The sequence below is a fragment of the Achroia grisella genome, unplaced genomic scaffold (genome assembly GCF_030625045.1).
Source record: "Achroia grisella isolate CSIRO2021 unplaced genomic scaffold, CSIRO_AGI_Agris_v1 utg567, whole genome shotgun sequence".
Taxonomy (NCBI): Eukaryota; Metazoa; Arthropoda; class Insecta; order Lepidoptera; family Pyralidae; genus Achroia; species Achroia grisella.
In genome coordinates this window covers 1,432,645-1,576,823 of record NW_026712947.1, presented here as the reverse complement: position 1 = coordinate 1,576,823, position 144,179 = coordinate 1,432,645, and the positions used below count along the sequence as shown (strand labels likewise).

Here is a 144,179-nt window from a genome sequence, read left to right as displayed (position 1 = left end):
GGGACAGAAATCGGCGTACAATGCGGGCAGAATCTAACAGCACCGCTTTCTGCATCTTTCCCGGGAGTGAACCGCCCCGGAATCCCAACCGTCTGAGATGTTGTTCCAGACTGGTTGGGATAAGACCGTTCACCGACATAACGATTGGAATGATTTCGGTGGACATCACCCCCACATTTCGGTCACCTCGTGAGCCAGGTCGAGGTACTTTCTCTTTTTCTCAGTTTCGGCTTTCACGAGGTTCTCGTCATGCGGTATGGTGATGTCCACCAAAAACACCCTCGAAAGTGCCCGATCCATCACCACGATATCAGGTTTGTTCGCAAGAACGGTCCTGTCCGTGATGATGGATCGGTCCCAGTAGAGCTTGACGCTGCCGCTTTCGAGGACCGGCTGGGGCTCGTACTTATAGTACGGCAACCTCTCATTCGCGAGGCCGTACTTCAGAGCTAGTTCTTGATGGAGTATTTTGGCTACCTGGTTGTGTCTGTGCAAGTACTCAGTGTTGGCAAGAGCTGAACAACCCGAAAGCACATGTCTGAGTGACTCTCCGGGATGGCGACATGCCCGACAGATGTCCTCAGTGCCATCCTTCAGAATGTGCTTTCGGTAATTGTTCGTCTTAACCACCTGATCCTGTATTGCACAGACAAAACCCTCGGTCTCTCCGAAGAGATCACCGAACTGTAGCCAGTGCACGGAGGTCTTCGTGTTGACGTACGGCCCGTGAAGGGCTTTGAAGAACCTTCCGTGCAACTCCTTCTCTTTCCACACGGCCTCCCGCTGAGAGGTACCCAGGACTTCGGGTTTTCGCCAGTCCTCTTTAGCCAGAGAAAGAGGGGTGAATCCTTTATCACATTCTATGACCTCTCTATGCAAACCCTCGTCTCTTTTCTCCAGAAAATATGTCCTGAGGCTGTCAATCTCGCGGTTGTGCATGGTCTTAACGCTTAACAAGCCTCGACCACCAGCCTTCCGCGGGATGTACAGCCTCATGACTGACGATTTCGGGTGATGCATTCTATGGAGGGTCATAGTTGTGCGGACTTTCCGATCCAGGGCTTCGAGTTCGGTTTGAGACCATCTGAGCACGCCAAAAGTGTAAAGGAGTACGGGTATGACCCAGCCGTTATATGCTCGGATCTTATTGGCACCCGACAAGGAACTTTTCAGTACTCTTGTAAGGCGCGCAAAAAATTCCTCACGGATTGACTGTTTCATATCCGTCTCCCTCACACCGATGTTTTGTGACATGCCCAGATACCGGTATGTTTCAGCGTCGGAGAGGGTTTTGATGTTGGAGGGATCTGTAACGATCCCTTCAGTTTGATTGACCCGTCCCCTCTGCACATGGAGAACCGCGCACTTGTCTATTCCGAGTGCCATCCTAACAGAGCTGCTATAATCGTTTACAATAGTTAACAGCTCCGTCAGGCGTTCGACACTCGGAGCTAGTAGTTTCAAGTCATCCATGTACAGAAGGTGAGACACTCGTGTACCTCCTCTCCGATACTGAAATCCAGTCCCCGAATTCTCCAGTAAAGTACTGAGAGGATTCAGGGACAGGCAAAACCAAAGTGGACTCAAACAATCGCCCTGGAATATTCCCCTCTTAATCTCAATCCGGTCAGCGGTATCCGTTAATCGCTCGCCCTGGATAGACAGGATCGTCGTCCATTGCCCCATGCATGTCTCCAGGAACACCCGAACCGTACCGTCGATCTTGTACAGCTCGAGTATCCTCCGAAGCCATGAGTGGGGCACGGAATCGAACGCCTTTTTATAGTCTATCCAAGCAGCGGAGAAATTCCGACGGTTCCGCTTAACCACTTGGCCAGCGACAGCATCAATGAGGAGAAGCTCCTTCGATCCGCGGCTACCGCCCCTGCATCCGTTCTGAGCGCTAGATAGGATCTTGTTTTCGTACACATGACGAGAGATCTTAGCGCTCAGAACAGATGTTAACGTCTTGTATATTGTCGTAAGACAAGTTATGGGGCGATATTTAGATGGATCCGCAGTATCGTCCGTCTTAGGAGCTAAATGAGTGATCCCGGTTGTAAGGAAGTTCGGGAGCGCCCTGTTTTCGAGGGCACTCTGGAATTGCACGGCTAAGGTTGCATGGCTGGCCGAGAACGCCTTTAACCAGTAGTGCTGTAATCCGTCGATTCCCGGACTTTTCCAGTTCGGAGCCCGACGGATCGCAGCAACCACGTCCTCCTGCGTAATGGCAATGACGTTCATCGGTGTTATTCGAGCACATGCTTCCTCAACACCGTGCATCCATGCGCCCTCCTCATGTTCCACAGGTTCAGACCACAGCTGTCGCCAGAAGGCGACGAAATTGGCTGTTTCGGGTCTTTGTCCTGTGGGCTGTAGTTTTGGGCGCTCCAAGTTTCTATAAAACTTCCGTTGATCACTCATAAAGAGACGATTCTGTTGATACCTCTCGACCCTCTCAGAGTACCGTCGGAGTCGCTTCCCCCATGCAGCGACCTTTTGCTTCAGGTCGTCTATACGCTCCGTAAGTTTTTGTCCGAAGTCCGGCTGGAACAGACGTACACCTGTCCCAGCAAAGGCCTTTTTTACGGAGCGCATAATTCTCGGGCGTGTATTGCCCTCTCTGAAGCAGAGCAGTCTGCCAATGAGGACCCTGGCCTGGGTGATCCGTCGCTCAATCCTTCTTTTCCAGGCTGGTTTCGCATTATCCCTTTGGATATTACGTCCAGCCCGGGGCATTTTTGCGCTAGTATATCGGCATACTGCCAATGCAGCGGCAAAGAGGATTGAACTCGTCTCTCCCAGGTCACCGCTGCCCTCAAGGTATTGAGGCAGCAGTCCATTTGCGGCCTCAATGGCATCCCGCGTCGCCACATTTGGATGTAGCCGGGGAAGCTTCGGTCTCTCTTCAAGGGGAGTTCTTCGGATCTCTAGAATCGCCCCTTCTAGTATGCTCCTCATATGCTCTATATCCTGGGAAGTTGTTCCGTCCGCATCCGCTTCTGAAGGCCTTTCGGCAACCATCTCTACGTTAGGTAGCACGTCTGAGATGGGTTGCTCCACGGTCGTGGGGTCTGCTTCTGGAACAACTTCACTTCGCAATCGTTCGAGTTCGGTTGCGCTAAACATACCAGAGCGCTGTATGTACCGAACTCTATCGGCTAGGTTCTGTTCCGAGACGATTAGCTCCGGTAAAAGACGCAGAAACTCGCGGTGCATTACTGCCCTGTATCCTGTTCTGCCTGTTTCCGTCCCTGTAGCCCTGTAGAACGCTCGCATGAGGTCTTCATTCATGGCTCTCGGCCATCTCATGCGACGTGTACCACCAGTGGCGGGCGCCGATTGCTGGGCCTGTGACGGCCCTGCCGGTGCCAAGCCAGCTGATGTCGATGGCAAGGGGTCGGACCGGCCAGGTGGTGTGGCCGGTCGGCTGGCTTGCATTCTGTCACGCCTACCGCCAGTTGTAGACGTGCCCCGGCGGCCCCCGGGCAGCGACCCTATTCCGTTTTCTTTATTTTTACTCGCCATCTTTATAATTGCCATGGCCCCTTTGGCCGCGTAGGTTTTATATATACGCGTGACCGCCTTTCACGTGAGCTAGATGATCAGCTCGGACGCGGGGTTGGACTTTGAAAGGCCTATTAAAGCTATTATTATTATTATTATTATTATTATTATAAGATAAACATGAGGTCAGGTCAATTAGCCCAAATTGACCAAGAAATTATCACGATGGTTTCCAGACAGAAATATTCATATAACAGTATATAAATATATATATAAATGCATTTATATAGAGAGAAGGTAAATGAAATGAAATGGCGTATATCTCTAGGCAGTTCCTGAATATCAGTGGTTTGCTGCTTGTACGCAGTAAACAATACACTGAGGTGCTGCCTTTTTGCGTATTTTTTTTTTTTATAACACACAGCAAACGTGCATGCGGCTCACCTGATGGTAAGTGAATACCGCCGCCCATGAGCACCCGCAACACCAGGGGAATTGCAAGTACGTTGTCGGCCTTTTAAAAAGGAATAAGCTCTTTTCTTGAAGGTTTCAATATTGTATCGGTTCGGAAATACCATTGCTGGAAGGTGATTCCACAATGTGCGAGGCAAAAAGTTTCTAGAAAACCGTACTGTGGAAGACCGCCATTCATCCAGATGATCAGGATGGTATTTCAGTTTCTGGCGGGTGGTACGGTGGTGAAACTCAGCAGCTGGTATTAATCCGAACACCGCGTATGGGCTATGCACACACACTACGTTACTCATACTGTTTTTTTGTACCTGTATTGCATTTTATTTTACCTGTATAAACATATAAACATACAACACGTATTGTATTTTGTTTGACTTGACTAATATAATTGTATTTTTGTTTTTATATCGGTATAAAACAACGCTTTACTTCCGGTAGTCGCGGGTTCGATTCTTCGCACGGTACAAACATTTGTATTCATAAGTTGGATTGTTTATGCCTGTGTATTTTTTTTAACACATACATAATATTATGTATGTATTTAAAAAAAAATCTATATCTATAATTATAAAGTCGGTTAGAAACAAAGAATTAGAAATGTACCACGTAAAGTATACAAAAATACGGTGGAAGTGGAAGCCATTCGTTTTTAAAGTCGGTTAAAAACAATAAAACGCGCGTGGCATTGCTCGCGCGTAATAAATTCTAAATTTCATAATATTTATGTCATAATGTTTATATTGTATACATCTTATAAATTAATTTTATAGTAAATTAATTAATGCGAACTTGAGACTATCTGTTACGTGTTTACTGCCAAACCAAGTAAATATAATCTGTTTTTCCCGGAGACATTTGACATTACCAATGTTGCCAGGTATTTGCAATTTTTAAATAGAATTGCAACACGATCGGAAATTAATTAATTAATTTTGTTGACGATACTGTATTTCTACATTAGATTCCAAGTTGCAATGGGGTGCTCATATTACTAAATTGGCGAGTCGACTTAGTTCTGCCGCTTATACCCGCGCGAAGCCGGGGCCAGTAGCTAGTATAGTATAAAACATAGTCGCCGCCCCTGTGGCTCGTTTCTTTTAAACGGATAGATTCATTCAAGAGGAAGGTTCATAATATGTAACGCAGGTTTGATTCCTCGCAATGTTTGGACTACATTTATATTCTTGACTATAAAAAACCTAAACAGTAAAATAAATAGTTTTTCCTATGTCTTATAGCGTCTTGTAAATATAGCTGATGAAAGAACTGCTTTATTGGCGTATCATAGATATGTTGCTTCCAATCTTAGATACGGCATTTTAGTATGGGGAAATTCAACAGGACTGGAAAGAGCATTTATAGCACAGAAGCAATGTATTGTCTGTTATAAATCTGCCAGAAAAAAGATTTAAATGTCAAATAAAACAGTTCCTTTGCAAAAAAGCTTACTATAAAATTGATGAATTCGTTAACGATAATAATGTTTTTATAGAAAAACTTTAAATCCATAGCACTGACAATATTATCTAATTACACTAATAATGAGTGCGTAGCGATTTCTATGTTGATTATCGCATGCCTCTTACTTGTTATACTGTAATTATTTATATAAAAAAATCTATTAAAAAGAGCAACACACAAGTTTCTTGCTCGTTCTTCTTGTGATGAATCTGCATTCCGAATGAGTGGTAGAATCAAAATATGACTATTCAAAAGTGCTTGTAATGAGTTTATTTGAATAAAGATTATTTCTATTTCTATTCGTGCTATAAACAAACTCACACCCAGAACTAGCTGTGTACCGTATTTTAAAAAGCTGAAATTGCTAACTCTACCTTGCTTATATATTTATGAAACATGTAACTTTGTGAAAACACATACTTATTTATTTGAAAAGTATTGTAATAATGTTGACAATTATCATGGAAGATATCCAAATAAGCTAATATTGCCTATAATGTTAACGGAGCTATATAAAACAAGTTGTTATGGCTATCCGGATATACAACAAATTACCGACCCCTTTAAAGGAATTGCCATCGACACAATTTAAAATACAATTATTGAATTTATTAGTTGACAAATGTTGCTATACAATAAGTGATTATACAAACGATGTTGAACTATAATTATTAGAAAACATAATATATTGACAATACGAACTTGGCATAATTTTAACATTCCTAATTAATATATGATAGTTTTATAAAAATAATAGAATAGAATTGAATAGAAAATCATTTATTCAAATAAACTTAATTTAAGCACTTTTGAATAGTCAACATTTTTTTTAAATCTACCGCTTATACGGAAAGCTGTCTCATCACAAGAAGAATAAGCAAGAAACTTGTGTGTTGCTCTTTTAAACAATCCTTGTAAGTTCACATTTTACAAGTCGAAACGTGTGAATACAAACTACAAACCAGCACTAATTTATTTAGGCTCAAATATAAAAACACAATAAGATTAAATGAGTCGTAGTGATAAGAGCAGACCAGTCCCTACAAACAGCACTCCTTCACGAGTATGACGGATGAGCCAGCCATCACAGCGCTCGACCACATTTTAGGGAGCCCAATGACCCGGCCCACCACGCCGCGGCGTCGCCACATGTCTGGATATTTTAGCGAGCATGACTACTCATTCCACTCGACCACGTCACAGCTACAAAAATTACTATATGGTAGTTAATGTATTCGCACTTTACATGAGGATGCATGCGGCAATCAATACAAAAGCCGCTACGCTATCATATATCAAGAAAGCAGTATGAAAAATAAACTATAACGTTGTCCGCAAATAAAATTATACTTGCTATATATTGCTATCATCTATAAATTCATCTATCCTATAATAAGCTTCTTTACATAACATTTGTTTAATATAAAATTTGAATTGCCTCTCTGTCAGATTTAGCGTAGATTCTGGCAGTTTATTATAGAATCTTACGCAATTAACATAAAATGAATTACTAACTTTGAGTAGACGGCATTTAGGTAATATAATTTTATTACTTTCTATAATAATAATAAATGTATAAGATGCAACTTTAATTGAATTGTATAAAGAATAAAATAGAATAATTCAAATATGTTCTCACTTCACTTCACTTCGCTTCGCTTCGCTTCGCTTCACTTCACTTCACTTCACTTCATTTCATATGTTTGTATAGCTTTGGGCGTTTTCTATATATATTAAGTGTGTATTTACTAAAAAAAGTATATATGTATTTAGTAGTAACGACTACTAATGACCATAATAAGGGTAGACGGGTTTCAAGCAATAATGCGCAAAAGAGCTGCACTGATGTGTAGAATTCGGGGGAGCGCACACAGCATCCTAACAACTGTTGCAAATATATCTGATTATCCGCTCCAGAGGCACTGGATATCGTTGCATTGTGGACCCAGTGCTGCTAGACGTGGACACAGATATGTAAATTAAGTATATATCTCTGTATCTGTAGATAGATAGATAAATTCTTTATTCAACAATTACAAACACATAGCACATGAGATACATTTTATAAATAGAAATAAAGTTTACAAATTAGATAATGCAATGTCGTAATGATGAAGAGGCAACCAACTCAGCATGAAGCTACAGATAAGTCTGCAGCGCTGACATTCTGTTGGCTCCTATAATTATTAAAAGTTACTAATATTCTGTATATTATAAGTTACTAACATAATCTCAGGATAATAATAATCTCAGGACAATTCACACAGCGCCATCTAGACCCAAGTTAGGCTATCTAAAGCTTGTATTACGGGTACTAGATAACTGATACAAGTACATAGATTTATTTTTCGTAAATACATAAATATTATACATAGAAAACACCCAGACCGATACCAACAATCATACTCATGAATATGTGTTTGTGCCGTGCGAGGAATCGAACCCGCGACCATCGGACGTAAAGCGGACCACCGAGGTCGTCAAAACAACTCAGCATATAAAACATAGTTTTATATGTTGTTTACTAATATGGATGTTTGATATTTTAACTAGCTTTTGCCCGCGGCTACGCTCGCGTTAATTTGTGCCCTAAGGGGTGGAATTTATCAAAATCCCTTCTTAGGAGATGCCTACGTCATAGTCTTTGCATGCACAAAGCTAGCATGCAAAGTCTCAGCTCGATCGGTTAAAAATTGACAAAGTTTCATACAAACTTTCATCCCCTATTTTATCCCCTTGGGGGTAGAATTAATCAAAATCCTTTCTTGGCGGATGCCTACATCATAACATCTACCTGCATGTCATATTTCAGCCCGATACGTCCAGTGGTTTGAGTTGCGTTGATAGATCACTATGTCAGTCACCTTTGAGTTATATATATTTTAATAAATAAATAAAATTATACAAGCTCTGCTTAGCTTGGGACTAGATGGCGCTGTGTGATTTGTCCTGAAATATTATTATAAATATTATTTTTTATTATTATTACCGTTATCTATCTTCTATTATTATTATTATACTTAATCTGTAGAGAGGTCAATTCTGTACATGAAATATATTTCCAAAATATCTATCAGGGGGTGACTAGTGATCGATACTGATGCCAAAAATGCAATCAGTAATTTTTTTTTCTGTCTGTCTGTATGTTCGTTATAGAAACAAAAACTACTCGACGGATTTTAACGAAACTTGGTACAATTATTCTTCATACTCCCGGGCAGATTATGGTATACTTTTCATCACGCTACGATCAATAGGAGCAGAGCAGTGAAGGGAAATAGCACACCACCACTGAACCGCGAGGAAAGACAGCTACATATTTTACGAAAAACCACGGAAACGCAGACGAAGTCGCATGCAATAGCTAGTAAAACTTAAAATCAATTCCCGTCCCAAAAATTCCCAAAGACGTAAAAAATCAACGAATCGTGAACTTATGTACTCCTTTTTTAAAGTCGATAACGGCAATAAGCTCCACTTATGTAACACATAGTCTATCATTGACAATATTCAAATGATTTTTGTTTAACAAATAATACTATGCTACGAGTCGACATGTGAAACCTGTACAGGGTCATTTGCTTTATATAGTATAAACTTTATATAGTTTAAATAAGTGCCGGCTGTTCAGTGGTGCAGACGAGAGCGCTAGCGAGTCCTCTCTCTGTACAAGTGCTTTACTCATGTACACCGCGCGTTTATTGTTTTAAAACTTTTTTTTTATCAATTTAAAGTGTTTGTGGTCTATAAAAAGTTTTATTTTTAAAAGGTACGTATTTTATAATATAGTTTTTATGCTTTAAAATTAAGTATGATATTTTACAAGTGAAAATAATATTGTTTCTGTATTTTTCTTTTAATTGTGTAATTATTCAAATTGTTTAGCAATTAAATTTATTTAATTAAATAAAAATAATTGCAGAACTAATACATTTTATTACAGTTTATTTTTTATTATCAAAAATTTTAATAACTTATTTAAAATAAATAGTTTTCATTAAATATAGTTTTACTTTAGAAATTATATTTTATTGTTAAAATACACAGTTTTCACTATTTTTTTTTATTTCTGATTAGATTTATTGATTTTTTTTTATATAGCATATGCTGGTGGTCACTCTATTCTCTTAAATTTGAATTTAAATGAAATAGTATTATTGTAAATATGTACCGTATGTATTCCGAACTGATGGTAGATTTGACATATTATAGAGTCTGTAATAGATCTACATGAATAAAGATGTTTTGAATTTTTGAATTGATTTGAATACATACTGGGTTTTTTTTGTGGATGATAATGGAATGGTGCACCCGCCTGCGCTAACGGTTTATGCTGGCGGGGTACCAGTGGAGGATGATAAGATGAGCATGAGGTCAGGTCAGTTAGCCCATCGTGACATATTCACCAAGAGGAGGTCAACCGCGTGGAGGTCGACCTTACATGGGACATTGCTAGCAATAGGAGTTACCAGTTCCATTGCTAACAATTCCCTTCCCTCTTATATACTGGGTTGTCTGGAAGAGATCCTTCCAGTCAACCCAGTATATATATATATATTGGATCTTATCTGATGACTAAAATATATTATTAAAAGGGGTCCCTTTAGGCAACGTTCCGAAGATACTGGCAGCGTTCCCTCTTTGAATAGCTAGACTAATTCTTTGTCCAAGGTAGCTGCCAGCTCTTCGGTCTTCTGTGATGTCGACTAACCTTTTCGTTATTTCTTTGAAAAGTCTTGTATTATATATATATGTATATGTTTTCGTCAAAACGCTATGACGAATGCGTCACTCTGAAGAATATTTCCGGATAAAGTCGAAACAATTGTCGCGAAAAATAAAAACATATTAAGTGTATTAAATTCCTATAAATAGTTATAAAAAACATAAACATAAGTTACATATATGTACCTAGAACATGAGTTTTAAAAATGATGTAACATTGTTTGCTATTATTCATAGTGTCATTTTCTAACAGCTATATATAGAGACGCTATGAAAAATCCATGGATACTTTTATTTTAGAAAAATTATTAAATTTAGAAAAATAAAGTTAAAGTCCATGTGGATGACGTCGCGGGAACAGCTAGTCTAAATATATATAACTCAAAGGTGACTGACATAGTGATCTATCAACGCACACCCCAAACCACTGGACGGATCGGGCTGAAATTTGACATGCAGGTAGATGTTATGACGTAGGCATCAGCTAAGAAAGGATTTTGATTAATTCTACCCCCAAGGGGACAAAATAGGGGATGAAAGTTTGTATGAAACTTTGTCATTTTTAAACCGATCGGGCTGAGACTTTGAATGCATAAAGCTACTATGACGTAGGCGTCCCCTAAGAAAGGATTTTGATAAATTCCACCCCTAAGGGGATAAATTAACGCGAGCGAAGCCGCGGGCAAAAGCTAGTTAGTCCATATAACTAACAATCACAACATTTATTCAAAAGAGCAACGCACAAGTTACCTGCTCATTCTTCTGGTGAAGTCTGCGTTCAGAATGAGTGGTAGAATACAAAAATTGTGACTATTCAAAAGTGCTCATAAATAGAAATAGAAATAATCTTTACTCAAATAAACTTAATATAAGCACTTATGAATAGTCAAGTTTTTTTATTCTGCCGCTTATTCGGAATGCATGTTTTGTGTGTTCTACCGATTATACAACGGACTGTGTTCTGAGGAATTGTTCGACATGATGCCGACAGCCACCTTATACCACCGCACCGCTCGCCATCGACAGGGAATTCATCCCCACACACTGGAACCTAACTGGTCCCGAACAGTGCGGTTTCAGAGGAGTTTCCTCCCGCGTACACTTAGATTGTGGAATGAACTTCCTGCCGAGGTTTTCCCACGAGACTACAGCATGGGGTTTTTCAAGAAGGGTATATTAAGGTTTCTTAAGGGTCGGCAACGCGCACGTGATACCCCTGGTGTTTCAGGCGTTCATAGGCTACGTAACCATTTACCATCAGATGGGCCGTATGATTGCCACCATAGTAGTATAAAAAAAAATGCAGATTCATCACAAGAAGAATAAGCAAGAAACTTGTTTTTTTTTTCTATAACACAAGGGACAAACGAGCATGCGGCTCACCTGATGGTAAATGATTACCGCCGCCCATGAACACCCGCAACACCAGGAAAATAGCAAGACGTTGTCGGCCTTTTAAAAAGGAATAAGCTCTTTTCTTGAAGGTTTCAATATCGTATCGGTTTTGTGTATTGCTCTTTTAAAGAAATTTTGATTCACTTATATTTAATAACAACATATTTAGTTTATTTGAAGAAAGAATATTTCTATTTCTATTTCTAATACCATTCCCCCTAAAAGAGCATATTTGCACTTGTGTCAGTTCAAAGAACGAAATATACGTCGATGTCATACCTAAGTATTTACTTTATTTAATTTTATCCTCAATAGTGACTTCACTTGACTTGTTACAGCACTTGTTTACTAATCTAATTATTATAGAAATAACCGAAAGTATGAGTATGTATATCGGCCTCGGTGGTCTAGTGGTGTAGCACACCGCTTTACGTCCGATGATCGCGGGTTCGATTCCTGTCACGGCACAAAGATTTGTATTCATGAGTATGATTGTTTGTATGGGTTTAGGTGTTTTCTATGTATAATATGTATGTCTTTATGAAAGAAAAAATATCTATGTATTTGTATCAGTTGTCTAGAACCCATAACACAAGCTTTAGCTAGGTTAACTTAGATCTAGATGGCGCTGTGTGAATTGTCCTAAGATTATTATTATATCATTATTACATAGTATAAAGTCGCTGTCGATGTCCCTCCGTCCGTATGTGTGCGTAAATCTTTAAAACTACGCAACGAATTTTGAAGCGGTTTTTTTAAAAGATAGAGTGATTCTAGAGCACGGTTTATATATAATACACGTACACCCGTGCAAAACCGAGGCAAATGGATTTTTTTTATAATTTTTAGGGGTGAATTAGAAGTACACTCTCAAATTATCACCCTTAAAAATTATAAAAAAAAAAAACAAAAATTCACCCCTAAAAATTATAAAAAAAATCCAAAAATAATTTCGAGGTGGGCCTCCATTATCACTTAGGGGTATAAAAATAGATATGAACATATTCGACACAATTAGATCTACCGAATATACGTATAAAAATTCATCAAAATCGGTTAACGAGAATTTTATATGTGTGTATAAGATGAGAAAACTATTGCGGTATTTTATCAACGTAAATGAACATGATATCATGATCGTTACATGATAACGTAATACCCGTGATACTGTTCATGTACCTAGTCGACGTTTACTTACATAAGGTGGGCCGTATGCTTGTCTGGCATTACGATTACATAAAAAAACGTCATCGGTTAATGTTAGTGATTTATCCAAAGGTTACTTTATTATCTGTAGGCTTAACTCAAAGATATAGGAAAATATATATATGTCATACAAATATGTATGTACTTTGAACTCCGCCGAATTAAAACAAGATAAACCAATAGAATCGTGTCACGTATTATATATATACTATTTATACTATTTATGTAACTTTATTATTATGTAAACTGTTATCACTATATATATATATACCTCTGGGTAATTAACACTGCGCCATCTAGTCCCAAGCTAAGCGTAGCTTATGTTATAAGTACTAGACAACTGATATAAATACTTAATTTTTTTAAATACAGTGAACCCGCGGTTATCCGGCCCCTGTCTTATCCGGCCCACCTTGTAATCTGACATGATCTATTATTTATTATTGAATATTTTTTTGACAATATACTTCAGAGTGCATATACATACTGACATATATGTATAACATAGAATCTTATCAATGGATCTGTAATTTGTCGGATTACAAGTTACTCTATTGTAAAAAATTACGGACTCTATAATCCGACAAATTTGATGGTCCGACACTGCCCTGCAAAACGTTTGTCGGATAACCGCGGGTCCACTGTATATATGTATATATAAAAAAAATTATCTATGTATTTATTTATATCAGGTCTCAGTGTTTTCTATGTATATTAATGTATATACATAACACACATAAAAAACACCCAGACCGATACAAACAATCATAGTCATGAATACAAATGTTTGTGCCATGCAAGGAAAAGAAATCCGCGACCATCGGAAGTACCGCGGTGTGCTAAACCGCCAAATGTACATATGAGCCGTGGGAGTAACTGTAATCGAACCCGCGACCATCGGAAGTAAAGCGGCTAAACCGCTAGATCACCAAGGCAGTCAAAATACCAAAATATATGTTTTTACCCTACCAGTTAGCGCAGCGATGGTTTATTCAATACATGAATTGACCTGCATATATAAATGACTAGCTTTTGCCTGCGGCTTCGATCGCGTTAATTTATCAAAATTCTTTCTTAGGGGATGCCTACGTCATAGTAGCTTTATGCATGCAAAGTCTCAGCCCGATCGGTTTGAAATTGACAAACTTTCATACTAATTTTCATCTCCTATTTTGTCCCCTTGGGGGTAGAATTAATAAAAATCCTTTCTTAGCGAATGCCTACGTCATAACATCTACCTGCATGTCAAATTTCAGCCCGATCCGTCCAGTGGTTTGGGCTGTGCGTTGATAGATCACTATGTCAGTCACCTTTGAGTTATATATATTTAGATTTTTGAATTTGAACGAAGACATCAATGTTCTACATGTCATCATACAATGCAGGGATCAAGTTTTATCTCATGATTTCTATGACCGATATAAGTGACCACACATTATAATGATATTGACACTTACACAATTCTTATCTATCGCTTCTAAAATGTTACGTACACAACTGACTACTCATATTTGTTATAACATCTAATAATATCCTATTATTTTTTATGTATGACTCGCTATACCTGGGACTTCGGCCACGTAGAATTTAACTTTATTTTTCAAAAATAAAAGTAGCTTAAGTTACTCCTTATAACATCAGTTACAGGCAAAAAAAGTCCCGTCGGAATCGGTCCAGTTATTTAAGAGATTAGCCGGAACAAACAGACCGATAGACAAAAATTGTAAAAAATATTATTTTGGTGTATGTACCGTATTTATATTCATATGCATGTAGTGAAAAACGGTTATTTGAATATTACAAACAGACACTCCAATTTTATTTTGTACTAGCTGTGCCCGTGACTTCGTCCGCGTGGAATTTAATTTTATTTATCTAAAGTAAAAGTAGCCTAAGTTACTCCTTATTATATCAGCTACCAGCCAAAAAAAGTCCCGTCAAAATCGATCCAGCCATTTCATTAGCCGGAACAAACAGACCGACAGACGGACAGACAAAAATTATAAAAAATGTTATTTTGGTATATGTACTGTATATATATTCATATGCATGTAGTAAAAAACGGTTATTTCAATATTACAAACAGACACTCCAATTTTATTTATATGTATAGATAGATAGATAATGGACTGACGCACCCTCATGCGCTAACGGAGATCAGGTCAGTTAGCCCATCGTGACATATTCACCTGGAATTTATCACGATGGTTTCCAGGGGAACCTGACATGGTACATTGCTAGCAATAGGTTCCCCAATCCACATTACTAACAATTCCATTCCTCTGAATATATCCATATTTTTTTAATGAACGATAATGGAATAATAATAATAGACGAGGAATAATATAAATAACAGAAGAGAAAAAAGTGTAAGAAGAAGAGTAATCGTCTATCATGGTATGGACATGTAATGCGTAGGAACGAGGATAATATTTTAAGAAAGATGTTACAAATGAATGTGGATGGTTATAAGGGCAGAGGAAGGCCAAAAAAGAGATGGATGGACTGTGGGAAAGATGATATGGTAAGAAAGGAAGTAAATAACGCGATGACTGCGAACAGGGATGAATGGAAGCGAAAAACATATTACGCCGACCCCAAATAAATGGGATAAGGAAGAAGCAGATGATGATGATGATGATGAAGAGAAAAAAGTGTTAGGACACTTGATACGGCACAATGATTTCATGAAAATTATTATTGAGGGGAAAATAGAAGGAAAGAGGGGGAGGGGAAGACCAAGGAATAGCTACATCAAACAAACTGAGGACAAAATGGGAGTCGTGTCGTATCAAGAATTAAAGAGCATGATGGAAGATCGCGGAAAGTTGCAAGAGCTCCACCGAGAAGAGCGTAGCTCTTAAATTATGAATGAATGAATGAATGGAATGGTGCACTCATATGTGCTAACGTTATAAGCTAGCGGATTAGCTAGAATGTTAGAATAAACACGAGGTCAGGCCAATTAGCCCAACGTGGCAAATTCACCAGGAATTTACCACGATGACTTCCAGGTGGAACCGCATGAACGTCCAACTGACATAGAAAATGAATGAATGAATCGCTTTATTGTTTATCTTACATAAAACACAGTTACATACGCAATAACGTATAAACAGATATAAAAACAAAAACAAACGAAACAAAGAGGTATCAACGGGCGGCCTTATCGCTAAAAAGCGATCTCTTCCAGGCAACCTTAGGATGGAGAGAAGTTATTAAACTTACATCTGATAGAGTTACAATAAATAAAATAAATAACTCTGGACAATTGGCTATTTGACAGTTGTAGAAATAAAATATGAAAACAATTTTTTTATAGTAGCTTCTTAGTAAACAGTAAGCATACAATATGTTTCTTGCATTAAAAAAACATTATTAATATTTTATTTTTGGAAAATAAATCTGAGTTTTTTTATCTGTGGTTGACATGGAGCGGCCATGATTGATCATCGTATGACGTCAAAATTCAATAAACAAAACGTTGTTAAGCAATCTTATTTCATTTATTCTGATAGTTTGCTGAGATGAATCACTCAAATATTTCAATTTGTGTTGTCTAAAGTTTCACGAAATGGAGTTAGGCTATATTAAAACAGCTAATGCATGTTGTTGGGAATATTTTTTTAATAATATTTTCAAACAATTTGTTAGGACAGTAATTGTCGTATTCGACACATAGGCACAGCATACGTTTTGTAATTTGTCACATTCGCAATTCCTATAAAGTCTGTATACTTATCACTCAAAACAGTTAGAGCGCCGTATTAGCCTTGTTTCGTTTATTGAAATATGACGTCACACCTCGGAAATGTCACGTGACATAGTGTTTTAGCGCGAATTTCAAACCAAGAGAAATAAAATTCATGTTTTCTCTATCAAAGAAAGCTTTTTTGAAAACTAGATATTTGTAGGGGGTTTTAAATACGTCTACAAAATCAAAAATTATAAAATATATTTCAGAAAATTGTCAAGTAGCCAATTAACACAGCGCCATCTAGTACCACGAGTAGTACCTACGTCTAGTATCAAGAGCTTGTCTTATAGATACTAGACAACTGATATAAATACTTAAATATTTTTTGTAAATACATACATAATATGCATATTTGCATAGAAAACACCCAGACCGATAAAAATAATCATACTCATGAATACAAATGTTTGATTGTGCGAGGAATAGAAGCCACAACCATCGGTAGTAAAGCGGTCAGCTAAACTGCTAGACCACTTTCTTTTCTTTTCGGACTACTCTAATGCTGTTGGCCGCAGCTGGCCTTTACAGCTTCACCAGACGTTAGGGGTCGAGAGCAAATGGCACTCCAAGCCAAGGAAGGACTTATGGAGCGGCTGAAGGCCAACTCGTGCCTGACGGATACGACTTTAGTCTGCAGGCACCACTAGGGGTTCGCGGCTCAGGCCGTCGTAATATCGATCCCCGTTTGAATTGGACGGGGGATCGATCGGAGGGGGCATGACAACAATTTTGGGGGAAGTTATATTAATGTAAGCATGGGTATATATAAAAAATATATTGTAAATTTACATATATAATCATATATACAATAGTAATGGTTGTATTATGTCATGGTACATTGCTAGCTATGGGGTCAACAGTACATATGACTAACAAGCAGATTCCCTCTAACCTATAGTAAAGTTACTAACTCGCAGATAGCGCAAAAAAATATAGTGATCTTAAAATAAAAATTTTCTAATGTTGTCTAACATGTAGAAATATAATTTGTTATTTATACAAGGTCATTTTTTAATCGCTACCTAAATTTTTATATTGTATTGTCACATGAAAGTCATGAAATATTCATTTTTATAAAAAAAATGTCCCTAAAAATATATTGTTTCATAGTCAACACGCGTCATATGCTTACACGCGCTGCTCGCCCTTTCCTAATGGGTTCATTCACACCTACAGATGTACCTTACAATCTGTAAATTTTCTCCTAACACCTCAATCCTATATCAGTCAAACTGATATAGGATTGAGTGTGAAATGACTTGTAACTCGAGGAAGATTTAATATTATTAATAACTATCTGTTCCCGCGACTTCAACCGCGTCGAATTTAACTTTTTTTTCTAAAATAAAAGTAGCGTATGTTACTCCTTATTACATCAGCTACCTGCCAAAAAAAGTCCTGTCAAAATCGGTCCGGCCATTTCATAGATTAATCGGAACAAACAGACAGACATACTGACAAAAATGGTAAAAAATGTTATTTTGGTGTATACGGTGGTACATACACCAAAATAACATTTTTTACAATTTATATTCATATACATGTACTGAAAAGTGGCACCGGTGTCAGAGAGGTTGAAGAGTAATCGTCTATCATAGTATGGACATGTAATGCGTAGGAACGAGGATAATATTTTAAGAAAGGTGTTACATATGAATGTGGATGGCTATAAAGGCAAGGAAGGCCGAAAAAGAGATGGATGGACTGTGTGAAAGATGATATGGTAAGAAAGGAAGTAAATAACGCGATGACTGCGAACAGGGATGAATGGAAGCGAAAAACATATTACGCCGACCCCAAATAAATGGGATAAGGAAGAAGCAGATGATGATACATGTACTGAAAACGGGTATTTCGATATTACAAACAGACACTCCAATTTTATTTATATGTATAGATAGTGGTCAAAACTCGACCGTCATTAATTTCTGCCACGGTGGTGTGGGTTTAGCACCGCTTTCCTTCCGATGGTGGCGGGTTCGATTCCTCGCACGGCACAAACATTTGTATTCATGAGTACGATTGTTTGTATCGGTCTGGATGTTTTCTATTTATAATATTTATGTATTTATGAAAAAAAAATCTAGTACCCATAATACAAGCTTCAGCTAGCTTAACTAGGGTCTAGATGGCGCTGTGTAAAAAAAAAATTTTGTACTCTAGTTAGTGCTGTAAATAATGTTGAACGTAATTATACAATTTTGTATATGACCACGGACCGGAAGACGCAGCGTGGGAAGGCCTCCAGCAAGGTGGACCGACGATCTGGTCAAGATCGCTGGAAGGCATTGGATGCGAGCAGCGCAGGACCGATCGTCGTGGAGATCTTTGGGGGAGGCCTATGTCCAGCAGTGGACGTCTTCCGGGCTGCGATGATGATGATGATGATGATACAATTTTGACACGTACTATTTTATCCATATTTAATCGAATTAGGTATTATTTTGCGGAAGTCCATTTCACTACTCGATGGATTTACATTATTTTGTTTAGTTCCGCTACAATTAACATGTGTGAGACTACGAATATTCGGTGTGGAAAGCAAGAGACAACATCAGTCGCGGTTTGGTCGCAGATGAGTCAACACTAGGCTTCCGAGCTGTACCCGAACTCCAATTAACGCCTGATGATGCCTCGTTCAGAGGCGAAACACGTGTCGCGATATGGGTGTAGACTCAATAACGGTCGGAATTTGATCGCCACTGGAGAAGGTCGTAGCGCTGGTCAGGTTTCCACACCGAATATTCGTAGTCTCACACATGTTAATTATAGCGGAATTAAACAAAATAATATAAATCCATCGAGTAGCTATCTTATCCAAACTGATTACATACAATCACAGTATACAATCCATCATTCCAACGATATATGTATATATATTACGTATATTTAGCGGTATTGTATAAAGTATAACATAAAAATAATCTACGTTTAGTATCTTAAAAAATATTTATGATAAGTTTGTTCTTACAATACAAAAATCACGCCATTTAAATCCAGTAGTTATGACAAAATGAAATTTTGTATGTTTGTTACTCTAATACAGTGTTTACCAACTTTTTTAGTGCCAAACCTTATCTTAGCCTTTCTAAAATTGCACCCCTCCCCTTCTCTTTCCAGGAGGGGTGGGGGGGGGGCGTGTAAACTCAATAGGAAATTGGAAATTTGCAAGAAGTATAATACAAAACGAAATCTAGATCATATATAATTTTAATAAAGAGACCATTTTCGAATTGCACCCCTTAACAATCAAAGTGCCACCCCGTAGGGCGCGGTTTCATTGGGTATCACTGCTCTAATATAATATAATAATCTCAGGACAATTCACACAGCGCCATCTAGACCCAAGTTAAGCTAACTAAAGCTTGTGTTACGGGTACTAGATAACTGATACATATACATAGTTTTTTTATTATACAAGAAACACCCAGATCGATACAAACAATCATACTCATGTATACAAATGTTTGTGCCGTGCGGGGAATCGAACCCGGGACCACCGGTCGTAAAGCGGTGTGCTAGACCGCTAGACCACCGAGGTCGTCAGATTATAAACATCGTTTTAATTTGAGTAATAACATATGTAATAATATTACTGATAAATCGATACAATAACATCCGAGCAAAGTCAGGGTCGCAACAAGTAATAGATAAAAATATCAGAAGACAAGTTATAGGCACATATTATTGTTATAATTAAGTTTAGCAACACATTTCCGCAGTAGTATTTTATCTATTAAGTAGTTTGATATATTTAATACAACAGACTAAACAATTATTGAAACCGTTTAAACAAATAAGTGATAAAATTTTAGAGAGAAGGATGTTTTGTTTCATTATCATTGCGGTATTACTTATTTTTGTATATATAATGTTTGAGATCGCAAATAGCCCTTTACTTTATTTAAAAATAAAATTTCAAATTTCAAATTTCGAACGTCAGGCACAGAACAACGATGATATTTTATATTATATATAATTTAAATAATGTAAATTAAATATTGTAATGGGTGAAAACTGTGATTGGTACAGTTTATGCTGTAAATAATATAAATGACGTAGTGGAGTAACTTGAAACAGTCATGCTCGCTATAAAGTTCAAACTTGTGGCGGCGTGGTAGGCCGGGTCGATGTGCTCCCTCTGATATGGTTGAGTCAATGATGGCTGGCTCATCCGTCATACTCGTGTACGGGTGCTGCTTGTGGGGACTGGTCTGTTCAGGTTGCGAACACTGATTAGATTTTTTGATTTTTTTTTTATATATCATATGCTGGTATTCTCCCAAATTTGAATTAAATGAAAAAAATACGAGCTGAGTTTCTTGTCAGTTCTTCTCATCTCGAAATCATTCCGAACTGACGGTAGATTTGACATATCATAAGAGTCTGTAATAGACCTACATGAATAAAGATATTTTTAATTTGAATTTGAATTTGAATTATACAATTTTGCACTCCTTCTCGAACATTCCGTGGCGTCACTATTAAAATCAACGTACAATACAATCTAAATATTCTTTTTATTTAAATTTGAAACATATCATCCACTGCAATATTCCTCCAACAAACATTTAATAATAATATTGTTAGAGTTTGTAGCAGGGATCTGAAATTTCGGATACGGATAGGTTTCGGATATAGGTATGATTATTATACTGGATACGGATACGGATATTTCGAAATATGAAATTATTTCGAAATATCCGTTAGTTTCGGATAATTTCCATTACAGATACATTTTTAAGGAATTTCAAAAGTAAAATATAAATAGCTAATAAAAGTGTTACTTAACGTGTCTCAATTAGGCTCCGCGCCTATCCGATATTGTCCGAAACTGTATTTCGGATTCGGTTACGGTTACGAATATTTTTTTTATATCGGATATCCGATAGTTTAGGTTACGGTTATATCCCTACTTTGTACTAAGTAGTAGTAAGTCTGCGTGAGTGCTTTAGCAGCTTGAAAGCTTGCTAAAAATAGAAATAGAAATAGAAATAATCTTTATTCAAATAAACTCATTACAAGCACTTTTGAATAGTCATATTTTGATTCTACCACTCATTCGGAATGCAGATTCATCACAAGAAGAATGAGCAAGAAACTTGTGTGTAGCTTTTTAATAGATGTTTTTTATATAAATAGTTACAGTATAACAAGTAAGAGGCATGCGATAATCAACATAGAAGTCGCTACGCACTCATTATTAATGTAATCAGATAATATTGTCAGTGCTATAGATTTAAAGTTTTTCTATAAAAACATTATTATCGTTAACGAATTCTTCAATTTTATAGTAAGCTTTTTTGCAAAGGAACTGTTTTATTTGACATTTAAATCTTTTTTCTGGCAGATTTATAACAGACTCTGGTATTTTATTGTAAAACCTTACGCAATTGCGGCCAAAAAGCTCGCCTTGTAAGATTTTTGGTTGAAATGCAGATAAATACGGTATAAGATTCATTTCAATTGACCATCAACACAAGTGACTAGTTTTTTTTATCTCAATTCAAGCTTGTAGGGACTGGTCTACTCTTATCACTACGACTGATTTAACCTTATTGTGTATTTATACTTCACCCTTATTCTTCTTCTTCTTCTTAGTCGGTACACTCTTGTCAGAGTGGTCGTGGTCAACGTTTTGAATCACGATGAGTGAGGTTTTTGGTAATACGGCGCCATTCGTCGCGGACTGTAGCTTTCCGGGTACATTCGTAAACTGAGCACTTAGTTGCGGCCTTGATCTGGTCTGTCCATCTCATTGGTGATCTACCACGTGGCCTGGTGCCTTCCACTTTTCCCTGCACTACGATCACCCTTATAAATTAATGCAATTCGGTGGTTTGTATTCATACGTTTCGACTTGTAAATGTAAACTTATAAAGGTTTATACAAAAACGCAGAGCACAAGTTTCTTGCTTGTTAAATTTCTTCTCTCTCATTTTCTCATAGACCACAACAAGTAGCACCCGTTCACGAGTATGACGCTTAGTAAATGTTTATCGATCATTCCTATTATCACAGATAACATAATATTACATACTATTATATATATACCAGATTTTGCCCCCGGCTTCGCTCGCGTTAATTTATCCCCTTACGCGTGGAATTTATCGAAATCCTTTCTTAAGGGATGCTTACGTCATAGTAGCTTTATGCATACAAAGTGTCAGCCCGATCTGTTTAAAATTGACAAAGTTTCATACAAACTTTCATACAAAATTCTCTCTTAGCGGATGCCAACGTCATAACATCTACCTGCATGCCAAATTTCAGTCTGATCCGTCCAGTGCTCTGGGCTGTGCGTTGATAGATCACTATGTCAGTCACCTTTGAGTTATATATATTTAGATATATAAAATATGTATGTATATCATTAGATTACATTGATGCCCAAGATACCCCCAGCACGTTATCATATCAGAACATGAAGGTGTTGTGTCTATGTGCATTTGCTATATTTTTATAGCTACATTATCACAATCGTAAAATTTAAAACAACAAGTCATTTATTTGTTCCATTTATTTTTTTATAGAAAACTTAACCTTCGACTTTATCCACTAAATTCAAATTCAATAATTATTTATTCATGTAGGACATTTTAGCCGCTTATGAACGTAAATTTTTTTATATTATATTTTATTCCCTACCGTCCAGTTCAATATATAGATCCAATCGAGAACTGGCAAAAAACTCAATTGAATTACTTATTTTTTCATTTCAAATGCCAGTTTATTCACAATGTATATTTATGTAGGTGTCGATGTCTAACATTAAATGAAAATCCCGTGCATGAACAACTATTGCCATGCACGCTCGTCATTCAAGTAACCGTTTAGTGAGTAATAGGCTTTGCTCAGTAAATATGATTTAACAGATGTTTTGAATTCGTTTAAGGGTAATTCCAGTATACAGAAACTTTTGGTTTATTGAAATATATATAACTTCTAAATCAAAAGTAGGCTCAGTTACTCTTTATTTCAGTTTAACCACAATCTACAGATTCTGCCAAGCATAAGAGGAAACGCATATCCTATGGTTGTAGCCCATTCATGCATAAGAGAAATATCTCCTTTGGAAAGTATACCCTATCCTGAGGAGATAAAATCCAAACTTTGAAAAAAGGTTGAGCTTGGTAGATCTATGAAGGTCGTAGTGCTATATACACCTGACAATGAGGTATGGGGAATGTTAGAATGTGAACTCATGACCCCATTACTAGCGATGTACCATGTCAGGTGGACCATCGTGATAAATTCCTGGTGAATTTGGTGCCACTGGTGCCCCGCCAGCGTGAACCGTTAGCACAGCCGGGTGCACCATTCCATTATCATCCAAAAAAAAAAAACCACCTGACAATATCCCAAAATCCCCAATAAAAAAAATATAGATAATAATAATAATATTTCTATCACCCCATAAAACGGATAGGTATATATAAAACAATAATAGTTACTTCTAATGAGACAACAGTTTGTTTGTCTCAACTAAAAATTAATCTATACATTTATACGTATAAATAAAATTGGAGTGTCTGTTTGTAACATTGAAATAGCCGTTTTATATTCATATGCATGTATCTCTTTAAATATCTAATCCTTAGATTCGACAAATCGCGTTGTGATGATGTAATTGTTAGGAAATTTTTTATTATTAAATAGATATTTATTCAAATTCAAATTCAAAATTCAAAATAAATAAAATTGGATTGTCTGTTAAATAACTGTTTTTTACTACATGCATATGAATATAAATACGCTACATACACCAAAATAACATTTTTTACAATTTTTGTCTGTCTGTCTGTTTGTTCCGGCTAATCTCTGAAATGGCTCGACCGATTTTGACGGGAATTATTTTGGCAGATAGCTAATGTATTAAGGAGTAACTCAGGCTACTTTTATTTTAGAAAATGAAAGTTAAATTCCACGCGGACGAAGTCGCAGGGAACAGCTAGTGTAAAAATAAAAACTATAACCGGCTCAAATGTTTATATTATCTGTATCAATTCTCTAAACTCTTAACTATATATTTTAATCTCAAATATACTTATTATGTTGATATAATAAACATAATATGATTGAATGTACGTTTATCTCTTGCAAATCGATTTTTATTTGGATTGTCTTTAATATCGTTTACCGTTATCGTTAATGCGATACGATGGTAAATATAGGTGATTATTATTTTTCGTAAACGATAATTTTAGAGAGATGTATTTTAGTATGATACCGCAGTTTGCATTGGTATAATGTGTGTAAGAGTGTCTCTGAGTGCACATAAACAGATTGGAAGCATTTAATTCCAGTGATATTCTGTTTTCAGTTTTTAACATGCAATTATAGACAATAATAAATAATTCAGTTGCAGTAATTACAGTTGATTAGTAATTTTGTTATATTTTCAAGTAAGTATATGTTTTTGTAATAATTTTATATAAATATTTTTTCTATTATTAATAATTAACGGCAGACTATAATCTACATATATGTGTTCTCCTGTACGGCTTAATCGATTTTGATGAAATTTTATATATATACTCAGTAGGTCTGAGAATAGGTTATTAATTATTATTTATATCCCTAAGTGACGAGGGTGAGCCCACCTCAACTATTTTATTTTTGTATAAATATTTTACTTTAATTATATTTTTATGTATTAAAAATATAATCAACTCTAAATTTTAGCCCTATTTTTTAATATCGATATTAATTTATATTGCAAAAACTCTTTTGCCGGATCAGCTAGTTTTGTTATATATATATATATTTAATTTATTTAATAAAGATAATTGTACAGTTGTTTTTATATATTGACTCGCCAAACTGTAGAACAGTTTGTTGGCAAGATATCGCTCAGTTTTTTTTAAATACTATTCTTCCCATAATCTTCTATCCACATAAATACACGTTTTTACAGATAATTACATACAATTACAATTTTTCTTTTTAAAGTTTATCCAAAAATGCTCTTTTTAATTTTGATTTCAGTACTGGTCTACTTAAATTAGAATTTCGTTGTAACCCATCTAAATTGTTATAAATTTTTGGAACCAAAAACTCCGTAGTTCTTTCCCCGTAATAATTGATAGCTCTCGGTTGAACAAATTTACTCTTCGTGTTATTTCTGGTAATATATATATTATTTCTTACAATTTTGTGTTCATTATTGCTATACTGAACTCTCCACTCCAGAGCTATCAAATATTTAACCTTACTATGCACGGGTAGTATTTTACAATGTTTACCTAGGAATATTATATAATTATATTATAGTAACTTTATATATCTTAACATTAATTAATTTGTTATGAATCAGCTTTAAAAATATAATCAACACTCAATTTTCACCCTTCTGCCCCTGTTTTTAATAGTAATATTAATTTATATGTCAAAACAACGGGTCGGTTAGTTATATTAATAATATATTACAAAGAGGTAGAGTTTGTGAGGTTTTTTTTAAAGGATGATAATGGAATGCTGCACCCGCCTGCGCTAACGGTCTACCCTGGCGGGACACCAGTGGAGGATGATAGGATGAACATGAAGACAGATCAGTTAGCCCTACGTGACAAATTTACCGGGAATGTATCACGATGGTTTCCAGGGGAACCGCGTGGAAGTCGATCTGACATGGTACATTGCTAGCAATGGGATCATTAGTCCACATTACTAACAAACCCCATTCCCCATTAAGGCAGATATTGAATGCTATAGAAAGTAGAAGAGGAAAAATGTTGGGACACTCCATACGGCATGATGAATTTTTGAAACTAATTATTGAGGGAAAGATGGAACGAAAAGTGCAGAGGGAAAGACCAAGGCACAGTTACATAAAGCAAATTAAAGACAAAATTGGAGTTGTGTCGTATCAATACTTAAAGAGGATGATAGAAGATAGTGGGAAGTAGCAATGGCAATGATGGCTGGCTCATCCGTCATACTCATGAACGGTACTATGGAATCATTAGTCCATTACTAACTCCCTTCCCCCCAGTTTGTGAGGTGATATTCGGGCTTATATCCAGTATTCATCATCATCGTCATCATTATCGCAGCCCGGAAGACGTCCACTGCTGGACATAGGCGTCCCCCAGAGATCTCCACGACGATCGGTCCTGCGCTGCTCGCATCCAATGCCTTCCAGCGATCTTGACCAGATCGTCGGTCCACCTTGCTGGAGGCCTTCCCACGCTGCGTCTTCCGGTCCGTGGTCGCCACTCGAGGACTTTACTGGCCCAGTATTACTTCATTCGAATTAAAAAAATCTTTTAGTATTCGATAGTTGATTTATAGAGTTAGGATATCACAATACTACCAATAGGAGCAGAGCTGCAATGAGAAATGTTGCAAAATGGTGCAGATGAAATTGCGCTGTTCATCTGTTAGACATTAGACATCTTTATAATTATCTTAATATATACAATATGTATACGTATAATTAGTAAAAATCACGAGATCTTACCACGTTTTATACTTATTTACTGAGTTCCCGATATTTCGGCAGTGTTTCAACCACCATGATCATGGGTAAACCGAAGAGCAGCGGGTAGATGGAAAATGAAATCTTTTTATGGGCAGACATATGCGTCTACCTTCACACGTCTTCGTTTGTTGCTACTACTGGAACTCGCTCGATATTCATCTCGGGAAACTGTACTAACAGTATCTTTACCTACATTTAATACACTTTACGATCGCGTTTTTTTTTATTGTTTAAATAAATATAAAACGTGGTAAGATCTCGTGATTTTTACTATAAGTATAAATAATGACCGCGTCAAGTTTAAAACAGTATCAATACAATATGTTTCAGTATTTTACTATATTTATTTGACGGCCTCAGTGCTCTAGTAGCTCACACACCGCCTAACATCCGATAGTCGCCGTTTCGATTCCTCGCACAGTAAAGACATTTGAATTCACGAGTACGGTTGTTTGTATCGATCTGGGTGTTTTCTATATATAATATCTATATATTTACAAAAAAAAATGTTTATTTATATCAGTTGTCTATCGATAACTCAAGCTCTGCTCACCTTGGGATTAGATGGCTCTGTGTTAATTCTTCAGGGATATTATTAGATGATTGCTAGCTTATTTCAGTATAAATTTAGCCTATATGTTATTCGGATGTATAAGCTATATTACTGTAAAGTTTCATAAAAAACTGTTCAGTAGTGTTTGCGTGAAAGAGTAACTAACATACTGACAAACTTTCGCGTTTATATAATAAGATTAATATGACTACATAGTTCACCTACACCACTTCGTATGTACTTACTTGATATTTATCATTGTACTAGCTTTTGCCCGCGGCTTCGCTCGCGTTAATTTTTCCCCATAGGTGTGGAATTTATTAAAATCCTTTCTTAGGGTATGCCTACGTCATAACATCTACCTGTACCTGTCCAGTGGTTGGGTCCGTCCAGGGGTGTGCGTTGATAGATCACAATGTCAGTCACCTTTGATTTATGTACATATATTTAGATTTCGCTCAATTTACATAATATATTTTTATATTATAGCCTGTGTGTTATTCTGATGTATAAGCTATATTACTGTAAAGTTTTATCAAAACACATTCAGTAGTTTTTACGTAAACTTTCACGTTCATACATAACTAGGTGAGCCGCGCAACTTCGTCTGTGTTTCATTTCCTCACCTTTTGCAATATTTGTCATTGCAGCTCCGCTCCTATTGGTCGTAGCGTAATGTTATATAGCTTAAAGCCTTCCTCGACAAATGGACTATCCAACATAAACATAATCTTTCAAATCGAACCAATAGTTCCTGAGATTAGCACGTTTAAACAAACAAACTCTTCAGTTTTATTATATATTATATAAGTAATAAGTTATATATTATATAACTTATTACTTATATTATATATTATATTAAGATATATATAAGATTATTTCGACATTGTCTGCAAGAAATATTCTAGTAGTTGTAAAGATAGATGAATAATCTATACATATAAATAAAATTGGAGTGTCTGTTTGTAATATTGGAATAACCATTTCTTACTACATGCATTTGACCTGGTACATATACCAAAATAACATTTTTTACAACTTTTGTCTGTCTGTCTGTTTATTCCGGTTAATCTCTGAAATGGGTGGACCGATTTTGACAGAACTTTTTTTGGCAGGTAGCTGATATAATAAGGAGTAACTTAGACTATTTTATTTTAGAAAAATTCTTTGGCTGAGCCGATTTTGACGGGATTTTATTTGAAAAATTAAAAAGTAAATTCCACGCGGACTCAGTCGCGGGAACAGCTAGTAAGCAATAAATAGATATTGTGTTCTTTTAACTAAAACCGATACAATAGAGTACATTATTACTTCCTCATTGATAAGGCATTTATTTGTACATATTTATCTCATTGCTGATTGACCCGGAGAATTTAGTTACGCCACAGAAATAAACAATGTCACAATATGTCACATTTCAACAGAATTGATGGCCTCGGTAGTCTAGCGGCTCACCACACCGCCTTACATCCGAAGAACGCGGGTTCTTCGCAAGACACAAACATTTGTATTCACGAGTATGATTGTTTGTATCGGTCTGGGTGTTTTCTATGTTATAATATAGGTATTTACGAAAAAAAAATTTGTGTCAGTTATCTAATAGACATAAGACGAGCCTTAGCTAGCTTAACTTGGGTATAGATGGCGCTTTGCAATATAGCTTGTGATTATGGTATTAAAAAAAAACAAAAATAACTGTTTACTTTATATAAAATCACAATTTCACCAATAGCCAATAGGTACTTCTATATATATATATTATAAATTATTATTATAAAGAGGTAATGTCTGTATGTTTGTTTGTTTTATTTGCTATTCTTAGGTGGCGCTATGCAAAATGTCCTGTGATTATGGTATTAAAAAAAAACAAAAATAACTGTTTACCTTATATAAAATCACAATTTCACCAATAGCCAATAGGTACTTCTATATATATATATTATAAATTATTATTATAAAGAGGTAATGTCTGTATGTTTGTTTGTTTTATTTGCTATTCTTAGGTGGCGCTATGCAAAATGTCCTGTGATTATGGTATTAAAAAAAAACAAAAATAACTGTTTACCTTATATAAAATCACAATTTCACCAATAACCAATAGGTACTTCTATATATATATTATAAATTATTATTATAAAGAGATAATGTCTGTATGTTCCTTTGTTATTCTTAGGTGGCCCTATGCAAAATGTCCTGTGATTATGGTATTAAAAAAAAACAAAAATAACTGTTTACCTTATATAAAATCACAATTTCACCAATAGCCAATAGGTACTTCTATATAAATATTACTAGCTGACCAGCCCGACTTCGTCTGCATCACACTTGTCATTATATATCGCTCAATTTACATAAATCTTTTTAAATTATGGCCTGTATGGTATACTGATATAAAAAACTTCATCCACTGTTTTATTTTACCTCCCTAAGGGTAAAATTTATACAAACTTTGAATGTCATATTTATTCATATTTAATCAACAGCCTCACAAATAAGTTTCAAGCTTTTAGCTTCAAAAATGACGATTCTTCCATACAATCTTTCATCCCCACTTTCAACCTCTTACAACCCTTTCTTCGCATTCAAAAGTAGCCTACGTCCTATCTCAGACTCTATCATCTGTGTACCAAATTTTCATTGAAATCAGTTCAGTAGTTTTGACGTGAAAGCAAGACAGACAGACAGACAGACAGAGTTACTTTCGCATTTATAATATTAGTAAGTAATGCTTGTTTGTTTTATTTGTTGTTCTTTAAAAGTTCTAATAAAAATCCGCGACATAAATTTTTTAAGGTTAACTCACTATATATATATATAACCTTTTTTCGTCATCATCGTAGTATAAAAAGTTACAGATTATTACTACGCTAACCAAAGTAGAGCAACAAAATTACGACATAATGCCCGGAAGCGGTCGTAAATTTACATGACTATGATATAAATATCTATTGCTTTGTAATCTAGAAAAAAATGATCGCATTATTACATTAATAATATGAAATAATAAGTCATTAAAAATATTTATATTAAAAAAAAATATTTCTTTTTAATTTTTTCACGGCCTCGGTGGTCTAGCGGTTTAGCACACCGCCTTACTTCCGATGGTCGCGGGTTCGATTCCTCGCACGGCACAAACATTTGTATTCATGAGTACGATTGTTTGTATCGGTCTGGGTATTTTCTATGTATAATATGTATGTATTAAAAAAAAACATATCTATGTATTTGTATCAGTTGTCTAGTATCCATAACACAAGCTTTAGGTAGTTTAATTTGGGTCTAGATGGCGCTGTGTGAATTGTCCTGAGATTATTTATTTATTTATTATTAAAGAATTATTGTCATTAATATTTATATAGTGCCCTATCTCTCTCTCCCTTTTATATATATATATATATATTTGGTGCCACTGAAAACCAGCTGTATGTTCACCTAGGACACACATTAAAGCTGAGTGGAGCCATTTCAGTGATTTTTGGATGTAAAAAATTATTATTTTATGTTTATTTTTAATTACCTACATGGTAAATTAAGTTTAATAAATTGTACATTTTATTTGCTCGTTTTTTTTTCGTTTGTCGTTTATATTGTATTTTTTACATTGCACTGAATAAAATATTTTTCTTTCTTTCTTTCTTTAAATATGTCAGCAGTAAGGAGGTGTACTTAACCACTGGACCATCGTGGCCGTACATAAATAAATTATGCGACATAAATTGGGATTAAAAAAATATTAAAACTCATTTATTATTTACTGGTGCACAGAACTCTTTGCATTCGGGCCACTAGCTGGCACGACAATTCCTTATTTCTATATTTATAATTTTATATGAATATTTGGTTGCTATTGTTTTGTTGCCTTTATTGCTCTTGCCTTTTGCTACCATATTAGTTTTGATACGAGATATATTTTTACTCCTTATTACATCTGCTACCTGCTAAAAAAAGTCCCGTCAAAATCGGTCCAGCCATTTCAGAGAACCAACCAAACAGACCGATAGACAGACAGACAAAAGTAGTAAAAAATGATATTTTGGTGTATGTACCGTATTTATATTCATATGCATGTAGTAAAAAACGGTTATTTCAATATTACAAAAAGACACTCCAATTTTATTTCTATGTATAGATTAACAGTTCATAGTAATATCCGCAATATTACTCATACACGTGCTAATCATTGATATGATCACTCTATTGTCATTCATAAAAAAAACATACATTTTACTGACACTCCAATTTTATTTATATGTATAGAGTATAGATTATACTTTTTTGTTGCGCCATAATTGCTACCATCGTTGGATGCACCGATCCCAGCGCCCTCCCACCTCTCTCCACACACACTCTCAAACAAATGGCAATTGAATAATTCACAACAGAGCAAATGGCGTTTCATAAAAGACCAAAGGAATCGGCTGCGATACAAACGATAAAAACGATTTCGGCAAAATACATTCAATTTAGATAATTTAATCACTGTGATTTCGTAATCACTTTTGACTTAGCGGGCATTATTGCAATCAAAGTTAATCACCAATACAATGAATAAACAAAACATTACAATAAATAATACCAGACCAGATCTAATATACTCTTATACTAGTTGTACCCGTGGATTCACCCGCATAAAATCTCTTATTCTGATGTATATTATCACCATCATCATCATCGCAGCCCGGAAGACGTCCACTGCTGGACATAGGCCTCACCCAAAGATCTACACGACGATCGGTCCTGCGCTGCTCGCATCCAATGCCTTCATTATTGTAAAGTTTCATCAAAATCCGTTCAGTAGCTTTTGTGTGAAAGAGTAACAAACATCAATCTATTTATACTCATAAATTTTCGCGTTTATAATATTAGTAAGTTAAAAAAAAATGTACATATAATGCTGGTATAGCTCACTCTACCATGGGAAACAAATATCCCCAAACACCATGCACTAAAAACATCTTTACATATTAGGAATTTATCATAATAGTTTCCAGGGAAACATAAACACGTTGTCCTTACCAGTATCTATAAATAAAAGCACATTCTGTCTATCTATCTACATATATATTATGTGTATGAAGCTTATTATAGATACTGTATTTATTTTAATTAGTACATATAGACGTTGTCCTTACCAGTACCTATAATAAAGCACATTCTGTCTATCTATCTACATATATATTCTGTGTATGAAGCTTATTATAGATACTGTATTTAAATTAATCTAAATATATATAACTCAAAGGTGACTGACATAGTGATCTATTAACGCACAGCCCAAACCACTGGTCGGATCGGGCTGAAATTTAACATGCAGGTAGATGTTATAACGAAGGCGTCCGCTAAGAAAGGATTTTGATTAGATCTACCCCCAAGGGGATAAAATAGGGGATGAAAGTTTGTATGAAACTTTGTCAATTTTAAATGGATCGGGCTGAGACTTTGCAGGCATAAAGCTGCTATGACGTAGGCATCCCCTACGACAATTTTTTCTTAAATTGCACCCCTAAGGGGATAAGTTAACGCGAGCAAACCGCGGGCAAAAGCTAGTTAGTACATATACACGTTAGCCTTACTAATACTTATAAATAAAAGCATATTCTGTCTATCTATCTATGCATCCTGTTTATGAAGCTTATATCTGTACTAATAGTATAAAGCTGAACAGTTTGTTTGTTTGAATGCGCTAATCTCAGGGACTACTGGTTCGAATTGAATAATTATTTTTGGGTTGGATAGGCCATTTGATGAGGAAGGCTATATAACATTACGCTATGACTAATAGGAGCAGAGTTGCGATGAAAAATATTGCAAAAGGTGGAGAAATGAAACGCAGAAGAAGTTGCGTGGGTCAGTATAGGTTATAATAATTAGTACATTTACAAAAATAAGCCCGAAGAATTGCGACTTCGAAGTGGCAATGGGCAGGGCACATAGCTCGTAGGACAGATGGCCGTTGGGGCAGTAAAGTCCTCGAGTGGCGACCACGGACCGGAAGACGCAGCGTGGGAAAGCCTCCAGCAAGGTGGACCGACGATCTGGTCAAGATCGCTGGAAGGCATTGGATGCGAGCAGCGCAGGACCGATCGTCGTGGGATCTTTGGGGGAGGCCTATGTCCAGCAGTGGACGTCTTCCGGGCTGCGATGATGATGATGATGATGATTACAAAAATAAAAGCATATTCTGTCTATCTTTCTATGCATTCTCTTTATTAAGCTTCGTAGTACTCGTACTTATATATGTATATTATACATATAGCATTGGCCGTACCAGTACTTATAAATAACATAATTAATTAATCTATAACGTTGGCTTGAAGAGAGTACCGAGTTTGTTGATTTCTCTTTGTTTACGGTAACAGAAATAAATTCAGACTTGATAGTTTTTAAGGAATCTAAGTTAAAGGTTGTAATCATTTGACACTAGCGATAGCGTATTCGTCCGGCTGGTCAGATTCGTGTTATCAACATAAGTTGTCTGGCAGGCAAAGAGTGGGCAAATCGTCCATTACTTCATGAAACTTTGTACCAGATTGATAATGTGATGACTTACGCGTGATATTAGTCATTGTTATCAATCGGGATTAGTATAATACTATTGCGATTGATATAAAGATCTACGAGCCCCAAATCCGCTGTCGTTTGCGTTGATTTTATATACTAAAAACGAATTAATGTCAGGGGATCGATTTTTAATTTGTTAGTACAAATTAACCATTTCAGAGATTAGCCGGAACAAACAGACAGACAGACAAAAATTGTAAAATTGTTATTTAGGTGTATGTATCGCATTTATTCATATGCATGTAGTAAAAAACAGTTATTTAACAGACACTCAAATTTTATTTATTTTGAGTTTGAATTTGAATAAATATCAATTTAATAATGAAAATTTTCCTAACAATCACATCATCACAACGCGATTTGTCGAATCTAAGGATTAGATATTTAAAGAGATTGTCTGCCTCTGATAAAATGACGGAATCGAACTTGTTACGTTTTGACCCATTGATAACAATTTGTCTAGATAAATTCATAATTTATCTGTAGGTTATAATAGTGCCTACAAATTTTTATAAGTAACAAATAATGTAATACCTACTCAATTTATTATATACATACATACAATAAAATAATTTGATAAAGAAGTAAGTACAGTGGATGTGAGAAATTTGAATGTATTTTAATATATTATAAATAAATTTACAAAAGAGGGCCGTTCGCTCCATTTATGGTATGGATTCCAGGGAGTCTTTACGAGAGAGTTTTAAGGAATCAAATATCCTCACCGTTGCTTCTCAATACATTTATGAAAATATCATCTATGCCAGGAAGAATATAGACAGTTTCAAAAGAGTTAGTGATTGCACTAATAAAAGCTTATGTAACAATAACAAACTGATTTTACCTAAAAATCGTTTAACTAAAGTTAGTAATTCGTTTTATGGAAATTGCGTAAGGTTTTACAATAAAATACCAGAGTCTGTTATAAATCTGCCAGAAAAAAGATTTAAATGTCAAATAAAACAGTTCCTTTGCAAAAAAGCTTACTATAAAATTGAAGAATTCGTTAACGATAATAATGTTTTTATAGAAAAACTTTAAATCCATAGCGCTGACAATATTATCTGATTACAGTAATAATGAGTGCGTAGCGATTTCTATGTTGATTATCGCATGCCTCTTACTTGTTATACTGTAATTATTTATATAAAAAAAACATCTATTAAAAAGAGCAACACACAAGTTTCTTGCTCATTCTTCTTGTGATGAATCTGCATTCCGAATGAGTGGTAGAATCAAAATATGACTATTCAAAAGTGCTTGTAATGAGTTTATTTGAATAAAGATTATTTCTATTTAAATTAACAATTACACTTACGAAATATGGTCTAAGCATGATGATTTCTTATGTACGCTATTCTGCATATACGATGCATTAAAATATTTATAGGAAACTTAATAATTTCCAGAGGACTCCAAATCAGTCAACATTATAACATTTCGTCGATTCAATAGAAAAATGACATTTATCAAAATTAGAAGCTGCATTGCCTGCTTTCATATAAGTCAACTAGCTTTTGCCCGCGGCTTCGCTTGCGTTTGATTAACTCCACCCCTAAGGGGATATATTAATAATAGAATTAGTAATAGTAGAATTAATCAAAATCCTTTCTTAGCGGATGCCTACGTCATAACATCTACGTGCATGTCAAATTTCATCCCGATCCGTCCAGTGGTTTGGGCTGTGCGTTGATAGATTACAATGTCAGTCACCTTTGAGTTATATATATTTAGATTAAGTTAACCACGCCGCGCCGTCTTAATCATTATCTAAATACTTTTAAAATGATATATAATACTTCTGTGTAGATTTAAAGGAAAAAAATAATTTAAAAAAATTTAAAAACTTTAAATGCTCGTCTTGTAAAAATACATACTATATCTACAATACTAGCTGACTTAGGAAGTACTTACATCGCTATAAAAAAAGGGAATGATGGTAGAAACTGAATATCTAGCTGTGTATATTTATATATTAATGTGATAGTTTGTATTCACATATTTCGACTTGAAAAATGTGAACTTACAAGGATTATTTAAAAGAGCAACACACAAGTTTCTTATTAGTTCCTCTTGTGATGACACAATTTCCGAACGAGCGGTAGATTAAAATTTTTTATGACTATACAAAAGTGCTTAAATTAAGTTTATTTGAATAAAGGATTTTCTGTTCTATTCTAAATGCCACATCATAAACAAATCTACCTTTTTTTTAATACTCTAACACCGTTGGTCGCAGCTGGCCTTTACAGCTTCACCGGACGATATTGAAAAAAATATATTCAATTCGGAATTCCGTCGAGCCACAGATAATATAATATTACATAGTCGAGCTAAGAAGTACTGACAAGAAACTCAGTTATTTTTTATTAAAAATAGTGTACTTATTTATTGATACACAGCAATGATATATTTCATAATAATATTGGCAATTTGATATCTAAATGTAACAATAATATATGATAAAATCATAACAAACACAAATTGTTACGATAATTGTAACTATATAACAACATATTGTTAATATAAACAAAACAAATGTTATAATTTTTGGTATGGGTATCTTATCTTTCTTGTTATATATAAACAAGAGATTAGAAATGCAATGCATGCGTATATTGGCTCCCTTGAGTATTGTAAATAATCTCTCGATAGTTGACATGGGCGTGTAATGCGTAGGATTGAAGATAATATTTTAAGGAAGGTTTTACATATGAATGTGGATGGTTATAATGGCAGAGGAAGGAAAATGAGATGGATGGACTGTGTGAAAGATGATAAGATAAGAAAGGGAGTAAATAACGCGATGACTGCGAACAGGGATGAATGGAAGAGAAAAATATATTACGCTGACGTACGCGCTGTGTAAATGAACATAGTTATTATTATTATATATATATATATTTACATTATTTATTCTGCTTGTTACAGGAAGAATATAAGATTTAAAGTCACAATGGTGGTAGGTAAGGTACCTATGCAACACACCCAAACAAAGGGGCGGATGTCGATTATAAAAATCCAGAATTTAGCTGTATACAAGCGACGTAAGTCTCTAACCTGTTATTATTATATAATTTAGTTTTTAGTTTATACAATTATATATACATATACTATACTATACATAGTGTACTTGTAAATTATATAATTTTTATAAATACATACTACATGTTGACCAAATAAAGAAAAATAGTCAATAATCTAATCCAAATAACAGAGGAAAAGAATGTTCCGTTCTAGCTTCAAAAATGATGAAATATATTTAGTGGTAGAAATCCAAATTTTGTAAATTTTTATATTTATATGGTTGTCAGGAATTTAGCATATATATTATTTATATTACTTACTATATAATGGCTATATTATATGGGTATATTATTTATATTACTTACCATATAAATGGCATAAAGAGTATATACCCTTTATGTCAGGGGCGGATCTACCTAAGGGCTTTTTGTGCTGCAGCTCAGGGCCCCGAGGATATAAAGGCCCCTACTGAAACGATATTTAGAATATAAAAATATCTAAAATGTTTAAAACCCTATCATAAGGTTGGCAACCCTGAGATCAATCAACCCAAGCAAGTGCGCGTCTATCGAAAGGAACTGGGAATTTCTGGTCGCTTGTTTTTGGTCGGTGTATTTTTTTAGTTGAGTAAACTAAATTAGGTACGCCGTAGACCTCTAAGTAGATTTAGCCAGGGCCCAGGGTCTCACACATGCCAATTGTAGCGGAATTAAACAAAATAATACAAATCCATTAAGTAGTAATATGAACTTCCGCAAAATGACACCTAATTTCAAATAATATAATAACATTCATATTTTCAGAATCTATCTACAGAATCCTGTATGGGTTGCTGCTTATACTCATCGGAATTGTCATGATTGTGATAAACCCCATTGAAATTATCACAAACAGGGTAAGTTTTTTTTTATTTCTCTATATACTTACAGCCATAGTGACCTAAGTACCAGCTCTCTTTTAATAATACATAGAAATAAATATTTTTTTTTACTTGAAAAATTATTCGTGTTAAGACCCGGTTAATAATTTAAATAAAGTATATTAAACACGAAAGTTTAAAAGAAAATAATGACTATTCTTATATATAGAAAGTCTTAAACTGATTGAGATAATAACTGCGTACAAAGTCTGCATTCAATCATATTTGCTTCTAATTATTTCTATATTAATCTGAATAATTAATTAATAGTTATAATCAATCTAATTACATTTTTATCTGTGTCTAAGATTTTAAGCTGTATAAAGTTGTTTCCTTATAATAATTTCAGTCTAGTCGATATGATAATGCTATTAGTAATTAATAGTCTGTCGTGGAGTGGAAAGTGAATGTCAAATAATCTATACATATAAATAAAATTGGAGTGTCTGTTTGTACTATTGAAATAATCGGTTTTTACTACATGCATATGAATACAAATACGGTAGTTACATATACCAAAATAACGTTTTTTATAATTTTTGTTTGACTGTTTGTTCCGGCTAATCTCTGAAATGGCTGGATCGATTTTGACGAGACTTTTTTTGGCTGATGTATAAGGAGTAACTTAGGCTACTTTTGTTTTAGAAAAAATCTTTTATTTTAGAATAATAGAGTTAAATTCCACGCGGACGAAGTCACGGGTATTGCTAGTCACCATATATAATATAATCCTTTAATACTAAATTTTATGCGTCACAAATTCAGCAAACTGTATGACACTTTGTACACTTTCATATGCATTTAATAATAATAATCTCAGGACAATTCACACAGCGCCATCTAGACCCAAGTTAAGCTAGCTAAAGCTTGTGTAATGGGTACTAGACAACTGATACAAATACATAGATATTTTATTTTGTAAATACATACATATTATACATAGAAAACACCCAGACCGATACAAACAATCATACTCATGAATACAAATGTTTGTGCCGTGCGAGGAATCGAACCCGCGACCATCGGAGGTGAGGCGGTGTGCTAAACCATTAGACCACCGAAGCAGTCAATAAATGATTTTTGATCCTGGACTGATAAATCCCATTTCTAGCAATGTACCATGTCAGGTTGCCCTCCACGGGGTTTGCCTAAAACGATTGTGTTAAATTCCTGGTGGATTTGTCACGACAGCCCATAGCCAATATGATGATATTCATCTTATCATCTTCCACTGATGATCAGCCAGCATATGCTGTCAGTGCAGGCAGACGCACCATCCAATTATTATCTATTAAAAAAAACATATAAAAAATTATTGTTTGTATTGGTTTATGTACCAATACAAACAATCATACTATCGAATACTTATGTTTGTATCGTGAATTATAGTATGTTACAAAAAATATATAATCTTATAGTAACACGTGCGAGGTATCGAACCTGCGATCATTGTAAACTGTTACCTAAACCGTTACACCACCGAGGGCGTCAAATTAATTATTTTATTAACTAACATGTATGTATATTTATGAAGTAGGTATGTCTGTATTAGTATATAATATTATGTTATCTTTGGTATTAGAAATAGAAAATCGTTTATTCAAATAAACTTAATGTAAGCACTTTTGAACAGTCATAACAATTTGTTTTTTATCTACCACACGTTCGGAAAGCTGTCTCATAACAAGAAGAACGAGCAAGAAACTTGTGTGTTCCTCTTTATTAGCACATATAACATAATATGGTATTAGTGAATTGTATATAAAACTTGGTTTAATCAATGTCCCGTTCCATTAACCACTGACTATTTGTTTTATCTAATGATGTACTGATCTTCGACATTTAACACCATATTTAATGATGATGAGGAGAAATCATCTAATCTTGAGGAGTTGCCGCTGGCCATGATTCTTTATAATGAGCAACTGACCTGAGAGATAAACCACGATAGAATAGATATAATATGCTAAGTTTAGGACATAGCATTATATATGTACCTATATCTCGTAGCAAAGCGACCACAAATTAATAAAGAATATTTCATTGATAAATTGTAATAATCATTACATATGTAGTATAAAACAAAGTCACTGTCGTTGTCTGTCCATCCATCTATCTTTAAAACTACGCAACGGATTCTAAAGCGATTTTTTTTAATAGATAGAGTGATTCAAGAGGAAGGTTTATATATATAATACATGTACACCCGTGCGAAGCCGGGCGAGTAGCTAGTAAATGTATAAAATCAAATCATAATATCTTTATTCATGTAGGTACATTACAGACTCTTATGATATGTCAAAACCTACCGTCAATTCGGATTCGGGATAAGAATAACTGACAAGAAACTCAGCTCTTATTATTTTAAAATGTGCTTGAACATGTTTACAAATATACAAAGTAATTTTTAAATTCAAAATTAGATCATCTGGATGAATGGCGGTCTTCCACAGTGCGGTTTTCTAGAAACTTTTTGCCACACACAACCACATTGTGGAATCACCTTCCAGCAAATGGTATTTCCGAACCGATACGATATTGAAACCTTCAAGAAAAGAGCTTATTCCTTTTTAAAAGGCCGACAACGTACTTGCAATTCCCCTGGTGTTGCGGGTGCTCATGGTGCTCATGGGCGGCAGTAATCACTTACCATCAGGTGAGCCGCAAGCTCGTTTGTCCCCTGGGTTATAGAAAAAAAAGGCAGAATAGAGTGATAAAATTGCAATAGCATATGCTGGTATGTGCTATTCCAATTTTGTCAAAAGGAAATTGTCTAATTAGAGGCAGTAAATAGAGCAGGGCTCCCTAGAAGTATCAACCGTTCATAAGTATGACGGATGAGCCAGCCATCATTGCCATTGCTACTTCCCACTATCTTCTATCATCCTCTTTAAGTATTGATACGACACAACTCCAATTTTGTCTTTAATTTGCTTTATGTATCTGTGCCTTGGTCGTCCCCTCTGCACTTTTCCTTCCATCTTTCCCTCAATAATTATTTTCAAAAATTCATCATGCCGTATGGAGTGTCCCAACACTTTTCCTCTTCTACTTTCTATAGCATTCAATATCTGCCTTAGTGGGGAATGGGGTTTGTTAGTAATGTGGACTAATGATCGCATTGGTAGCAATGTACCATGTCAGGTCGACCTCCAAGCGGTTCCCCCTGGAAACCATCGTGATACATTCCCGGTGAATTTGGGCTAACTGATCTGACTTCATGTTCATCCTATCATCCTCCACTGGTGTCCCGCCAGCGTAAACCGTTAGCACAGGCGGGTGCACCATTCCATTATCATCCTTTAAAAAAAATCTGTGCAATACAGGAAGTATTGCAATAATTTTTTTTTAAATGAATGAAAATTATTTTTCATAAATGTAACATGCCCTATCAAGTATCCCAACGTTTTCCCTCGTTTATTTTCAATAGTATCAATTTATCTGTCTTTTTATTAAAACTAGCGGTTCCCGCGACTTCGTCCGCGTCGAATTTATTTTCCTACTTTGTTTTCTAAAATAAAAAAAAAATTAAAATGCAGATAGCCTAAGTTACTCCTTATTACATCAGCTACCTACCAAAAAAAGTCCCGTCAAATTAGGTCCAGTCATTTCAGAGGTCAGCCGGAACAAACAGACCGACAGACAGATAGACAAAAATTATAAAAACTGTTATTTTAGTATAAGTGCCGTATAGTATAGATATATTAGATTAAATAGCGTTAAAATAATTGTATATAATCATATATATGTATGTATACGTAGTATAAAATAAATTTGCTGTTCTGTTTGCCTATATCTTTTAAATTACGCAACGGATTTTAATGCAGTTTTGAGATATAGATAGAGTGAATCAAGAGGAAGGTTATATGTATAATACATGCGTGTTGTAGTACAGAACAAGCCAGGACGGGTTGCTAGTATATATATACATATAAATAAAATTGGAGTGTCTGTTTGTAATATTGATATAACCGTTTTTTACTGCATGCATATAAATATAAATACGGTATCTACACCAAAATAACATTTTTTACAATTATTGTCTGTCTGTTTGTTCCGGCTAATCTCTGAAGTGGCTGGACCGATTTTGACGGTACTTTTATTGGCAGGTAGCTAATGTAATAAGGAGTAACTTAAGCTACTTTTGTTTTAGAAAAATAAAGTAAAATTCCACGCGGACGAAGTCGTGTGTACAGCTGGTTATAAATAAATGAAGTGAGGTCAATAATCTTTGAGTGAATGTGTTTATTGACCTAATTAGCTCTTGGATTATCACTTTTGTTTACGATTAAGAAATATATATAGATACGTATATAATTACTAATATTTAAGTTCAATACAAGAATACTAATATTAATATATTACTCGTTTAAAAGTAACAAAAATATTTTATTCTGACTGACTCTATGGTTACACCACTTTAACATACCGCATCATCTCCGATGGTCACAGGTTCAATTCCACGCACGGTGCAAACATTTGTGTTCATGAATATGATTGTTTTTATAGGTCTGCGTGATTTCTATGTATATTATTTATTTAAAGTATCAATGTATTTCTAGCAGTTGTCTAGTACCCATAACAGAAGCTCTGCTTATCGTGGGACTAGATTACGCTGTGGTAATTATGCAGGGTTATTTATTTATTTACTCTCTGATGATGAAACACCGATAACGATCTCGGTAGTGTACCGGTTTAGCGCACTGCCTTCTTTCTTGTCTTTTATTTTTATTTTTTAATTAATTATTTATATTTTACTTCAAGCCAGTTTTATAAGGAGTAACTTAGGCTACTTAAATTTTAGACATATAATGTACTTTAATAATAAAAAGTTAAACACCACGTGGGCGAATACTAGTTTAAAAAAAATTAAAACAAAACAATAAGTACAAAATTAACAGAAACATAACAACATAAATAAACAATTAAGAAGAAAAAAAAGTATAAACGCCAAATTTAACCAAAATAACAAGAACTACTTATTACTATTTCGTAGAAAACTGAACGCCTTCGAAATTTCTAGTGTGACTTATCTAATCTATATATTCTAGATATAAAAGAACACTTGCATGTATTTTTTAGAAATTTATAAATTGATTTTCCGATCATTAATTTTTGTTGTAATTTTTATGCGACCCATTACAGCGTAGACAAGAAACCTTGGGAATAATTTAGTTAAAAATAATATTAACAAATCAACCTTCTGTTCTATTTATATGACAACAAATATAATTATTATCTATCACAATATTTGCGCATCTGTCACATTTAAATTACGAATCAGTGAAAATGAATATTGAATGTCACAAACTTATCTATATATATACCTATATATAAATAAAATTGGAGCGTCCGTTTGTAATATTGAAATAACCGCTTTTTACTACATGCAAATGCGTTACATACACCAAAATAACATTTTTTACAATTTTTGTCTGTCTGTCTGTCGGTCCGTTTGTTCCGGCTAATCTCTGAAATGGCTCGACCGATTTTGATGAGACTTTTTCTGGCAGATAGACATCAGCTATCTGCCAAAAAAAAAAAGTAGTAAGGAGTAACTTTGGGTACTTTTTTTTTAGAAAAATAGTGTTAAATTCCACGCGGATGAAGTTGCGGGAACAGCTAGTTATACATATTTATGTATGTCTATGTATTCCTATAGTTTGATTTATCTTTATAGCCCATAATGACAAATTCACCAGGAATTTATCATGATGACGCGTGGAGGTCAACCTGAGGTAGAACATTGCTAGCAATGGGCTAATCAGTCCACATTGGGGGAAAGGGGATTGTTAGTAATGGACTCATAACCCCATTACTAGCAATATAACATGTCAGGTTGACTTCCACGTGATTCCCTCTGGAAACCATCGTGATAAATTCACTAGGAATTTGTCACGTTGGTTTCCAGAGGAAGGTCATGATATCAGGTCAGTTAGCCCATCGTGATAAATTCACTTATCATCCTCCACTGGTGCCCCGCCAGCGTAAACCGTTAGCGCAGGCGGGTGCAGCATTCCACTGTCATATATTAAAAATAAAAGCATAAACCTCGTCGTTACTGACAGTCATTTTCCTATAATTGCACTGACTGACCATTCTATTATAATCCATGAAAAAAAAATCAATCGCTTTTTCCCGACGCGTGAGTGGTATCACGTCACATGATAACGTGATAGTGCTGTTCATGTATAGACGACGGTTACCATTTACCATCAGGTGGGCCGTCAGCTTGTTTTTCTTTTAATATAATATCATCAATTATATAAAAGGAGAACTTTTCGACCTTTCCGAATTTTCCATGTCTATAAATGCAAATAACAAGTTATAAGGTTTTACGTAAATCGAAGTCATAAAAACATACACTTTCAGTAAATACAATTAACTATATTTAGCCATTGTTGTACTAGTGGTAGCCGTGACTTTTGGCGCTTATTTATTTATTTATTTCAATTTTAATACACAAATATACTGCGTAAGGGATAGTTAGTAATGTGGACTTTTGACCCTGCTGCTAGCAATGTACCATGTCGAGTTGAACTCGACATAGTTTCCCCTGGAAAACATCGTGATAAATTCCCGGGGAATATGTCATAATGAGCTAACTGACTTGACCTCATGCTCATCTTATCGTCCTCCACTTGTTCCCAGCCAGCGTAAACCGTTAGCGCAGGCACTTGCCGTATAATTTTTGCATTTTTTTATGGATAGTGCACTTGCACCATCCATAAAAAAATGCATAAATTATACGACCGAGTTAAGCCTTGAGAACTCTATAGGGCGAACAGAGTTTTGTATACATTTGGAAAAAGAACAACAAACATTAAAATCATACATATAAAATATATTATCCCTTTGAGGTATATTTTATTCAGCTTTCTTTATCCTACATCTTCATCCATATTCATCATCTGCTTCTTCCTTATCCCATTTATTTGTGGTCGACGTAATATGTTTTTCTCTTCCATTCATCTCTGTTCGCAGTCATCCCATTATTTACTCCCTTTCTCACCATATCATCTTTCACACAGTCCACCCATCTCTTTTTTGGTCTTCCTCTGCCCTTATAACCATCCACATTCATATGTAACACCATCCTTAGGATATGATCTTCATTCCTACACATTACCTGTCCATACCACGATAGACGATTACTCTTTAACTTCTCCGACATCGGTGCCACTTTAATAGCATATTATATTATATATTATATTGGCCTGAGTTTCCACCAACATGGTGCCCACCTTCATGAAGGAGGACTACTGACCGAAGGGTGTGGTGTATCGGTGCTACCGTGGTAGATTGCCGTCGTCAGTTCCGTGACCATACAGACAATATTGTGTGTGTAGTTTCAAAATATTATTTCATATGTATGTTAGTCTATAAGGTTCTAAATACCTTATAGACTAACATACATATATATATATATATGGGCCTAGTTGCCTGAAATAAATAAATAATAATAATAATATTCCATGAAAATTAATTACTAATTCCACCATAAGTTTTTACTTGATAATTCAACAAACAATCGGACAACACATCAATGTTTTATTACATGTAGAGATTAGGTAAAAATAAATAGGCAAAAACAATAGCTAAAATTATATATCTATAAATATCTGACATTTAGAATGTTTGTGACGCGTCTGAAATCTAAAATTGTATATTTTTCGTAATATCAAGTATTTTCATTGTAATCACGCCGGCATCACTGGGTACAAAAGTATTTTTTTGTACAAATCATTGTGAGAACATTTTTCAGCATATCTACATTACATTACAATACATTTTAGCAATCATTTGAATTTATTTTGAAGTATTATTTATATTACTAACCGGGTCTTAACGCGAATCATTTTATGGTAAATAAAGGTATTTACCTCTCTCGACGTTTCGACTAGGTTGCACTAGCCGTGGTCACGAGCTGACTGGAGTAACAGCGATGTCAATGTAGATAGGTGACAGCAGTTTTTTCATCTACCGTCACTAGATTAGTCAACTAAATAAAATTATTCGTGTTAGTAATAGAAATCATTACACCGTATAAAACAAAGTCGCTGCCGCTGTCTGTCCATATGTATGCTTAAATCTTTAAAACTACGCAACGGATTTTGAAGCGGTTTTTTTAATAGATAGATTCAAGAGGAAGGTTTATATATAAAAAATATATACACGCGAGCGAAGCCGGTGCGTGTAGCTGTGTGTGTGTAGTAATGTATGTATATTAAAAAAGAAAGTTTATTTTGAATGTTTTATTTCGCCTATACATAAGCCCGTCCGAGACATTTTTTTTAAACTGGTCAAACATTTTTTTACGTATTACAGGGTGTAACATTACTCAGTTCGTATTATATCGTATATTCGTATAATATCGTAAGAGTGGTGCCACCTCTTCTAAAATGTCCTACATGAATAAATTATTTTTGATTTTATTTGATTTCATTTAGTGTCCATAATCCGTAGTCATATTGTACACAAACGCAAAAATACCATAAATTAATCAAATGTCAACTTTGACCTCTGATTATGTTGTTAGTGTCACAAATGAAGGTATATATTAAAAGTTTAACTGCCTTCCGTAACCACTGTTCAATATCAAGTTCATCGGATACGACTTGGTAATGAACTCTAGATTAGAAGGTTAATCGCATATAAAATTTCGCATATTTGCCAATGACTTTTGCGATATAAAACTATTATCAGTAGACTACGTCTAGTTTATAGATTGAGGAAAACACAATCAATTTGTAAATAAAGAGAATAGAATAGAATAGAATAGAAAATCATTTATTGAAATAAACTTACATTGAAGCACTTTTGAATAGTCATTACATTTTATTAATCTACCACTCATTCGGAAAACTGTCTCGTCACAAGAAGAACGAGCAAGAAACTTGCGTGTTGCTCTTTTAAATAATTTTATTATAACTTTAACTTTTAAATTTTTATTCAGACACTTAGTCTGAATAAAAACCACCAATTAGCACTAATTCAATTAAATACTCAAATAGAAAAAATATTGAATATATAACCAACTGGTTAAACAATTAATAAGAGGAAATCAGTCATAGTGATTAGAGCAGACCAGTCCCTATAAGCAGCACCCGTTCACGAGTATGACGGATGAGCCTGCCATCATTGCGCTCGACCATATTTTAGGGAGCCCAATGACCCGGCCCACCACGCCGCCACAAGTCTGGACAGTTTAATGAGCATGACTACTCAAAACACTAGACCAAACAATAGACAAAAGATATATTATTGACGGCCTCAGTGGTCTAGCGGATCAGCACACCGCTTTACTACCGACAGTCGCGGGTTCGGTTGCTTGTACGATACAAACTAAATAAAATTTATTAATAATACATATTGTTTAACATACTTACATACAATACATATAAGTCAATAATTATTTTAAAACAACATTATTACTCGTGACCCGTCCCTGCTTCGCACCGACGCATTACAAATCTTTCAATTTTTCAACTTGTTCTACAATAGAACACGCATGTATTATACATACAAACATTCCTCTTGAATCACTCTATCTATTGCTAACAACCTTTTTAAATTTGTTGCGTAATTTAAAAGATATAAATGAACATACAACGGCAGCCTTTTTGTATATCGATACGAGAGGTAGAGGAAAAAAAATGAGTCTTGTCACCTAGTGATTATAAACAAATCTATAATTTTAATTACATTAGCATTTCGTGGGGCTTCAGGGCTAATTTGCGGACAGTGTGACCTTTGTTAATCAACCTAAATTACCACGTCTTAATTCTATATATTCACTACCTACTCGTCTTGGCTTCGCACGGGTGTACATGTATTATATATAAACAATGTTTTGTAACTAGTTGTCCGGTTTACCCTATGATTCATAGGTAAACATGTATAACTTTAGCCAATTCGCAAAATTGAAGCATTAGAAGGCCGTAATATGATTATAGATAAATTTGAAACTAATGTCTTATATATAAATATTATTACAAGGTATGATGGATATTAGGGATCAGTGGAAGATGAAGAAGATACATTTAAGAAACCTTATTATAACCGTATAATTAGGAAAAATCATGGGATCTTACCGCGTTTTATTCTTATTGAGTTCCCGAGTTGATGACTGGCTTATCCGTCATACTCGTCAACGGGTGCTTCTTGTAGGGACTGGTCTGTTCAGGTTACGAACGTTGATTAGACTTTTAGCCTACTACAACTTTACAATAGCATATACTGGAGATCACTCTATTGTCCCAAATGTGAATTTAAAGTGAATCTGTATATACAACATTTATTTGAAAAGAATACGAACTGAGTTTCTTGTCAGTTCTCATCTCGAAATCATTCCGAACTAACGATAGATTTGACATATCATAAGAGTCTGTAATAGATGAATAAAGATATTTTGAATTTGAATTAACCTGAATTTTTTTGTAGTTTTTAGCGATGGAAGAGGGTTCTTTCCTGTACAACATGTGGGAGAGTCCGCCTTATGATGTCTCCACAGAAGTATGGGCTTTTAACTACACTAATGTCGAGGAGTTCCTCTCAGGGGAGGACACAGTACTGAAGTTACAAGAAATAGGCCCGTTCGTATACCGGTAAGTTTTAGATTATATGGCAAAACAAAGTTTACCGTGCTAGTTTTTTTTTCTTTTCTCTTTCTATCTGCCATCAGCTTTATGATATAATAAGATTTTTTTAGGATATGTGAATCCCTTTTATTATATATTATATTGTGATATTTTCTCTAACTATTTTAAACATATACATTATAGGAATGTGATTGGAAATATGCTCGATTTTGAAATCAGTATGACTATGCGTGTGTGTACATATATTTGACGACCTCGGTGGTCTGGCGGTCAAGCACACCGCTTTACGACCGATGGTCGCGGGTTCGATTCCTCGCACGGCACAAACATTTGTATTCATGAGTATGACTGTTTGTATCTGTCTGGGTGTTTTGTACGTATATTATGTATTTTTTTAAAAAAAAATTCTATGTATATGTATCAGTTATCTAGTACCCATAACACAAGCTTTAGCTAGCTTAACATGGGTCTAGATGACACTGTGTGAATTGTCCTGAGATTATTATTATATATATGTTTTAATTTTCAGAGAGATGAGAACAAACAGGAACATGAGTGTAGACCCAGATCGAGGTGTGATGACTTTGACACCAGATATTGAGATGCGGTTCGATTTAGAAACTTCCATAGCGGATACCAAAGACGTTAATTTGTATATGCCAAATATTGCAGTCATTGTAAGCATTACTCAATTCTCTATTCAATGTAACTCTATAGTTGAAGCCTAAATTCGGAGTTATTTTTTTGTGGGGAAATTCCATCTTGGACCATTTTTTTCAACACTTTTAATTCACACAACATCATCTTGTACCAGTGTACTAGCTAAGCAGTGCAATGCTTGTGTTATATAACTGAAATTATATATATGTATAAGTATAATTGTTTGCATTAGTTTCTATGTATATTATGTATTTACAGAAAAAAATATTTGTACAACTGATGCAAAATTAGACAACTGCAAACAATTATACTCATGAGTATAAATAATTGTTCCATGCAAGAAATCGATGCCGCGGCCTTCGGTAGTAAAGCGGTGCCCTTAACCGCTAGACTACCAAGCCTGTCAAAATAGCTCGCTTCTAGAGTTGAACAAGCGGAATCATATTCTTATTCAATCTCACTTATTTAAATTTCTTTGCTTAATATTTCCGTACTTTTTTTTTAAATCTTCATTCAATGCAATGCATCTGCATGTCTGTTGGTCTTTTAAATAAATGTTTTATATCTTTTTATATAGCAGTACTTAATTTAGTGATATGTAATGTAGCTCACATTAGTCCATGTATTTTTCTTCATTACATGTTTATATTACAGTTGACAATGCTTCTCTTTCAGGCGATGAGTACCCTTTTCGCAGACAAACTTAACTATTTCCTAAACGCTGGTGCGTACTTCTCCTTAAAGACCTTAGGGTCCCAACTCTTCCGGAAGATGACAGCAGATGAAATCTTCTGGGGATATCAAGACAATATTGTAACCATAGTGAACAAGTTGCTGCCTGGTTGGATTGACTTTGATAGACTTGGAATTTTAGATAGGGTGTGTATTATTAATTGTATTATGTATATTACTAGCCACGCATCCCGTTTTTGCACGAGTGTACAATTGTACATGTATTATACGTATAAACCTTTCTCTTGAATAACTCTGTTAAAAAAAACCGCCTTAAAATCCGTTGCGTAGTTTTAAAGATTTAAGCATACATAGGGACGGACAGACAGTTGTTTTTTTATGGATGATAATGGAATGGTGCACCCGCCTGCACTAACGGTTTACGCTGGCGGGGCACCAGTGGAGGATGATAAGATGAACACGAGGTCAGGTCAGGTCAGATAACAAATTCACCAGGAAGTTATCACGATGGTTTCTAGGGAGAACCGCGTGGAGATCAACCTGATATGGTACATTGCTAGTAATAGGGTCATGAGTCCACATTACTAACAATTCCCTTCCCCCGACAGATAATTGTTGTTTTATACTGTAATGATATACAGACAAGTCTTCTTTTATAATAAAATAATTAAAAAGTAGGGCAAAAATTTTGTATATTAAATTTACAATAGAAATTTACAAGCCATTCAGAATACCGTGAATTATTGAGTTATAATAGTTTTGTAGCAGTCCATTTCATCACTTAATGGATTTATATCATTTTGTTTAATTCCACTACTTGTTAACATATCAATTCTGTCTAGTGATATCCTCTAAACACGATACAGGCTTGCATGTCTAGTGTGTGGTTCGCCGTATTGTGTATTAAATGTAAAAGTGTTTTATTGGCCAATAAAGTTTATTATTATTATTTTTTTTTTCCCAAAAATTCTCATCTCCCCTCTTAAGGAGAGGAGATGGCAACATACCCCCGGCAGAATCACAGTCGGCCGGGGTTCAGGGCCCCAGGGAGAGAAACCGGCGTACAATGCGGGCAGAATCTAACAGCACCGCTTTCTGCATCTTTCCCGGGAGTGAGCCGCCTCGGAATCCCAACCGTCTGAGATGTTGTTCCAGACTGGTTGGGATAAGACCGTTCACCGACATAATGATTGGAATGATTTCGGCGGACTTTGTAGTCTCATACATGTTAATGGTAGCAGAATTAAACAAAATAATATAAATCTGAGTACAATTAGGTTGTGGAATGAACTTCCTGCCGAGGTTTTCTCACGAGACTACAGTATAACGTTTTTTAAGAAGGGTATATTAAGGTTTCTTAAGGGTCGGTAACGCGCACGTGATACCCCTGGTGTTTCAAGCGTTCATAGGCTATAGTAACCATCAAATGGGCCATATGCTTGATTACCACCATCGTAGTATAAAAAAATGTATTAATTATAATCAGAGAGTTCTTCATAAGAGTTTCTTCTCAACTAAAGTATCCAGCTCAATTGGATCGTAAACATAGTGCTAAGAATAAAATATTATATATTATATATATATATTAATATACAATATAATAAAATACAGTTTAATATAATAACAGTTTAAAGACCACTTCTATATTGTAAATAAGTAGATATTTAGTAAACTATTGCGTTCTGAATCAAGAGTAGTAGTATTAAGATGCACCTGTTCATTACCAGCTTTACATATGTATATAATATTAAATATAAGTGTATTTTTATTTTACAAATGTAAGAATATTATGTGATGCAAATTTTTCTGATAATATATAAATATTACAGATGTATGCACTTGCTAACAAACATGAAAATGTTGAAGTAGAATTAGGTGATGTAAGCAGAAAATTCTCCATCAACGAGTGGGATGGTTCAGAAGGCATTAGGGAACGAGATTTCGAATATTTGAATACCAGGTAAGCATATCCCACAGAAGGTATTAGAAGTAGAAAGAAAAAGAGGTCATCACGACAGAAAGGTAGTCAGTTTGATTCAAAGTTCAGTAGCTTTTTTTTTACTCTAATGCGGACTACAGCTTCACCGGACGTTAATGCTGTTGTAATGAAAACTGTGAAATTAGTAGTAGTGTAAGATTTATATAATTGTATATGCATATTGATAAATCTAATCTTCCAAATAAAGATGGGTGACACTGCATTTGTCACACCCGGCCGGCCAGCGGTGGTTCACCTGGACGTTAGGCTGGAGTTGTACAAAAATGGAAATTAAATAAATATAATAATATTAAAGTAAATTAAAAAAGGCACGGACAATATGTCTCCAAAAAAAAAAAAAAAAAAAAAAAAAAAAAAAAAAAAAAAAAAAAAAAAAAAAAAAAAAAAAAAAAAAAAAAAAAAAAAAAAAAAAAAGGGGCCCGCGGAAGGACTTATGGAGCGACTGAAGGCCAACTCCTGCCTGACGGATACGACTTTAGTCTAAGGGCACCACTAGGGGTTCGAACCTCGGCTCAGGCCGTCGTAATTTCGATCCCCGTTTGGATTGGACGGGGGATCGATCGGAGGGGCGCCCGGGGTCACCGGTGTTGAGTGCCCGGGCGCGCGCAGACGCCTGGTTGAATGCGCGATATTGTGTGTTTGAGGTCGTCGTCTTCGCCGGTGAGGACGATGTCGTGTGTGTGTATAAAAGTGTGGTCGGGGTGGAACGGGTGGGCCCGTGGGGAGGTGTTCGGTAGCATCAGTCAATAAGCGTACAGATACCGTGAGTGCTGTGTGTCGCGATTTTTCGCCGGACAAGTCCTAAGGGCTTTTTGGGCTGCAGCCCAGGGCCCCGGGGATGCGAAGGACCAGTCCCCACTGAAACGACATTTAGAATATAAAAAATATCTAGAATGTCAAAAAACCTATCATAAGGTTGGCAACCCTGAGATCAATCAACCCATGCAAGTGCGTTGTCTATCGAAAGGAACGGGGAATTTCTGGTCGCTTGTTTTTGGTCCGTGTTAGTTTTTTTTAGTTGAGTAATAGGTATGGTAAGTAGATTTAGCCCAGGGCCCCACAAATTCACGATCCGGCCCTGCTAATGATGGTAGTTGAACGACCTGGCGATACCTATCAACATTGACATCGCTGTTAGTCCAGTCAGCTCGTGACCACGGCTAGAGTTTTTTAACTATATTATGAGATAGTTGGATCATCACGTATATGAACGTTATGTGATGACCTCTACCGTTGATGTATATAGCCGATTACCATTTACCATCCAGTGGATGGTCAGCGTGTTTGCCTGCATAAAAAATGTTTTTTTTTTTAGTACACCCTGCAATCGAATCAAAGGCGCATATGAAGGTATAATGTTTCCACCCGACATCGATACAGAAAAAATTATGCCCATATATAGGAAGCAAGCGTGTGGAATCCTTCCGTTCCAGTTTAACAGACAAACTAAAGAGAAATATGGTTTTAATTATTACAGGTGATTATATTTTTTTATTAATGAAAACCTTTGCTTGTTTTTTTTTCACTCTCTTTATTTTAATTTGAACTAGCTGTTCCCGCAACTTCGTCCGCGTGGAATTTAAATTTATTTGTTTTTTTTAATAAAAGTAGCATAAGTTATTACACCAGCTATCTGCCAAAAAAAGTCCTGTCAAAATCGGTCCAGCCATTTCAGAGATTATCCGGAACAAACAGACAGAGAGACTGACAAAATTTGTAAAAAATGTTATTTTGGTGTATACGGTACATACACCAAAATACCGATTTAGGCTGGACCGATTTTGACAGGATTTATATTCATATGCATGTAGTAAAAAACGATTATTTCAATATTACAAACAGACACTCCAATTTTATTTATATGTATAGATTTAGATTTTTCTGGGTTATTATTATTTATTTATTATTACAAATATCTATTGCGAATGTTATTACAAGAAGTATTTTGAGACAAATTAATTTTACGTTATATTCTTTGTAGGTGATTTAATGATAATTAATAATAATAATAGAATAGAATAGAAAATAATTTATTCAAATAAACTTACATTGAAGCATTTTTGAATAGTCATTACATTTTTTTAATCTACCGCTCATTCGGAAAGCTGTCTCATCACAAGAAGAACGAGAAATAAATTTGCGTGTTGTTCTTTTATACAATTTTATTATAACTTTACATTTTTAAGTTTAAGTGTGTGAATACAAACCACCAATAATACGAGTAAACATCTTAGGACAATTCGCACAGCGCCATCTAGATTCAAGATAAGCAGAGCTTGTGGGTACTAGACAATTGATATAAATATATAGATACATATTTTTAATATATGTAAAAATGCATACACAATATACATAGAACACAATCAGAGTAATACAAACAATTATACTTGTAAACTCATGTTTGTACCATGCAAGGAATCGAACCTGCTACCATCGGAAGTAAGATATAAATTAATAATGTTATAAAAAAAATAGGGGTTAGTGAGAGAAAGCTGAAAATTTAGGGTTGTGTGTATTTTTAATACCACATAATAAAAAAAAATATTTTTCCCGAAAAAGTAATATTATGGTCTATATTGAGTATATTGTTAATATATTGGGGTGAGCCACCCTTAACATTTAGGGGTATAAAAATTAGTTATAATCCTATTCTTAGACTTACTGAATATAACATTTAATCAAAATCGCTCAAGTCGTTTTGGAGGAGTCTGAATCCAAAACCAATAACACGAGAATTTTATGTTTTACTAGTTACTCGCCCCGGCTTCGCACGCGTGTACCTGTATTATATATATAAACCTTCCTCTTGAATCACTCTATCTATTAAAAAACCGGTTAAAAATCATTTAAATATTCTTAGTTGCATTTAAATACATTTGTAAGTATATTAATTACAACTAATGTTAACAAAGGAGGACTTATCTCTATAAGAGATCTCTTCCAGTCAACCCAATAGAGCGTGGCATAGGAAGTGTTGAGTGGGTCAAAATGTGCAAATAGTAAGTTAATTATACATGTTACATATGAATGTGGATGGTTATAAGGGCAGAGGAAGGCCGAAAAAGAGATGGATGGACTGTGTGAAAGATGATATGGTAAGAAAGGGAGTAAATAACGCGATAACTGCGAACAGGGATGAATGGAAGAGAAAAATATATTACGACGACCACAAATAAATGGGATAAGGAAGAAGCAGATGATGATGATGATGATATGTATATGTACTTGAATACCATTTAAGTAGTCTTAAAGATTTAAGCATACATAAGGACAGACAGCGACAGCGACTTTGTTTTATACTATGTAATGTTGATACATAAAAATAACTTTTAGGTTCGAGTTGGACAAGGCATCATTTGACAATTCATCGGAATATGCATGCGAATGTGATTACAACTGTTTACCGAATGGATTTGTCGACATAGGAAACTGTTACTATGGTATGTATTCAATAATCCTCTTTATTTATAACTAGCTGTGCTCTAGATTTCGTCCGCGTAAAATGACGATACTTCCATATAACCTTTCATCCTCTTTCAACCCCTTACAACCCTTTTTTCGCATTATAAAGTAGCCTATGTCCTTTGTCAAGGTCTAGAGTTTCTGTGTATCAGGAGTTGGCCTTCAGCCGCTCGATAAGTCCTTCCTTGGTTTGGAGTGCCATCTGCACTCGCCCCCTATCATCCGGTGAAGCTGTAAAGGCCAGCTGCGGCCAGCAGCATTAGAATAATTCGAAAATATTGGAGTGTAGTTGATAAATATTTCCTAAACGGTCACTATATTGCATACAACACCAACCCTTTGCCAAACAGAAGAGGAAACGCCACTACACATCCTATGTGGTTGTAGCACTTATGCATAAACGTTTTTGGAAAATATACACTCCATCCTGAGGAGATAATAATAATAATAATAATAATAATAATCTCAGGACAATTCACACAGCGCCATCTAGACCTAAGTTAAGCTAGCTAAAGCTTGTGTTATGGGTACTAGATAACTGATACAAATACATAGATATTTTTTTTTCGTAAATACATACTTAATATACATAGAAAACACCCAGACCGACACAAACAATCATACTCATGAATACAAATGTTTGTGCCGTGCGAGGAATCGAACCCGCGACCATCGGACGTAAAGCGGTGTGTTAGACCGCTAGACCACCGAGGTCGTCAATAGATAAAAACCATCGCACCTAAGAATATCCTTCAATTCCTATCCCTGACGGATCTAGGTAGCGGACTCTCAAAAGGGACAAGTACAATATAATATATATAGGTCGCAGTGCTACATGTCCAAGCACCTAGACATAAGGCTAAACCCCCCCAATAAAAAAATAAAAACCAACCCTATAAAAATGGTAATCGATCATTATAAATATGCAGTATATATCTATATACAACGTCAATCTTTACAATAATAACGGTAATTTTTTTTACTTCTTCAAAGACGTAGTAATTTGGTTTACGTCACATCTTATATAATGCTAGCTGTTCCTCGACTTCGTCCGCGTAAAATGACGATACTTCCATATAACCTTTCATCCCCTTTCAACCCCTTACAACCCTTTTTTTGCATTATAAAGTAGCCTATGTCCTTTGTCAAGGTCTAGACTTTCTGTGTACCAAATTTAATTTAAATTGGTTGAGTGGTTTCAGCGTGAAAGCGAGACAGACAGACAGAGTTACTTTCGCATTTATAATATACTAGCTGTCCCGGCAAACGTTGTTTTGCCTTAAAATAAAAAAAAATTTAGGGGTGGACTACCCCTAACAGTTAGGGGGATGAAAAATAGATGTTGGCTGATTCTCAGACCTACTCAATACGCTCACAAAATTTCATGAGAATCGGTCAAGCCGTTTCGGAGGAGTATGGGAACGAAAACTGTGACACGAAAATTTTATACATAAGATGTAAGGATTCACACAGCGCCATCTAGTTCCAAGCTAAGCAGAGCTTGTGTTATGGGTACTAGACATAAATACATATTATACATTGAAAACACCCAGCCCTATCCTATCCATCTAGGGGGTTTATATACAACGTCAAACCTTACAATAATAACTGTAATTTTTTTAACTACTTCAAAGACGTAGGTTGTAGTTGGTTTACGTCACATCTTATATAATACTAGCTGTTTCACGACTTCGCCCGCGTGGAATTTAACTTAATTTTAAAAAACGCCTCTGAGTTTTTATGTATTTAGTTTTATTTCCATTAGCTTGACCGTCAGCTTCTTTGGTCTCTTATTATATTATTTTCTAGCTGTACTGTAAGTAACTAAGCTAAGCTGTCTGTGTAAGCTGCCACGACTTAGTATCCACTAATAAGACTGGAATGTGTCATTTACATAGGAGTGGTATTGAAGCCTAAGTTACTCCTTATTACATCAGCTACTGCCAGAAAAAGTCCCGTGAAAATCGGTCCAGCCATTTCAGAGATTAGCCGGAACAAACAGACCGACAGACAGTGTTATTTTGGTATACGTACCGTATATATATTCATATGCATGTAGTAAAAAACGGTTATTTCAATATTACAAACAGACACTCCAATTTTATTTATATGTATAGATTTAAATCATACATCAATAGGCATATATAATAAACACAGTTTCCAAACAAAAAAAAAACATATAGAGAATCGTTGTAAAAAATCTAGGTACGAAAAGATTGTAAAATATCTAAGAAGATCGTGCATTTAGAATACAATAATGTTATCCAAATTCCACACAATGGGATGAAATCTTCTTTTAAGGCGTTACATATGAATGTGGATGGTTATAAAGGCAGAGGAAGGCCGAAAAAGAGATGGATGGACTGTGTGGGAGGTGATATGGTAAGAAAGGAAGTAAATAACGAGATGACTGTGAACAGGGATGAATGGAAGAGAAAAATATATTACGCCGACCACAAATAAATGGGATAAGGAAGAAGCAGATGATGATGATGATGATGGGATGAATTTTCTTTGTTTATTTGATGCTATTATATATTGTATGAATATTTTTTTGTATGTTTTAGGTTTTCCTATCGTCTTATCCAAGGTACATTTCCTCGATGCAGACCCGTCACAAATAAAACATTTTGAAGGATTACACCCAAATCCTGAGTTGCACAATTCGTTTATGGAGATGGAACCAGTAAGTTATCAACAATAGAATAGAATAGATAATCATTTATTGAAATATTGATTGATTTTTATACCTGCAAAAGGCATTTTGTTAGGGGTCGTTTAAAAGTGTAAATTGATTAAATAAAATAATCAAATAGAGAGAATATTAAATATACAACTAACTGGTATCGGTCGTAGTGATTAGAGCAGATTAAAAACAAGCAGCACTCGTTCACGAGTATGATGGATCAATTAGTCTCTAATGTTATTAAGTTACATTCAGTAATAAGGTTGAATGCAATGATGATGATTAAATAAAAAATAACAATTTAAGTGCATATGCTGGCGGTTAATGTATTTACCCGAAATTTCAATATAATTTTAATCATTTAAATATGATTTGAAAAGTGGGGGCAATGTTTCTTTTAGTCGGTCCAAATCGGTCCATAACTTTTCGAGAAATCGCGTCCACCGACTTAAAAAATTAAGTATTGGGAAAAACGCGTTTAAAGGGTTAAGTTGAAATTTAATGCAATTTTATTTTTTAAACTTACTTTATGGTGCTGGAATTGAAGATGCCATGTAGGAATCTTCGATTCCAGCATCATAAAGTAGAGTACCCGCTACTGCGGCAATGTCTAGGGCACCCTTTTGTCTTGTTGGTGACGAATTAGTCTCAGCTTTTTTTTCGGCAAGGAGTATTTAATGAGTGTTTGGTTTAATTTAGTATTTGAGCCGTGGCACGATGGGCGGAACTTCCGAAGGGTCTATCTCTTAGAATTTTACTCGGATCGATTTGAAATTTTGAGAGAATATATTTAACATATTATACTATGTAATAAAACGAAAACAAATCGATTTTTCGAAATTTTAAAACCCATTTACCCCCTTGAAAAGTGGGGGCAAAGTTTCTTTTAGGTGAACTACATTCATTGAACTGACAATAGATTTGAGTTATCATATGTGTCGGTCCTAGACATTAATAAAGATATTTGATTTATAATCGTATAATGCAATCAATCAATCAAAATAGCTGACGCCGCAAACGTTGTTTTATCATTTAAATTAAAAAATGGGGGTCGGTGGTAGAAAGGTGAATATTTAGGGTTTAAATTTTTTTTTTAAATATATAATATATAAAAAAATTACCAAGAAATTGAAAGGAAAATGTTAGGGTTGTCCAAACACTTAGAGATATGAAAAACAGATAACAGCCGATTCTCAGGCCTACTGAATATGCATATAAAATTTCATAAAAATCAGTTAAGGCGTTTCGGAGGAGTATGGTAACTAACATTGTGACACGAGAATTTTATATACAAGACTAGCTGTCACGGCAAACGTTGTTTTGCCATATAAATTAATAACGCTATAAAAAAATAGGGGTTGATGATAGAAGGGTGAAAATTTAGGATTGTATGTATTTTTGTATGTTGTATCATAAAAAAATAGAAACTAAAAATTATGTCTAAAAAAAAAATTTAGGCGTGGACTACCCCTAACATTTAGGGGGATGAAAAATAGATGTTGGCCGATTCTCAGACCTACTCAATACGCTCACAAAATTTCATGAGAATCAGTCAAGCCGTTTCGGAGGAGTATGGGAACGAAAACTGTGACACGAGAATTTTATATATAAGATTTTATTATCTTATATATAAAATTCTCGTGTCACAGTTATATAAGTTAAATAAGATGCATGAACTTTAGTTTTATAATCACTTTATTTGTTGTTATTAATTTTCAGACAATTGGCATTCCGTTGTCTTTGAAAATGAATTTCCAAGTGAACATGGCCGTCAGAATGTCAAATGGCAATCCCATAACTCGGCCGGTAGAAAACAAAATCCTACCTATACTTTGGTTATCAATTGTAAGTAATATCTATTTCTTCTTTCCTTTTAAACTAGATATCTCAAGAGATTCCTTGTGTATTTTTGTGGATGATAATGGAATGGTGCACCCGCCTGCGCTAACGGTTTACGCTGGCGGGGCACCAGTGGAGGATGATAAGATGAGCATGAGGTCAGGTCAGTTAGCCCATCGTGACAAATTCACCAGGAATTTAACATGATGGTTTCCAGGGGGAACCGCGTGAAGCTCGACCTGACAAGGTACATTGCTAGCAATGGGGTGATCAATCCACATTACTAACAAATTACTAATAACTTCCCACCTCTTTGTGTATTTATATTTACTACATTTCCTGTTTATACTTGGTAGTCAAACTTTTAACTGATTTTCCGCAATGAGGAAGTAGGTCCAAGTGTATTAAGACAAAAAGCTCTCTTTATTTAATGCATTACTGTTAATTTGTTTAATTCTGCTGTGTTTTGAATAATATTTTAAAAATAGCATGCAAGTACTGATAATGCTGTAATTATAAAAGAAAACTTGCAAATTAACTCTCTGCCAAGTAATTATAAACTAATATTGCCTGCCTTGAGCTAACTATTATAGTTCTAAGGAGCAACTCTCTAAAGTTTTGTTGAGATAAGTCTGCATGTGACAATCTCTAAAACAAAATAACTTCTCGATTCTACTGGCCATAATGAATATTTGCGAGTGGCAATATTTTTTATGAGTAATAATGGCCTGCGCTAATGATTTATTGAGGATGATAAGATGAGCATGAAGTCAGGTCAATTATAGATAGAATTTATGATATTGATTTCCAGGGGGGACTGCGTGGAAGTCAACCTAACATAGTACATTGCTAGCATCTGGTTATTAGTCCACATTACTAACAATCCCCTAGCGTGGGAAGGCCTCCAGCAAGGTGGACCGACGATCTGGTCAAGATCGCTGGAAGGCATTGGATGCGAGCAGCGCAGGACCGATTGTCGTGGAGATCTTTGGGGGAGGCCTATGTCCAGCAGTGGACGTCTTCCGGGCTGCGATGATGATGATGATGACTAACAATCCCCTTTCCCCAGTGACAATAGTCTACAACCCTGGAATCAACCTACAATTTACCCCATAATTTTTTACAGACATGCAATTCACCTCCACCGTATATCTTAACACTGTTAAACTTACGCTTGAGGATTGGCCCACCTTTAATAATCACAATAGAAATTGTGCTGCTCATCTTGGGAGCTGTCCTCGGAATCCACAGCTTCTACAGGATCTACAAGCCTCGCTACAAACTTGTGGAGCCTAAGAATGAAATAAGGGACATAGACCACAAAAATAGTATTATTTATAGAAGTGATAACATTATTTATAAAGACGAAACATTTGGTAATCAAGGCATTAAGTTTTTATCAAATGAATTGCCCGATTGAATGATTATGGAGTTAAAAGAAAACAACGTTTAAATTGATTTTTTCTATATGTTCTCACTTATTCAATTGAAGAAGTTACACGAGAAATTATAATATGCAATGAAGGAGGAGTCTGTAAATGTATATGTTAAATAGATAAGTTACTTGATAAGTAAGATATTTGGGACATGTTACTATTTAGATGATCTGACAAATTTGTCGGACTAATTCTCATATCTACTGCATTAACTATAACAGACCCTTCTAAAATCTAGTTAGCAATTATTTTTTCTTTTACCTTCAAACTGAAATACAGCCATGTAAGCACAGCTGGTTGGTAGAACCAGAGAATAACATAATTATATTCATAATTGTTAAACAATCGCAATTCACGATATTGTGTGCCCTTTTTAATGATATAATACCAATGACGTCAACATTTCTTAAATCAAACATGTCAAAGGTGAGGTAAGAACATGACAATATTTGCGTTTAGTGAATATTAAAACTGATTAAGTAGGAAGTTAAAATTTATTCATGCTACGTTGGCTCGAGCATGATGCAGACAAAACGATTGACGATCCAGACATAGGTGTAGGTGAAATGCAAACGCAGGTGGATGTCAATACAGGTGGAGGGCTAGGTGATCAGGTCAGAGGCTCTGATGATCAGATAAATCGTATTTAATCTGATAGAGAAGTCAGAAGTCTCGGAACCGCCGAGAACATGCGAGACGAATTATGAAAGTAGATGAATGAAGAAACGTATGTAAGAATAGAAGCGAATGGTAATTGGTTCTCTCAGTCTACCACATAAGGAACCTAGTGTATGAATAAATATTGTAGTAGATGAATATATTCCATAGCTCATGAAACAAATGATAAATACGTTATTACGAAATTGTAATTGAATTTCTACAAAAACGAAAACTATAGCAAATATCATACATTTTTAATATGCCGACCTCACATTCTATCTACTGATTTATTTATTTTAGCAAAATAAACAGTGGTAATTTGTACCATATTGCAATTATTCCATCACAATCAGTAATATTCACCGTCAGTAAGTTATACTTAAAAGTAATCACTTTACATCATCAAGAATTTATCACAAATCAGTTGAGTTAATCAACAACTACTGATTATTTTAATTAAAGTTCATCGTTTGTCGATTTGTTTACGACGTTTACAATTATCAGTACAACAAACAAATTTGATGATCTACTTATTAGTGTTTTATTTATTGTTTATTTATTTTTATTTGTACTTTGTACTTGATTATGAAATTAGTTTAGGCATTTCACTGCAGCCATGTTGAATTATATGAAAACATTAACATCTATACATATAAATAGTATTTGAGTGTCTGTTTGTAATATTGAAATAACCGTTTTTACTACATGCATATGAATATAAATACGGTACATAACATTTTTTACATTTTTTGTCTGTCTGATTGTTCCGGCTAATCTCTGAAATGGCTGGACCGATTTTGATGGGACTTTTTTGGCAGGTAGCTGATGTAATAAGGAGTAACTTAGAATACTTTTATTTTAGAAAAATAAAGTTAAATACCACGCGGACAAAGTCGCGGGAATAACTAGTTTAGATATATTATATAAAGAGATATTAGCACTGCTATCGCAATTTTACGGTATAACTTAACAATATTTATTAATATTTACAATATCAATTCATATTATTATTGTTCATGACAAAAATCAATGAACAATTTCAATTTCCGGCCATAATTATCGTGATTACAAAAATAAACATTATTTTTTATTAAATAAATACGATTAGATGTATTTTCGAAATGCTTGATTACAGTATGATAATCAATACTACGATTAGGTCACGTCATATTGATTATTTCTATTTTAAATTCCTCGGTATGTATTACAAAATATATATAATTAATGAGGAATCCTCGAGTATACGATATGATAACTGTATAACGATTTCGTGACAGCTACTGTGTCGATTACATTATTTACTAGCTGTACCTGCGACTTTGTCCGCGTGGAATTTAACTTTATTTTTCTAAAATAAAAGTAGCCTAAGTTACTTCTTATGACATCAGCTACCTGCCAAAAAAAGTCCCGTCAAAATCGGTCCAGCCATTTCAGAGATTAATCGGAACAAACAGACAGACAGAGAGACAAAAATTGTAAGTAATGTTATTTTGGTGTACTTAACGTATTTATTTTCATATGCATGCAGTAAAAAACGATTGTTTCAATATTACAAACAGACACTCCAATTTTATTTATATGTATAGATTTAATAAGCAATGAAGTGATAATTAATGATAATTATTAAATTTAATAGCACAGTTATTGTTCTGAGATTTTTTATCATAACATTAGTAGATTATTAGGTAATATTAAATTAATATATACGACCTCAGTTGATTTGCAATATTTATTTTTAAACTTTCGCGTTGAATACAGTTTATTAATATAGTTAAACAGTATTTAACATGAATAATTTTATGGTAAATAAAGGTATTTACCTCTCTCGACGTTTCGACTAGGTTGCACTAGCCGTGGTCACGAACTGACTGGAGTAACAGCGATGTCAATGTAGATAGGTGACAAAATAATTCGTGATAAAACCGAAATTCAGATTCAAAATATGTTTATTCATGTAGGTTTATTACAGACTTATGATATGTCAAATCTACCGTTAGTTCGGAATGATTTCGAGATGAGAACTGACAAGAAACTCAGCTCGTATTCTTTTCAAATAAATGTTGTACATGTTTACAATGATACAGATTCATTTTTAAATTCAAATTTGGGAGAATAGGGTGACCACCACAATATGCTATAATAATGACATTGGTTGATGTTAAAATCATCTGTTACTGCTGTGGTAAGCGTGATAAAATCTATTTCATCGAACAAATTAAATAACAATGTGTCAGGGAATGTACTGCAACCCCTGATAGCCCTGATATATTGGTCTTATATCTCTAGGGATGAATGGTAAATGATGTTTACCATTCGTAGAGATAAATTGATCTCACGACGAATATATCGTTATTTTGTTATTTTAGTCATAAAACCATCAGAGATATGCCTCTATCACTAAGATTACATATATACTAATATTTTAAAACCGGCGAAGGAAATCTAATTTCATAATACATTAACTCAAAAATGACAGAATTTAGAAAATCAACTGTAATATTAAAGAAAATCGACGCTAACAATTTCAATATAATAGTTGATTTTCTAAATTCTGTATGTTATGTATATTATGTATATGTACATTAGTATATATGTAATATTTAGTGATAGAATTACATCTGAGACTTGCCAATTCCAAATATATATGTTGTTGTATATACATATATCGGATAAATAATGAATTTAGGTACTAGATATATAAGTAATGAAGACTACTAAAACTTATAATGAAATTTATGTAGCTGAATAATAGAAACATATTATTGTAATAGTACAAAATTAAATTATTTCCAATTTAATATATATGAATTATGAGTGTGTTTGAATTTATGAAATATTAATATAGTATATATATCAGTATATATATCTATATATATAGTAGACACAAAACCTTATTTACACTTGTTGATATACTATATCTTATATATAAAATTCTCGTGTCACAGTTTTCGTTCCCATACTCCTCCGAAACGGCTTGACCGATTCTCATGAAATGTTGTGAACGTATTGAGTAGGTCTGAGAATCGGCCAACATCTATTTTCATCCCTAAATGTTAGGGGTAGTCCACCCCTAATTTTTTTATTTTATTTTAAGGCAATGCAACGTTTGCCGGGACAGCTAGTATTTCATAAATTTAAATAACAAACCTTCATATATTTCGTATTTATTTAATAATAGCATATAAAACCAATGCTGTAAAGTTTATTTATCCATATATTGAACTAGTTAATTACTAACGGTTTAATTATTCATCCATATGATTATTTAATCAAATTAATCGAATTTAAGTGGATTTGAGTCATTAAATGTATAAACAAAACGGTAAAATGCACTTAGTAAATAACAGTTCATAAAGCTAGATGAAAAACTATTTGTATTATAAATAAGTGATGAAAATGACAAAGTAAATGATAATGTAATAAATTGTAATAAATTATAGGTATTTTAATTTCAGGTGGATGGTATTTACATTAAATATATCCATAATTTAATATTAATAAATAATAAATTAATAATAAATGTATAATACTTATTGCTCAATTTTGTTGTAGAAAAATTAAGTAATTAACTATTTAATTTGTAAGTTTAGTATATAACATTGCTCAATTACGGATTAAAAAGGTAATATGTCTGATAGGAGGTAAATAATGTAAATAATAGTTGTAAATAGGTAAATTATGGTAATAGAAATTGTTATAAAAATTATAGTTACATATTTTAGTATTTATTTTTAAATATTATAATATGGAGTTATTTTTATTTATTTAGGTAGATTTATGGGCGAAACATATAGTATATTTGTCAGTCAACTGATTTTAAAATTATATATATTTTTTAATTAATGTAATAAATATATGATTAACATATGATACATATACATATATATATGTTCATTAGTTCAATGTTTTATATATTTCTTATCATTCCCCTTATCCACATTTTATAAATAAGTAATTTTAAAACCACTTAGGTTCTTTTGTGGTATGTTTTGTATGTACCTAATATTTTTTATTGTACAAATTCTTATATATTATTAAACAAAATTGTATTTCTATTTTTATACAACTGATCGTTAATGCAATAAACAAAATATACGGAAGTTGGTTTTCTTTTTATTTCGTTATTCAAATATAAATTCATAGAAACGGCCAACCGTCCGTCCGACCAGACGTCTTAATCACTATGGTCGTGGATTCGATACCTCACACAGTACAAATATTTGCATTCATGAGTATCATTGGTATTGCTCTGAGTGTATATATTTACAAAAAAGAAATGTTTTTAAGTATTTATATCATCTGTATAGTACCCATAACACAAACTTTGCTTAGCTTGGGATAAGATGGCGTTGTGTGAGTTTTTCTGGGACTATTCTTGGGTTTTTTTCATAAAAACATCTTGAGACCTATTTTATCTTCATTTACACTTATATTTGTTTATTTGTATAAATAAAATATTACTAAATAGGTATAATATAAAATTATACTGTAATTTCTTGTTGCCGGCAACATTACACTTGTAGTTCGTGGTGTAATGGATCGGTGGACTGCATGAGTTTTTAAATGATGAAAACACGTATAGAATATGATAGTAAAATATATTAGAATGCAATTGTGAACCATCCAAAAGACAATAAGAGAATAATACAATAAAGTATATCAAATAACATGACATATAAAAATGAACTCTTCAAAAATAATAAAAATATCAAAAGAGTTCAGCGGTCGGTCGCCAACACGTGGTATCACTATAATATAATCAGATCCTTTGAAGGTGAAGAAATTAAAACAAATAGATTTCAATGCAATACAATTATATTAATATATTTACAAAATACATTTATTAATCACAGATCTTTGAGTGGTCATGGAATAAAATTTACAATAATAACCTAACGTAGAATTATAATAAATTAAATATAATTTATTTAACTAAAAATAATATTATTTCAAATATAAATTACTAATATCAAGAGACTAGACTTAATATTTACAAAACAATCTCAAGAAAATAAATATTGCATTAATTTTATAATTAATTTACATTTATATAATTAGAATTTAATTAACTAATGGTATTTATTATCTATCATTAAGATATGAAGTTGGTTTACACAACTGTCATAGTTTAACTACTGGAGTATGCATGGCTGTGGGAAAACGTGACTGTGCTGTAGGTGATAGAAAGAGTGGACTGTATGTGTGATGTAAATCCAACAATGGATAGAAAATGGTAAATACTTATAATGAAGATACAACGTGTACAAACGGTTGTAGGCAAAAAGTGACGATAAAAATATATGACAATTCTAAAAGAAAATACATTTAAAATTGATAGAAAAATAAATATATAAAAATGTGCAAAGAGTTTGCAACACATGCCTTTAGAACTTTTAATAGGAATCGTTATGGTAACACTGCCAACTATTTTATATAAATTTATTTCCAACACTGGGAAGAAATTATATATTTTTTTAAGTTTATGTATTTTATGTTGGGCTAAAAAGGACTTGTATCCAGAGCCGTAAAATATTAAATAAAAAAAAATGACACTGCCATTTAGACAGTGGTACTCCTTATATATTAGTAAATTTTGTTTGTCTACATTTACATGCGCATTCTTTCGTGCGCACGTGTAAAAACAGCTAAAACAGCTAGTTATATTTCTTAATCTTATCATTATAATAATAACTGGTAACATAAAGCTTGTTCCATAAAAGAAACCGTTTAAAAATATATAATTAGACCTATGTAGATCTAGTGAACTGGCCATTTTCAATATTCAGTTTAGAATAAAAATATAATAAATGTACCTTCACGCCTATATTTTTAGATAGCGTAGCCAGAAGTGTTGTAAAACTGTTGACTTCGTGGTAAACTCAAATCTCAATCTTTAATATATTAATTCATCATGGCAGAGGCCCTCAAAATTTTGTTTTTATAGATGTTTCCATCATTGGAAAGTTAGTCAGAAACGTAGGCCAATTTAACATAGTCCAATTTAAAGATAGCTCTCGCTTTTATTTAGAATCTAAGTAAAATTATCCTTTTACTTAGATTCTAAATTAAGTCTCGCTTTTGAACTATGTAGCATATGCTTTAACTTAAATTCTAAGTAAAAGCGAGAGATCCAAATAGGTGAGTGAAGTAAAGACCATGCAGCATGGACAATTGGACAAAATGTCATGTAGAACTCTCGTTAATACTTACAATCTAAATAAAAGCAAGAACTCTAGTTATGTACTTAGAGTACTTATACATGTGCATATAACCTTGACACAGTGTCCAACGCTAAGAGCTCTCGCTTTTACTTAGTATCTAAATAAAAGTAAGACCTCTAAGTAGATAAGTAGTGTATCTTGAAATCGGACTTTGGAGTATACCCGTGCATATAACCAAGACACAAAGTCTGACTTAGTCGAGAAATTAAGGAGTTGTGAAAGAACTCTCGCTTGTACTTAGAATCTAAATAAAAGTTAGAGCTCTAAGTAGATAAGTAGAGTATATTTAAAATAGACTATGTAGCATATACATGTGTATATATCCAAGATACATAATGTCCAACATTAGTGTACACGTCTGGTACTCCTCGACGCGCACAGCCTGACCCGAACGAGGTCAGTCCTCGAAGCTCCCAACGTCCTCCAGTTCTACATTGGAGTGGGCCACCGCTATCACCCTGCAAAAGAAAAAAGGAAATAGAATATGCGTAATGTAACGTAACGTAACTAGAGGAATGTAATTTTTCCAAGCTATCACTTTTTTTAAATACTAGTACACGTACATTATGCGGCTTCGTTGGTTCGATTCCTGATACGGTAGAAATCTTTGTATTAATGAATATTTGATTATTTGTATCGGTCTGAAAGTTTTCTGTGTATATTATGTATGTACTAAAAAAATTGGTTATGTACTACATATGTATATCAGTTGTCTGGTACCCCTAACACATGATCTGCTTAGCTTGGAACTAGATCTAGAGTATACTAGTCCTGAGTTATTGTTAATAATATATTTGAGTCATCTTTGAGCTACATATATTTATATGTAACTCAAAGATGACTGACGTAGTGATCTATCAACGCACAGCCCAAACCACTGGACGGATCGGGCTGAAATTTGGCATGCAGGTAGATGTTATGATGTAGGCATCCGCTAAGAATGGATTTGATTAATTCTACCCCCAAGGGGATAAAATTGGGGATGAAAGTTTGTATGAAACTTTGTCAATTTTAAACCGATCGGGCTGAGACTTTGCATGCATAAAGCTACTATAACGTAGGCATCGTCTAAGAAATGATTTTGATAAATTCCATCCCTAAGGGGATAAATTAACGCGAGCGAAGCCGCGTGCAAAAGCTAGTTTCTATATATAACACTACTCTATTACAGTTTTTGACACTTACCACACAAGCACCAGTGCTACCATCCGTGCTACCGGCGCATAAATGCCCTTCATTCAATGGCAGAGACAATGCGTATCTGTCTCTACATATTTTTAATGGTAATATTGGCACTTCAGCTTCTAACAATACATCAGTAAGCGTCCCGTTAGTTTGTTCTCTCCCCCAACCAGTCGCGTAACACTCATCTCTAAAGTCTATACTATTATAATCACCAATAAAAGGATCTATTTCTTCACCGAACATTAGTTTCTTATCACTTCTATCATTAACATTAACACTATGTTTTCCTTTGTCTATTTTAGTTTTTATAAGTTTGATAACACTGTCCAATGTTGCACTATCATAAACTGTATCACTTTGTCCATTATCATTATTTCTATACGCGTCTTCTACATTCTTCCTATCACTTTGTCGGTTTGAGTCGTTTGCTATTCTTATGTTGTATCTATAATTTTTATGTTTCTTATTCGTGAATCCTGAGAATATGTTCTTAGTTAAATTGTTAAGTTTCTCTAAATATTTCATAGCAGTGTCCGGATTTGGTTTTGGTGGCTTTGCTGGTTTCCGCTTTGGTGGTTCGACATTCGATTGTGGTCGTAGATAGAATGACGTGATCTTCTCTGTTTCGAAGTTGACGATTGGTGGATCGAATGGAGGTAGGCAGATCGTGCGTATTCTACTGCCGGGACTAACGTCGGCTGCTTTTGTCATCTTCATCAGAGCTGAAACAGAAAATGTTATCTGTTTGTCGATTTACTTTGAATACCATTAACTAGAAGTTATAGTCTATTAAATAAAACTGATTAAAAATATTTAAACCTATTCCACATTGAGGTTCTATTATAATAGTAATGCAATATTATAGAAAATAGAACTTCAAAGTAGCTTATTACCTAAAGAAAATGATATCATATTAGGTATCTTTAATTTTTTAAGAATTACCTATATAACCTATATAACCTATACGTAATACTTAAAAAAATTATTGCTAGCAATGTATGGTACATTGTTACCAATAAGGTCAGGTTGACCTCCACGCGGTTCCCCCTGGAAACCATCGTGATAAATTCTTGGAAAATTTATCACTAAGTGGGCTGTGGGCTAACTGACCTGACTTCATGTTCATCCTATCATCCTCCACTGGTGCCCCGCCAGAGTATACCATCAGCGAAGGCGAGTGCAAAATTCCAATGTCATCCGTTAAAAAAAACCAACATTATCTCAACCAGTATCGTATTGTCTACGACAATTATAGATAGATAGATTACGAACCAATATCGTGTTGATAATTATGGAACCGGTGATGCAACACTATCCTCTCAATTGGTACGTAGGCCCCCTTCTGTTCAGCACGATCCCATTCTCCAAGAACCGCCGTCCACAGCGCTGGTACTGGCAAGTTGAAGAGCTCACTGGAATTCAAGACAAGAAAATATGTACGTACTGAAACACTATGTTAAAAGTCCAACAAGTCTTAATGAATGCAGTGATTTCTATGTATATGTTGTGAAATTGTCTATCACTCACTAAACGATTACTTAACACGTTAAAGACCGCATGCCCAACGGTGGGTCACTCCGCAACCAAAGTAAATTTACACGTTGGGACTGGGTGATCACCCGTGGGCACTTTAATTGAAAAAAAATCTAGGGGTTAAATAATGTCTACTTCAAATTATTGTACACTAAAAACGGCGTTTACAGCTTCTCCGAACGAGTGCAGATGTCACTAAATCCGCAGAAGGACTAATGGAGCGGCTGAAGGCCAACTCCCCACTAACGGATACGACTTTAGGCTGAGGCCTCGGCTAAGAACTTGAAACTCGGCTCAGGCCGTCGTAATATCGATCCCCGTTTGAATTGGACGGGGGATCGATCAGAAATAGGAATCGTCAGCATATTTACCAATCAAGTTATATAAAAAAAGAAGAGTGTTTGCTTATGAATGCAGGGTGCAATAGTCCGAAGCCGAACGATAAGAGGCAAGGGCAGATGGCATTGCAAACCCATGGAAGGACTTATGAAGTCGCTGAAGGCAAACTCGCGCCTGACGGATACGACTATAGTCTGAAGTCACCGCTAGAGATCGCAGGTCATCGTAATTTCAATCCCCATTTGATTTGGACGGAGGATCGATCGGAAGGGGGACTGTCAGAATTATTGCAAATTAAACCATATATAAAATACGTAAAGCACTTACTTATGAATACAGTGTGCAGTAGTCAGGAGCCATAGAGGATGTACAAGCACTCCGCCGCACCAGTGGCCAATAAGCCCATAATTCGGATGAAGCAGCTGTAGAGATACCTGCAAAGTACATACAATAAAAGACAGTTAAAAGTAAACATTCTTAAATGACGACCTCGATGGTCTAACACACCTCATTACTTCCAGGTGGCAATTTTGATTCTTAGCATGGCACAATCAATTGTTTTTAGTAGATTTTCTTAAAAAAGGGTGCAAAGTTTTTGCTTCCTAAATTAATATATAAATAATTACAAAATAAGAAGTTATTTATTCATTTATTTAAACCTTAATCAGTGTACAGTTTGATGCAGTCTCCTAATCTAGCGTGAACTATTATAATAATTAAAAAGGGCCACAAAGTTTCTGCTTCACAAATTAATGTATTGATTACAAAATAAGAAGTTATTTATTTATTTAAACCTTAATCAGTGTACAGTTTGATGCAGTCTCCTAATCTAGCGTGAACTATTATAATAATTAAAAAGGGCCACAAAGTTTCTGCTTCACAAATTAATGTATTGATTACAAAATAAGAAGTTATTTATTTATTTATTTATTTAAACCTTAATCAGTGTACAGTTTGATGTAGTTTCCCAATCTAGCGTAAGCTATGATAATAGATATAAAAAACAATATTGTACCTGCCAAGGCCACGCTCCTCTCTTGGACTCCCTGCCTCTGATGATGCGGAGTTGGCTGGCTGACCTCTCGCGGGGCTGTCTCGTGTGCCTCCTCAAGGGAACTCCACATTCTGCAAAAATATAAATACACATTTTACACATTTATTTATTTACTAGCTGTGCCCGCGACTTCGTCCGCGTGGAATGGTGACCTTGCGTTATTTATTCATTTACTTTATTTAACTTTGAATGTTTAACTTTATTTTTCTAAAATAAAAATAGCCTAAGTGACTTCTTATTACATCAGCTACCTGCCAATAAAAGTCCCGTTAAAATCAGTCCAGCCATTTCAGAGATTAGCCGGAACAAACAGACAGACAGACAGACAGACAGACTGACAAAAATTATAAAAATGTTATTTTGGTGTATGTACCGTATTTATATTAATATGCATGTAGTAAAAAACTGTTATTTCAATATTACAAACAGACACTCCAATTTTATTTATATGTAGATTAATAAATAGCCTAAAAAATAAGTTTCAAGCATCTACATAGCTTTAAAAATGAAGACGCTCATACAAATTTTAATTTGCCCTTTCAACCCCTTATAACCCTTTTTGGCATTAAAAAGTAGCCTATGTCCTTTACTAGGGTCTAGATCTGTGTACCAAATTTTATTTACTCAATGCCAGAAAAATACCAGCACTACACATGTCTATCTTTTAAGGTTAAGTCACAATAACCTTTTCTTGATAATCAAATTTCTTCTAAAATAATGCATTATTCGCGAAAGTGTTTTTATAAACATGATATTAATCCTTATCCAAATAAATATGTTATTTATTATAAGTATTCAATTTTAAACAAAATTGTTCTTTGATTTAAAAAAACACTTCAGAAGATATTTTAGTTTTAATAAAAAAAGAACTCCAAATATTGCGATGTCGTTGCGGGTTGCTATATATGTATCGATATAATCGATATAAAAAAACTATTTACCGGCAACAAATACGTAAATTACGATATACATGAACACATTAACGAGACTGTAATTAATGTAATTAGACAGTAAATGTTAGTTGGTTAGTTGCAATCCGGAACGACAAATAGTGGTAATGCACGCAACAAAACGGTAGACAAATTTATTGTATATTTCGACAATAATATCGTTTCAATTGCAAAATAGTATATTTAACTACATAAGATAGTTCAATAACTTATTGAATTAATCCATTAAGAGACCAGTTTTGGCGAATATATAAAAATAGGTCCGCAAATACATGAATAATAATATCCAGAAAGAAATTTCGATTCAAGTTAACAGGAAAAGGATGAAAGAATTAAAAAAAGAGTTAAGAAACGCCTTTTTTTAAAATACTCGATAACGGTAAAAAATATGACGAAATAAACCACCTTTTAGTACCGTTTTTTTTCGGACTACTCTAATGGTGGCCGCAGCTGGCCTTTACAGCTTCACCGGTCGATAGAGAGCAAGTGCAGATGGCACTCCAAACCAAGGAAGGACTTATGGAGCGGCTGAAGGCCAACTCCCGCCTGACGGATACGACTGTAGTCTAAGGACACCGCTAGGTGTTCGAACCTCGATTCAGATCATCGAAATTTGGATCGTTGAGTTTGAATTGGTCAAATATATTTATTCATGTAGGTCTATTACAGACTCTTATGATATGTCAAATCTACCGTCAGTTCGAAGTGCTTTTGAGCTAAGAAGTACTGACAAGAAACTCAGCTCTTATTCTTTTCAAATCATCTTGTACATGTTTACTGAAATACAGGTTTTTTTTAATTCAAATTTGGGAGAATAGAGCGATCACCAGCACATGCAATTGTAATTTTGTCAACAGGAAATAGTCTGCTCAGTGGCCGTAAACCATAACCCGTAAACACAGTTACTACTTGTTTTTAATACAGTCGCATTCAGATAATTTGTATTCCATAGGATGACAGTTTTGACCATCACAATAGACATGCTGAACACAAAATTAATGACCTCACTAATGGTCAAAGGAATAGAAATATTACTAAAGCACTTTTCCCCCAAGTTTCTAAACTTCTGAATGGTCCTGGGCCACTCATTTGAATTCTATGTGAAAGTTCAAGCGAAACTGTTCAAATAGATTTTGGTTACAAGATATTTGGTTTACAAACTAACGCCCACGTTGCAATCATGAGGTTTGTGTTTTAGTTCAGCGGTTATGACTGTTTGTTACGTATTAACACTTTCATAATTACTCCTTGATGGTTTATATTATTTCCTTTGATTCAGCTACAATTAGCATGGGTGAGACCAGAAATATTCGATGTGGAAACTTGACTACCGTTATGACCTTCTCTATTGGTGATCAAATTCCCACCCTTATTGAGTCTACACTCAAAATTCGACATTTCGACTCTGCACAAGGCATCATCAGGCGTTGAATAGAGTTCGTATATAGCTTGGAAGCCTAGTGTTGACTCTTCGGCGACCAAACCGCGACTTGTGTTAGCAATGATCATGTTAGGTAGATCTCCACGCGGTTTTCCCTGGATACCATCGTGATAAAATCCTGGTGAATTTGCTACGATGGGCTCACTGACCTGGCTTCATGCTCATCTTATCGTCCTCCACTGGTGCCCCGTCAGCGTAAACCGTTAGCACAGGCGGTGTAGCATTCCATTATCAGCCATAAAAAATGTATACGTATTGTTAAAAAAAACTAATTCTAATATTACAAAACTATACGCAATTGCTACTTGCATATATATTGTCTTTTTTTAGATCCGGAAAATGAGCATAAATTCAAAGCGATATTACAAGTGAATACGGAAATTTCGAACTTGATCAATTTATGTAGAAACATTATTGATTTGTAAAGTCGTGTAATTCTAATTGCAGTGATTACAAAACGCGTTTTATTGTTATTTACAATTACAGCTGTTATAATCGACTAAATCAGCGTTGATTTTAACTTTTTTTTTAAATTATAATAAATAAAATTTCTATAATAATAGGTTACGTTACTTAAGTTAAGTTACTTCTTATAACATTAGCTATCTGTAAGTAACAGTTCTGTCAATGTCAATCCAGCCACTTTAGTCAGGCAAGAATAAACAGACAGAGACTCAGACATATATAGACTAACATTTTACAGTATTTTTTTATGTAGGTATGTACCATGTATGCTTTTATATACATTTAATAAAAAGCTGTTAATTTGGAATTACGAACAGACAATTAAATTTTATTTGTTTATATAGATTATTTTTATTACTGTGCATCATTTAAAAAATATATATATATATATTTTTGTTTGTCTATTTGTCTGTTCGTTCCTGCTCATCTCTCGACCAATTTTAACGGGACTATAACGCGCAGATAGCTTATGTTACAAAATAACTAGGGCTACGATTTTCTAGAAACTTTAATAAAAGAAGGGAAGAGAAAATTAATTTCACGGGGACGAAGTCGTGGTTAATAGCTAGTTTTATTTAAAACTAGCTGTCCCGGCAAACGTTGTTTTGCCTTAAAATTAAAAAAAAAATTAGGGGTGGACTACCCCTAACATTTAGGGGGGTGAAAAATTTGGGTTGGCTGATTCACAGACCTACTCAATACGCTCACTAAATTTCATGAGAACAATAGTTCCTGTCTTTCATTTTGTCATAAGTTCTAAATGTTCGTGGTCATACATTATGCTGAATGATAATTAGCTATTACTACTTATGCATACTTGAATAATTTATCATACTTAACTGTCTGTACGTTATCTGTGCATGTTTATTGACACCTTGCATAATCTGTGACACTGTGACAGGTTTTGACGTGACAAATTAGAAATTAATGTAATTAGAAGACATAGAAATATTCTTTATTCAAATAAACTCAATATAAGCACTTCTGGATAGTTATATTATTTTATTAATTACTGTTTATTCTTCATCTGTTCTTTACGGCTTCGACAGGGGACGAGTGCAGATGGCACTTCAAACACGCGGAAGGACTTATGGAGCGGCTGAAGGCCAACTCCTGCCTGATGGATTCAACTTCAGACTCAAGGCAGCGCTAGGGATTCAAACCTGGGCTCAGGCCGTCGTAATTTCGATCCCCGTTTGAATTGGACGGGAAATCGATCGGAGGGGCGAATGCGAAATAGTGAATACAAAAAAATTGCTCAATACAATCCCTCAAGATCGCGCGCACTGGTTTCCCGCGCTAAATCGCGTGCTGGCTTTCAGGCGCTATCTTTCCCGCGCTAAATCGTACGCTGTCATTCCCGCGCTAAATCGCGCACTACCGTTTCCGCGCTATATCGCGCGCTGTCATTCCCCCGCTAAATCGCGCGCTGTCATTCCCACGCTAAATCGCGCACTACCATTCCCGCGCTATATCGCGCGCTGTCATTCCCGCTCTAAATCGCGCGCTGTCATTCCCACGCTAAATCGCGCACTACCATTCCCGCGCTATATCGCGCGCTGTCATTCCCGCTCTAAATCGCGCGCTGTCATTCCCACGCTAAATCGCGCACTACCATTCCCGCGCTATATCGCGCGCTGTCATTCCCGCGCTAAATCGCGCGCTGTCATTCCCGCGCTAAATCGCGCACTACCATTCCCGCGCTATATCGCGCGCTGTCATTCCCGCGCTAATTCGCGCACTACCATTCCCGCGCTATATCGCGCGCTGTCATTCCCGCGCTAATTCGCGCACTACCGTTTTTTTTTTTTTATAAGGTCTACAAAACTGGATGTCTTACATAGTACATAACTTAATACACATAAAACAAACTATTTAAGTAACACATCCTTCTAGATGTAGACACAGCATGCATAACTTAATTTTTACACACACAAAATGACACTATACAATAATAATTTGCATTAATAGAGAATTATTTTATAAAGCTTTCTTGTATTTCAAGTAAAATTACAATTTAATGTCCGTTTAATATTACTGACTCATGCACCGAAAATATCAAATATGTAAATACTCTTTGAACTTTAAACCCATAATTTTTTACATAATTAAATAAACACCATGATAATCCATAATTCATAACATCGACAGTTCCTTTCATGATTATTCATACATAATAATAAAAAACGTGGTTACATTTGTCAAAATTAACTCCACTATCGCCCAGTCATCACTAAATAATGACCATATGAATGTGTTGCGTCATACAACGTCATTTGGGTGTAATGTGAATGAAACTATTTTGTAATGTAATTTTGCTTTGTAATAATTTTATAATCATTTGAAGGTGAGCTGATGTAATATGTTCGAAGAGTGGTAGGAAGTTATTATATAGTAAATAACGTAAATAATTTGTATTCAATATGTTGCTTATATAATCCCATATTAGAAGTGGAATGTCTATGGTCATATCTTTGAAGGTATGACACTTCATATTGAAATAATAGAAAATACGTTACTGGCAACCAAGAATAGCATACATAGATATTGATATAAACAACAACTAAATATATTTATATATATAATTACATAGTGTAAAACAAAGTCGCTGTCGCTGTCTGTCCGTCCCTATGTATGCTTAAGAGAAGCGTGCAGGGTGGGTAGCTAGTAAATATTAGTAAGACTAGCTACTCGCCCCGGCTTCGCCCGGGTGTACATGTATTATATATATAAACCTTCCTCTTGAATCACTTTTTCTATTAAAAAAATGCTTCAAAATCCGTTGCGTAGTTTTAAAGATTTAAGCATTCATAAGTTCGGACAGACAGTGACAGCGACTTTTATACTATGTAATAATGATAAAGGCAAAAGTTTGTATATATATAAATAAATAAATAATAAATAAGCCTATATTAATAAGACAATTAATACAGTGACATCTAGTCCCAAATTAAACAGAGCTTGTATTATACGAGTAGGTACTAGTTAACTGATATAAATGCATAGATTTTTTTTGTAAATACAAACATAATAGACGTAAAAAATACTGAAACTCGAACCCGCGATCAGCGGAAATAAAGCAGATTTAATACTTTACAAAAACATATAATATATAATATTATATAATCTTTATTAATTTATGATATGTAACAAAATTCAACACAACGTAAATTGTTATGAATAAATTAAATCACGTCATACTCGTGAACGGGTGCTACTTGTAGGGACTGTACAGGTTACGAAGTTAGAGATCTCTCTATTTTCCCAAATTTGAATTTATAGTGAATCTGTATTATTGTAAACATGTACAACATTTATTTGAAAAGAATACGAGCTGAGTTTCTTGTCAATTCTTATCATCTCGAAAATGTCTGTAATGGACCTACATGAAAAAAGATAGTTTGAATTTAGAATTTTTTGAAAAATGAAACTAATAAGACGCCAAGTAAAGCTTGTCTTTTTATACTACAATGGTGGCAATCAAGCATACGGCCCATCTGATGGTAAATAGTTACCGTAGCCTATGAGCTTGTTCTCGCAGGTGCATATTTCTAGGCTCTTTGTGTTCACATCCTAATGTTTTGAATCTCCGATAATGCATTTCCATCATTCCATTACGGGTCTAGTGAAAGTGCATCATTACGGCGGTGCGCCACGGGCGGGGGTCGACAGCCTGTGCAACCGCATTTCGTCATCTGATTATCACCGATGGCGGTTACATGAGAATTATCGCATAAATCTCGGTTTATCTCAATGTTATTGAAAATGAGAATACAATAAGCATGAGAATTAGTATAAACTAAGTACTGATATTCTCAGACTATATCATTATCATTACATAGTATAAAACGAAGTCGCTGTCGCTTTCTGTCCCTTTGTATGCTTAAATCATTAAAACTACATAACGGATTTTGAAGTGGTTTTTTTAAAGATAGAGTGATTCAAGAGGAAGGTTTATATGTTTAATATATGTACATCCATGCGAAGCCGAGTAGCTAGTAGCTAGTTACATAGTATAAAACAAAGTCTCTGTCGCTTTCTGTCCCTTTGTATGCTCAAATCTTTAAAACTACGCAACGGAATTTGAAGTGGTTTTTAGTAGATAGAGTGATTCAAGAGGAAGGTTTATATATATATAGGTATATATATATATAATACATGTACATCCGTGGACATCTACAGGGGCGGATCGTATTTAGTTTGTCCTGGGAGAAGTGGATTTTTTTTTATTTAAATAAGAATACGTTGTACCTTCAAGGTTGTATTTTGGCGACTGATTGAAACATACTGATTGTGACATACACAACTATAGCTACGGTCCGGTATAGACCAACCAACTACATTATTATAATTTAACAATAATTTTAATAACAATTCTGTTTTGAAATCAAATAGATATGTGCCTGCCTTTATATAGATAAAGCGATGGATACACGTACCTACAGTTTTGTAAAACAAATGACTAAAGTAAAAGTGACAGAAAGCCATACAAAACAGTCAGCATTATTCATTAGCAAAGACTTGGCTAATTGTGAATTGGCTATTAATAGGTTGTTGTGATGTCATTGTTACTTCGAGTAAATGATGTCCCGGGTTCAATTCCGGGCGTTGGGTAATAAGTGTTTTCTAAAGTTCGAGTTGAGTTGAATATTTCTGAGATTTAAATACGGACAAACATTGTTTTATATATAAATTATGTGTAGTAGAAAACACCCAGACAGATGCAAACAATCATACTCATGAATAAAAATGTTTGTTACGTGCGAGGAATCGAACCAGCGACCATCGGAAATAAAGCGGTGTGCTAAACCGCAAGATATTCGTACATATTACACAAGAAAATACCCAGACCGATACAAACGATCATATTCATGAATACAAATGTTTGTACCGTGCGAGGAATCGAACTCGCGACCATCGGAAATAAAGCGGTGTGCTAAACCGCTAGATACATATTACACATAGAAAACACGCAGCCAGATGCAAACAATCATACACATGAATAAAAATGTTTATTACGGCGAGGAATCGAACCCGCGAGCATAATGCGGTGTGCTAAACCGCTAGACCACCGAGGCCGTCGTATATATGCGATGTTTGCCATCTGCTCGTTAAAAAATTAGAATAAAAGAGTCACTCTATTCTCCCAAATTTGAATATAAATGAATCTGTATTATTGTAAACATGTACAACAGTTATTTGAAAACAATACGAGCACTCAGCTCGTCTTGTCAGTTCTTCTCATCTCGAAATCATTCCGAACTGACGGTAGATTTGACATATCATAAGAGTCTGTAAAAGACCTACATGAATAAAGATATTTTGAATTGAATTGAAAAAAAAATAATTATATGCTACAGTGAAATTACTGAATATCCAGTGATAGTAAAAGAACATTGTAAAATGATCATAATCTTATAAGCAATTAGGCATGAAGGCATGTGCTCCTGTCCTTTAGATAACATCTCGAGAACTCTTATAATGGTGACCCGAATTGCGGCTTCATAAATACCGATAAGACAAACTGAATTTGATAAAATCAACAAGTGAGTACGTAACAAAAGAAATTACCTACTATTAAGACTAGCTGTGCCAGCGACTTCGTCCGCGTCGAGTAGTGCAAAACTCGTCCAAATAAATAAAAAATTTAATAATGTAATCCACGAAAGCCAAAGAAAAAATTACATTGGTCTAGCTTCAAAAATAACGAATTTATTTTACTTCCTTAAGGGTAACATATATATTCAAATATATATGTTCATAAAAATGTTGACTTATTTCCAAAAAACAACAATATACATAATATTAATACTAGATATAAAGACAAACTTGCTGTCCCCAAGTATCGTTAAAAAAAGTCAATAGGTGTTTTATGGGAATAGGTATAAAATTTTACAATAAGATACCAAAGGATATATTGGAATTACCCTTAAATAAATTCAAAACATCTGTCAAATCATATTTACTGAGCAAGGCCTATTACTCACTAAACGATTACTTGAATGACGAGCGTGCATGGCAATAGTTTTCATGTTCGGGATTTTCATTTAATGTTAGACATAGACACCTATATAAATACCTATGCATTGTAAATAAACTGGCTTTTAACAAAAAAGTAATTCAATTGAGTTTCTTGCCAGTTCTTCTCAATTGGATCTATATACCGAACTGGACGGTAGGGACAAAAAATTATAATGTAAAAACTTGACGTTCATAAGCGGCTAAAATGTCCTACATGAATAAATGATTTTTGAATTTGAATTCGAATTTGAACATTTTTATAAACTTTGAATGTTATATTTATTTATATTTAATCAATAACCTAAAAAGTAAATTTCAAGCTTTAAAAATACTTACTTTACCATACTTTCATACAACCTTTCATCGCCCCTTTCAACCTCTTAGAACCCACTTTTCATTATAAAGTAGCTTATGTCCTTTCTCAGGGTCTTTTACGATTGTGGTCTTGGCATGAAAGCGAGACAGACAGACAAACAAATTTACTTTCGCTATTACAATATTAGTGTACATTACTTCTAAACTTTCGTATTTAATATATCTTATTAAGTTAATCGGATAATGTAGTTATTTATCTTATAATCTATACATATAAATAAAATTGGAGTGTCTGTTTGTGATATTGAAATAATCGTTTTTACTACATGCATATGAATATATATACGGTACATTTAGCAAAGTAACATTTTTTATAATTTTTGCCTGTCTGTCTGTCTGTCTGTTTGTTCCGGCTAATCTCTGAAATGGCTGGACCGATTTTGACGGGCCATTTTTTGGCAGGTAGCTGATGTAATAAGGAGCAACTTAGGTTACTTTTATTTTAGAAAAATAAAGTTAAAAACCTTCGGACGAAGTCGCGGGAACAGCTAGTATAATATAAACTCTAATGTTTATGAGTATGGATGGATGTTTGTAACTCTAACTCTACCCCTCTCCGATCGATCCCCCGTCCAATTCAAACGGGGATCGATATTACGACGGCCTGAGCCGAGGATCGAACCCCTAGTGGTACCCTCAGACTAAAGTCGTATCCGTCAGGCAGGAGCTGGCCTTCAGCCGCTCCATAAGTCCTTCCTTGGTTTGGAGTGCCATCTGCACTCGCCCCCTATCGTCCGGTGAAGCTGTAAAGGCCAGCTGCGGCCAATAGCATTAGAGTAGTCCGAAAAAAAAATCTTACTCTACGCAAAAACTAATAAACGGATTTTGATGAAACTTTACAGTAATATAGCTTATACATCAGAGTAACATATAGGCTATAATTTGATACGATATTATGTAAATTAGGCGAAATATGATAAATGTTAAATACATAAGTGTGAGTATAATAACGACCTTGGTGTTCTCGCATATCGATTATCGCAGGTTCAATGTCCGGGAAATACAATATATTTGTATTAATGATTATTTTTATGTATATAGTGGTTTGTATGATATAAATATACTTAAGTAGGCATATCATCTGTTGTCTAGAACCCATTATACAGTCTTTGGTTAGTTTAGCACTAGATGGCGCTGTGTTACAATGTCCGCAGGCTATAAATTAAAAAAAAAATGGTGTGCCAACCTGACCTAACAGTATATATTGGCTGGGTATCAGAGGAGGATGATAACATGGTCATGAAATCAATTCAATCAGCCCATTGTAGTGAATTTACTAGGAGTAACCCACATTCAGCAGTGGACGTCTTCCGGGCTGAGGTGATGATGATGAACCACATTAGTTTTCAGGGAAAACCGACTTTTTTTCTTGCAATTCAGTTACCTATCAAAAATACCCCCCTCTAATTTCAGGGCTATTTGAATTTAAGGGGGGTATGTGTACATGTCCTCTTAAATTGATGACCCCGACATGACATACATATAACAAGAAAAAAAACAATAAAATTTAAGATTCTTCAGAATTAATTTCAATTAATTCTTAGACATTCTATTCAGAAAAAGAAGAATCCTACTATGCTGTAGTTCTACTATTCTGTGTTTTTGGTGGCCAGATGTTATAAAAACCACACACCCTTACAAATTAAACGTATGCCTTGTTACATTAATGTACAGACAATCGCCAGTTTCCAGTGTTGCCAACACGACTAATACAAAATATGCTAAAGTTCTGTTAAAATTATGCTAATTTTTTTTTTAATATGCTAACATTTTTCAATGTCAAATAAAACTTCATTCAATTTTAAATCTTTAATAATTAACAAAAATTATTTTTTTTTCTGTTATAATCAATTGTGTTATGGAACAAAATTTATATCTTGGTCCTTAGCCGATCCTTTATATAGTGCGGTTAAGGCAATTTGATTTGGTGGGGTGACGTACTAAATAATTTTAGGGTAAAATGGGACTAGTATATACTTTAGGATGGTAGAAAAGTACCTGAATTAAAAAAAAATGTTTTGGTCTCCATCGACAGTGGAAGCTGATCGACAGATTGCCAACATAGACAAAGGTAATCTTAATAAGGGTTTGCAAATAGGGTAAAACTTAATCTATTCCCTTCATACCAACTTGACAGGAACAAACTTTTGTCATTGGATTTATTTCAAGTTTATATTTTTATAATATAATTATATTTATTTTTTTATAATTGTATATAATACTAAATAAATATGCTATATGCTAATAACAATAATAATGGCCTATGCGTCTATTATACACGATCTATAGCGTGATGGTCCGTGAACAGCTATTTTCGTGGCTGTATAAACTGATACGAGAGAAGCATGCTATATGCTAAACAACTAAAAAAAAAGGCCAAAAGTAGCATTAAATATGCTAAATTGGCAACACTAGTTTCTCATTCCCTATACATTAAGAGACTATCAGTGCAACGAATCAAGTGAAAGCAGATCGGGATCAACCAGATGACCCGCAGATGTGTCCATAGATAAACAACCCGAAAGATCAATCTTGTTGATTTACATTCAATTTGTTCGACTTCACTGATGAGTCAATTAATTGAATTTTTTTTTATAATAAAGTCATCTTGGATCATAGACAAATGCAGAAAAAACTATATTCCTAAAAAAGTTAAGAGAAATTCGTGAAGTCAAAATTTCCTGCTAATTTTAATAATCAGTACCTAATACCAAAAACTTGCAATGGAGGTAAAAACACAATGGAGAGCCGAAACTAATATGTGTTACTATTTATATTCATGAGTATAATTGTTTGTATCTGTCTGGGTGTTTTCTATGTATAATATATATGTATTTACAAAAAAAATCTATGTATATGTATCACTTATCTAGTACCCATAACACATGCTTGAACTAGCTTAACTTGGGTTTAGATGGCGCTGTGTGAATTGTCCTGAGGTTATTATATTATTATTATTATTATTATTTTCATTCATTTCACACATTTCATTTCTTACTATTATTATACCTATGGTACTTTCTTCTACGGGTATTATAACCAAAACAGTTAAAAATAGTCTGCAAACTAATGAGTTTGTTTGCAGATTATTTTTAACTGAAGAGATATGTTTTGTTTGGATGAATCATTATTCTCTTCTCTCTAAAAAACCACAATACTGAATACCTACCGCATTACTAGAATATTTCTAACTTCCCTAACTATTATTAAAGAAGAATATTTCTAACTTTCTAAGGCCCGTGTAGGTGAGTATTGTCTTTTAAACCAGATAAAAGATGAGAAAAGTGTTAAGTGTTAAGTGAATTATTTGTAATTCTTAATGAGAATAAATATCTAAAACCTAAAAAAAAAAAAGAACTGAAACATAAAAAAAAAATATATATATAATATATTTATTGAGCAACTATGGTTGACATTAACATGTAATACATGTGAATGTCAAATGGCAATAATAACAAAGGTAATCATAATAAGGGTTCACAAATAGGGTAAAAATTACTCTATTCCCTTCATACCAACATGACAGGGACAAACTTTTGTCATTGGATTTATTTCAAGTTTATATTTTTATAATATAATTATATTTAATTTTTTATAATCGTATATAAATACTAAATAAATATGCTATATGCTAATGATAATAATAATAATGGCCTATGCGTCTATTATACACGATTTATAGCGAGATGGTCCGTGAACAGCTCTTTTCGTGGCTGTATAAACTGATACGAGAGAAGCATGCTATATGGTAAACAACTTAATAAAAGGCCAAAAGTAGCATAAAATATGCTAAATTGGCAACACTGCCAGTTTCTCATTCCCTATACATAAGAAAAGAAATATAAAAATAATAATAAAATATATTTATTGAGCAAATATAGTTGACATTAACATGTATTACAAATAGCATAGATTAAATTAAATTGGCATGTATACACACGTACTTATACATGTATACAATCTCACCAACATAATAAAACTATAATAACCAATATACTATCACAGATATATAATATTACATATGCTACTAAAAAATATTTGCTGGACTCCGTTCAGCATATTGCTGCAGCCGAAGCTACAGCGCTGATTTTCAGAGGAGACCTTAGGGTAAATAAAGCTTACTAATATTATAAATGCGAAAGTAACTCTGTCTGTTTGTCTCACTTCACCGATTTAAATGAAATTTGGTACACAGATAATCTAGACTCTGAGGAAAGACATAGGCTACTTTATAATGTGAAAAAAGGGTTGAAAAGGGAAATGAAAGGTTATATGCAAGTATCGTCATTTTATGCAGACAAAGTCGCGGGTACAGCTAGTACCTAGCTTATAAAACAATATCGAGAAAAGAATAATTATGAATCTACTTCTAAGCGACACTAAACAAAAAAAAATTTATTTTCTGCGCACCAAACCTAACCTATGCAAGCTTCTAATAGAAAAACAGTCTTACGTCAATAGTCACAAAAAGGTTTTTAGGTTGAAACAATAATAACAATGTTTTTTTAGAACAGTATATTTGCAAGCAATTCTTTGCATAGCATTATGGTGTCATTTAAGTAAATAATTTTTGAGTCAATTCTGCAAACTCATCTTTTTTATAAACATTACGTTACGTTACATAGATTCAATCATAAATGCGGTGTCAATATTTATAAAAGTTACTCGTAGTGTTTATTGCTCTATGCTAAAAACAACAACTACAGCATAGTAGGATTCTATTTTGTATCTATGGAAAATTCTATTATTAAGTTTAAGGAACACAACTTACACAGCCCAGTTTCGTTAAATAAGCCTAAATATTATGCGTATAAAGGAAAGTAAGTTTGCTTTTATTTTCTATCTGTGGAAAATTCGATAAGACGACCGGGTCAAGAGAACAGAACCTATTGAGGATAGTTTTGACAAATCAGTGTAGAAGTTACGCGCCAAATTGTAGTTAGGTTAATTAGAGTAGATTTTATGTTTGTTTTTTGTATCTGTGGAAACATCAATAATAGTAAACAAAGTTTAAGGTTCACGACCTGTACAGCCTAGTTTTGAGAAATCAGTGTAGATGTTACGCGCCAAAATGCGAGTAGATTTCATTTTTGTATTTTTTATCTATGGAAACATCAATAATATTATAGTAAACAAAGTTTAAGGTTCGCAACCTATACAGCCTAGTTTTGACACAGCAGTCTAGATGTTACGCGCCAAAATGCGAGTAGATTATATTTTTGTATTTTTTATCTATGGAAACATCAATAATAGTAAACAAAGTTTAGGGTTCGCAACCTATACAGCCTAGTTTTGACAAATCAGTATCGATTTTACGCGACAAAATGAATATAAATTCTATTTTTGAAAAATCAAATATAAGAATTTTGGAAGCTAAAAATTATAGATTCTTTGGAAGTTTAGAAAGTGAGTTGAGATAATTTTAAATTAAGAATAATCAACTCGATTTAAATATACGCATGTACGGACGTTCTTAATGCAACTCATAGGTCGCTGGTTCATATCCGGCTCGAAGGAACAAAATGTTTGTACTATCCTTTTGTTCTTTTGTAAATAAAACAAATATTTTGTACTCATGTAAAGTATCTTGTATTTTCCCTCCAATGAATTAGCTCAGAATGACAATTTAGTTAGTGTTCTGTGTTCTTTTTTTAAAAGTTACATAATATAGCAAAATGAGGTTGCATACATTTATAAGTAACACCTAACGTTTTAGACAATACAACATAGTTATTGTTCCTCATAACTTGCCAAATGTCCCATTATGTGATGTTACAATCAAATATTGTTATATTTTTTATCTGTAAAAAAATCGATAATAGTACGCCGACCTATACAGCCGAGTTTTGACAACTCAGTGTTGATTTTACGCGCCAAAATAAATATAAATTCTATTTTTGAAAAATAAATATAAGAATTTTGGAAGCTAAAAATTATAGATTCTTTGGAAATTTAGAAAGTGAGTCGAGATAATTTTAAATTAAGAATAATCAACTCGATTTAAACGTACACATACACACAAACGTACGGACGTTCTTACTGTATTTACAACATTGTTATTGTTCTTAGTTACTTGCCAAATGTAATATTATCTTATGTTACGATCAAATTGCTTATTATGTATGTACTTATTTATTTATCTATATTAAATCTCATTACAGAGTAGTGTAATGAAAATGTCAAAACTTGTTGTAAGGTAATAATATAGAAATGATTGACATTTCAAATTAGACAATGGGAAATTACCAAACAAAACATAACTGACATATTATTGTTCATACAGCGCCACCTAGTCCGAAACTAAGCATAACTGATAGATATACTTAAATATTTTTGTTTGTAAATACTTAGAAAAGACCTAGATTAATACAAACAAACTCATGAATACAGATATTTGTACCGTGCGAGGAATCGAACCTGCGACCATCGGAAGTAAGGCAGTGTGCAAAACCACTAGACCACTGCGGCCGTCAAATGTGAATATTACATAAAACTCAAACTCTAACTCTATTAATATAGAACTATTCGGCCTTTTGTGCACATCATATTCTTATCCACTATCCTTACTACCCACTTCAGTTGAGAAGAACTGATAAGAAACTACAATCTTCTTTTACAAATATTTGTACCGTGAGAGGAATCGAACCCGCAACCATCAGAACTAAACTGAGACCATTAATAAAATTGAGTAGAAATATTCGCGTTACAACCAAGAGGTATAAAAATTACACATTTCCCCACTAGTTATATTAAAACTCATTTCAGAATAACACATGAAAAAAAAATTCTAAAATTTAAAATTAAGATTAGTAGACCAACGCTCTAACATATAACAGTTACATCATTCATACCAACCTAATGACACGGAAAGTCAAAATAAAATCCATTATGAAGTGAATTATGTTAATATAACGATCTCCGGAACCGGATGTGGTGAATTACACGTATTGCACTAGATCACGTGACGTAACAAGTGGTTAGGATGTTACGTCACAGGACACTGAAATTATTGTCAATATTGTTCTAGCTTAGTTAAGTTTGTCGCCATTGTTTTGTGGTACAGCTTTGAGTTTTGTACGACTACGATAACTGCGAAACTTATACAAAATATTTAAATATTATATATACTATAAATTTATATATTTTTTTAATTCTACTATATATTGTCAAAAATGATAGAGAATTTTAATTTATTCTCAATTATTTAATTGAGATAACTATAATGATAACTATATATACTATATAGTATATATACTATATAATAATCATAACTCAATTATTGTTAAAGTCTGTGGTAGAGCCACCATAACCAATAATGTGTCCGATGTTTTTTTTTTTATTGTTGTCATGTATTTTGATGCACGGACGCCCATTGTACTAATTATTGTTATTATGTTTTACTAGCTAATTGCCTTGGCTTCGCACGGGTATACAGGTTATATATATATATATATATACATATATATATATATATATATAAACCTTGCTCTTGAATCACTCTATCTATTAAAAAAACCGCTTCAAAATCCATTATCCATTATATATCGCTTAATTTATATAAAATCTCTTTAAATTACAGCCTATGTATTATTCTGATGTATAAGCTATATTACTGTAAAATTTCATCAAAATCCATTCAGTACTTTTTATGTGAAAGAGTTACTCTTTCTCGTAAAAAACTACTGTCCGTAACGTAATAACATCCATTCATACTCACAAACGTTCGATTTAGATTACTTATATAGATAGATAGATAAATTCTTTATTCACAATTACAAACACATAACATACATGAGATACAGAAAATACACGAATCAATAAAAGAAATGTAGGTGACTTTATGTGCCGCAAAAGTGAAAAGGCAGCCAACTCAGCATAATGCTACAGATAACTTGGCAGCGCTGATATTCTGTTGGCTCCTCTATATATTATTTCAAATTCAAAAATCATTTATTCATGTAGGACATTTTAGCCGCTTACGAACGTCAAATTTTTACATTCTAATTTTATTTTTTTTCCCTACCGTCCAGTTCGGTTAGATCCAGATCCAATTGAGAAGAACTGGCAAGAAACTCAATGGAATTACTTTTTTTTTTAAACCAGTTTATTTACACTGTATATTTATATAGGTGTCTATGTCTAACATTAAATGAAAATTCAGTGCATGAACAACTATTGCCATGCACGCTCGTCATTCAATTAAGTTATATTATATATACATATAATATTTATTGTTATTATTAGTTAATCCATTAGGAACAAAATTAAATATATCCTCTTTTCATAATCAGTATAGATAACATAATCTGTCCCAAGTCCAATGTTTGCGTAGTCACCGCGTATCCGGTTCAATACTGTTAAGCTTACACCCAGATAACTCAGTTTTTGTTACCAAAGAAAGCAGTTACGACATCGACATTGCGCAGTTAAATGCAAGTACATAATTACTTTTACAAAATAAACCTCGATACAAGGCCTTTGTACGGGTTTTTTGTCTCCTCTATTGGGTTTATGGAGATTTCACTGTACATTCAATAGCAATTCTTTATAGACAGATTAACGTTTATGTCTGTATATGTCTGTATTGTATTGATGGTAGTAATTGTAGTATTACATCATAATAATACACGTTTTCATTTGACAAATAGACTTTATGTGTAGTTACATTGTTTATAATGAAATCGGAAATAAATAAGCTAACGACCAGTCTGATTAAAACTATAGTTAGTTTTAACAGAGTGGTCGTTAGCTTAACGTGACGTCGTTAACAAGTTAGTACTTGATTTAATTTTGACTTTGATTTTCATGTAAATATAGAAGAAAAAAGTTTCTAATTTACAATTTTTCTAAATATTATATGGGTAGAGGTTGTCTTTTTGAAATAAATGAACACCTTAAGAACTTATTAAGTATAATAAAATGAATTACTTATTTTTATCTATTCATTTGCATTCCATAATATTAATAGCTTAGTGTTTTATATTAGTTTAAATATATTAGTTTCATAATATCAAGAGTTAACTATGGACAATTAACACAACGCCATCTTGTCCCACTGTAAGCAGAACTTGTGCTATGGGTACTAGACAACTGATATAAATACTTAGATATATTTTTTTTGTAAATATATAAATAATATATAATATAATATTGTACTGACCGATACAAACACTCATGAACCATCAGATTTCTGTTTACACTGTGCGAGAAATCGAACCCGAGACCATCGGAAATAAAGCGGTGTGCTAAATCGCTAAACCGCTAGGCCGTCGAGGGTCGACGTTTTATAAGAGCACTCGCAGCAAATTACGATGAAAGACTTAAATAATCTTTGATTATTTTGTACAGACAGAAAGATGACGTGTATATATCTATATATTGTATAAATTTTATTTTTAACATGTTATCTGTGAAATATTTACTGTATATATCATATATTTATAGTATCTTAATAATATTATAAACACGAAAGTTTGTAAGTATAGATGTTTTACTCTTTCACACAAAAACTGCTGAATGGATTTTGACGAAACTTTACAGCAATATAGCTTACGCATTCATCATCATCATCAGCCCACTTCAGTCCACTGCTGGACATAGGCGTCTCCCACGGCACGGCACTGGGCACGATCTTCGACCCTTATCTTGCAATTACTACCCGCAACCCTACGTATATCGTCGCTCCACCTAGCTGCGAGCGTCCTACACTACGTTTGCCAATTCGTGGTCTCCACTCTTTTGCATCTTATGAATAACATGTAGGTTATATTTTTTATTGAAATTTAACGCGTGTGAAACTCGCTAGTACATAATAAACTTGAGAGAAAGTAAACATAATATGATAAAGTATTACATAAATGCATACATGATAAGCTTGCACGTACGCACTGTTGCAATAAAAATGCAATTTGCAACAATAAAACTGCATAATATCGCCTTAATATTCTCTAATATATAAAATTCTCGTGGCTCGGTGTTTGTTATCAAACTCCTCCGAAACAGAGTATCAGTCAACGTCTATTTTAAAATCAAAAGAATAGTTTAGATGAACGATAAAACAGTAGCATATAGGTACTCTATTTGATTATAATACTACCTACAGATGGCTCTGCAGTCTATTTTACTCCCTTTGCATATATATTTAAGGTTGATAATAAAACGGTACACTCGCCTGGATAATGGAACAATCGACTCTACGAGTACCAGAATAGCAGCCAGTAGAGACAAACGGAAGCTGTCGTGTGGCGGATGGCATCAGCCTCATACACCACTACATAATGACCAGGGATGTTATGAATAAAAAATTTCGGATACGGATAGGTTTCGGATATTGGAATGATTATTATACCGGATACGGATACGGATGGGGATATGAAATTATTTCAGATTATCCGTTAGTTTCGGTTACGGATATAATTTTTTTAAGGAATATCAAAAGTAAAATACAAATAGCTAATAAAATGGTTACATAACGTGTCTCAATTAGGCTCCGCCTCTATCCGATATTATCCGACACGATTATTTCGGATTCGGTTACGGATATTTCTTCATATCGGATATCCGACAGTTTCGGTTACGGTTACGGAGCTCCCTAACATCACTGATAAAGACCACGACCGTTCTGTCAAGAACATATCGAATGAGAAGAACCCGCCTATGTCGCCTATGGAGCTTACGCTAGGAGTCAGGTTAGTTAGCCAATAGAAATAGAAATAATCTTTATTCAAATAAACTCATTACAAGCACTTTTGAATAGTCATATTTTGATTCTACCACACATTCGGAATGCAGATTCATCACAAGAAGAATGAGCAAGAAACTTGTGTGTTGCTCTTTTTAATAGATATTTTTTTATATAAATAATTACAGTATAACAAGCAAGAGGCATGCGATAATCAACATAGAAGTCGCTACGCACTCATTATTAGTGTAATCAGATAATATTGTCAGTGCTATGGATTTAAAGTTTTTCTATAAAAACATTATTATCGTTAACGAATTCTTCAATTTTATAGTAAGTTTTTTTGCAAAGGAACTGTTTTATTTGACATTTAAATCTTTTTTTCTGGCAGACTTATAACAGACTCTGGTATTTTATTGTAAAACCTTACGCAATTGCCATAAAACGAATTACTAACTTTAGCCAAACGACATGTAGGTAAAGTCAGTTTGTTATTGTTACGTAAGCTTATATTAGTGTAATCACTAACTCTTTTGAAACTGTCTTTATTCCTTCTGGCATAGATGATATTTTCATAAAAGTATTGAGAAGCAACGGTGAGGATATTTGATTCCTTAAAACACTCTCGCAATGACTCCCTGGAACCCATACCATAAATGGTCGCTCCATTTATGGTATGGCCCTCTTTTGTAAAGTAAATATTGTATTTATATCAGATGCTTTGCTCCATAATAAAATACCATACGACATAATACTATGGAAATAGCTAAAATAGACAAGTCTAGCAATCTTGGGGGGAAACAGGGGGAACCGCCTAGATGTCAGGTCAGGTTAGGTAGTCAACATTACTAACTATCCCCTTTCCCTTTGCTTATAAGACTTTAACATAAATATCCCACGATCTGCCCTCGTGGTAGTCTTTAAATCATATCCATTCAGTCCTAATAAAGTAAACAAGCCCCCGTCGATCGATACCCCATCCAATTCAAACGGGGATTAAAATTACGACGGCCTGAGCCGAGGTTCGAACGCCTAACGGTGCTCTTAGACTAAAGTCGTATCGGTCAGGCGGAAGTTGGCCTTCAGTCGCTCCATAAGTCCTCCCGCAGGTTTGGAGTGCCATCTGCACACGTCCCCTATCGTCCGGTGAAGCTGTAAAAGCCAGCTGCGGCTAACAGCATTAGAGCAGTCCGAAAAAAATCTAAGCAAGAGTCCATACACTTTGCATTGCTTTAGAAATATGAAATTTTTTCTTAGTATGTTTTAGGTGAGGTTATTGATTGTTTGCTTTATTTGGTAAAGGTCACTATAACCCGTAGACAAGGTCGAGGGCTTAGCTAGTTTACACAGAGGACTGTAGACTTACCGTAGAACACCCAAACTACTACTACAAAATATTTTCCCATACTGACCAAAGAGTTTGTTACGCAATCTCTGCACTTGAATGTTTTGGATATTGACATGCGTCGTACCCATAGTGTTATGGTGTAGGGACGCCATGGAATGCTCGCAAACGTTTCTTTACGCTCATGGTGTTTGGTGACGCAATAACATGTATGGTGCAAGTCATGGCACTTTCCAGTACGACGTTTGATGTGACGAGTATGACAATTTATTATTTTCTAACAATTAAATACGATACAAAACTTAGAACTCAGACTACTCTAATGCTGTTGGCCGCAGCTGGCCTTTACAGCTTCACCGGACGATAGGGGGCGAGTGCAGATGGCACTCCAAACCGCGGAAGGACTTATGGTCCTATAAGTCCAACTCCCGCCTGACGGATACGACTTTAGTCTGAGGGCACCATTAGGGGTTCGAACCTCGGCTCAGGCCGTTGTAATATCGATCCCCGTTGAATTGGATGGGGGATCGATCGGAGGGGCGATCGGGGGCGCCGGTGTGGAGCGCCCGGGTGCACCCAGCTGCTGTTGATTGCGCGATATGGTGTGTTCATGAATATGATTGTTTGTATCGGTCTAGGTGTTTTTTATGTATATACAGTGGACCCCCGGTTATCCGACAAACGTTTTGTAGGGCAGTGTCGGACCATCGAATTTGTCCGATTATAGAGTGTTGCCTAAGGGTAAATATATGCCGCTATAGTCCGGAATTTTTTATCTTGTAATCTGACAAATTACAGATCCAGTGATAAAATTCTATGTTATATGTATATGTATGTATATGCACTTTGAAGTATAGATCATACTTCATTATGTATGTCAACTACTAAAAGATTCGTTATGATTTAGGCAGTCTAAAATATCACATTATTTTTAATTGTCAGTGTTTTGTGCTTTAGCTTCCAAGCTGATACGTATATGTGTGAATAAACAGTAAACAATGAACACATGCTATACTGCACTGTTATCTTCATCACATATAATCACAATCATAATCAAACCAAACAAAATACGCGTCGAATACAACAGTGGTGATCCCTACAAATTCAAACTTGTTCAATCATGTATTAGCGAAGATTGTCAAAAAAATATTCAATAATAAATAATAGACCATGTCGGATTACAAGGGGGGCCGGATTAGACAGGGGCCGGATTACCGCCGGTCCACTGTATTTATAAATAATATTACTCGGAAGGGATTATTAATAATGTAAACTGTCCCATTGGTAGCAATGTCAGGTTGACATCCACTTATTTACCCCTGGTAACCATTCATTCATAATTTAAGAGCTGTGCTCTTGTCGGTGGAGCTCCCGCCACCTTCCACGATCTTCCATCAGTCCCTTTAGCTGTTGATACGACACGACTCCAACTTTTTCTTTAACTTGCTTGATATAGCTATGTCTTGGTCTTCCCCTTCCTCTCTTTCTATCTATTTTTCCTTCTATAATGTTGTTAATTAGTTCGTCGTATCGTATCAAGTGCCCCAACATTTTTCCCCGCCTATTCTCAATAATATCTATGATCTGTCTCTTTTCTTTAATCCTCTCAAGCACTTCTTCATTCCTTATTTTATCTTTCCATTCTTCTCTGGAGAAGAATCTCCAACACCACACTGGAAACCATCATGATAAATTCCTGGTGAATTTGTCACGTGGCTAACTGACCTGACCTCTTGCTCATCTTATCATCCTCCACTGGTGCCCCTCTAGCGTAAACCGTTAGCGCAAGCGGGTGCACCATACCATTATCATCCGTAAAAAAACAAAAAACCGACCTGATCTTATGTTCATCTTATCATCCTCCACCGGTACCTGCCAGCGTAACCCGTTAACAGGTCCACTATTGCAATTAGCGCAGTCGGGTGCACTATTCCAATATCATTCATAACACGAAGCCCACATGCCCATCGGTGGGACACTCCGCAACGAATGTAAATTTTAACGGGGTTTTTGTGGGCATTTTAATTGCGAAATAAATCTAGTGGTCAAATAATGTCTATCTCAAATTATTGTACAATAAAAAACATAAATGTAATTAACAATAAAAAAATGCCGTAATATTTAGGTTGATATCCACGCTTTTAACCCTGGAAACCATCAAGATAAATTCCTAGTGAATTTGTCAAGATAGGCTAACGGACCTGACCTCAGGTTCATCTTATCATCCTCCGATGGTACCCCGCCTGCATAAACCGTTAGCGCAGGTGCACTATTGCAATATCATCCATAACACGTTAAAGACCACGTTCCCACCGGTGGGTCACTCCGCAACGAAAGTAAATTTACAAGGAGATCTCACCTGTGGGCATTGTGAAATAAATCTAGGGGTCAAATAATGTCTACCTCAAATTATTGTACAATGCAAAATTATTAAAAAAAAATATATGTAATTAACAATAAAAAAATGTCGGTCCCTATCTGAGAAATAAGTTTTTTCAATGCGTTACTTATATTAACCGGCTCATAACATATTTTAGTTGCCACTAGCTGCACACGCGACTTCGTCCGCGTCGAATTTAACTTTATTTTCTAAAATAAAAGTAGCCTAAGTTACTCCTTATTACAACAGCTACCTGCCAAAAAAGTCCCGTCAAAATCGGTCCAGCCATTTCAGAGATTATCCGGAACAAACAGACACACAGACAAAAATTGTAAAAATGTTATTTTGGTGTACGTACCGTATTTATATTCATATGTATGTACTAAAAAACGGTTATTTCAATATTACCAACAGACACTCCAATTTTATTTACATGTAGGTATAGATGTATATTAAACACGAAATATTTTTAACGCGTTAAAAAAAAAACGCTGAGGAAAGTCAACAGCATTTATAGTTAGTTAAACGCTCGATCTTGACCCAAACACCACACAGAATTAAAACAAAAAAAGGCCCATAGTGAAAATGCACGATGGCCAGTAATTCTGTACGTGCTCGCTGTTCTTTACCATAGCCACTCTTGCGCAACAGCGAGAAATTCGACAGTCTCTAGTCACCTCGTGTCGCATTATCATAATAAATCGATTGTGATTTACTAGTAACATTATTATCGTTACATTATTATAAATTTGATGCGGTCATTATGTATACATATAAATAAAATTGCAGTGTCTGTTTGTAAAATTTAAATAACCGTTTTTTACTACATGCATATGAATATAAATGCGGTACATACACTAAAATAACATTTTTTACAATTTTTGTCTGTCTGTCTGTCGGTCTGTTTGTTCCGGCTAATCTCTGAATCTATACTAATTTTGACTGGACTTTTTTTGGCAGGTAGCTGATGTAGTAAGGAGTAACTTAGGCTTAAAAAATCTTTTATTTTAGAAAAATAAAGTTGATTTAGCTTTATTTTTCTAAAATCTTGCTCTTATTTGTGAGATGAGGATGTACAGATTATAAAATTGCAGATTCTTAGCTATTTTTTTTTATTTATAAAAAATATTATATTTTTTTTAGTCTCGCGAGCTGCTATATCCCATCAGAGTCCCTGTTTGGCTGATACTGTGATACATATCAGTGCATGCATATGCAATGTACCATATGAAGTCTGGAGGTAGATTTGACATGCTACATTGCTATCTACATATATTTGAAACTCAATCAATCAATCAATTCAATCAAATTTGACTTCTGTCAAACCTATCAAATATAATTTGCGATTTCATAAAGTAGTTAGTTATTGTTCTGTGATTGCGAGTAACTAAGCGGAAATATAAAATCGTTATCTTTACATAGTATAAAATAAAGTTGCTTCCTCTATCTGCTCGCTTAGATCTTTTAAACTATGCAACGGATTTTAATGCAGTTTTCAGCAATAGATAGAGGTGATTCAAGAGCAATTTTACCTAAATGTCGTTTAACTAAAGTTAGTAATTCGTTTTATGGAAATTGCGTAAGGTTTTACAACAAAATACCAGAGTCTGTTATAAATCTGCCTGAAAAAAGATTTAAATGTCATATAAAACACTTCCTTTACAAAAAAGCTTACTATAAAATTGAAGAATTCGTTAACGATAATAATGTTTTTATAGAAAAACTTTAAATCCATAGCACTGACAATATTATCTGATTACACTAATAATGAGTGCGTAGTGACTTCTATGTTGATTATCGCATGCCTCTTACTTGTTATACTGTAATTATTATATAAAAAAAAATCTATTTCTATTTCAGGAACATTTATATGTATAACTAGCTGATTCGCCAACTGTACATTTATCACCATATTTCGCTCAATTAACATAATACATTTTTAAATTACAGCCTATGTTTTATTCTAATATATAAGCTATATTACAGTAAAGTTTCATCGGAATCCGTTCAGTAGTTTTTGCGTGAAAGAGTAACAAACATCCATCTATACTCACGACCTTTCGCGTTTATAATATTAGTAAGATATATGCGAAGGTGGGGCGAGGATCTAGTTTAAAACAAGGAAGTCATATACAAGCCAAAAATAAATTAAAATTATGCCAGCTGCTGTTGATGTAGTTAATCGAGTAATGACACAAATAATTTTGTTGTAATTAAGGAACCTTTCTCGACATTCCGACTAAATATATCATATCATATTAAATACCTTTATAGCAACTTTATATCAACTTTTTAAATAGTTTATAATCAGTGAAACAATAGTGTTTGCATTCAACGCCAATAGATGGCGCTGTAACAAAATTGAAACGCGCTAATGTTTCGTTTTATTGATTTCTCATATATTATATGTAATATTTTTGTAGCTGTACCTGTATTTGCAACCGACCAAGAAACCTTATATACACGAGTGTAGTGTTTTGGTTTATAGTACACTTAGGACCTTGTGGTTTTAACAACAACGGTCTACATCCCATCTAAATGTAAGTCCCGAACAGCGCGGTTTCAGAGGAGTTTCTTCCCGCGTACACTTAGATTGTGGAATGAACTTCCTGCCGAGGTTTTTCCACGAGACTACAACATGGGGTTTTTCAAGAAGGGTATATTAAGGTTTCTTAAGGGTCGGCAACGCGCACGTGATACCCCTGGCGTTTCAGGCGTTCATAGGCTACGGTAACCGTTTACCATCAGATGAGTACCACCATCATAGTATAAAAAAAAAGTACGGATATCATAAGGTATAGCGTTCTTTCCTTGGACAATTAGTATTGTTATGGATATTTTTACCGTACCCATCACTGCGGGTATTTTTTTTTTATAATTGTTTATTTTTTCTTTTCTCCATTACGTATATAATGTTTTACGATTATTATAATTTTCCTTTTTTATTATTTATATACTTTTTCTCTTGATGTTATTATTATCCCATCAAAAACATAAATGATAGCCGAGTTTAATATTATGATATATGCCTTGATTGTTGACTTCTACGATAAAAGAGATGAGATCTAAATGGGTGCCAAGTTCAATGGTCTGTCCTGAAATGTATTTATAACAATATATAATATAATTTCTTCTTATAACTTAGGATAATATACTATAGCCTAAGATCTAACTTGGCCAGTTCTCATATACCAATTATTACTTTCGATTGCTAGTTACTACTAATAATAAAATAGGAACCGACAAGTAATTGTTGTAAATGTTTAGAACTTGCGAAGGCTACAGTATATTTCGTTTATGTAGATTATTTTAATTGTATAATATCTGTTTTATAAAGTTTATGTAAATGTTTTTTTTTAATATTTATCGTGTCCGTACTGTGGGCCCAACTGAAAATCATCGCTGGAAACTATTTCCAGCATTATCCTGAGTTGTGGTCCACAGTGACTCTTTTTTTTAGTGTGTAAATTATTCTTGTACTTCTTATGTTATTACTGTAAAAACGACTTAATAAATTCTAATCTATTCTATTCTATACTATACTTTAAACTGTCTTTGTACATCGCGAACTTGTGACCTCGCCTAATGCAACTTAGTCGAAACGTCGATAGGTAAATATTTTTTCATAAAACTGTTATGATACCTATACAACTATTTTTTTTTTTTATTTATCTCAGGACAATTCATACAGCGCCATCTAGACCCACGTTAAGCTACCTAAAGCTTGTGTTATGGGTACTAGATAACTGATACAACTACATAGATATTTTTTTTTCGTAAATACATACATATTATACATGGAAAACACCCAGACCGATACAAACAATCATACTCATGAATACAAATGTTTGTGCCGTGCGAGGAATCGAACCCGCGACCATCGGACGTAAAGCGGTGTGCTAGACCGCTATACCACCGAGGTCGTCGTCGTGTTATATATATATATACTAATATTCGTACAATTATTCAATCGAAGGGTTGAGAAAGGCAATAAATTATTTGATGTTGTTTTTAATGTATAAGCTACGATTTTTTTAATGAACAATAATGGAATGGCACACATGCCTGCGCTGCCGGTTTACTCTGGCGGGGCACCAGTGGAGGATGATAAGATAAACATGAGGTCAGGTCACTTAGCCTATTGTGACAAATTTACCAGGAATTTATCACTATGGTTATGATGTGATGTGATGGTTGACTTGGTTAGCAATGGGTTTATTAATTCACATTACTAATTCTCTTCCCTCTTATAGCGACGGTTGCCACTTACAATCAGATAAGTTGTCAGCTATCTTACCATTCCACTATACAATTACATAAAAAAAGTCAAGTATATATCTTGCTCAGCGTTTAACAATTGATGGAGATAAGATTTATGAAATGACTAGTTGTATACGCAACTTCGCGTGGAATTTATCTTTATATTTCTAAAATAAAAGATTTTTTCTAAAATAAAGGTAGTCTAAGTTACTCCTTATTACATCAGCTACCTGCCAAAAAAGTCCCGTCAAAATCAGTCTAGCCATTTCAGAGATTAGCCGGATCAAACAGACAGATAAAAATTGAAAAAAATGTTATTTTGTTGTTGTGACCGTATAGATGTATAGACTAGCGACCAGTCCAGCCTCCGCACGGTCCAGCCAATTCAGAGATTAGCCGGAACAAACAGACAGACAGACAGATAGACAAAAATAGTAAAAAATGTTATTTTGGTGTATGTACCGTATTTATATTCATATGCATGTAGTAAAAAACGGTTATTTCAATATTACAAACAGACACTCGAATTTTATTTATCTGTTTAGATATCTACTTAATGACAGTACAATAATTCCCACAGTAAATGCTTATAATACAGTTCGAATTAAGCAGTCATCGATATCGTGTCATCTCGGGGCAGACACCGAACCCGTGACCCTAGAGAGTGAAAGTCGAGAAAATGGCATCTAAAGTTACCGCGGAGTGTATTACATTGGGTGTTGTGTTATTGCATTCTGTTACGGAAATAGATTCGATGTAATCTTATGCAGGAAGACTTTATGCCTATACAGATATTATAAGGAAAAAAATGAGAAATGAAAATGAAAAAATGTTTATTTCTTTAAAAACAATTCAGTTACAATAATATAGTGTTGGTATGACCTAGTAAGCATGGAAATGCTTGTGTCAGGTACATCCCGCTCTTCCATATACATTGTCATATGTGTTTGTTTAATTTTTAGATTATTTAAATAAAAAATACAATTAAAATACATTACAATAGAATAGAATAGAAAATCATTTTTTCAAAAAAACTTACATTGAAGCACTTTTGAATAGTCATCACATTTTTTTAATCTACCGCTCATTCGGAAAGCTGTCTCATCACAAGAAGAACGAGCAAGACACTTGCGTGTTGCTCTTTTAAATAATTTTATTATTAATTTACATTTTTAAGTTTAAGTGTGTGAATACAAACTACCAATTAGCACTAATTCAATTAAATACTCAAATAGAAAAAATATTGAATATATAACCAACTGGTTAAACAATTAATAGAGGAAATCAGTCATAGTGATTAGAGCAGACCAGTCCCTACAAGCAGCACCCGTTCCCGAGTCGGATGAACCAGCCATCACTGCGCTCGACCATATTTTAGGGATCCTAATGACCCGGCCGACCACGCCGCCACAAGTCTGGACATTTTAGTGAGCATGACTACTCAAAACACTAGACCACGTCATAGCTATTTACATATAATTGCCATCTGATAGTTATGTATGCACATTTTACATAAGAATGCATGCGGCAATCAATACAAAAAACTAACCTAGTATACAGATCTAGCAATTAAAAAAAAACAATGAAAAGCACACACCGTTCATACAGTACCAATAGTTCTGTCATCCACAGGAATTATACCAAGTCATAGAGTTGCAGATCCCCTACTCTACAATAGACCTATTTTTTTTTATTAACCATATTTTTTAACTCTTAGCACGCTCGCTTTTTTTTATTTATTTATTTAGGATCAAAAACAGGTTCACAATTAGGAAACTTATAATTATTTTACATTTTCTATGTACTATGTTATTGTAAACCCAACAGGCATGATCACAAATTATATTAAAGTATTAAGATATGTGGGTCGCATACAAATATGTTTTCTAAAAAAAAAATGAGAAATGTTAAGATTATATGTGAAATGTTTTATTTGAAGACGAGTGATTGGATTTGCGATGTTGTTATTTTTTAGGAGATGGATTATTTACACTGATGAAATTGCAGTTTCTTGGTATGTATCTTTTTTTTTCTTTGTTTTGTTAGGTCCTTTTTTTTTAGGATTTTTTTTTATTATGAATTAATGAATTATTCGTGATTGCCGGTATGTATCCTTTTTTTATTATTGTTTTATTTAGAATTATTACAAAAACCGTCATCCTCAACACATGCTGTATTGTAAGCGAATTTCGTTCGTCATCAGTTTTATCATCCTCATATACCTTTTAAACTCATCCACGCTTGGCTAAGGTCTGCGTGTTTTGACGTATACCTGGGAGATATATAAAATATATATAAAAGAATAATAATAATAATAATAAATTTATTATGCAAAACACAGATAGAAAATAGACTTAACTAAGGTTCTATATCTATTTCCATATATAATGCAATGGTTCTTAAAAACTATTTAATAAGACGGGACTTATTTTAATATACGATGTAATAAAGAGTAACTTAGGCTACTTTTATTTTAGAAAAAATATATATTAAGTTAAATACCACGCGGACGAAGTCGCAGGAACAGCTAGTACAAAATAAAACAAATTCCCTTTCAAGAAAACTAGAGTAAAAGCAATAACTACGTCATAACTATAACCTTGACCATTGGTGGTCAAGTACCATTGAATTTCATGGGACAGGCGTGAACAAAAGTGTTTATCGCGTACTTTTTTTTTGTATGCATAATGAAATGGTGTACTTGCCTGCGCTAACGGTTTACGCTGGCGCGGCACCAGTGGAGGATGATAAGATGAACATCAGGTCAATTAGCCCATCGTGACCAATTCACCGAGAATTTATAATTATGGTTTCAATTAGCCCATCGTGACCAATTCACCGAGAATTTATAATTATGGTTTCCAAGGGAAACTACATAGAACTAAACTAGAAATATACATAGAAATAATCATTAATACAAATATATTGTATTTCCCGGACATTGAACCTGCGATAATCTATATGCAAGACCACCAAGGTCGTTATTATACTAATATAAGTAGTATATTTATATATTTTTAAAGTAAGATAATGGAATAGTGCACCTGCGCTAACGGTTTACGCTAGCGGGGCACCAGTGGAGGATGATAAGATGAGCATGAGGTCAGGTCAGTTAGCACATCGTGACAAATTCACCAAGAATTTATCATGATGGTTTCCAGGGGGAACCGCGTGGAGGTCAACCTGACATGGCACATTGCTAGTAATGTGGTCATGAGTCCACATTACTTATTTTATATTGAACTAGTGATATTTACAATGTACTAAAGACGTGAACTGTACTAGATCTAGACCCTATACTTATAAGATAGGGTACATAAAACTAAAATTTCCATGCCTACTGAAAAAAGGCATATTACAGCGCAGCCTACTACTGTCACTGGGGTTTTATTGATATGTGCATGTCTGTCTGTAATGTGAATAAATGACTTACTTACTTACTACTTACTTACTTACAAGGATAATGAATTTCTAGTGATATTTTCTTTTTTTTCGGACTACTGTAATGCTCCAGCGTGGGGGCAAGAGGATTGTTAGTAATGTGGATTAATGACCCCATTGCTAGCAATGTACCATGTCAGGTCGACCTCCACGTGGTTCCCCCTGGAAACCATCATGTTAAATTCCTGGTGAATTTGTCACGATGGGCTAACTGACCTGACCTCATGCTCATCTTATCATCCTCCACTGGTGCCTCGCCAGCGTAAACCGTTAGCGCAGGTGGGTGCACCATTCCATTATCATCCTATAAAAATACTGCAGCGTTTAGTCTTTTGTTATCTGTTTTGTTCTTTTACTTCTGTTTTATATTGTTTTGTTTGTCTTATGTTTTCTTATATTAATAATTTTATATTTATAAAAATGTATATATTACAATAACTAAAATAAAATCATAAATTTACAAATCCTTTGCTACTCTGCTGAAGCGAGCGTATACCACAGGTGCAAACGCTGAAGCATAGAGTACATTAAACAGATACTCAATTTAAAAAAAAAGAGCCGCAGCTAGCCATTATAGCTTCACCGGACGATATGGGGAGAGTTTAGATGGCACTCCAAACCAAAAAAGGACTTATGGAGCGGCTGAAGGCCAACTCCCGGCTACGACTTTAGTCTGAGGGCACCGGTTTTGAACCTCGGTTTTAATTGAACGGGAGATTAATCTGAGAAAAGCTAGTTTTTGCGTGATATTTTTTTTTCGGACTACTCTAATGCTGCTGGCCGCAGCTGGCCTTTACAGCTTCACCGGATGTTAGGGGGCAAGTGCAGATGGCACTCCAAACCAAGGAAGGAATTATGGAGCGGCTGAATGCCAGCTCCTGCCTGACGGATACGACTTTAGTCTGAGGGCGCCACTAGGGGTTCGAACCTCGGCTTAGGCCGTCGTAATTTCGATCCCCGTTTGAATTGGATGGGGAAACGACCATTTTGTTTTTCGGACCACTCTAATGCTGTTGGCCGCATCTGGCCTTTACAGCTTCACCAGACGTTCGATTGGAGCATTCTATGTCTTAAGACATAATGTAAAAATATCTTGCCACCGCGATGTAGAAATTAAACATAAATGTTACAGCGCCATCTAGTTCACTTTTCTGAACTATTATATTCTACATTACCGTAAATAAGCGACACGTCACGACTTCGCACGGATGCATTAAAAATCTTTGTAATTCTCGGCTTGTCCAATACTATAACACGCATATCATCACCTGCTTCTTCTTATCCCATTTATTTGTGGTCGTCGTAATATGTTTTTCTCTTCCATTCATCCCTGTTCGCAGTCATCCCATTATTTACTTCCTTTCTTACCATAACATCTTTCACACAGTCCATCCATCTCTTTTTCGGTCTTCCTCTACCCTTAAAACCATCCACATTCTTATGTAACACCGTCCTTAGGATATGATCTTCATTCCTACGCATTACATGTCCATACCGTGATAGACGATTACTCTTTAACCTCTCCGACATCGGTGCCACTTTCATACTTCCTCTAATGTATTCATTTATAACACGCATATATTGTACATATAAACCTTCCTCTTGAATCATTCTATCTATTGCTGAAAACTGTATTAAAATCTGTTTAACTTTGTCTTATACTTTGTTGTGGGAAAGGGTAGTTTGTAATGGGCATTTGGCCCTACTTACAGCAATATAAATTATAATACAATAACTATATATGTACAATCCCAATTGAAAACAATCTTGGTAGAACTATATGTATTTGATGGCTTTGGTGGTGTAGCGGATTAATACTCTGCCCTACTTCTGATGGTCGTGGGTTCGATTCCTCGCACGGTACAGACATTTGTATTCATAGGTATGTTGTTTGTATCGGTCTGGGTGTTTTCTACGTATATTATGTATGCATTTACAAAAAAAATTATCGATATATTGGCATCAGTTGTCTAGTATCCGTACCACAAGCTTTATCTAGGGTCTAGATGGCGCTGTGTGAATTGTCCTGAGATTATTATTATTATTATAGCTATCGTAGGCTATTAGCAATTATATTTTTTTCAATTATGTATAGAACTGTACCGGTAAGGAAATTAATAATTTTCTCATACCTCGTTGTAATAAAACATCATGTAATGTATCCACGTCATGCAACCAAATAATATGTTGCGTGCAACTATATATAATATAACATAGTAGTGTAACGGACATACTGTCCATTAATTTAATAGTTGAAATCATTAATTACTTTTATAGAAATCGATTGAGATAACATATATCTCGATTGTGGATGCTGTAGAACGAAAATGATCACAAGTTCAAAATACGAGTTTATGTGGGTTTATTTAAAACGGAATAATTATGCTTCCCCATGTTTTTTTATACTACGATGGTAGCAAATAAGCATACGGCCCGTCTGATAGTAAACCGTATGGACGTCTGATACACCAAAGGGTGTCAAGTGCGCGTTGCCGACCCTTAATAAACGCTTAGAATAATCTTATCCACGGATCCCCAAGGGTGTACTTTGATTAGGGTAGTTAAATAAATTAAACTACGAAAACATTTCCGCCACTGCTATTACAGCCACTGGCTGTTGTATTGTGTTTTATAAAAAAATTTTTTCGGACTATTCTAATGCTGTTGGCCGCAGCTGTCCTTTACAGCTTCACCGGACGTTAGGGGACGAGTGCAGATGGCACTCCAAACCAAGGAAGGACTTATGGAGCGGCTGAAGGCTAACTCCTGCCTGACGGATACGACTTTAGTCTGAGGGCACCACTAGGGGTTCGAACCTCGGCTCAGGCCGTCGATCCCCGTTGGAATACGGGGGATCGATCCCCGTTGGAATTGGCGCGACGGGCCGGCGAGGACGGTGTCGTGTGTGTGTGTAAAAGTGTGGTCGAACGGGTCCCGTGGGGAGAGCCGTTATGGGGTCGCCGGGGTCGGGGGCGACGTTGTCGCGTGTCGATTATTACTCCTCGGTGTGTAGTCGACCGCACTGACTATAAGGAATTGGGGATTGTTAGCTTGATGTTAAGGACTCTTGACCTCATTATATTAGGAGGCTAATTTATTGACAATGTACTATGTCAGTGATTGACCTCCACGCGTCAGGTTCCTCCAAGCGGTTCCCCTGGAAACCATCGTGTTAAATTCCTGGTGAATTTGTCACGATGGGCTAACTGACCTGACCTCATGCATCTTATCATCCTCCACTGGTGCCCCGCCAGCGTAAACCGTTAGCGCAGGCGGGTGCACCATTCCATTATCTTCCGTAAAAAAAAAGACTACTGTAGTTAAGAGGCGATTGGTACTACTGTTACTATTTGTAAGAGTCGGGTTATTTCAGTTTGTAATTCTTTATATTTTGCTATTATTATTAAAAAAAAATAGTACGTGTTAGGTTAAACTTGGTTTCCACCGTCCCACCTTTATTGTAGAATTTCCATAGATAATTAAAACTATCGGTAGAGTGTATCACAATAGACGATTTCCAATACATTTCACAGGTGTAATTGTCACTTCCCTTTGAATGAGACGAGTGAAAAACGAATCGATCAATCTGTTCTTATGAACAGATTCCTACATATATTGTCTGTGGTATATACAGATATCAGCAGCAGATACTGATGCTGTTGTAAATCGCGTTGTTTACAATTTTGTTACGTCTGTTACAATAATATATACAGATATATTAAATATAATAATAATAATTTTCTTTTTCACACAGCGCCATCTAGACCCAAGTTAAGCTAGATAAAGCTTGTGTTATGGGTACTAGACAACTGATACAAATACATAGATTTTTTTTTCGTAAATACATACTTATCATACATGGAAAACACCCAGACCGATACAAACAATCATACTCATGAATATAAATGTTTGTGCCGTGCGAGGAATCGAACCCGCGACCATCGGACGTAAAGTGGTGTGCCAGACCGCTAAACCACCGAGGTCGTCATATATATATATCATCACTATAATATAACAGGAATACAAACCATAAACAAATGATATTAGATTAATAAATATTATGATTTGTTTATGGTTTGTGTTCCTGTTTTCCCAGGACATGTCCTAGTTTTGTCCTGAATATTTTGTAAGCAGTGTCCTGGAATTTTAATTAATAAAATTCTATATTAGATTATTAATTAAAAAAAATATATAATTTTAGTCAAATTAAATAAAAATATGGTTATTTTAATTACTTGAAATTCCTTTCATCTATTTTCACTATATATTAATTTGACTATTGCAACTGTTCTTAACCTGAATTGGTGGTGATACCAACTTCAAATATTGTTTTTTTGAAATTTGGGATGGGCAACCCTAATTTAATCAAATATTAAACGCACTACCAATTCTTGTTTCAAATTAAGTTCCAAACGAACTTCAAAACCTGTTTTTTTTTATATTTAGGGTGGGCAACCCTAATTTAATCAAATATTAAAGGCACTACCAATTCTTGTTTCAAATTAAGTTCCAAACGAACTTCAAAACCTGTTTTTTTTATATATCTAGGGTGAGCAACCCTAATTTAATCAAATATTAAACGCACTACCAATTCTTGTTTCAAATTAAGTTAGATATGAACTTCAAATCCTGTTTTTTTTTATTTATTTAGGGTGAGCAACCCTAATTTAATCAAATATTAAAAGCACTACCAATTCATGTTTCAAATTAAGTTCCATACGAACTTCTAATCCTATTTTTTTTATATATTTAGGGTGGGCAACCCTAATTTAATCAAATATTAAACGCACTACCAATTTTCCTTTCAATTTAAGTCCCATACGTACTTCAAATCATGTTTTTTTTATTTATTTAGGGCGAGCAACCCTAATTTAATCAAATATTAAACGCACTACCAATTCTTGTTTCAAATTCAGTTAGATACGAACTTCAAATCCTGTTTTTTTTTATTTATTTAGGGTGAGCAACCCTAATTTAATCAAATATTAAACACACTACCAATTCTTGTTTCAAATTAAGTTCCATACGAACTTCAAATCATGTTTTTTTTATTTATTTAGGGCGAGCAACCCTAATTTAATCAAATATTAAACGCACTACCAATTCTTGTTTCAAATTAAGTTCCATACGAACTTCAAATCATGTTTTTTTTATTTATTTAGGGCGAGCAACCCTAATTTAATCAAATATTAAACGCACTACCAATTCTTGTTTCAAATTAAGTTAGATATGAACTTCAAAACCTGTTTTTTTTTATATTTAGGGTGGGCAACCCTAATTTAATCAAATATTAAAGGCACTACCAATTTTCCTTTCAATTTAAGTCCCATACGTAATAACTGCGCCATTATTTTAGAGTAAATACGTGAAAGTGAGTCTAATTCCATTCGACAATCGTCCACAATCGGCACAGACTTAGAAACTCGATCAGAATGTCTGAAAATTGATACCAACCATTGACTAGTATTAGCGAATCGAATTATAGCGTGAGTAGGGTTGACACCTTTATTTTATCTACATTTTTTTTATACTACTATCATCATCTGCTTCATCCTTATCCCATTTATTTGGGGTCGGCGTAATATGTTTTTCGTTTCCATTCATCCCTGTTCGCAGTCATCGCGTTATTTACTTCCTTTCTTACCATATCATCTTTCACACAGTCCATCCATCTCTTTTTTGGCCTTCCTCTGCCCTTATAACCATCCACATTCATTTGTAACATCTTTCTTAAAATATTATCCTCGTTCCTACGCATTACATGTCCATACCATGATAGACGATTACTCTTCAACCTCTCTGACACCGGTGGTGACACTACTATGGTGGCAATTAAACATACGACCCATCTGATGGTAAATGGTTACCGTAGCCTTTGGACGCCCGAAACACCAGAGGTGTCACGTGCGCGTTGCCGACCCTAAAGAAACCTTAATACACCCTTCTTGAAAAACCCCATGCTGTAGTCTCGTATATACCTCGGCAGGAAGTTCATTCCATAATGTAAGTGTACGCGGGAGGAAGCTCCTCTGAAACCGCACTGTCCGAGACCACTTAGGTTCCAGCGTGTGGGGATGAATTCCCTGTCGATGGCGAGCGGAAAGCGTACATTACGTCATCATCTGCTTCTTCCTTAACCCATTTATTTGTGGTCGTCGTAATATGTTTTTCTCTTCCATTCATCCCTGTTCGCAGTCATCGCGTTATTTACTTCCTTTCTTACCATATCATCTTTCACACAGTCCATCCATCTCTTTTTCGGTCTTCCTCTGCCCTTACAACCATCCACATTCATACGTAACATCTTCCTTGAAATATTATCCTCAATCCTACACATTACATGTCCATACATTGGTTATTATAGGTCAAAAAGCACCAGGTCCCTTTTCAGGACCCGCGGACGAAGTATAGATCTCCATAATCCAACCTCCGATAGGAGATAGCAAAAGAAGAAGAAAAAAAAGCACAGATTAACAAAATAAAGTACAATTTTTTTTGTTATACCATTTAAAAATCATTTTTCATTTCAATAACTGCACAGCATCTTTATCCGCCCCTCCGATCGATCCCCCGTCCAATTCAAACGGGGATCGATATTACGACGGACTGAGCCGAGGTTCACACTCCTAGCGGTGTCCTCACACTAAAGTCATACCTGTCAGGCGGGAGTTGGCCTTCAGCCGCTCCATAACTCCTTCCCTCCTTAGAGTGCCATCTACACTCGCCCGCTAACGTCCGGTGAAGCTGTAAAGGCCAGCTGCGGCCAACAGCATTAGAGTAGTCCGAAAACAGCATCTTTAAGTAAACTTTATGTAAACATACACTGTATGTTTACATTAAAATTACTAATGAATAGTATCGATTCACTCAGGACCAATCGATAAATTTCGTTTAAAGAAAAGATACATACGATTAAACTTCTCAAAATCCCAAAGAAATCAAATCATGCGAAATAAAGTATTTTCGTGTACTTTATTATTCACGTAAAGTATAATGTACAGTTACTTGAAATAACATACAATAGTTTATTATAAAGTACGGGTGTCAACCCTGGGCGTGAGCCACATCGGGCCGGTCATTTGGCCAATTCTTTTCCTAAGAATTAATAACACTACAGTTAATAAATAAATAAATATTGTACAGCGTGACCTTGTTTAGCGTGCGCAACTAAATATGCCATAATCATGTTTTGTAGCGCACGCTTAACAAGGTTTAGCTTGTTTTTTGTAAGCTGTTTCGATGAGATGGCAGCTTCTTAATAATATAATTACTATATAATAACATAATTCAATATATTATATAATAATATAATCTATACATCTATACATATAAATAAAATTGGAGTGTCTGTTTGTAATATTGAAATAACCGTTTTTTACTATATGCGTATGAATATAAATACGGTACATACACCAAAATAACATTTTTTACATTTTTTGTCTGCTGTATAATATATATAAAATATTACATTTATTATCATTATTACACAATATAATAATAATAATATATCAAATAAATGAAATTGCAGGATTTCAGTTTTCCACTAACGGTACTTACACCAAAAATATAATTTAAAAAGTTTTGTCTGTCTGTCATTCTTGCTAACGACGACAAAAGAAATTAAATTCAATAGTTTTAATTATTAGATCGGATAAATAAACTTTTCACTTATTTTATTGATACTGGCTGACAATCTACAAACATACTCTCTAGGCTGACGAATCTGATAATTTTAAAATGGAACATCTGGATATTCAAAAATTGACGTAATTTTATTCCATTCATTCCATTTTTAAAATTATTAGGATCGTCACCTGGATAATTTTAAAATTGGAACATTTGGAAATCCGAAAATCTTCTTTGGAATATATCTGTCTAGATATTTTAGCGCGAAATTGTGTCGTAAATTTGATTCTATTCCATTTTTTTAATTATCAATTTCATCACATGATAATTTTAAAAATGGAATATTTGGAAATTCGGAAATCTTATATGGAATATATCTGTCTAGATATTTTGGCGCGAACTTGTGACGTAAATTTGATTCCATTCCATTTTTTAAATTATCAGGTTCATCACACGATAATTTTAAAAATGGAATATTTGGAAATTCGAAAATCTTCTTTGGAATATATCTGTCTAGATATTTTGGCGCGAACTTGTGTCGTAAATTTGATTCCATTCCTTTTTCTTATATTATAAATTTCATCACATAATAATTTTAAAAATGGAATATTTGGAAATTTGGAATCTATGCCTATATATTTTGCAGCGAATTTGTGATGAAAGTTTTATTCCATTCCATTCCATTTTTAAAATTATCATCGCATGATAATCTGATAATTTATAAATGGATGTTATATTTTGCCAATTATAAATTATCTCTATATCTATATCTATATCTATATCTATATCTATATCTAATCACATAGAAATTCGAAAATCTTTGGAATATATCTGTCTAGATATTTTTGAGCGAATTTACGATGTAAGTTTTTGCGTGAAAGAATCTATCGATCCATATTCACAAACTTTCGCGTTTATAATATTAATAGGTTTAATAAGATTTGTTTATTTATGGCAAAGGTGTAATTATGTACGCATTACATGCTCATACAAAAATCATAACATACAACACATAAATATCAACAATACATAATGTGAATGGTGTCCTTCATACATTTTATTACAATAACCTTTATTATGTCATTATTGGCCTGTATGAGCATGTAAGGCGTAAAAATGAAGATAATAATTTAAAGAAGGTATTATATATGAATGTGGATGCTTACAAGGGAAGAGGAAGACAGAAAAAGAGATGGATGGACTGTGTGAAAGATGATATGGAAAGAAAGGAAGAAGGAGATGACTGGGAACAGGGATGAATGGAAGAGAAAAACATATTATGCCGACCCCAAAACAATGGGAGAACGAAGAAGCAGATGATGTTATTATTACTTTTTAGACCAGTTTCAGTCTAAAATATTTAAGGTAAAAATCAGTCAGTCGAATTAAGATTCAACTCCTTTTTTGAAGTTGTTAATACATTAAACAACTTCTGGGAGTAATACAACACAAGAGAGGTAAGGCTTACCCAAGCAAGTGTTATAAAATGCTGGACTAATACAGCAAGTAGAGGTAAGGTTTACCCAGGTGAGTGTCACAAAATGCTGGTCTAATCAATCAGAGAGAGGTATAGCTTACTCAAGCCAGTATCACAAAATGCTAGAGTAATACAACAGGGAGAGGTAAGAATTTTTACCCAGGTGAGTGTCACAAAATGCTGGTCTAATACATCAGGGAGAGGTAAGGATTACTCAAGTGAGTGTCACAATATTCTGGAGTAATACAATAGAGAGAGGTAAGGTTTACCCAAGTGAGTGTCACAAAATACTGGTCTAATACATCAGGGAGAGGTAAGGATTACTCAAGTGAGTGTCACAATATTCTGGAGTAATACAATAGAGAGAGGTAAGGTTTACCCAGGCGAGTGTCACAAAATTCTGGTCTAATACAGCCGGGAGAGGTAAGGTTTACCCAGGCGAGTGTCACAAAATGCTATTACACTCTCGCCCAGAGGTCTGGTCTGATATAATAACCGCTGTTATCTGCCACAGTTATATCAACAACAACCAATTTGCGGGAAAACCTATTATTTCAATGGAAATAGAGTGATTTAGTAACAAAGTTCCATCGGAGATTATGGCTATTATCGGCAAAAGTGAAACTCGTTGTGGAAAGTCATTGTGCAAATTTCATTGCGAATTATTTGCTAAGAACAATTGAAAAGATAATTTTGACGCACTATTGAACTTTAGGACTATCAAACCAAATCAAATCAAAGAGCATTGAACATTTATTCATGAAATACATTTTAGCCGCTTAAGAACGTAGAGAAGAAGAAGAAAGAAAGATACTTACAAAAAGTAACAATAGTCCCAATCGTCCTCTCAACTACAGGTGTCATACCGAAACACATGCATCAGTCACTAAATACCCTGAACTTGCCCCCTAATATATATAAGTTTCTACAGACAGATTAGGCCTACATTTGTATTATGGTATATCCACCTGAAATAGAACATTGTTATGTACTTGGCTTAGGCCCGTACATAACAAGATTACCGGCGAAAGTCGAGAAAAAATAATGAAAAAAAAAAAAATAATAATCTCAGGACAATTCACACAGTGCCATCTAGACCCAAGTTAAGCTAGCTAAAGCTTGTGTTATGGGTACTAGATAACTGATACATATACATAGATATTTTTTTTCGTAAATACATATTATACATATAATACATATAAAGCAGACCGATACAAACAAACATACTCATGAATACAAATGTTTGTGCCGTGCGAGGAATCGAACCCGCGACCATCGGTCGTAAAGCGGCGTGCTAGACCGCTAGACCACCGAGGTCGTTAAGATTGTTTGTATTAATATTTTTCTTCCCTACCGTTCCCAATTCAAATTCTCAAGTTCAATTACATTCATTGAACAAAGTATATTGCTCGCTTAATGATAACAAACCTCCATGGCAATAGAAGTATATAATGTAAATAGAGTGATACATAAGTAAAAATTTAAACAAAGTTGCTTTAAAAAAATTTTTTTTTTATTTAATATTTTACGGCTCTGGATACAAGTCCTTTTTAGCCCAACATAAAATACAAAACCTAAAAAAAATTATAATTTCTTCCCAGTGTTGGAAATAAATTTATATAAAGTCTTGAATAGTGCAGGCCTTGATAAGATCTCTTCGCACTCGTCTTTCTTGCCAGTTCGTCTCGATTTAATCTGTATATTGAACTAGACCGGAGGGAATAAAATTAATACAAAACTTTCGTTCACAACTTATTATTATTATAATAAGCAGCCAAAATGACGTTCGTATCTAATTGTTCTTGACTTTTTCATAAATGATTATTTTTTTTAAATGGAACATTTGGAAGTGAACAATTAATAAAAATTAAGTATATATTAAAACACAAAATTTTATCACCTATAGTATAATCATTTACACGCGTACATAAATTATGTAGAATAGAATAGAAAATAGAATAGAAAATAATTTATTCAAATAAACTTAATTTAAGCACTTTTGACGCGTGGTAGATAAAAAACAAATTGTTATGACTATAACAATTTGTTTTTTATCTACCACACAAGAAGAACGAGCAAGAAACTTGTGTGTTGCTATTTTAAATAATCCTTGTAAGTTTACATTTACAAGTCGAAACGTGTGAATACAAACTACCAACAAGCACTAATTTAACTAGGCAGTATGGGCATTATTATAGATACTATATTATGTTCATAAAATTCTAAACTCGACTATGACATGAATTTTCAAATTACTTACTTTTAAAAAAAGATTCTATACCGATTACTGTTTACGTTTCGATCGCTTACGTTTAGCGATTACTTCAATGGCGAACTGATTTTGGTGTCTATTTATCGATAAAAAATTCCGGTTTTTTACCGTTTTAATCGGGTAATAATAAGTTACATTAGTACTTACTTTTATATATATATATACTTACTACAGAATACTTATTTATGATATATATAATTAATATATATTTCAAAAGAACGGCAGATCATATTGTAATTTTTTGATCGATAGATAATTATTTTATTTGGAACCTCAGCATATATAAAACTAATATAAAGTCGATAATTTGCTACCAAATGATGAATAATGACCTACCAAATATTTTCTACATTACATTTCGTTGGAATAATACGACATTGTTGTTGTTGTTGTTGTTTTAAAATTCGTCCAATTTGGACAGGCGAAGAGCATTGCCCATACTGCCTAGTCAGTAGTTACATTAATCTTCAGTAAATAAATCGTTTTGTCTTTCGTAGAATATACGAGCTATTTTTTTTAATAGTTAAGTACTTTTTTAAAAACAAAAATATAAAGTTGCCAATAAATTAATACTTCTTAATCAGTGTTAAATGTTATAAATATTAATTTGAGTAAATTAAATATTTATAAATTTATATTCAGTTACCGAGTAATTTCTTATTTTATTTATGTAAAAAATATGTATATAATAATAATAAACTGCCAATAATTTCTTACCTCTAGGACTGTAAGCTTCCAAAGCCGCAAATAATAAAAAAATCACAACACACTTCGCGGCAACACATCGCGACGACACCGCCATCTTTTATTAAAAATATCCAATATCAGTCCATACTCGACTCACGATAAATTACATTAATATAAATTAATTATCAATCAAATTATTTAATTTTATGGGAAACCATTATTTATGTAACATTAGAGCGGTGATTACCATATAGTTTATGGTCGTAATATGACGTCTAAAGTTGACGGCATCCGAATTAGAAATGCGACGAAAAAACTGTGGATTGCGCCGCGCCAGTTGCCCGCGCGCACTTGTTATTATTGACTGATGATACAATGTTTTTACTTTTTTCCGCGGTGCCCCGGCGCCTGACACCTATCCCCACTGGGAAAATGCTGCTGCTCCATTGTTGGGGTACGCAACATTTTGTGTCATTTCCGCATCGAAAATATTTTATTTATTTAATAAAGCCTTAATGCATAAAAACAAAAATTAAGGAGCATATGGCGGACTTAAGACTTTAAGACATGTTCTCCTAGTCAACCATAGGCATATATTAGTGAGCGGTGAAATAAAAATTGTAAAAAATATATCACATATATACATATCTACTTATTTTAATTTTTACCTATTTGTCGCTGGAAGAAGGTATATCTATGATATATACATGGTAAATTATATGTATGATGCGTATTTAACAAAAATGTAATAGTATATAAAAACTTAAATTGTATTATATATTATTATTATTATTATTATTACTTGTATATAAAAATGCACATATACGTATAATGTTTATACATAAATACAAATATACTAAAAACCTGAAATATAAATTAAAAAAAATAAAAACAATTTAAAAATTAAGAATTGGAGTGCCCTTTAATTCTAGTTTATTATTATTATTATTATTACTTATTCCTCTAGTCAACTTTTGCGCCGCCAGTTTCTATATATTTCTATCTTCTCTTCTCTCCCCAAAGTTTGTCTGGAAGAGATTGCTTATACGATAAGAGCGCTTTTTGTACTCTATTACTTTTATTTACTTCTCGTGCAATAAAGAGTAAATAAATAAACAATAAATATTATAAACGCGAAAGTTTGTGGATAGATAGACGGATGGAATGGATATTTGACTCTTTCGCCCAAAAACTATTGAAAGGATTTTGATGAAACTATACAGTAATATAGATTATATATCAAAATAACATATGGGCCATAATTTAAAGAGTTATTACGTAAATTGGGCTAAATATAAGTATGAATGTTAAGTAAGTGTGATGCAGAAGTTGGGCGTGTCAACTAATATTTGATATTCTGATAAATTGTTCACCATTCGTCGGTCGACAATTTGCGTAGAAAGTAGTTTTGATGTTGATTGACATCATCACATTGGTATTGGTATCGCCGACATATATCTGAATTGTGATTAAACAAAAAAAATAATTACCATGACATCGTAACACCGTTTCCGTAATTAGTTCGTTAGCTGTTGGATATTCCAGTATGTCTAATTGCTTTTATTATTGGCGATAGGTTAGAAATATTTAAGATATTGGATCATCACGAGTCAGAAATTAGAGAGCCTGATGTCAGTATTTATATTTATACTGGCTACTCGCCCCGGCTTCGCACGGGTATCCATGTATTATTAATATAAACCTTCTGGAGTCACTCTATCTATTAAAAAAAAAGAAGCTTCAAAATCTATTGAGTTGTTTTAAAGATTTAAGTATGCATAGGGACGGACAGACAGCGACAGCGACTTTGTTTTATACTATGTAATGATTTTACATTACTTTATTCACAAACGTAACACATCTTGGTATACAATATGGATAATTATATCATAATTCATCATTGCCTTGCTTTTATCCCATTATTTGGAGTCGGCGCAGTATGTAATTCTCTTCTACTGATCTCTATCGGCCGTCATATTCGAACATACTCTCCTTTTATTCATATCATGTTTCATACAATCCATCCATCTTTTTTTAGAGCGTCCTCTCCCTTTCCATCCTGGATGGATCGTTCATATTATACACTTTCCTTAAGACATGATCCTCATTCCTCCGCATAACATGCCTATACCAATTCAATCTATAGCCTCGCAATTTGTCTATTATTGGCGCAACTTTCAAACTTCCTCGTATATACCCATTCCTTATAAAACAATTACAATTTTAATTTTTCAGGGTTTCATAGACTACGTTAACCATTTACCATCAGATGCGCCGTATGCTAGATTGCCACCATAGTAGTATAAAAAAAATATTCAAAATAATAAATTATAAATTATGTAGTGATGAAATACAGGTATGTCATACTGTGGAAAAAAACTATCCAGATAGTTTTCTTTAATATGGCAAAATATGCCAACAGATAATATGACATATTAAAAAATCTATGTCTTGATCTATTATAGATACTTATGATACAGCGGCTAGATAAATTTGGTCAAATATATCACAATCATAGATCATATCCTGAAATTTATGTAATAATAATAACTGGACAATTCACACAGCGTCGTCTAGTGCCAAGCTAAGTAGAGCTTGTGTTATGGATACTGAACAACTGATAGAAATTCTTATACATATACACTTTTTATATATATATATATATATATATATATATACATAATATATATAGAATAATCTCCAATACAATTAATTATATTCATAAATATAAATGTTTATACCATGGCAGGAATCGAACTTGCGACTGACACAGAGACACAGCCAAACAACCAAGCCCATCAGTAACTAACTCTAATTCGCAGCTTAAGTTTCGATGTTATATAAATAAGTTATTTATTATTTCCTTCATTTTTTTCTTGTCGTTTCTGTTATTATTATGTATTTATTGGGAACTGTTATTTCGCAGTACAGCTTTATAGCGAAGTCTTGGGGTTGGTTCGCCGCGAATAAAATACCCAGATTTTGACGGAAGGCATATTGCAATGTTTTTAAATATTTAACATGTATGAACTGTTACATTATTTGGTACGTAAGAGTAAAATACTCCAGCTACGTATCGGGTAATACCAGAACAATTATTCCTTGAACAATGTTCCACGCTGAGCTCCGACTTTTTTTGTATTGCTACAGATCACATATAATAACACAATTTTATAATAATTATGTCGTAGTATGTATTGTCTATTCTTATGAACATGTTGTGTGTGATTAGTAACAAACAAATAAACGATAATATCTATTTACCTAACATTCATTTATTTATGTTATTTTCAAATCAAATAAAATTTATTACATTTAAACAAAACATCACACTCTACAGTAAGAATAATAGGAAAATCGCTTCTTAGTATAATTTTTTTGTAGTTTTTTCTTTATACCAGCAAACAAGCATATAGCCCATCTGATGGTAAACAGTTACCGTAGCCTATGGACGCCTGAAACACGAGAGGTGTCATGCGCCTTGCCGATCTATAAGAAACCTTAATGTACCTTTCTCGAAAAACCCCATGCTGTAGTCTCTCGATAAAACCTCGGCAGGTAGTTTATTCCACAATCTATTCTAAAGTGTACGCGGAAGGAAGCTCCTCTAAAACCGCACTGTCCGAAACCACTTAGGTTCCAGCCTGTGGCGATGAATTCCCTATCGATAGTATCTACTACAATAAGTCTCTACATTGCATAATGTCACTGGTGTCCTTACTAGGTCAATACTGGTCTGTATGAAAGACATCCAAAATCTTTATTGTTATTGAAATTATTTATATATTTCAACCAAATGTTGCCGACCACTGCACTATAGAGAGTGAAATGATAGTGCTGCGCGTGCTCGCAGTGACGCAGTCGCTCTTGAGCTACTGTCACGTTCACACTTAATAACTTTACTGCAGCGCTATTGCTTTCATTTTCATCCATTTAAATAGATGTTCCGCATAACTCAATTTGTTAGGATACTCTTTTCGAAATTACTTACATTGTCTGTCCATATACGTGGAAATAGTTGTGTTTTTTTTTATATATATATTTCTAAAAAATAAACAAACAGCCGCTATCACTTCCTACCTTCGAATGATTTGTAGCAGTTTTTTGGGCGAAATGATTTAAGTTTTGCGATAAAAAATCAAATGGACAGTTTTGCAAATCGAAATTTGACCAACTAGCCAACGGCTTGTAGAGGAATAGTTTTTGTATAAAACAAATTAAGTATGTATATATATTATCTATTTCTAATTCACACAGTCGCAAGCTAAGCAAAGCTTGTGTTATGGGTACTTAATAAGTTATATAAATTATTTAATTACATTGATTTTTTTTAAATACATACTTAACATACATAGAAAACAGCCAGAACGATGCAAACAATAATACCTATATATGAAATTCAAATGTTTGTATTGTGCGAGGAATCGAATCCGCGACCATATGGGGTAAGGCGGTGTGCTAAAGCTCTAAACCATCGACGCCGTCGAAGGTTTTCAGATATAATTTTTTTTTATTTTGCTACTATCTTTCAAAATGCAAAATGAACATTTATGAGGATGTTGGGGATAATCTCTGGATCTACTAAACTGATTTTGAAAATTATTTTACCAATAAACAGTCACTTTATTGTGAGTGTTATAGATATGTAATATCACGCTATGACCAATAGGAGCGGAGCAAAGAAAAAATTATGTGTCTGTGTATGATTTCAATTTAAGTTTTTTTACTAAATGCATATGAAGGTATATAGTATATACGGTACTCACAAAAAAACATAATTTTCGTTTCTTCTTGCTAATTTCTGAAACGGCTGGACGATTATAACTGGATTTTAGTTCCTACTTTTGTTTTATAAGTTTTATTGCATTTAAATAAAATAAGAAAATAAATTCTACGCGGGCGAAGTCGCGTGTAAGCGCTAGTTATAATTGAAATCCAAAATATTAATATTTTTGTGCAAGATATTTCAAACGATTTACTAAAAAAGTGACCAGTGTCTAAATATATAAAACTCAAAGGTGACTGACATAGTGATCTATCAACGCAATGATGAAATATTTCGCCGCAGAGCCAATGGGTCGAGTCTGTCACAAAAACGTTGATTACCAATGATTCTGGGTGATCAGTTCTGAATGCGGTTAAATGGAAGCTCGATCTGTCGATAACAACAAGTTGGTACTGAGCGGATCCACCCGGAGAAAAAGCCACATCTATCTAAATATATATAACTCAAAGGTGATTGACGTAGTGATCTATCAACGCACAGCCCAAACCACTGGACGGATCGGGCTGAAATTTGGCATGCAGGTAGATGTTATGACGTAGGCATCCGCTAAGAAAGGATTTTGATTAATTCCACCCCTAAGGGTATAAAATAGGGGATGAAAGTTTGAATGAAACTTTGTCAATTTTAAACCGATCGGGCTGAGACTTTGTATGCATAAAGCTACCATGACGTAGGCATCCCCTAAGAAAGGATTTTGATAAATTCCACCCCTAAGGGGATAAATTAACGCGAGCGAAGCCGCGGGCAAAAGCTAGTTGTTGTATATAACTAGTGACTCGTACCGAATTCGCACTGATGCATTACATATATTTGAACTTTTCAGCTTGTTCTATACTTGCAAAAATTCTATACTATAACACCTATGTATTATACAGATATAAACCTTCCTCTTGATCAATAAAATACTAGAGTCTGTTATAAATCTGCCAGAAAAAAGATTTAAATGTCAAATAAAACAGTTCCTTTGCAAAAAAGCTTACTATAAAATTGAAGAATTCGTTAACGATAATAATGTTTTTATAGAAAAACTTTAAATCTATAGCACTGACAATATTATCTGATTACATTAATAATGAGTGCGTAGCGACTTCTATGTTGATTATCGCATGCCTCTTACTTGTTATACTGTAATTATTTATATAAAAAAACATCTATTAAAAAGAGCAACACACAAGTTTCTTGCTCATTCTTCTTGTGATGAATCTGCATTCCGAATGAGCGATAGAATCAAAATATGACTATTCAAAAGTGCTTGTAATGAGTTTATTTGAATAAAGATTATTTCTATTTCTATTTCTATCACTCTATCTACTGCTAAGAACTGCGTTAAAATCAGTTGCGTATTTTAAAAGCTAACTTTTACCAGACTGCGGAATCGCCTTCATTTTATACTATGTAAAGATTAATTGCACAAAAGTAGGAACTACTATGTATTCTACATAACTTGTACAACAATTATTTGATGATCATTCCTGGCTAGTTGATGATATCTATAAAAAAAAAATCTCTTGCTGCCATCTATTGGTAATACTTAATTTCATCTACCAAATTATCAATACTCTTTGTTTCAAATAACGCCATCTAGTATCACTATCATTAACTAAAACGACAAGAACGCTATTCTAATGCTTAATTCGAAATAATACTATTTATCGCCGCTAGATGGCTTGGTTGTCTAAATTGCCACGACAATTCTGCTTTGTATATCCATCTTTATCACACGTGCTTCCAATTTGCTAATGTTAGACAGAGACAAAAACTCAAGTCAATGTAACTTAAGGTAAACATTACATGTGTCATGTAAAATTGTAAATTGTCTGTCAGTCAGTCCGACCAGTACTGCAGTCAGTAGTGTACTTATTTCCGTCGTCGTGGTAACTGCACTTAAATCCGTTATTAAGTTAAATAAAATCGTATAGTATATAACTTTTACCACTTAAATTGAAATAGTGAAGTGTAGTGTGGAAGTAAATAGTGCCAAATATCGTTTTAGTGTCATATATAGTGCTGTGATGTTGTTCTCTCACAAGTAACGGTATTGTAGTGGCTGACTTGTGAATAGTTGGTCTTTAGCTGGTTTGGTTTCTGATTTTAAAGAGGCCCAATACGCAGACAAGCCTGTTTTTAAACAAAAGAATAAGGATGCGAGAACAGGCGTAACATCACTATTCAGTAATTTAACGGTAAGTTTTATAATTAATGACATAATTTAATGTTCTCCGTTGGCATTTAAGAATGTACGACTTCGTTGAGCATTAACTGTTTTAATTAAAATATGTTTGGTAACTTGTTTAGTAATCTTTATTTCATTTAACAAATTCATTCCCCAATATTGCTGTCGTAAATGAACTTTACCTGATAAAACTGCTAACATACTTGTAGAAGTCCTTTTATGTTATTTTCATTTATTTACAAGATTGAATAAAATGTTTTAATTTGTTTAAAAAGGTTTCTTATTCAGTATGAACTCGTAAAGTAAACCCTTAGATACCAATGTATGCAAAGTTGTCGAGAGTTACAAATCGACCTTGCCGTTTAAAGGTCCGTGTATTTGCCATTCTCCAACGGTTTGTCACGCACGTCAGTCTGAGACCTAGATGACTCAGGTTTTTTTAAATTATAAGTAGGTTCCTAACCTAATTTCTCTATTATTAGCTAACTACAATGCTTACCTATAGTAAGGTAAAAAGAGAAGTTCTAAATAACGTTTTTAAAATAGGTAGATACTTCTCCCAGCAGCTGGTCAGTGTATTTTTGTATCCACATCTCTTTTATACAAAAGAAAATACCTATATGCTCCAGTTTCTGTTTGAACTTTATAGCTAACTTTATAACTATATATTTATGTTATTCTGATGTATACGCTATATTATTGTAAAGTTTCATTAAAGTCTGTTTTTGCTTGAAACAATCATCCACACTCATAAACTTCCGCGTTTAATTAGTAACATAATATAATATTAGTAACATATTAATAAGGTTTGTATTAGATTAATTTTATCCATGACACTACAGCCTGCTTAGTGGTAGACTGTTTTTTTAATGGATGATAATGGAATTGTGCACCTGCCTGCGCTAACGGTTTACTCTGGCGGGGCACCAGTGGAGGATGAGCTATGAGCATGAGGTCAGGTCAGTTAGCACATCGTGACAATTACACTAGGAACATATTACGATGATTTCTAGGGGGAACCGCGTGGATGTCAACATGACATTGCTAGCAATGGGGTCAACAGTCCAGCGGGAAACGGTATTGGACTTATATTAACTAAAATTCTAATGCTACGTTTACATTCAGCTTCCCCTGCCACTCGCGCTGCCGGAAATACTGCCGGGCGACAACTGAGCGAGAGGGCTGAATGTAAAAACACGCTGCCACTCGCGCTGCCAGTTCTTTGACTCGCGCACGAAAAACCGACAATCGAGGGAGCGCCGGGCAGCGCGAGTGGCAGCGCCAATGGCATGGGAAGTGTTTCTACCCGTGTTTACACTTTCACGCTGCTCACTGCTGCCCACTCGGGCTGAGTGTAAATTCGGCATAAGACTCAACGTCGATGTAATGTTGGTTGGATTCTGGTATCATCTCTTCTCATTAAAATCTAAGCTTTAAGTACCCTGATTCTCAATACCGGAAATCGCAAGATTATGTTAGCGTTCGTTCGAATCCAGGTAGTGAAATGTGAGTAGGCACGTTACGACACTGCAATACTCTATGTGATAACAAACATTTTTTTATACCACGCCGTTGGCAAATGTGGAAAACAAGCACACCGCCTTACTTCCGGTGGTCGCGAGTTCGATTCCTCGCACGGCAAAAACATTTGTATTCGTGAGAATAACTTTTGTAAGTATTTGCGAAAATAACAATCTATGTATTTGTATCAGTTATCTAGTACCCATAACACAATCCTTAGCTAGCTGGGGAAAGGGGATCGTTAGTAATGTGGACTGATGATTTTTATTGCTAGCAATGTACCATGTCAGGTTGACCTCCACGCGGTTCCCCCTGGAAACCATCGTGATAAATCATCCATAGTGCCACGCCAGCTTAATCATCGTGATAAGTTCTTTGTGAATTTGTCACGATGGGTAACTGACCTGACCTCATGATCATTTTATCATCTTCCACTGGTGCCCCGCCAGCGTAAACCGTTAACGCAGTTGGGTGCACAATTCCATTATCATCCATAAAAAAAATCCTTAGCCAGCTTCAGACGGCGCTGGGTGAATTGTCCTGAGCTTAAAAAAAAATGTAATACTAACATTATACACTCGTGCATTAAACCGATTCCGTTAAGGAATGAAATAATAATATACAACTGTAATAAAAATTTGTAATTCAAATTACGTGCGGATCACGTAAACATAACTAATTGTAAAGTTTTATTATAATCTTGAATGCATAATGTCATTATTACACGTTGCTTGAAACATTTACTAATTAATAAGCATCGTTAGGAATATCGGTCCGTTTCAATTCGTATTTAATTAGTTGTAAGTAAAAATTATCTAAATAATGTTGTTATTTTTAGTAATTAGGTAATTGATATGTTAGGTGCGTGTTGAAATAGACATTTACATTGAATAAATATTTAAGTACATAATTATCCTCAATAAACATATTGTCAACATAAATAAATAAATACTTTCAGGACAATTCACACAGCGTCATCTAGACCCAAATTAAGCTACCTAAAGCTTGTTATGGGTACTAGACAACTGATACAAATACATAGATATGTTTTTTTTTCGTAAATACATACATATTATACATAGAAAATACCCAGACCGATACAAACAATCATATTCATGAATACAAATGTTTGTGCCGTGCGAGGAATCGAACCCGCGACCATCGGAAGTAAGGCGGTCTGCTAAACCGTTAGACCACCGAGGCAGTCAACATATAAATAAATTTACTTTTACTGCATCTATTTAAATAGACACAGAAATGAACAACTGCAGGGATCGTAGAGTTTAAGATTCTCTCGACTTAAAAGACATGGCATCCAGGGACTAGCGGAAAGATTCACAGACAGCTCATTACATTTAAAAGGAAAATACAATTCAAGAAAAAATAACTAACAGATTGTACTGTTGTACCTATATGAAAAGATTGCCAATTATGCAAATGGAAAAAAAAAACTTTTTCCTAAACTCCTGGAAATCCTCGTACTTAGTTAATTGCTAATGATTTTTTTCAATGGAAGATTATGGAATGCTGCACCGACCTTCGCTAGCGGTTTACGCTGGCGGGACACTAGTGGAGGATGATAGGATGAGCATGAGGTCAGCGCAGGTAGGTGTACCATTGCATTATCTTCCATAGAAAAATATATACTAATACGTTCATTAATTCATAATATTACTACATTTCGGACTACTCTAATGCTGTTGGCCGCAGCTGGCCTGTACAGCTTCACTGGATAATACGCGCGGAAGAACTTATGAAGCAACATGTTTGTCCGCAGATGACACTCCAAACCAAGGAAGGACTTATGAAGCGGCTGAACGCCAACTCCCGCCTGACGGATACGACTTTAGTCTGAGGGCACCGCTAGGGGTTCGAACCTCGGCAGGCCGTAATTTCGATCCCGTTAGAATTGGACTGGGGATCGATCGATATCACTACATATATGTAACAGCTTGTTTATGACATAATCTATGACATTTTAGATTAAAATCACTTGATTAATGACCATATAAACGATACATCGTAGGCAGACCAACTGCCAGATGGGCTTATGATATCAGGAAGACGGCAGGACCGACCTGGACAAGACACGCCACAGAGTACAGACAGACTGAAGTGGAAAATTATGCAAGGGGCATACGTCCAGCAGTGGACAAATATATGCTGAAAGAAACGATACATCGCACCGCTCGCCATCGACAGGGAATTCATCCCGACACGCTACCTAAGTGGTCTCGGAGAGTGCGGTTTCAGAGGAGCTTCCTACCGCGTACATTTACATTGTGGAATGCACTACCTGCCGAAGTTTTCTCACGAGATAACAACATGGTGTTTTTCAAGAAGGGTATATTAAGGTTTCTTAAGTGTCGGCAACGCGCAAGTGATACCCCTGGTGTTTCAGGCGTCCATAGGCTACGGTAATCATTTACCATCAGATGGGCCGTATGATTGTTTTCCATCATAGTAGTATAAAAAAAATACATAGTAGTTAGCGTACAAGTGATTGTACAAGTGATCTACTCTACATTGTCGATGAAAACAATAGTCTCGTTCAACAAGCTTTCACCGTACTAGATTTTAGAATCCTGGATCTCCAATCGTGAATCAAGACCCTTTAACATTTTGACTTCTATTTACGTACTTTATTATTTCCTAATTACCCAAAACAAGTTTTGGTAAAATTTTTTTGGTATTTCGTAAATGTTAACAATAAAAAACTGAAGTTTTACAACGTACTAGCGGTGCCCGCGGTTTCATCTACGTTAAATTTCAATAAAAAATATAGCCTATGTGTTATTCTGTTCATAAGCTATATTGCTGTAAAGTTTCATCAAAATCTGTTCAGTAGTTTTTGCGGGAAAGAGTAACAAACATTCATACTAACAAACTTTCGCATTATAATATTATTAAGATTAAGATTTTGGTTGCTAAGCTTTTAACTGATAAAGTTAAGAATCACTGTGGGCGTTAAAGGAAACCAGGGAATTGTCATAATATGTATATAACATATTATACAAAGAAACACTGCTAACTAGGGCCAGGAAGGGAAACCGAAATAGGGCAATAGAAAGAAGAGACAACTTAGAATAGAAATTGGTATTTGCAATATGAAGACTAAAAACAGAACATAGACTAAATAAATGGCCTGTATTAGTATAACATTAGCATGACTTCTGATGGCATTAGTTCTTCATCTACGGAATTTGGCTACAGCTACGTTTTAGTATAGCTACTGTAGCACCACTCGCCATCGACAGGGAATTCATCCTCACACGCTGGAACCTAAGAGGTCTAAGACACTGTGGTTCATCGGGGATGAATTAACTGGGGATTTTAGAAACTGCCTTCAGTTTTCTAGGGAGTCTACAGCATTGGGTTTTTCAAGAATGGCATATTAAGGGTCGGCAACGCGTACGTGACATCCCTTGTGTTTCTAGCGTCTATATGCTACGGTATCTGTTTATTTATTTATTTATTTAATTAACACAATATAAACTTACAGGTAATTGCCAACACGTTTATATTTTAAAACTATTTTTACTACTTATACAATGATAAAAATATTCTTTTTTTATTTATTATGGAAGGCAAGGCTTCTGTATACGTCAGCATCTTGGACCTTTACTTAAAAATAAATTGAATAATTGCAATGCTCTCATAGTGGGAGAATTGTTAGCGTGGCTTGTGCGTACCGACGCGGTTGCAAACAGTCGGACCCGACGACGGCTGACACTTCTCACGTAATTCGGTGGAATATTGAATCCTATCCGTTCTACAACTGCAGGATTATCTATTTGGTTGCGCAGCAGCAAACAGTAATGGACAGCGAGTACTAGTTTCCTTCTAAGTAGTAATGAATCTATGTCTATCATACCTATTACAAATAAAGATGGGAAAAGGAATAGGTAATAACCATATTTTTTCTTATATAAGAAGCGAGCAAATTTCTTTTGTACTTTTTCTAGAAGTTGTGAATATTTTGTTGTATTAGGATCCCAGATAAGTGAACCGTATTCCAGCTTATTGCGCACAAAAACATTATATAATAAAATTGCAGTATTAGGATCATGAAATTGTGGCACCGTTCGCATAATGAAACCTAATGATTTATTATGTGGAAACGTCTGTCTCGTATCTGTATGGTTCTGCGGATTTCTTGGGCTTCAGGGTCTCGAAGGTATCTTCGCTAGCTTTCCAGTTTCACAGTAGGTTTAACACAGTTCTAATTTATTTTAATTCACAACACAATGCGCGCGCGCGTCAAGGCCGCTGTACGGTCAGTTCAGTACTGTAGGTAAGGGAGGGGAACAGAAACCGCGGGAACACAAACTAACGGACTCTAATATAATAATCTGTGCTCACAATGGTACAGGGTAGATTTTGAACAGGCTTGTTTGCAGATGTTGATGATATGCACGTGGAAATCAAGTTTGTTATTAAAAGTTATGCCTAGATCACGAACTTCAAATGTCCTGTTGAGCGACTCAACATCATCATCAGATGGGCCGTATCCTTGATTATCACTATAGATCACTATAGATATATAAAAAAATTCACAGTGATGTTTGTCAACCAATAGATATTGTCGATAAACCATTCACATGTTATTTCGACATACGCTGATCATTTGAGATGAACAATTGCAACTGAATTCATTGAACCGTGATACTTTTGTAGAGTTTTTGTATACAACTGTTTTTGATAATGGCGTTACTTCACATTGGTAGTTGAATAAGGCTTTATGTAGTAGGTATTTATATATGCTAAGCATCTAACAACAACTCTCTTACAAATGCTTTAAAGTAACCTCTGGTTAACCATTAATTTTTTTAACAAACGAGCTTGCGGCTTACTTCATGGTAAGTGATTAACGCCGCCCATGAGCACCCGCAACACCAGGGGAATCGCAAATGTGTTGCCGGCCTTTTAAGAAAGAACAAACTCTTTCCTTGAAGGTTTCAATATTGCATCAGTTAAGTTAAAAGCAAAACTCTTTATAATAATACTAACATTGGAGATTACTAGAAACATTTGTCTGAATAGCTAATGATAATGTACATTGTCGTCAACGTAGGTTGCAAATTATACAGTATTTGTTTAGATAAAGTTACTTCTATCTATACATACATACAATACACGGGTCCACCTACTCAAAGTCGCTTGAAGAGATATAGAAACGAGCTATGCTTGGAGTTTCTCTGAGGGATAAAATCCGAAATGAAGTAGTTCGCTAGAGGACTAAAGTCACCCACATAGCTCTTTGTATCTGTAAGTTAAAGTGGTAGTTGACTGGTCGTATCTGTCGCAGAACCGATGCTCGCTGGAGGCATGTTCTAGGAGACCGCGAATTGGCAAACGTAGTGTAGGACGCCCCGCAGCTAGGTGGAACGAAGACTGAATGAGAAGGGCATAAGATTGTGCCCAGTGGCGTGCTTTGGGAGAGGCCTATGTCCAGCAGTGGACTGCTGTGGACTGATGATGATATGTCTATACAAATAGATACGATTCAAGTGTCTGTAATTTCAAATTAACATATATATTACGTACAAACGTTTGTATTCATGAGTATGGCTGTCTGGGTGTTTTCTATTGTTACAAGTATTAAAAAAAAATGTATTTATATCAGTTATCTAGTAGCCATGACTCAAGCTCTGCTTATCTCGGGACTAGATGGCGCTGTGTGAATTGTCCTGAGGTATTATTATAATTATTTTTCTATGACAAATTTATATCAAACTCATTTGATCTATCGGGAAATTAAAACTTACGATGTATATGATGTACCTATACCATAACCCTCATATAATCAAATTTGTTACCTCAGATAAGGTTAGGAATTCAGATGAATATCCATAGACCGTTTTCTCCACGTAAAATAAAAAAAAGTTTTTAGATTATTTCGATCTAATTATTTCCTTCAAATTCTTAACAAATCTCCTCTAAAATTCGAAGCTGACTACTTCATACAAATTTAGTTATTAAATACATCAGTATTTCATCAATCACATGTTATTCAATCAATGTACCGCAAGCGTGTAAAAGAATGTCATATCCGGCCTCTTAAACTCCCTACAGCACGGGCGGTAGACACAATTTAATTTCTTTCCTCATGAAAATAAGGACCATTTTACTTTGACCATGTTAGCGCTGTCAATTTGAGATTACCATCGACTCCGTTCTAGGTCCACAGATTAGACTATTAACGATTGTGAGTTAATCGAATGACAATTGGTCTTGGAAACGATTTAAATATTTGGTATATAGGATTAATTTGATGTAAATAAATTCTATAGACATTTTTATGAAAATCTATTATCTATATACATAGTATACCCCTCTGATCGATCCCCCGTCCAATTCAAACGGGGATCGAAATTACGACGGCCTGAGCCGAGGTTCGAACCCCTAGTGGTGCCCTCAGACTAAAGTCGTATCCGTCAGGCAGGAGTTGGCCTTCAGCTGCTCCATAAGTCCTTCCTTGGTTTGGAGTGCCATCTGCACTCGCCCCCTAACGTCCGGTGAAGCTGTAAAGGCCAGCTGCGGCCAACAGCATTAGAGTAGTCCGAAAAAAAAATCATAGTATAAAACAAATTCGTTGTCGCTGTATGTTCGCATATATCTTTGAAATTACGCAACGGATTTTAATACTGTTTTCAGAAGTAGAGTGATTCCATATATGTATATACTTAATTCATGGTCATTGGGCTCCCTAAAATATGGTGGAGCGCAGTGTTGGTTGGCTCATCCGTCATACTCGTGAACGAGTGCTGCTTGTAGGGACTGGTCTCAATCAGGCTCAATTTACACTCAGCCCTAGTGGGCCCTGCCCACTCGGGCTGAGTGTAAATTGAGCATAAATTGGGCATTACATCGATTCCAGAGTCGTACCATAAAAGGACTAAGTTAACACGACAGTTCTGTTCATTAATTTTGTTGCCAAAACCATCCATTTGAGATAGATATGAATGAATGTTGACACTATTCATGCCTTGAAAGAATTCGTGACTCACTCATTAGAAGAGTAATGAAACAAAAGAAAACAGTCGAAGTAAAACGTATCTTTGAGGGTCAAGTTACGTTCCAAAAACATTTTAACCGTGAAGTTAAAAGAACTTTGCTTACCATATACCTACTTAACTTCTTTCTGTCTGTCTTTATTGTTAATGTTATTAATACAAACTACCAACTAGCACTAACTTATTGGGGTCAAATTTTAAATCTATACATCTATACTTACATATAAATAAAATTGGAGTGTCTGTTTGTAATATTGAAATAACAGTTTTTTACTACATGCATATATGAATATAAATACTTATATTTTGTCTGTCTGTCTGTTTGTTCCGGCTAATCTCTGAAATGGCTGGACAGATTTTGACGGGACTTTGTTTCGCAGGTAGCTGATGTAATAAGGAGTAACTAAGGCTACTTTCATTTTAGAAAAATTCTATTATTTTAGAAAATTCCACGCGGACGAAGTCGCGGGTGCAGCTATAATAACATTAAATCAGTCGTAGTGAATCATACATTTTAAATTCAAATTTGGGAGAATAGAGTGACCACCAGCATATGTCATTGCAAAAGCCAATAGTCTAATCAGTGTTTGTATCCGACAGACCAGTCCCTACAAACAGTTGTTGATGAGTATAACGGAGCCAGCCATCACTGCGCTCGACCATATTTTAGCCCAGTGACCCGGCCCACCACGCCGCCACATGTCTGGACATTTTAGTGAGCATATATGCTCATAATATATATCATATTTGTATATATTTATGTTATATTTTATTGTATCTCTTAAGTATATATATTTCTGTTCTGTTTATATTTTGTTGCATTTTGTTTATGTTTATAATTTTGTACCGGCAACAATTATTCTCTGCACCACCTATGGTTGACTGGTAGAAAGTGCCGCATGTTGTTAAGTCCGCCAAATGTACTATACTATATATCATATTATGTGCATTAAAGTTAAATATATAAATAAACAAAAAATGCTCACTAAAATGTCCAGACATGTGGCGGCGTGGTGGGCCGACTCATTGGGCAATTTTTTTTTAAATCGCTAATATATAAATTAGCCTAAAACCTCATTAACTCTACCTTCTTACATAACTCTTCTTAATCAGCTATGTTTTTAAGCCAAGGCTGTGAGAAATAAAGACGAAACAAAAGATTATCAACATAAATGTTGAAGTAAATGCTCGGACCTTGCTTATACTGTTTCATTGTTAATGCTTGTGAATCTGAAACATTTAATTCCATTACTTAATTGTTAATTATATTTATCTATCTTTAATCCACATTTTTAAGGGGTAGGCAGAAAATACATAGCCATACCTATACATACATATATATGTATATGTCAGCAGTATACATGTGTATTATATATTAGTGTGACGTAAATAAATAAATAAAATGTTGTTTTTCCATATAAATTAAAATCGCTATTAAAAATACAGGTTGGTGATAAAAGGGTGAAAATTCAAGGTTGTATGTATTTTTAAGTCCACATAATAAAAAAATAAAGATAAACAAATTTGTTGAAAAAATGAAAAAAAAAATTTGGACTGGATCACACTTAACACTTAGGGGTATAATAATTAGTTATTAACTTTATTAACCTATTCTCAGACCTACCGAATACATCTAAAATTTCATCAAAATCGGTCGAGCCGTTTCGAAGGTGTATAAACACGTATAGTAGATTAGATTAGATATATGGTATTATATCTGCAATTCTTGCATCGATCTTATTTGAAGTTTGTCTCATGCATACATCCCTACTTTGTTACTAATATTATAATTGCGAAAGTAACTCTATCTGTCACACTTTCAGGCCAAAGCTACTGAACCGATTTAAATTAAATATGGTAGACAGACAGATTTTTTTATGTGCAAAATGGGTTGAAATGTGAGATGACAGGTTGTATTGAAGTACTTATCGTTATTTTTAAAGCTAGAAGTTTGAAACTTATTTTTTAGGCTGTTGAGTAAATATATAAAGGCGAAATAAGTTGTGTTGTACTAAAAACTTCTCTCCAAAAGAATATATTACAAAATATAATTCTACTAGCGACCTGTCCTGACTTCGTACGGATGCATTACAAATCTTTCAATTTCTCGGCTTGTTCTATACTATAACACGCATGTATTATACATATAAACCTTCCTCTTTAATCACACTATCTATTGCTGAAAACTGCATTAAAATCCGGTGCGTAATTTAAAAGATATAAATGGATATATATACAGCGGCGACGATTTGGCTTTATACTTTGGCAACATAATAAAATACGTTTGAAAAAATATTCATAGAGTTAATTAAATGCAATAATTAGCAATTAAAATTAGCAAAATGTTAGCTCAGGTTTCTAAGTTACTTAATATTTGTGATTTAAAATGTTACAAACTAATAACTGGTTTATGAGTTAAGCGGTATGCTTAACTCATACCTTATGCCTTACCTCCAATGGAAAGAAAAAGAAAGAAAAATATTTTTTATTTATTTCTTTCTTTCTTTTCTTTCTTTCTTTCTTCTTTCAATGGGCGTAGGTACCATTCCTTGCACAGTACAAATATTTGTATTCGTGATTATGATTGTTCGTTTGAATCTGCTTGTTTTCTATGTATATGAGCATGAGAAAATCATATAAAAGTTTTTTAAGACCAAGATTTTTTTATGGCCTGAATAGATAGGAGATGATCTCACCTAGTCCCCATTTTCCTATGTTCAACGATCTGCCGAACACCCTGTATATACCAGTTGACTAGTACAAAACAGAAACTCTGCTTAGATTAGGACTAGATTAGACGTGTTCATCATTATCATCATCGCAGCCCGGAAGACGTCCACTGATGGACATAGGCCTCCCCCAAAGATCTCCAGGACGATCGGTCCTGCGCTGCTCGCATCCAATGCCTTCCCGCGATCTTGACCAGATCGTCGGTCCACCTTGCTGGAGGCCTTCCCACGCTGCGTCTTCCAGTCCGAGTCGCCTCTCGAGGACTTTACTGCCCCAACGGCCATCTGTCCTACGAGCTATGTGCCCTGCCCATTACCACTTCAGAGTCGCAATTCTTCGGGCTATGTCGGTCACTCTGGTTCTTCTGCGGATCACCTCATTTCTGATTCGATCACGCAGAGTATCTCCGAGCATAGCCCTCTCCATTGCCCTCTGAGTGACTCTGAGCTTGTTCATGAGGCCCATAGTTAGCGACCACGTCTCTGTGCCGTAAGTCATCACTGGCAACACACAATTAGAGGTGTTATGGATATGAAATTTGGGATACGGATAGATTTCGGATATAGGAATGATTATTATACCGGATACGGATGCGGATATTAAATTATTTCGGATCATCCGTTAGTTTCGGATAATTTCGGTTACGGATATAAATTTTTTAAGGAATTTCAAAATTAAAATACAAACAGCTAATAAAATGGTTACATAACGTATCTCAATTAGGCTCCGCCCCTATCCGATATTATCCGAAACTATTATATCGGATTCGGTTACGGTTACGAATATTTTTTTATATCGGATATCCGAGAGTTTCGGTTACGGTTACGGAGCTCCCTGACATCCCTAGACTAGATGACGCTGTGTGAAATGTCCAGGGTTACTATTATTCTGTATGTAGTTATAAAAAAAAGTATCAAAAACTAAAAAATCATCTGTCACTTGTCTTATACCCATAACACAAGCTCTGCTTAGTTTGGAACTAGATGGCGCTGTGTATGTCCTGGGTTATTACTATTGATTAACCTTTAATATGTTTTTTTTAACGGAAGATTATGGAATTATACTTCTGTTGATGCATAAAAACAAGAGTTCAGTTTCTAAGTTGATTACAAATCGTGGCTCAGTGTGCAAAAGAAGTCAAACCAGCGAGTCAGTAAAAAGCCGAACCGGTTTTGAAATAACTGTTACAAAATAGCTTTGGGTGACACGAAGGTCGTACATTACGTGAAAAAAACTGCATAACAAAACTAACATAGTCGTGTTGTGTAGTCGTGGTCTAGTGGCTTACTATCCTGACTTAAGGTAAAGGTCGTGAGTTCGAATTTGGGTCAAAAAAAATTGTCTAAACTAATATTGTAAGAATAAAAGTTTATGGTTTTTGTTCGTAATTGTTGAACTAAAAAAAATCCTAATATATTGTTTCATATACCTATCTACCTAATATATGTATATTTTGTACAATGGGTTGTATATTAATAAGAAAGAAGCCAATATTAACACGTCGCGTATAGATTAAAGTCATCTCCGTCAGGCGGGAGTTGGCCATTCAGACGCTCCGTAAGTCCTTCCGCGGTTTTGGAGTGCCATCTAATTCAAATTCAAAAATCATTTATTCATGTAGGACATTTTAGCCGCTTATGAACGTCAAGTTTTACATTATAATTTTTTTCCCTACCGTCCAGTTCGGTATATAGATCCAATTGAGAAGAACTGGCAAGAAACTGAATTGAATTACTTTTTTTTTAAAGCCAGTTTATTTACAATGCATAGGTATTTATATAGGTGTCTATGTCTAACATTAAACGAAAATCCCGAACATGAAAACTATTGCCATGCACGCTCGTCATTCATGTAATCGTTTAGTGAGTAATAGGCCTTGCTCAGTAAATATGATTTAACAGATGTTTTAAATTTATTTAAGGGTAATTCCAATATATTCTTTGGTATCTTATTGTAAAATTTTGTACCTATTCCCATAAAAGACCTATTGACTTTTTCTAAACGATACTTGGGGACAGCAAGTTTGTCTTTAAATCTAGTATTAATATTAGGAATATTGCTGTTTTTTGGAAATAAGTCACTCGCCTCGACAAGCAAGAACTCGCAAGAAACTCGCCCTCTATCGTCCGGCGAAGCTGTAAAGGCCAGGTGTGTCCAACAGCATTAGAGTAGTCCGAAATAGAGAGAAATAAGTTTATTCCACTATACGGTAGTAACTAAAATCAATCTGCAGACTCATTTCCTTAGAACCGATTAATGTAAAACGAGTTTCTGCAACACTTAATTTACCTGTCGATTATTAATTTCCGTATTATTTAACCCTTGATTACAACTTTCCAGTTTACATATATTTTGCACTAGCTGTGCCCGCGGTTTCATCCGTGAGAAATTTATAGCCTATATGTTATTCTTATACATAAGTTATTGTTGGATAACGAATCCTTTTGATGACCTCGGTGGTCTAGCGGTCTGGGACACCGCTTTACCTCCGATGGTCGCGGGTTCGATTCCTCGCACGGCACAAACATTTATATTCATGAATATGATTGTTTGTATCGGTCTGGGTGTTTTCTATGTATAATATGTATGTATTTACGAAAAAAAAATTATCTATGTATTTGTATCAGTTGTCTAGTACCTATAACACAAGCTTTAGCTAGCTTAACTTGGGTCTAGATGGCGCTGTGTGAATTGTCAAACAAAAAAAAATAGAATCCTTATAGAGTAATAAATAAAATTAGAGAGTGGACTGTATATTTTGTAAAGAAAATATATATTGGAGAAGGAAAGAGAAATACGATTTCGACCTGGAAGAATGTCTTACACACTCCGAACACCCCAAAGTAAGCAATGTAACACCAAACTTACTCACCTTTCATATATCCTTATCGTATCCTCCACTGGTGGGCACCAGTCAGCGCCAGCGTTATGCCGTTAGCGCTGGCGGAACAATTCACACCTACGTGCACGTGCACCTACGTGAATAGCATCTGGGCATCACGTTATCACATATCATACATATGAAGCCTGTAAAACTCTTAATAATAATAACCCTGAACAATTCACAGCGTCATCTAGTTCCAAGCTAAGCTGAGTTTGTGTTTCCTACAAGACAACTGATATAAATACTTTATTACAGCTTTTCTTTTAATGCTTCCATAATATGTATTAAAAACATTCAGACTAATATAAACTGTCACACTCATGAATACAAATGTATGTACTGTTCGAGGAATTAAACCCGCGACCATTTGGAAAGTACTTAAAATGTGCTAACCGCTTTACCACCGTGGCCGGTGCTTTAGAAGTCTATTATAGACTATATAAAGAAACAGATTTCACTCACACGAAACCAAATACAGAGTTAACCATTCAAAAGGTAAGCACTGAAATCGTTTTCAAGATGTCGTCCCATTGTTAACTACTAGTAAAAGTTTTCGTTTTTCTTTCTTCTAAACAATAGTTCTGCAGTTGGTGACACAACGAACGTTACACAACTTGCTGTGGCGAAATTGTGTATTTAATCCTTGGTAGTTTTTACTGCTGATGAATGGATTATGTACATTTTTTTATACTATCACGGTGTCTAACAAGTATATGACCCATCTGATGGTAAACGGTAACCTTATCCTATGGACATCTAAAACACCACGCCGGCTCTTAAGAAACCTTAATATACCCTTGAAAAACCCCATGCTGCAGTTTCTTGAGAAAACCTCGGCAACAGCAGGGTTGTAACGCGTTGCCGACACTCAAGAAGCCTTATACCCTTCTTGAAAAGCCCCATGCTGTAATTTCTTGGAAAACCTCGGCATCAGGATTGTAATGCGTTGCCGACACTCAAGAAACCTTAATATAGTAGTTATGTAGTTTCTTGAGAAAACTACGGCAGGTAGTTCATTCCACAATTTAAGTGTACGCGGGAGGAAGCTCCTCTGAAACCGCACTGTCCGAGACCACTTAGGTTCCAGCGTGTGGGGATGAATTCCCTGCCGATGGCGAGCGGTGCGATAGTAGAAATTAGCTATAGGCATGATGTGCAAATATATTTCGTTTTGAATAATTATAGATGTCTTTCATTTGTTTAACTTTATTGATTTTAGTGTAAAATGTCTACTTTAAATTTTTTCTCTTCTCTCTCTCTCTACTTTGTAGCCTTTGAGGAGAGAATTACCAGAAATGCGGACTATTTCTCTCTATATGTCAATATCTAAAAATTACAGAACATACACAACAATCTCAACATTTTAGTAATATTATAAACTAGTTGTTACTTACGACATCGTCTGCTATTTATCGATGTAAACATAATTCAAATATCAGCGGTTTAAACATTAAAAGGTAAATAATAACCTGATCATCTGGATGAACGGCGGTCCTCCACCACGCGTTTTTCTAAAAACTGCTATACTCAACATTGTGAAATCACCTTCCAGCAATTGTATTTCCGAACCGATACGATATTGGAACCTTCGATAAAAGAGCTACTTCCTTATAAGGAAAGCTCTTGTAATTCCCCTGGTGTTAGGAGTGCTCATTTACCAACAGGTGATTCGCAAGCTCGTCAGAAAGATATATACATGTGTATACTTTAGCATAACTAGTATGTACGCGAAAAAACCTAAACATCTTCAAAAACTTTCACGTATATTATGTTAGAGTTAGTTTTCTAAAACACGTCGTAGTTAAGGGCACAGGATGTCAGAATACCTATGTTACTCGTAAGTATTTGTTAGTGACGCGTCACAACATTCAATATCCACGGATACGAGCAAGCAGTGTCCAGATCCATAAATACGGATACGGATATGATAAAAGACTCTTCATAAATCATATCAACCCATTCTCTATATTATTTCGGTAATTCGATATAATAAATATTTTAATCAAGATTTGTAATATGTGAAGTATATAATGATAATGATGATCCTGAACAAATCAAGAAACACACAGGCCACTGTGTGCCCTAAGTAATATCCGTCAAAAAGTAACACATACGGATGCAGATATTTTCTCTTTATTTTGGCAACAAACAGTCGTTATATAGTGCACTAGCTTTTGCCTGCGGCTTTGCTCGCGTTAATTTATCCCCTTAGGGGTGGAATTTATCAAAATCCTTTCTTAGGGGATGCCTACGTCATAGTAGCTTTAATCATGCAAAGTCTCAGCTTGATCGGTTTAAAATTGACAAAGTTTCATACAAACTGTCATCCCCGATTTTATCCCCTTGGGGGTAGAATTAATCAAAATCCTTTCTTAGCGGATGCTTACATCATAACATCTACCTACATGCCAAATTTCAGCCCGATCCGTCCAGTGGTTTGGGCTGTGTGTTGATAGATCACTATGTCAGTCACCTTTGAGTTATATATATTTAGATAGATAGGAATTTGTTTTTGTTATAGACATTGAATGCCTAGAAATGTTACCTACATAATTACATACCGTGTGCCTAGTTGACTAAAATACTAACTAAGTACAAGTCTTATAAGATTAAAATAATTCTAATATTAATAAAAAAAATAGTACAGTATAATGATAACAAAAATAAAAAGATTTCATATTTCGTATATCCATACGTTTTTCTCCCGGATATCCGTGGATACGAATAGCACATCACTAGTCCCAGTACAGTAGTGCGGTACAGGCTGCCGTATTATAATATCCGCACCTAGAATGGAGTGAGATCAGACCATAAAAACTGCATTTGCAGCACATTCCTACTGATTATGTAACTCAGTAGCAACATGTTGTTGCAATTATTGATTACGAAGCAACTAGTGAACGGAGCTGATAATTATCTACCCGTCTTGCTTACGGATACGTATCTAAAACTGTATAGAAAGAGATAGAGTCTTTATTCAAATAATAACTACATCTATATATAATAATAATCTCAGGACAATTCACACAGCGCCATCTAGACTCAAGTTAAGCTAGCTAAAGCTTGTGTTATGGATAAGAGATAACTGATACAAATATATAGATATATATATTTTTTCGTAAATGTATACGTAATATACATAGAAAATACGCAGACCGATACAAACAATCATGAAATACAAATGTTTGTGCCGTGCGAGGAATCGAACCCGCGACCATCAGAAGTAAGGTGGTGTGCTAAACCTCTAGACCACCGAGAACCTCGAAAGCAGACGGTACGATATCAATAATAGCATTAGCAATAACAGAATAAATCAGTCATAGTGATCAGCAGATCTGTCTCTAGAAGCAGCACCCATTCACTAGTATGACGAATCATGTTATTTGTGTACAGACGACGGTTGTCACTCTCCATCAACGACCGTCAGATTGCCTTAAAAAATTGTACTTGGGAAAATAGATCTTATTGCAATTAAAATTGAACTCAATATGTGAAATCTACGATTTCGACATATTTTTTATGTATTGCTTACCACCATAACGACGATTGCAATTCAATTTGTTAAAAAAAATCACTGCAGGTGACTTTAAAGCAGGTAGGTTTTGTGGTAGTTACAACATTTATAGAGCATTATTAGGAAGGAATTTATTTTAGTTATTTTATTTATAGGAAATGAAATTAAGTTATATTTATTCAGTAGAAGAAAAAACTAAAGCACACATTAAACAAACAAAAAACAAACAAACAGTGCAACAGTTACAAAAAAACAGTACACAAAAAGTGTGTGCACGTGTGCGTGTATGTTTGTCGAAGCATCTAAAACTTTTGTATTCACGAGTATGATTGTTTATATCAGTCTGGTTGTTTTCTGTGTATATTATATGTATTTACAAAAATATATATGTATGTATTTGTATCATCTATTTAGCACCCATAACACAACCTTTAGCTAGCTTAAATTAGGTTTAGATGGTGCTGTGTGAATATTATACTAGCTACTCGCCCTGCCTTCGCCCGGGTGTACATGTATTAACCTACAACATACATGTACATGTATAAACATATAAACCTTCCTCTTGAATCACTCTATTACAAATCAAACTGATTTCAAAATCCGTTGCGTAGTTTTAAACATTTAAGCATACATAGGGACGGAAAGACAGCGACAGCGACTTTGCTTTTACTATGTAATGATTCATCTAGAACTATAAGTATTACAGTAAAATCTGCGCTTTAGTCAAAGTTAAAGAAGACAAGACAACCAGACAATATACAGTGAACAAATCGCAGAGCACTTTACTGCTGCTGACCTGCCAGTCCGTTATACAACGCTCATTACGTTACAGTTAGGCACAAATGTCCCGGAAACATCGCCATTGGTTTCTTAAGCCACCGAAATTCGGACTGTCCATTCTTAGACACCTTACTAATATTATAAACGCGGATTTGTGAGTGTGTACGGATGGATTCTAAGACATTTTACTAATATTATAAACGCGGATTTGTGAGTGTGTACGGATGGATTCTAAGACATCTTACTAATATTATAAACGCGGATTTGTGAGTGTGTACGGATGGATTCTAAGACATCTTACTAATATTATAAACGCGGATTTGTGAGTGTGTACGGATGGATTCTAAGACATCTTACTAATATTATAAACGCGGATTTGTGAGTGTGTACGGATGGATTCTAAGACATTTTACTAATATTATAAATGCGGATTTGTGAGTGTGTACGGATGGATTCTAAGACATTTTACTAATATTATAAATGCGGATTTGTGAGTGTGTACGGATGGATTCTAAGACATTTTACTAATATTATAAATGCGGATTTGTGAGTGTGTACGGATGGATTCTAAGACATTTTACTAATATTATAAATGCGGATTTGTGAGTGTGTACGGATGGATTCTAAGACATTTTACTAATATTATAAACGCGGATTTGTGAGTGTGTACGGATGGATTCTAAGACATTTTACTAATATTATAAATGCGGATTTGTGAGTGTGTACGGATGGATTCTAAGACATTTTACTAATATTATAAACGCGGATTTGTGAGTGTGTACGGATGGATTCTAAGACATCTTACTAATATTATAAACGCGGATTTGTGTGTGTACGGATGGATGTTACTCTTTCACGCAAAAAATATTGAACGGATTTTGATGCAATTTTATAATAATATAGGTTAGAAAATCAGAATAGCATATCTTACTAATATTATAAACGTGAAAGTTTGTGAGTATGGATGGATGTTACTCTTTCACGCAAAAACTACTGAACGGATATTGATGCATGTTTACAGCAATATAGGTTATAAAATCAGAATAAGACATCTTACTAATATTATAAACGCGAAAGTTTGTGAGTATGAATGGATGTTTGTTACTCTTTCACGCAAAAACTACTAAACTGATTTTAATGCCACTTTACAGTAATATAGCTTATATATCAGAATAATACATAGGTTTTAATTTAAAAGATATGTAAATTGTGAGAAATATAATGATAAATATCAAGTAAGTATAACACAGACGAAGTTGTACGGGTCAGTTAGTAATATTATAATGCGAATGTATTTCTGAATAGATTTTAATGAAACTTCAGTAATATAGCTTATACATTAGAATAACGCATAGACCATACATTTCACGTGGGCAAAACCGCGAGAACAGCTAGAGTATGGATGGATAGATGGATGTTACTCTACTACAAGAGTTACTGAACGGATTGTGATAAAACTTTACTGTAATATAGCTTATACATTAGAATAACGCATAGACCATACATTTCACGTGGCCAAAACCGCAGGCACAGCTAGAGTATGGATGGATAGATGGATGTTACTCTACTACAAGAGTTACTGAACGGATTGTGATAAAACTTTACTGTAATATAGCTTATACATTAGAATAACGCATAGACCATACATTTCACGTGGCCAAAACCGCAGGCACAGCTAGAGTATGGATGGATAGATGGATGTTACTCTACTACAAGAGTTACTGAACGGATTGTGATAAAACTTTACTGTAATATAGCTATATCTGAATGACATATCATTACATAGTATAAAACAAAGTCGCTCTCACTGTCTGTCCCTATGTATGCATAAATCTTTAAAACTACGCAACGGATTTTGAAGCGGTTTTTTTTAATAGATACAGTGATTCAAGAGGAAGGTTTGAAATAGAAATAGAAATAGAAATAATCTTTATTCAAATAAACTCATTACAAGCACTTTTGAATAGTCATATTTTGATTCTACCACTCATTCGGAATGCAGATTCATCACAAGAAGAATGAGCAAGAAACTTGTGTGTTGCTCTTTTTAATAGATGTTTTTTTTTATATAAATAATTACAGTATAACAAGTAAGAGGCATGCGATAATCAACATAGAAGTCGCTACGCACTCATTATTAATGTAATCAGATAATATTGTCAGTGCTATAGATTTAAAGTTTTTCTATAAAAACATTATTATCGTTAACGAATTCTTCAATTTTATAGTAAGCTTTTTTGCAAAGGAACTGTTTTATTTGACATTTAAATCTTTTTTCTGGCAGATTTATAACAGACTCTGGTATTTTATTGTAAAACCTTACGCAATTGCCATAAAACGAATTACTAACTTTAGCCAAACGACATTTAGGTAAAATCAGTTTGTTATTGTTACGTAAGCTTTTATTAGTGCAATCACTAACTCTTTTGAAACTGTCTATATTCCTTCTGGCATAGATGATATTTTCATAAATGTATTGAGAAGCAACGGTGAGGATATTTGATTCCTTAAAACACTCTCGCAATGACTCCCTGGAACCCATACCATAAATGGAGCGAATGGCCCTCTTTTGTAAAGTAAATATTGTATTTATATCAGCTGCTTTGCCCCATAACAAAATACCATACGACATAATGCTATGGAAATAGCTAAAATAGACAAGTTTAGCCGTTGCCACGTCTGTTAATTGTCTAATTCTTCTTACCGCGTAAGCGGCAGAACTAAGTCGACTCGCCAATTTAGTAATATGAGCACCCCATTGCAACTTGGAATCTAATGTGATACCTAGAAATACAGTATCGTCAACAAAATTAATAGATTTATTGTCCAATACGATTTTTGAATCTACCGGCCTTACATTGGGGAGAGTAAATTTGATACATTTAGTTTTATTTGCATTTAGTAGCATATTATTTGCC

The 144,179-nt window shown here is 34.5% G+C and overlaps 3 protein-coding genes across 3 annotated transcripts in view; 1 reads left to right on the top strand and 2 right to left on the bottom strand.

Annotated features, from left to right (window-relative positions):
• Positions 1 to 3,528, bottom strand: part of LOC131848640 (uncharacterized) — a 5,685-nt gene extending 2,157 nt beyond the window's left edge. Inside the window, exon 1 of the mRNA XM_059198562.1 lies at positions 548 to 3,528. Within this exon, the coding sequence (XP_059054545.1) occupies positions 548 to 3,528 (2,981 nt within the window). The remainder of the gene's footprint in view (positions 1 to 547) is intronic.
• A 33,550-nt stretch (positions 3,529 to 37,078) lies between these two features.
• On the top strand, positions 37,079 to 61,428 carry LOC131848639 (scavenger receptor class B member 1). The gene is made up of 11 exons (XM_059198561.1): positions 37,079 to 37,169; positions 37,953 to 38,044; positions 48,512 to 48,675; positions 49,199 to 49,346; positions 50,005 to 50,208; positions 51,852 to 51,982; positions 53,337 to 53,498; positions 55,355 to 55,461; positions 58,051 to 58,169; positions 59,889 to 60,014; positions 61,135 to 61,428. The coding sequence occupies exons 1-11, from the start codon at positions 37,079 to 37,081 to the stop codon at positions 61,426 to 61,428; spliced, it is 1,638 nt and encodes a 545-aa protein (XP_059054544.1).
• A 7,193-nt stretch (positions 61,429 to 68,621) lies between these two features.
• On the bottom strand, positions 68,622 to 115,972 carry LOC131848717 (plasma kallikrein). The gene is made up of 6 exons (XM_059198654.1): positions 115,888 to 115,972; positions 72,398 to 72,507; positions 71,710 to 71,816; positions 70,783 to 70,922; positions 69,511 to 70,232; positions 68,622 to 68,783 (listed from the first exon to the last, which is right to left on the bottom strand). The coding sequence occupies exons 1-6, from the start codon at positions 115,970 to 115,972 to the stop codon at positions 68,622 to 68,624; spliced, it is 1,326 nt and encodes a 441-aa protein (XP_059054637.1).
• Positions 115,973 to 144,179: the final 28,207 nt, after the last annotated feature.

What these genes read in the sequence shown, in the direction of transcription:
- LOC131848639 (XM_059198561.1), top strand. Translation starts at nt 37,079, where the DNA reads ATGGTGGTAGGTAAGGTACCTATGCAACACACCCAAACAAAGGGGCGG. An exon ending in ATAGGCCCGTTCGTATACCG is followed by an intron (nt 48,676 to 49,198) that starts GTAAGTTTTAGA and finishes TTTAATTTTCAG; the next exon opens with AGAGATGAGAACAAACAGGA. An exon ending in CGTTTATGGAGATGGAACCA is followed by an intron (nt 58,170 to 59,888) that starts GTAAGTTATCAA and finishes ATTAATTTTCAG; the next exon opens with ACAATTGGCATTCCGTTGTC.
- LOC131848717 (XM_059198654.1), bottom strand. Translation starts at nt 115,972, where the DNA reads ATGGCGGTGTCGTCGCGATGTGTTGCCGCGAAGTGTGTTGTGATTTTT. An exon ending in GGAAGCTTACAGTCCTAGAG is followed by an intron (nt 72,508 to 115,887) that starts GTAAGAAATTAT and finishes ATATTTTTGCAG; the next exon opens with AATGTGGAGTTCCCTTGAGG. An exon ending in TAATTATCAACACGATATTG is followed by an intron (nt 70,233 to 70,782) that starts GTTCGTAATCTA and finishes TTTCTGTTTCAG; the next exon opens with CTCTGATGAAGATGACAAAA.